General features: G+C 54.7%; 5 protein-coding genes across 10 annotated transcripts; 4 read left to right on the top strand and 1 right to left on the bottom strand.

The window, feature by feature from the left end:
• The first annotated feature begins 13,504 nt into the window (after window positions 1-13,504).
• ADGRG1 (adhesion G protein-coupled receptor G1) lies at window positions 13,505-47,251 on the top strand. Its single transcript, XM_016206522.2, has 15 exons — window positions 13,505-13,517; window positions 36,642-36,721; window positions 36,988-37,086; window positions 37,614-38,036; window positions 39,493-39,631; window positions 40,211-40,358; window positions 40,896-41,024; window positions 41,356-41,472; window positions 41,697-41,742; window positions 41,993-42,096; window positions 42,835-42,953; window positions 43,169-43,437; window positions 44,186-44,294; window positions 44,994-45,262; window positions 45,808-47,251. Exons 2-15 carry the CDS (start codon window positions 36,691-36,693, stop codon window positions 45,936-45,938), a joined length of 2,133 nt encoding a protein of 710 aa, XP_016062008.2. The 5' UTR covers window positions 13,505-13,517; window positions 36,642-36,690; the 3' UTR covers window positions 45,939-47,251.
• Window positions 47,252-49,035: 1,784 nt separating this feature from the next.
• On the top strand, window positions 49,036-65,598 carry ADGRG3 (adhesion G protein-coupled receptor G3). The gene is made up of 12 exons (XM_016206537.2): window positions 49,036-49,096; window positions 51,798-51,978; window positions 57,687-57,825; window positions 59,218-59,364; window positions 60,151-60,285; window positions 60,804-60,843; window positions 61,031-61,131; window positions 61,283-61,395; window positions 62,209-62,489; window positions 62,656-62,749; window positions 63,794-64,077; window positions 65,492-65,598. Exons 1-12 carry the CDS (start codon window positions 49,036-49,038, stop codon window positions 65,596-65,598), a joined length of 1,683 nt encoding a protein of 560 aa, XP_016062023.2.
• Window positions 65,599-71,451: 5,853 nt separating this feature from the next.
• On the top strand, window positions 71,452-88,775 carry DRC7 (dynein regulatory complex subunit 7). Of its 3 annotated transcripts, none has more exons than XM_087827220.1 (17): window positions 71,452-71,648; window positions 72,065-72,239; window positions 73,266-73,391; window positions 74,081-74,275; window positions 75,830-75,988; window positions 77,115-77,333; window positions 79,585-79,713; window positions 81,442-81,508; window positions 82,443-82,571; window positions 82,734-82,862; window positions 83,878-84,098; window positions 84,846-85,061; window positions 86,111-86,221; window positions 86,307-86,417; window positions 87,573-87,767; window positions 88,442-88,581; window positions 88,682-88,775. In XM_087827220.1, exons 1-17 carry the CDS (start codon window positions 71,452-71,454, stop codon window positions 88,773-88,775), a joined length of 2,613 nt encoding a protein of 870 aa, XP_087683346.1. The 3 variants fall into 3 exon arrangements, with proteins under 3 accessions (XP_087683346.1, XP_016062001.2, XP_016062003.2); XM_016206515.2 differs by having other exon boundaries at window positions 71,452-71,654; XM_016206517.2 differs by lacking the exon at window positions 74,081-74,275 and having other exon boundaries at window positions 71,452-71,654; window positions 73,266-73,395; window positions 75,834-75,988.
• A 2,233-nt stretch (window positions 88,776-91,008) lies between these two features.
• Window positions 91,009-107,458, top strand: KATNB1 (katanin regulatory subunit B1). The gene is made up of 20 exons (XM_016206530.2): window positions 91,009-91,091; window positions 92,221-92,522; window positions 95,116-95,246; window positions 97,004-97,121; window positions 101,277-101,377; window positions 101,746-101,787; window positions 102,409-102,492; window positions 102,708-102,823; window positions 103,259-103,330; window positions 103,469-103,619; window positions 103,742-103,932; window positions 104,048-104,178; window positions 104,586-104,636; window positions 105,279-105,346; window positions 105,462-105,581; window positions 105,666-105,815; window positions 106,105-106,181; window positions 106,262-106,336; window positions 106,587-106,703; window positions 107,027-107,458. The coding sequence occupies exons 2-20, from the start codon at window positions 92,483-92,485 to the stop codon at window positions 107,157-107,159; spliced, it is 1,968 nt and encodes a 655-aa protein (XP_016062016.1). The 5' UTR covers window positions 91,009-91,091; window positions 92,221-92,482; the 3' UTR covers window positions 107,160-107,458.
• A 930-nt stretch (window positions 107,459-108,388) lies between these two features.
• Window positions 108,389-134,987, bottom strand: KIFC3 (kinesin family member C3). Of its 4 annotated transcripts, XM_087826627.1 has the most exons (20): window positions 134,795-134,987; window positions 131,892-132,034; window positions 127,697-127,835; window positions 124,570-124,772; window positions 119,659-119,724; window positions 119,030-119,173; window positions 118,663-118,902; window positions 117,997-118,170; window positions 117,315-117,462; window positions 117,102-117,232; window positions 115,881-115,992; window positions 114,465-114,646; window positions 113,512-113,616; window positions 112,186-112,316; window positions 111,441-111,564; window positions 111,097-111,226; window positions 110,783-111,012; window positions 110,365-110,499; window positions 109,814-109,922; window positions 108,389-109,073 (listed from the first exon to the last, which is right to left on the bottom strand). In XM_087826627.1, the coding sequence occupies exons 1-20, from the start codon at window positions 134,958-134,960 to the stop codon at window positions 109,048-109,050; spliced, it is 2,838 nt and encodes a 945-aa protein (XP_087682753.1). In that variant the 5' UTR covers window positions 134,961-134,987; the 3' UTR covers window positions 108,389-109,047. The 4 variants fall into 4 exon arrangements, with proteins under 4 accessions (XP_087682753.1, XP_087682754.1, XP_087682751.1 ...); XM_087826628.1 differs by lacking the exons at window positions 124,570-124,772; window positions 127,697-127,835; XM_087826625.1 differs by lacking the exons at window positions 108,389-109,073; window positions 109,814-109,922 and having other exon boundaries at window positions 110,378-111,012.
• Between the last annotated feature and the right edge of the window lie 2,738 nt (window positions 134,988-137,725).

Genomic DNA, 137,725 nt, shown 5'->3' with positions numbered 1-137,725 from the left:
TCCCATTTAGAGTCATTTCAACTGCTCCCAAAATCAACATTTACAGTTCTGCCATGTGCCAGTCACAAGAAGGCTGCTTAAAATGTCAGAGTATTACATTTAGCAAAAGGACATCACAAGTCATCAAGGAAATGATGGATTAATCAATAAATGTTGGGACGATTGGCTCTCTACTTAAGAGAAAATACAATTAGATCCCTACCTCACATCCTATACATATATGTGAACATTCCAGATGGATTAAAGATGGGTAGATTAATGTTAAACACAACAATAAAAGTTTTAAAAGAAAATATAAGAGATTTTAAAAAAAATAAATGCCAACCAGAGAAAGCTAAGCCATGGGAGCCATAACTCACAAAGGAATGTGACATTTGGTTATATAATAATGTAAAACTTTCTATGACCAACTACACCAAGAAACTGACTCAAAGGCATGCAGCAGACTGCTGGAAAATACTGAGTCACATGTATTAAAAAATGAAGGATTTTAATATGAAAAGAAGTCCTATGAATCAGCAAGAAAATGTTAAATGAGTGACAAAGAGCCAAATTAAAAGTGGGTCAAGGATCTAAACGTTTGTTTCACCCAAGAACAAAGAAAAATGGATGAGGTTATGAAAAGGTGTTGGGTGTCCTTCACAATTACACGTGGGCACATTGAAACAGTGACATCTCTCCTCTGCAGGTGAGCAAGAGTTAAACGTCCGTGGGACTGCAGCAGCGGGAATTGTAACCCACCCACCATTCTTTTGACATCGTTCCTGTAAGTGCTGACTCTGACTAGTATGTAGCTTGTACATAAACAGCATGTTTGTATAAGAATCTTAGGAACTAAATTCAGAAGATACAGACTCTGACCTTCAGTCAGCCCAGTACCAGGAGATTTGTTGACTTTCAGCCATAGAACCAGGGTGATGAAGACCAGGATGGCCCACATGAGACCAAAACTTGACCCGTTTCGAGGTCCATTGGAATGGACTGTGCTGGCTGCACATAGAGGACTTTTCAACCTCCCCCCCTTGATTTCTTTGTCCTGCTTTGCCTCCCCCTCCTTGTAAAAACCTCTGCCTGCCCTGAGATGTAGAGATGGGTTTTGTGCCAAGAGGCCCCCATCTCCTCAGGTGACTGGCTCTTGAATGAAACCTCTGTCCTTCCCCCCCAGCATCTGTCTAATGAGTGTGGCTTCTGCGGCAGCAGGCAGCAGAACTTGGGTTCCGGTTCTAGTTTTGGTGAGCCAGCCAGGAGGTCGTAGGAGTCCCCCTCAGTAAGGCCCTGGACTTTGGAGGGGGTTCCCCAGGCTGCCTGTGGCTGACGGGCCTCATGAGAAAACAGGAGTCCCTAACAGCTGCCAAATGATTTTACTTGGGGACTGTCCTTCGCTCTCTCTTGGTGCTGGTTGCCTGCAATGCCTAGCCGGTGAAAGGAAACAGGTCTTTGGGGTGTCCACAGACTCCAAAACTGGGCAGTCTCTGGTGTGATGACAAGGAGCCCCTCTCCCCTCCCCCTCTGGAGTTCTTTGAGCCATTTGGGATTCTATAGGAGTCTAAGTGACTAAGAAAAATTCCAGTTCTCCAGTGTGGGATTTGGTTGAAGTGCTCTTTTGGTTTTGATATTTGGATTTTTGGATACTGTTTGCTTTTCCTGTTGCCTATATCTGTGGGTTATCTTAATAGATGTATTTTTAATTTGGAATATTGTTGCTCAGAGACATTTGCATAGGACTCATACTGCTCTATAGAAGCTTGCGCCTTCCTGTTTAATTGTTGCTATTTTGCAATTGGAGTTGTTTTGCCAAAGGTCTGGAAAATAGGATAAGATCTCCTACGTGCAAACTTTCATGCTGTTACTTCATACAAATTCTACTCAGATCTAAACTGATGTTTCAAAGAGGGGAAGAGGTCTCACTCCCCTCCCAGAGAGTAAGAGAAAAATGTGATGAAATAAGTCTTTTAAAACACTCTGAATCCTCCTCCTAGAGGTCCCAGGAACAATGGGGAAATTAAGACCACCCCGAAACTCGTGCAGGCTGTGGAAGCAGCAAGGGATAGTGCCCCACCTCAATATAAAGGGAAGAAAATAGTGCTGTTAAACCCAAGCCCCTGGAGGCCCAGGAGCTGCTGCAGGCCCCAGAGCAAGCTGAGGAACCTGCTACTCCTAGGAGTTGTCAAGGTCACATTATCTCTGTTTCTCCTCTTAGAAATGTAAGTGTGTTTTCCAACGGAAAAAAAGCCTGTGTCTGAAAGTTATGAAATGTGTTCATAAATTTGCCAATCCGAAGCATGGTAATTACTTGCTTTTAGTTGTCACTAAAAATTAAGGTTTCCAAGACCTGAGAATTCTAATTAAGTCAAAAAGAAACGATACGGCTTTGGTAACGTAGACTTGAAAGTGTGTTGTTCTAAAGCTGGTTATTTCAGAATGAATTAAGAAGAAATAAACAGAAAGGAACTAGGAAAGCTGAAGAGGGTTCGTGTAAGTTGAAGAAGAATTGTGTAGAGGGAGAAAGAGGAATACTCAAGAAGGGCCATGGAAATGGGGGAAAAATAAGAAAAAGAAAGTAAAGTGGAGTGGTGATGTTAACGATAAGCGAAAAGGCCAGGGCGCTCCCTTTGATTTCTCAAACCAATAGTAATTCTCCTACAGGAACCCCAGGTACAAATGACATCCAGGGACAAATTAATTGAATTCTTAGTCTGATAGGCTTTCATTTGTAATTCTGAATGTTATCTTAAAATGTTACAAAATAAGCAAATTCCTTTGTCAACTGCATTATAATCAAAATTTTAAGTATTTTTTTTGTCATTTATCTATAGTCATTGTGTTACTCTGACACATTTGCAAAAATGTTACATCTTCTGACTTAGTGTGAAATATGAATTTCTGAGAATAAATGTTCATATTTTACCTTTAAAATAGATTAAAATTATATAGAAGTCTAAGGAGTAACTGTATTCATAGAAATACTGGCAAATCATTAGAATAAATAAGAATTAGTTGTGGGACAGCATGAACTGAGGATAATTTTTATTCTTATGACTTTGTTCCAGATATTGCTGAATTTAAAAAACTTGTTTGTTTTCTTAAAGCAATTTGATAAATTATACCTTGATAAGCAATATAAAAGCATTTATATTTTTCTTCCTACTTGATCCCTCCAGAATTTGGAAGCTCTTGATGAGTATTATTAAGTTCATGGTGATATGTTTATCACATGAATCCAATAGGAATCTGATTTTTTTCAAAACAGGGCACATAAAGCCAGTTTCCAACTGTTGTTTTATTAGCCAAGACTTTGATTGGAATGCCATGCTTGAGAAGGACATGCCAAGACTCCGGATGTCAGCAAAAAGCTTTCAGGAACGAACACTGACTTAGAAGTCCATAAAAGGCCCTTGGAGAAATGGCCTGGTGCCTCGCTTATTGCTATGGTTCATGGCAGCCTTTCCAGGTAAGGAGCGAAGGCTGCTTTCCTGGGAGATGGCAAGGAAAGAGCCTCAAGACATTTGGGGGACCCCTGAGAACTTGAGGAATTTACCCAAACCTATAGGTATTGCAGGCAAAACCTGATGGCAACTGTGTGGCTTGGCTTCTTTGCCCTGAGAGGAAACTTTCTCTTGAGAGTCCAGCAAAGCAGACTGAAAAAGTCTGTATGATCAATTGCTATTCCTGTTGTGTTTATGCAAAAATCATGCCAAATCGAAACTGGACTTACTACAGTAAATGAATTAGTCTTGACTTGGCTCTTTGATAAAAATGAGGGTGATTTTAGGAGAAAAACTGTGTTTCAATAGAATCTATAATACACAGTTATGAATATTAGAATCTAGTTCAGTTGTCTGTAAAATTTTATTTTTCACCTATGAACTAGACTGGATTCTTAGTTTTCTAGTCTGAAATAGTTGGCCACAACCCCCTACCTTCCATGGAATTGGAAGAAAAATTGACAATGGGGAACTGTAACAGTGGAAATTGTAACCCACCCCACCATTCTTTTGACATTGTTTCTGTAAATGCTGACTCTGACTAGTATGTAGCTTGTAGATAAACAACACGTTTGTATAAGAATCCTGGGAACTAAATTCAGAAGATACAGACTCTGACCTTCAGTCAGCCCAGCTCCAGGAGATTTGCTGACTTCCAGCCATAGAACCAGGGTGAGGAAGACCAGGATGGCCCACCCGAGGCCATCGCTTGACCCGTTTCGAGGTCCATTGGAATGGACTGTGCTGGCTGCACACAGAGGCCTTGTCAACTTCCCCCCCTTGATTTCTTTGTCCTGCTTTGCCTCCCCCTCCTCATAAAAACCTCTGCCTGCCCTGAGATGTAGAGCTGGGTTTTGTGCCAAGAGTCCCCCATCTCCTCGGGTGACGGGAACTTGAATAAAACCTCCGTCCTTCCCCCCCAGCATCTGTCTAATGAGTTTGGTTTTTGTGGCGACAGGCAGCAGAACCCGGGTTCCGGTTACAGCATGGCTATGAGAAAATGGGCTCTTCGGTACAGTATTGGTGGGAATCTAAATTCGTACGACTTTTTAAGGAGGGCAGTTGAGCAATATCTTATGAAAGTTTTTATAATTGATTTGAGAGAGAGGGGGCGAGGGAAAACTGCCTGCATTTCCTTCACTAGGAGGTTATGGATACATAAATTTTACATTCTGTGCAGTGGAATTCTTGCATCAATTAGAATGAAACAGAACTCTATGTACGGATCTGGAACAATCACCATAATATCTTGGCAAGAAGAAAGGCAAATAGCACAAACTATATATAGCCGGATAACCCTATTTTTGTACAAATGCATGTATGAGGTACAGGTATATGTAATAATAATATCTCACAATTACACATGCCAGCACTTGTGTAATTGAAATTACTATTTAATAAATAGAATTACTATTTCTATTCTATTGATGAAGAAACTGAGCCCAGAGTGGTTAAGTAACTTGCCCCAAGTGGCACAGCTCGTCAGTTGCAGAGCAGGGAGTTGAACCCCAGCAGCCTGTCTCCAAACCAGAACACTTGATGTTATTTGGGCTTCACAAGCCAAAAATACTTCTGTTAACAATGGTGGCCTCTCAAAACAACGCTGGAGAGGCTGAAGCCACTTTTTAAATAAATACTTTTAATAAAGAGACATTAATCAACCTGAAGTGGTAAAAAGAACTTATCAAAAGGTCCAGTTTCCTGCAAACCCCCTCCTCAGAGGCAGCCACTCGAACAGTTTTAGTTCATGTGGTGGTTATGTTCAGAGCGATAAATAACACGCTTCTACTACTGTCTCTTGATTTATTAACTCTGGACATTCTCTACTGACTTCTGTAAGCTCTGGAAAAAAGAAAAAGCAGCTTAGGTTTTTTTTTCTTTTTCTTTTCCTGTTGCGCTGTTTGTTGCTCTGACTCTAGGCTGGACCCCGGGCTGGGTATTTTACCGTTTTGTTGCTAGGACATGGCCCACCGAGGCTCAGAGTCGAAAAAAGACTTGCCCAAGGTCGCTGCGAGTCGGATGGAAGGGGGACCAGGCTCTTGGTCTGTGAGTCTCCAGGGACCGGCTGTTTCTGGGACACCCTGTGGCCCACCTCTATCACCCTGGCAGAGGCCCGGCATGGCCTGGGTGGGGTGGCCTTGGCTGAGTGCCCGCAGGATGCTGGCCTGAGGCCTCTTGTTGCTTGGTGGCAGCAGCAGGCTGTTTGCAGAGCTGCTGGTGCAGCCTCGTGGTGTTTGGCCAGCCGAGGGTTTCATCTCCACCACTGATGGGCCCAGACTTTGACCCTCTGGGGCCTCTGCCTTCCAGATGACTGCTCCCACATACCCTACACCTCCAGGGGAAGCCTGAGCCACTGACAGGCCGATGGGGAGTTGGGTGCCTGACACCCAAGACCCTTGGAAAGAAAGCCCCACCTGCTGCCTTTCCGGACCTTGGAGTCACCTGGTGGGAGAAGCTTGGAAACAAATCATCAAAGTTGGGCACCGCCCCAATTAAATCAGAGACGTTGGGGGAGGCCATGAATCTAGATGGAGAGGAGCCCAGAGAGGACAGTGATTTGCTGGCAGTCACACAGCAGCCATGGGACGAGTGCATGGGAGTCTGGGCCTGAAGGCCTGTTCAGCACAGTGAGGGCAGGCTGAGTGGGGGCAATGAGGAAATGTGGGGCTGGGGCAGCCTCACGGCTGTGGGTACAGAGCGGGAGGGAATGACACATGAAGGAGGTGGCAGAGCTGTGGCCCTGGTCTGTGGGTTGTGGGGATGGCCTTTCCAGCAGGACCTAGCACGACAAAGACAGGAAGAGAGAGCAGGAACAGCCATGCAGGGGTCCCAGACCGTGCTCCAGCCGAGCCCCACCCCGGGTCACTCAATCCTTAGCAAAAGCCGCATGTGGGTGGGAAGGGGCTGCGCCCTTTCAGGGAGGGAGGTGGGCTTCTACATGGCCGGGTGGAGAGGCTGAGGGCAGGGCTCTGAGGGAAGGCGTGGAGGAGGTAGCGGGCTTGTTAGGGGTGCAGGCAGGGGATGGAAATGTGTGACAACACAGCTCCCAAGCCCTGGGCAGCCCTTTCCCCTGAACCAGAACTTAGCAGGCTCTGCACCTCCAACCCCAACTGGGGCAGCTCTGGGGACGCCTCCTGACTCACAGCAGATGGAAGCATCACGTAAGCAAACCTGGCAGCTCAACCCCAGGTAATAGGCAGATGGGGGGGCAGGGTTGGCACAAAGGGGCCTCTTAAGCCCCCTGGGGTGAAGGGGTCTTGGCTGGGCTCAGCCTCCCCAGGTTGCCCTCTGCCTGTCTAGTCCTCATGCTCCATGGGGAGCTCCTGAGGTTCCTGGGAGCCTTGCAGATTCTGGGGTCAGGACTGGGCTGCTGAGCAGAGGGGCCATGGGTTGGGGAGGAGCTTGGGACACATAATTTCTGACCCTTGCTCAGTTCCAGCCTGCCCAGGCACAGGTGAACTAAGGCACCTCCCAGGCCCCTCCAGCCCCAAACTCTCCCTGGATCCCTGGTGGTTCAGCCTGGGCTAGAACCATCCTTCCTGCCCTCAGAGTTTATCAGCCCTGGGCTCAGTGCTTTGCACGCACCTTTATTCCTGTGAGGCAGGTGTCAGTGAGGACACCAAGGACACCTCGCATGTTTGTGGCTCTAGAGTCTGCTCTCTTGTCTACAAAGCTCTCCTGCCCCCTGGGTGGGGAGGGAGCTCCTCAGCCAGGCCAGACTCTGTGCTGGGGGCCCTTGTCTCAAACCCCATCCCTGCTGCTGCCCAAATCCTCTAGGTCCCACAGAGAGAGCAGGGCTGCTTCCCTGGGGAGAGCCCTGGCTTTGTTCCTCTCTGGTTGTGTGAACTTGGACGTGTGCCTCAGTTTCCTAATCTGGAAACGTGGATGACAATAGTATCTACATGGGGGGCCTGTGTGAGGATGAAGGGGTACTGTGGTGAAGGGTTTAGAACAGCCCCTGGCCCCTATAAGTGTGAACCTTACCGCGATCTCCCCTGGAGCAGATGGGGGCATGGGGTCACGTGGCCACACTTCACTGCAGTGGAAATCGAAGATGGTGTGTCTACTTTGGAGGCTATGAGCCCAGCTAAAACCTGGGGTTCTAATCCTCTACAAGAAGTAGATATTAGAGCACACCCAACGCATGTGACTTGGGTCCAGAGGTTGCCAGCTGAGGCCCATGGGTGTTGTCTGACCCTATACAGGCTTCGATTGATTCTTAAAGGGTTTTAGGTCCATTTAAGTTAATTCTCAACTTTTAATGATTCAAATTGTCACATAAAATCAGATTTCTGGCTTCTTTTGAAAAACTGAAGGTCAGGCCACATTGGGCCCAGATCCCCTCAAGTGACAGTTGGCTAGAGCTGGGCAGTGCTCCCCAAGATGGCTCCTACTCTCCATCTCCCCCCAGCTCTCTCCCCATCTCTATTGTGTCCCTGCCCCCCCTCACCCCACTTCTCTCTTGCTCTCACTAGCTTGGCCTGGTCCCCGGTGGGCACTGAAGTTTGTAGCTTCTACTCTAGAACAGCCACCAGCTTCCACAAACAGGGAAACCGAGGCATGGAGAAAAGAAGAAACTTGTCCAAGGTCACCCAGTGAGCCTGGACCAGAGTTGGGACCCCAGCTCCAGCCTGCAAACTCAGCTTGTGTGCTTTCTGCCACACCAGTCATCTGAGGGTCAGTCAGGCGCCTAGGGGCCCAGGGGGGATGGGTGGCCCAGTGCTCAAGAGAGTAGACACTGGAGCCTGATGAGCCTGGGTTCAAATTTTGGCTCTGCCACTTTCCAGAGCAAGTAATACCTGCTATCTGAGTTTTGTGGGGGTTTTTTGTTTCGTTTCTCGCTAATCCTCACCTGAGGATATTTTTTCCATTGATTTTTAGAGAGTGAAAAGGAGGGAAGAAAGGAGAGAGAGAGAGAAACGTTGATGTGATAGAGACACATCCATTGGTTGCCTTCCTCATGCACCTGACTGGGGCCGGGGATCGAACCTGCAACCCAGGTATGTGCCCTTGACTGGGATTCAAACCTGACACCCTTTGGGGCACAGGCCAGTGCTCTAACCACTGAGCAACCCCAGCCAGGGCTGTTTTGACTTGACTGTGAGATAAGATGAGAACAGAGCCTGACTCATAGAGTAACTGGAGAATAAATGCAAAATTCAGGGTCCCAGGAGCTCAGGGACCAACGGAAAAGCAAATTGGGAAGGTGTGGCTGCCTCTTCCGTGAGACTCTCGTCCCTTGGGGCTGTGGCGGGGCAGGGTGAGCACTGAGGGAAATGAGTCTGCCAGAGGGAGAGGCGAGCGTGAGCCGTGCCTGAGCCCTGCCTGTGCTGGGCTGACCTGGAAACACAGACACCCTCTCTGACTCAGGAGCCTGGCCTGCCCGCCCCCTATTTCCTTAGCGGGAGCTCTGGCTCAGGTTTTAGTTCTGATATGAGTGGCATAACCTCAGAGGGCATCCCGCTCGGTCCCCGTGAGCTTTCTAAAGAGACAGCGCTCAGCCTGCCATGCTTCGGGCCGGCCACAGCGTCTGGGAGCAGCCCGCACGGCACTGCGCTGCACCGCAGCCCTATATTGGTTTGGGGCTCTATTTATATACATCACGTACACAGATACTTACGGGTTAGTTTTGTTTTGTTTTTATTGAACAAATGACATTAGAACAGCCACAATGGAAATAATTCTGAAATGGAAAGAAACACCCACAATCCCGCCAGCTGGCTTTGCTTTCTAATAGCATCGCTTAAGTGCTTGTTACACGAAGCCAGGCCCTGTGCTTCCTGGGGTTGATCGCACAACCCGCCCCCCCCCCCCGAGGTAGGAACAGGTTACAGATGGGGAAACTGAGGCACGGAGCTGTTAGGTCACCTCCTCAAGGTCACGCAGCTGCTGTGTGGTAGAGCTAGAACTTGAACCAACTCCAGTGTCCCACGTTTACGTGCTCCTCAGGATGGCCTCTCTGTCCCCACACCCCTGCCACCTTTAGGCTAGACCCGGAGGGACGAAGTCTACAGCCCACTGTTACCCTTTAGCAGCTGGCCTACGCTCGACAGAGGGGCTCCAGGCTACGAGGGTTGATGGGTGGATGGACAGACAGGCTGCCTGATGGAAGGATGGACGCCTGCCTTCCAGCTCTGTGGGAACCAGCTACTGTGGGTGAACTAGAGTGTCTCCCACTGGAAGAGGTGGGAGGCTGGCCCACTCTCTGCCTTGGGGACTTTTACAGGGCTCCTGCTTGGGGCCCCAGTCACCTCTGTCTACGGGACCCTGTGGTGTTAACAGCTGATTTCCTGACCAGGCCTGGCCTGTGATGCAGGGGAGGAGAGGCAGCTTGGCCCAGCCTTGGCCAATAGCCACGCTCAGTAGCTGCCTGTTTCTTCAGGCTCAGAGAGGGGCACACCTGGTCCCAATAGAGACCCAGGGGCCAGGCAGGCCTGCACTGGGCTGTGCTGGATTGCTCTCAGTGCTTCTCTTTCTTCTAGGCCCGCGGACTCCTGTCCCCAGGCTTGCACCCATTTTCTGTTCCCGTGTTTAGTTGCTGACTCAGGAGACATGGGGAGAATCGAATCAGCTGAAAATGCCCCAGAAGGAGGCCACTCAGTTGCACTGATCCCAACCCTGGCAGAACTCAGTTGACTCTAAAAGGGGCAAACCTGGAGGGGGCCCCTGGTATCATACGAGGCCAGCTCCATGGTGTCACGGAATGCTAAGTGTGTGGCCTAGTGCCACTGACTCACGTGGGCTTGGGCGAGCTGCTCTGCTTCTGTGGGGTGTTGTTCTCATCCGTAAAATGGGGAGAGATACGCCTCCACGTTGTTGGGATGGTGAAATGAGTCCTGTGGTTGGCACAGTGCGCTTCAGAGTGGTTTCCTGCCCCTCATCTCCTCATGTGGTTCATTGAAAACATGGCAGAATGGGTCCTCTTATTATCCTCATTCCACAGATGGGGAACGCTGAGGCTCAGAGAAGGGCCCTGACCCACTCAGCTCCACCCAGCCAGTGAGTGGCAGACCCAGGACCGGAACCAGGTGAGTGTGACCAAGTGTGCAGATGGTGGAGGGAACTCATTGTGGGAAGCAGGGGAATGCCAGTGGCTCTCTCTTCCCTCTTTTCTTTTCTTTTCTTTTCTTTTCTTTTCTTTTCTTTTCTTTTCTTTTCTTTTCTTTTCTTTTCTTTTCTTTTTTTTTTTTTTTTTTTTAAACATATCTTTATTGATTTCAGAGAGAGGAAAGGAGGGGGAGAGAGAGAGACAGACAGAAACATCAATGACGAGAGAGTCATTTATCGGCTGCCTAGCCCGCAACCCGGGCCTGTGTCCTGACTGGGAATTGAACCCCAATCTCCTGGATCCTAGGTCGATGCTCCACTGCCGAACCATGCCCGGCCGGGCTCCCCTCTTTTCTGAAGAGGGGAAGCCCATCCCAGCACAGTGAGGATGCTGGGGCTGATCTTAGGTCTGGCTCTGGGGCTGTGGGCTTGTACGTCCACATCTGGCCATGGAGATCACCTTCTTCCAGATGTGGCCCAAATGAAGGAAAGGAAGGAGCAGGGGCCAATTCCATTTAACAGAGAGGAACACCGAAGACCAGAGGAGCTTCAAAAGATCAGTGATTGAGCCCAGCTGGTATGGCTCAGCGGTTGAGGGTTGACCCAGGAACCAAGAGGTCACTGGTTTGATTCCCAGGCAGGATCCCGGTCAGCGCACATGCCGGGGTTTCGGGCTCAATCCCTTGGGGGAGGGTGTGCAGGAGGCAGCCAATTGATGATGTTTCTCTCTCATTGATGTTTCTTTCTCTCTATTCCAAAAATCAATGAAAACATATTTTTTACAAAAAGATCAGTGATTGAAATCCCCCTCTGCATTTGGACATGGATGGCAAACACTCACTGGGTCCTCACCTTGAACCGGCCACAATTGGAAGCACTTCAGCATTTTCTCATTTAACCTCACACGTTATGGAGAGATACGCTATTACCCCCACTGTGCAGAAAAGCAAACCCAGGCCAAGGGAGCTAAATTGTCTGGCAAGTGGAGCTGGGATCCCCACTCCCAGTCATAGCTCTGCTGCTTGCCCTGTGGGCAGTTTGTTTCTTAAAACACAAGGTCCTGGCAGCTGGTAGTTGTTCTGCAAATATCAGTTCAGTGAACCAAGATGTGAATTAATAAAAATTGGCCTACCTGAACAGAAATGATGTTAGAGCCCATTTAGTCCTCTTGTGAATGTGGCAGGTGTCTTCTCTGGAACACTCTGCCTGAGTGCCTCCTTGGTTTTCCCTAGAAACAGGGAGCTCACTCTCTGACTTTGTGGGCAGCATTAGCTCTCAAAGGGAGTGTGGAGACTGAGCCTGAGGTCCTGTGAGAGGATGAGATGTCAGAGATGGGGGCCCTTCATGCCCCTCCACACTCCCCTCATACCCAGATGAGTAAGGGGCTCTGCATTTCCTGAGACTCCCCACTGAGTGGCGGAGGGTGAGCAGAGGGAGGCCTGGATCAGACTGCCTGGGTATGACCTCAGATGTGTTACTTAACATTCCCCACCCCTCCCAAGCTCCCACCTCCACTTTTATCAGTAAAACCTGCATTAAAAAGGGGCTCCTGCCTCCTAGGGTGTAGTGAGGAGTCGAGGTCCTGGATGAGGGGACCTAGAGACCAACCTCCCAACCCCACAGGTGCTCCTCAGATCCCTGCTCTGTCAAGGCACCTTCCTGACCACCCCCCTACTCTTCCCTTTTCCTCTGAAGGGCAAGCAGGGCAAAGCACGTGTTTCTCAATGTAATGGGTGACCTGAGGTACAGAGAGGTTAAGCGACCTTCCCAAGTGTACCCAGCGAGTGAGGGCTGGAGCCCAGGGCTCCAGCCATAGCCACTGCTGCTTGCTTGGCAGGGCTTAGTGATTGCACCACATGCCAGGGGCCTTGAGGGCAGAATGAGGTGAGGTAGGGGAATGGAGTGTGGGTGTCGGGAGTGGGGTAATCACAGGGACTCCCCTGGTGTCCTTATCGGGGTGGGTGGCATCTCTGGGCGAAGCTCCCAGGGCCCTGGGGAAACTCCGCGGTTTTAGGAGGCAAGCTGTCTTCCTGCTGACCCCCTTTGCTCTCAGACACTGTCTCTCCTGGTGCCCCCTCATCTGTGCCCCGCTTGTGGGGGTGGGGGACACAGCTTCATGCTGAGCAGAGCAGGCATGCATGCCCACAGGCCGAGCAGAGATAGCATCGGCAGTTGAAAGTTTGCCAGGAGGAAGAGGGGTGAAAGGGCGATGTGAAGGGTTGTGCGGGGGCTGGCCAGGCAGGGCTGGAGCCAGTGGTCCAGGAGGAGTCTGGGAAGGCTGTGGCCAGCATCTCTGTGGGGACCTCTTGGATGGGGCAGAACCTGCCTGGACCACTCCCCTTTGTACCCCCTGGGATACCGAGAGCAGCTGCCCCCACCCTGTGTCTCATTCTCGCTTTGTGTCCCGCAGAAGGCTGGATGCTCTGAAAGCAGGCACTGTGCCCCACCCCCCACTCCCCACTCCCCTGAACCCCATGCCTCTTGCCTCCAGCCATCTGTGGGCTGTTGTCTTGTTTTTATTGCAGGTAGGTTAGTCTGGGCTCAGACTTCAGGTGGGTCCTGAACTCAGGGAAGAGGCAAGAAGGAACTCGCAGTTAGTCATTACATATGGGGAACAGCATGCTGCCCTGGGGGTGCTACTGAGGCTCAGAGACATTCAATGACACCTCCCCCCCACCAGCCTCATCCAGGGGCCATCGATGGGTCCATAGCCCGTGTGTCCCTGGGTAGTGGTGCCAAAAGCTCGTGGAGGTCTGAGGTGATGGGAGGGGGGTGCTCAGCACCCAAGGGGCCAGGTCAGCCCCTGCACGGAAACCTAGGAGTGAGAGGGAGGTGGCGGCCACGGCTGCGGGCCAGCCGGAAATGGTGCCAGATGGACAGGCGGAGCCTCACCTGTGGCCACCTGCCCAGACAAGCTCCGTCTGGGAGCTGGGAGCCCTGGGAGGAGGTAGAAGGGGAGGAGGCAGCTTCTGCTTCAACATCAAGGTAAGAAGCTGCGGCTTTCGGTATGGGGGACAGAAAGGTCAGCAGGGTGTGACTTCTCCACCTGTTCCACTTGACCTTGGCTGGCCCGAGGTCTAGTTCAATGGCCTGAAGGTATGTATGAGGCCTGATCCTGAGGCTGCTCAGGGTTCTGGGCTGATTTGGGGGCCCTGGCTGTCCTAGGGTGGCCCCTGCGGCTCCGAGTGTAAGCTGGGCATGCTCCTGTGGTGGTCATTGTGGCGCATGGAAGCTGGCAGGGTGCAGGGTGTGCTCCCAGTGCCCAGCTGGGGGGATTGCAAGCGGCTAAGAGCCAGGGGGAGGCTGTGCACCCTGAAATTTGGATGGGGAGGCAGAGCCTGTGCCTGCTTTCGCCCCCAGTGCCCAGAGCCTGTTTCCTGCTCAGATCCCATGGTAAACCGGTTTGGGAGCAGGTTGGCCCGGGTTGTTTAATCTTGACAAGGAAGACGAAGGCAGCCTCCCCTGGTGAGCTGAGTGGAAGGGGCAGGGGCAAGGCCTGGGGTTGTGCCTGCCCGGTCTGGCCAGCCTGGGGTCCTCCGGCCTCTTCCAGCAGCACAACCCTTCCCGCCCTGGCTGCAAGGGGCAGGAGGTGAGAGTAAAACTGCTTCCCGACTGGCCGCTCACGGTCCCTGGGCCAGGCCGCTGTGACGAGACTCCTAAACAGTGAGTGAGGACACTCCAAGACAGGGGCCATTCTGGTGGAAAAGGCCCCCCTGCCGGTGGCTGCTGTGGGACCCCGGGCCAGGCCTTGCTTTTCTGGGCTGCTTCCTCATTTCCCACAAGGGAGGTGGGCAGGGGCAGTGCTCTGAAAACAGCCTGGAGCAGCAGCCCCGCACCTCCAGCCCCCACCCCTGCAAACCGGCTCCTGGCCCCACGCGCGTCAGCCAGACAGAGGGAGGTTGGAGTGTCGGCCGCGGAGCCCTGGCGCTGGACCAGCTCTGCCCCCGCAGTGTGGCTCCCTGGAGTGTATGAGCAGCAGAATGTCCCCCTACGGTCCCTCTGTTAATTAGACCACCCCTGCTAATGAGTAGCTGTCATCCTTTCTCCATTACACCTCCTGAGCCATCTGCGCCCCAGCACTTAGTGGGAGACCTGGGGGCGCCCTGGCTGCCGGGGTGCTCCTGGTGGTATCAGGGGTGTCTCCCGGGGCAAGGCTGGGTGCTCCACGGGTTTCCGCAAAGTACACCCAACTCCAATTCTTTATTTACCAAAAGAGGCATGGTGGCAGCCCAGGTTTTCATGTGAGGAAACTGAGGCACCTTCTTTATGACGCCCCATGTGATTTCCTGCAGCCACACCTAAACAGTGATCTTTGCTGGGCACCAATCGGTGTGTGTGTAGGAGTAGGGATGGGCACATGGGGAGGTCAAAGTCAAGATCCTGGGCCCTGCGGACCCTGTGGCAGTCAAATGAGATGGCACACTGCCACCCTCAAGACAATGAAGCAAAGGCTGCCATCTGCACACAGAGAGGCTGGTCCATAAACCTGTCTGGGCCACATTTGCTTCCCTTGGCATGGGAGTGACAATGCCCCACTGCCTACCACAGACACCTGGACCTAGTCTTAGACATCTGAGCAGCTGCCGCCAAAACCTCACAGGCCAGGGCCCAGGAACTGCTGACAGGGGCACAACCATGGGGACACGAGCAGCAGCTGGGATGGCCTGTCTGGACCTCCTGGCCCAGAAGGGAGCCTCCAGTGAAGGAGTTAGAAACCCCCCTACACTTCCTGCATTGGGGGAATTTGCATTTAAAAGAAATCCCAGGATAGTGGCAGGCACCTGTTATTGTCCACCTGCCAGAAAGGCCTGGTGTCTTCGCTTGCACCTGCGGGTACTGAGGCACAGACTGCTCGGATCTGGACAATTTCATGCTGTGCTATTTTAAGGGCTTTGGGGAAATGCTAGGAGGAGTCTAGATGGGGCGAGGGGCAGTTTGGAGCCTCACAGTCGCCGGTCTCCCTTAGGGCTGAGCAGGGTGCCAAGGGTCCCCTTGGGAAGACCAGTCCTGCCTTTGTCATACCCCCAGGAAGGGCTGCATTTCTGGCTGCGGGGACCGAGCTCACCCAGCTCCAATCTCCTGACACTTACTATGGCCGAGGCTCCCCAGGCCTCTGGATGCTCGGCCCTGTACCTGCTTCCCACGGCAGGAGTGGCCAGGCTGACTGGCATGGGAATGGTGAGAGGGCTTGTGGCCCTCTTTGGGGGCTCCATCTCAGGGACTTCGGAAGGCTGGGAGGCAGGAGGGTGGCCACAGTGACCTCCCAGGCCTGTTCTGGCTGGATCCAACCCTCCTGCCAAGTGCGTGTGGGGGGTTGGGCTGAGGTCAGACATTCCGTCATGCCTGGGAAGAGGGGGCGTCATGCCTGGGAAGAGGGGGCGGCTGCCCTGTGTACCTTCTCCCTCGGGCAGCTGGGCACCCAGGCGTGCCCACCTCCTGGGAAATCAGCAGGGGTGGCCCTGGGAGGCCCAGCCAGCCTGAACTCTACCTAAGGGCTTGTAGTCTGTAGTGCCCCCCTTCCAGCAGGACAGGCATAGGGTTCCTACGGCGGGGGAGATGTCTGCCTGCCTGCCTCTCTGGGCTGGGCCTAAGGTCACTTCTTGTTGGCAAGTGGTCAAGATGCCACTGGAACCAGGAAGGGGGAGGAAACCGGCCTTAAAGTCAGATCCTGGCTCAAATCCTGGGTGACCTGGGGCTGGCCCCCTTCCCCCTCTGAGCAAATAGGGCAAGGGATCCTAGACAGAGTGTAGGAGAAAATACCAAGTCATTTGCCTTCCACACAGTCAACGCTTAATAGGGGCACATGGACTCGGGGTCTGAACACTTCAGGGGAAGGGGTGGCGAGAAGTCAATGCTGGGGACAGGTGTGGACACAGGAGCCTGGCTGGCACAAAGAGGTGACTTTATCTCTCACAAGCCCGTGCTTTTGAAACCTGATCCAGGTAAAAGTGGGCAGGGCCCCTGCCTGGGCTCCACCCCAGAGAGAGCCAATGAGGCTGAGCCTGTCCTTGGAACTCCAAATAAGGTCTCAGAACGCAGGCTTGGACCTGGGCCTTATAGTACATCATTGGAGCTGCGCCAGCTTCTCGCACCCCAAGCCTGGGCTTGAATCTCCATTAGACTTGTCCCATTTTAATGGGCGACAGTTCCTCCTGCTCTCCCCACATCTTGGGTTTGTCAGGAGCCCTGCTTCTCCCGCTGGGGGATGAGCAGAGGGTGGGGGAGGCAGGCCTAGGGCACAGGGCACACAGCTCCCTTTGTGACTGTGGCTGAGTCACATGGGCAATGCCATCCCCCTGGGCCCTGGGGCGGGTGTGATGGGAGATGGCGTTATTGTGGGGCTGTGGCTGCCCCCATGCCTGTGGCCAGGAAGCTTTCCCACGGGAATGAACAGGGAGGTGTCTGGGAGCATTGGTTGAAAAGCAAGTGGTCTGGATCCCAGGACCTGTGTTCGAGTGCTGGCTGCTGATGACGGGCTGTGAAGCTTTGAAAAGGTTCTCTCTCTGAACCTTGGTTTCCATCTCTGTGAAATGGGAACAAGCATCCTTGTTTAGTAGAACAAATACTGGACGTGAAAGAGCTTTGTAAACTGTGCAGTGCTGGGCTTTTGGGCATCTGTGTTGACTTTATGATAATCATAATGACATTTGCTCAACATTTGTTGAGCATCTCCTGTGTGCCCAGCGTGGTGCTCAATAATTTATAAGATCACTCAGCTCACAAGGAGAGAACTTGGACTTGAACTGCTCTTGTCCAATAAGAACTCACCTCCAAGGAGGCAGTGGCTGCCTGTGACCCTTCCCACGGGTGGCATAGCTCCGCACTGTTTGCAAGGCTGGCTCACACGGCCCTGAATGGAAGCTTAGAGATGGAGAGGGGTGAGGCCTCCAGGAACAAAGCTGTGTCCTCTCCCTTGCTCAGGCCTCTGTCACAGTGGGCACCATGGGTCTCCATTCTCTTATCCTTCTCCTGGGGTCCACACGTGCTCCCAGATGTCCCACCTCTCTGATGGCCCATTTCTGTCTCCTTTGCATACTGCTCTAAATGGTAAAACCCTCACAGATACATCAGGGGTGCTAATTCGTGCCTGGGATGTGAGCTTTTCATACATGACCTCGTTTATTATTACTGGTGGTTCTGCTATTGTCCCCAGTTGAGTCACCCAGCTGGCAGAGCCGGGAGTAGAAGCCATCTGACCTGAGCCTAGAGTCTGGGCTTGCAACCTCTCTCAGTGACAGCACGGCCCCCTCTCCTCTGTCCTTTAGAATGAAGGCCTTTCTTCACTCCCCACTCTGTCTCTGGCCACTGTTACCTCCAGTAATGCTCATGGCCTCCCCTGGTCCTGGGGGACCCCAGCCCTTCACCCTGAGCCCCAGCAATGTGTTTTGAGCTGCCTGTTGGAAGGCCACCCCACATGTCACAGGCGCATCCCCATTCCACTGGGCTGCAGGGCAGCTACTTCCCTGCCTCTCAGATCACACCTCATCCTGCGCCCCCCCCCCCCCCCACACGCTTCAGGGCAGTTTCTGACATCTTTTCCTCTCACCTGTACATGTGGGGTGAGGGTTCTAGCCCTGCTCTGGCTTTTTGGACCTAAGATTTTTCCTCAGTACCTCCCTCTGCTTCCATATTCTCCAGTGGCCCGGCTGGACCCTCCACCCATCCTGACCCACCACTGCTGGTACAAGCCCCTGGAGTCTAGACCAGGGCATCTCCTGCTTTACCCACTGCCAATGCCCTGGGCATCTGGTTCAAGTACATATTCTCATTCAGCAGGTCTGGGGCACACCTGAGATCCTGGATTTCCAACAAGTTCTCGGGCCATGCTACAGGCCTGTGGACCACCTTTTGTGTCCTCATCACACCCCTCTCTACCAAATACCTTCCCTAGTTTCCCAGTGTGTTGGATGAAATCCCTTTTAAAGCAAACTCCATGCTTTCAAAATCTTCCAGAATCTGCCCTTACTCCTCTAATTAGATCCTACTTCCACCCTAGAACGGCTCCTATGTCCCATTTCTCCTCTCCACCTCTGCTGATGCTGTTCCCTCCACCTGGAATGCCCTTCCAGCTGGCCTCTGTTTATTGAAACCCCTCCTTGAAGACCCAGCCGGGCCCTGGCTGGTGTGGCTCAGTTGGTTGGGCATAGTCCCATGCACCAAAAGGTCGCCAGTTCAGTTCCTGGCAAGGCATATGCCAGGGCTCTGGGGCCAACACACTTGGTTCAAACCTTGGCTCTATCCCTGAAAGGCACGGACAAGCCCCGCACCCTCTCTGTGCCTCTGCCCCTCTTCTGTGAAGTGGGGATAGTGACTCTTGTGAGAACCAGAGGAGGTGATAAATATGAAAAACTTAGAGTGACCTGGCACCTAGTAGGTGCTGGTTAGAGCCCGCACATCAGGAAGCCCAGCCACATACTGGAGCCATCTGAAGCCTCCTGGCTCCCAGAGCCTCAGCAGTGGTGCAAGCTGCTGACAGAGGCCGGTGACCCAAAAGGGGATGGGGCATCGGCTTTCTCTCTGAGCTCTTGGAGCCACCAGGAATGGTCCTTCACCTCGACCTCAGTGTCCTCTTTGGCCTAGCAGACGGACTAAAGGATGCCATTCCCAGGAACCCCAGGGGTGTCAGAACCCAGAACTTGAGTCTTGGGATGTTAAAACTGTGTGCTTGGGGAGCACCGAGATGGGTCCCTTGGCTGCGAGGACTGAGTCCTCAAGGTCAGGTAGCCAGTAGTGCGTGGACTGGCTGGCTGCACGCCAGGCGCTGGACACCCCCTCCCCCAGTGCCTTCCGCTCTGCCGCTCTGTCCCTCAGCTCAGCTCAGCTCCGGCTCCTGTTGGCTGCCAAGGAGGCTGGACGCTCCTTCAGGAAGGGGCAGTTGTCGCCTGGGCCAGGGGGGTGGGGGCAGCATCAAAGCGCCTGTTACCCTGGCAACCCTGGCCTCTGCGGGAACATTGGGGAGAGCAGCCCCGGGGAAGCGACAGATGGAGGGCGGGGAGGCGGTGTTATCCCCGGCCAGTGTCTGCCCGGGAAGTCTGGCACCTGTCTGCCCGAATGAGGGGTGAGGCTGAGGTGCCCCCTTGTCCAGTGCTGAGTCATAGGCATCCCCCCAGGGTCACCGCCTCAGCTCTCAGCCCTGCCCCCTCAGCCTCCCTCTGAGAAATCCATGACTCACTTACGGTCTGTCATCCCCAGCGAGCTAGGAGGGAGGAGTCCATCTGGGGCAGGAGGAGGCATCCCCCCACCAAACACACCCCAGAACTTCCCCGGGCTCCTCCTCCTCCCCCCTGGCTGCCTGCCTGCCTGCCCTGCGCAGGAGCGGGGCTGGGAGCCGGCTGCACGCTGCTGCTCCCTCCTGAGGGGGACCGCGCTGGCAGGGTGAGCTGTGGAAGTGGCTCTTGAAAAGCGGATCAGCTGCCTGACCCTCCACCAGACCCTTCACCTGGCACCAGGTACCAGATCAAGGAGGGAGGAGGGGTGGGGGGAGTGGCTGTGGGCGGGGTGGTGGTAGATTGGGGAGTTGGGGGGGTCTTGGTATCTTGGTGGGAGCTGGCTCAGAGGAGCATTGCTGTAGGGCCGTCTCTAGAGTTGGGGGTAGATGGACTGGGAGATGCCTGAGAAGGGGACAGGCCCCAAGAGGGTGAAACTTCTCAGAACCACTAGTCATTTATTAGCTGGGGAAACTGAGGCTCAGAGTGGTATATTCACTGGGCACAGTAAGCTGGGCTGTGCTCCCTGGGCAGTGAGATATCATTCACTCCTGCTCTGCTGCACAGATGGGAGAGCCACAGCCCTGAGAGGGCAGGTGGCTTACCTGCAGTCACATAACAAAAATTGGGGGAAAACCAGGGTCCAGCCTTGGGGAAGACAGGCTGCTGCAGGGGGCTGGGCACCCACCACCTGAGGGAGCTTCACCTGAATCTGCCCTGGGGCTGGGGCTGGGCCCCAAGTAAGCCAGGGGCTGTCTGGCTCTTCACACAGGCATCCTTGAGGAGGGGGTGGTCTTGGCTGAAGGGTTTGAACGGGGGGGGGGGGTGGGGGGGGCGGACCTGGGGTGAGAGAATGCTCTGGGAACCAGGGGCAGATAGATGGGGAAGCAGAGCCGGCTAACCTAACCACCAGACCCCAGGGCTCCCTCCTGCTGGGCACCGATAGGGCCTCCCCCCCACCCCCCAGCTACCCTTTCCACCCTGGGGAAACTGCTAATTCCTGTCCTCCCTGCCTCCCCCACCAACCTCCTTCCTGTGGTGCTGAGCTGGGGTCTCCAGGGCCCTACAGGAGGGGACTGGTGCTCATTTTACTGAGGAGGGTTGGGGGGGGGCATGAGTCCAGGCAAGGACACTCTTGCCCCCACCCACTCACCCCACTGTCACCTGGCCTGGAGCAGCTCTGGCTTGGGGGAGGCCTGGTGGGTACAAATAGCTTTCGTGGCTCCCCAGGGCCAAGGAAGTTATACATATGAATATTTATTGAATACCTGCTGTGTGCTAAGCACTGTCCTAGGGGTGGGTGATAAGGCAGTGAATGAGATAAATAAGGTGTCTTAGAACTCATAGCCCTGACCCAGAGCCCTGTGGGGACCCTGAGGGCAGAGGGTTGGTTCCTTGAGGAGACGACTCAGTAGGAAGACATCTGTGAGCCACTGGCTGCTGAGTTGGTTTCTAGAGCTGAGGCCAGGGTCCCTGCTGGAGAGGGGCTGGGAGTCTAGAGGTGGGACTAGTTCTTGGGGCCAGACCTGACCTCCTTTGTTGCAGGGACTCTGACATACAGACTGACCTCTGTCATAGAAGCCCCGTGGCCACCTTGCCTTGCCTCTCTCTCTGAGCCTTAGTGGCTGTGGCTGCTAAATGGGTGTGTAAGGTGATAACAGCCGCCCTGCCTCCTGTGGTCCTGGGGCCTGGCTCTGAGAATGTCAGGCCATGAGGGGCACCCCTGCAGGCATGGTCTGTGAGGGAGGAGCACGGCGAGGCAGCCTACATTGTCCCCGACGCCTGGTTGGGACACCCAAATCTTGTCAAGGACACAAACAAGACGGGATCTGAGGCTGAGGAGTGAGATAAGCTTGCTGGTGGAGGCAGAGAGAACTCTCTGACCTAGAAGGACTGGGAGGCTCAGCAGAGAGCGTCTAGGCTGGGCTTGGGGACTGGTAAAGAGGGAGAGGAGGGTTTAAGTGTATGTGTGAGGACTGGGGTGGGGGTCATTCCTGGCAGAGGATACTGCGTGAGGAAAGGTTTGGGAATGGGGAGAGCCTGGGAGAATGAGGCAGGCGATGGCACTGGAGACCTGGCGTGGGTCATTCTGTGGGGGCTGGAGTGCAGGTCCGCAGGTCCTGATCTGCTCTGCGGGGGAAGGGCTGGTAGGAGACTTGGGCAGCACTGTAGGCAGTGCCCAGCTGTGGCCCCAGCAGGATGGGGAGGGCAGGACTTGTGGTGTGGGGCTCAAGGCTCATGCTTGGGGGACTGTGTGGGTGGTGGGAGCTGTGCCCATTTCAGGGCTTCTACATGGCAGGGTGAAGAGTCAGGGGCAGAGCTGGTGGGGGAGTGTGGCAACATAGCTCCAAACCCCGGTACCACCCCACCCTCAGAGCTTGAGCAGGCTCTGCACCCCCAACCCCAACTGGGTTATCTCTGTGGACCCCTCCTTCTGAGTCAGGGCAGATGGGGGCATCACGTGAGCAAACCTGGCAGCTGGGGGGACCAGGACCCCAGGGAATAGGCAGATGGTCAGGGGTAGGGGCAGCGTTGGCACAAAGGGGCCTCTCAAACCCTCGAGGTGGGGTGGATCGTGGCTGAGCTCAGCCTCCCCAGGTTGCCCTCTGCCTTTCTGGTCCTCATGTCCCATGGGGAGTTCCTGAGATTCCTGGGAGCCCTGTGGATTCTGGGGTCAGGGCTGGGCTGCTGGGCAGAGGGGCCATGGGTTGGGGAGGAGCTTGGGACACACAATTGCTGACCCCTGCTCAGTTCCAGCCTGCCCAGGCACAGGTGAACTGAGGCACCTCCCAGGCCCCTCAAGCCCCAAACTCTCCCTGGATCCCTGGTGGCTCAGCCTGGTCTAGAACCATCCTTCCTGCCCTCAGAGTTTATCAGCCCTGGGCTCAGTGCTTTGCACGCACCTTTATTCCTGTGAGGCAGGTGTCAGTGAGGACACCGAGGCACAGGAGGCTTAGCTGTGAGTGACCTCGCATGTTTGTGGCTCTAGAGTCTGCTCTCTTGTCTACAAAGCTCTCCTGCTCCCTGGGTGAGGAGGGGGCTCCTCGGCCAGGCCAGACTCTGTGCTGGGGGCCCTTGTCTCAAACCCCATCCCTGCTGCTGCCCAAATCCTCTAGGTCCCACAGAGAGAGCAGGACTGCTTCCCTGGGGAGAGCCCTGGCTTTGTTCCTCTCTGGTTGTGTGAACTTGGACGTGTGCCTCAGTTTCCTAATCTGGAAACGTGGATGACAATAGTATCTACATGGGGGGGGTCTGTGTGAGGATGAAGGGGTACTGTGGTGAAGGGTTTAGAACAGCCCCTGGCCTATATAAGTGTGAGCCTTACCATGATCTCCTGATTAGGCAGATGGGGGCACTGAGGCCCAGGGATATCTTGTAAGAGCTCGGGGACTTATTCCTGCCTGTTATCTAAGAGAACTGGGGCCACCTGGGCTATGGGAAGAAGCCCCTGCCTTCGAACCTGACTTTAGTGGGGAGCCTAACTTGTGCCTTGGTGGGGAGGCCTGTGGGTGTGGGCACGTGCTCCTGGGCTGACATCGGCTCAGGAAATTTGTGGTGAGCTTGGCAGCTCCAGGCAGGCAGAGATTAAAGCTGAACCCTGGAGGAGCTGGCAGAACTGACAGTCCTCTGCATTAGACCGAGATGGCCTTGGGGTGGGGCACTGGCTGTCGGGAAGCCAGCCCAGCTCCAGTCCCCTAAATGTCTGGAGGTTCTGCTGCTAATGGCTCCAGTGCGGCTCCGCAAGCTCAAGGCCACTTAACCGAACTCCAAGGAAGCAACAATGAGAGACCAGAGCCGCTTCTGCCATCTCTCAGTCCCTCCCCTCCTGTCCTCAGGCAGGGCTCTGCCTTCCTCCTCCCAGCAGTGCTGGCCTCATCTCTCCAGGCCCACAGGAGTTAGCAGGGGCTCGGAGGCTGCTGCCCAAGGTCCCAGCCTCCTGGACCTCAGTGTCCTTACCTGCACACAGGGATGACATTATCACCCCTGGCAGGGTTGTTGCTGGGATTTGGGGCAATAAGTTGCAAAGAATGGACTTACTTAGCTGAAGGTATTGTCTTCAAAACAGTGGAGTGGTTGAGTAAGAAAGTTCAAATCCTTGAAAACTGATGTTCAGCAAGTCGCTTAAAATCTCTCAGTCTCATTGCTTAGGATGTAAAATGGGCATGAAGAGACCTGAACCTCCATTAGTAAAGGAGACCTGTGGGGATTAACTGTGACAGCCACATGCGGTAGGGGCTCATGGGCAGGGCCTCAGGGGTCCGAAGAGCCTTCCCCCCCTGCTGTCCCAGAGCTCAGCTGTTTCTCTGGGAGGGGCAGCACAAGGCAGAGGGAACTTGGGGCTGCTTGGTTCTGTCCCAGATCCGTCAGCTGTGTGAACTTGGACAGGTGTATTAGCCTCTCTGTGTCTTGTTTTCCTCATCTTTAAAATGAGGGTGGTAATGCACCTTGAGAGGGTTAAGTGAGCCACTAAATCTTAAGTGCTGAGTATAGGACCTGGCACACCGTAAACGATGTTGTCATTGCTACCGTTCTGGGCCAGCCCCAAGCCCTTCTGTGAGAGAGCAGCAGTGAGTGTATCCCAGAGCAATGGCCCATGATGTCACTGGGAAAGGCATCAGAGAACCTGCTGCCATGAGCACTCTCATCCAATGTGGTCTTGATCTGCTGGCCTGAGTTGTTTTCTGAGACTGGACCTGCCTCCTGCTGCCTGAGACCCAAGGCCTGACAGGCTTGGCCACTGTCCTGGGCCTGCAGGGGAGGCCTGAGTTCAAGTAGAGCTGATTTCCTGGGGTAGCACTCTGTGATCACTTCTCTGCTGGGCTGAGTTCCCCTGGCTCTTGAGGGCCAACCCCTTCTGGCTCCCTGGCCAAGTCTGGCCTTCAGGGTGTGGCTCTGTGGCTAGCATCCTGGGGCTCTGACCCTATGGCAGGGGGGACAACTGCCCAGACCCACCTGCCTTGTTGGTGACAAATGCAAGGGGTGAACCCCAGGGGCTGGCTGGGGCAGCTGAGTCATGCTCAGCTTGGTGCCCTCTGTCCACTGCTTCTCTGGCTATGTCATCATCAGGGCATGTGTCAAACCCTTGGGCAACTCATAACCCAACCCCCTCCCCCTGGTGCACTGCCAACAAAGACCCTCATTCAGTCCTGGGTGCTGTTAGTCCTCAGAGATTTAAATTTTTATCGTTATTACAGCTGGGGAAGCAGGTCCCAGGTCATCAGGCCAGTCAGAGATCCTGGGGCCTGAATCCGGGTCTCCTGCCTCTGAGCCTGGACCTTTTTCCCGTAACACCACAGATGGTATTCTCCATTGAGGTGGTGAGTTCACCATGTCTGCGGGTATTTAAGCTTGGCAGGGAAGTTGTAGAGGGAACCTGGGCATCATGTGGGGTTCTTCATCGCCCCTTCCAGCCCTGAGCTTCTCTGGCCCTGGAAGAGAGGTACCCTATCATCACATTCTCCCCAGGAGTTAAGGCCCTGACAGTGTACCAGTCATTCGAGCAGCATCAGGCAGTGTTTGTGGGCAGGTGGTGCCCCATCTGGAAACCCTCTCCATAGCCTCGCCTGTCCATGCCCGGCCTTGCACCACTAGCACCACTCGATTGCATCTCCAGGGGCCCCTACTAGCCTGCTAATAGCTCAGGGAGCTGGATGAGAAGCTTAGAGGGAGAGAGGGCCTCAGGGGAATGGTTCTAGAGTGAGGCTGGAGGGTCTGAGGGAGGAGTAGGGAAGAGGGGACACCCACCTCCTAAAGCATCAGGGAGCCGATGCTGCCCCTTGCTCTCCCTGATCCAATGGGCCTGTGCCTGGGCAGGGGCACCCCTAACCTTGAGGCACCTCCCCCTCCCTCCCACCTGCATAGTGACGTTGCCTTTGGAGAGCCACAGCAGTGGGCAGGGCCAGAAGGAATCCTTGTGTGCTTTTCTGAAAGCTCCACTTATCCTATGTCCGTGACTGTGCCTGCCGCTCCCTCCTGGGCTCTGCCACTTGTGCTCACACCCCAGACCAGATGGGCAGTGTCTGTTCTCCAGCTCCTGGCTGGGATTCAGGCATGCCCAGGTTCTGGTGCCCGGCCTGGGTAGGGGGAGCCGGTGCAGCACCCATTGCCAGCTGTGGTGCGGGGGACCGCAGTACATCCCTACAAAGACCCTGCAGCAGGTGCCGGCATGCCTGGAAGTCCCGCCTCTGCTCCCCAACATGGGTTTGGGGAAGCAGAGCGGGAAGCTGCAGTAACTGCTGTCCAGGCAGAATGGGAATGTGGGGGGAGGGGACCTGGCCCGTTCCTGGGCCTCTGGGACCTGCCGTCCATCTCCCTGAGGCTGGAAAGAAGGCTGGCACCTGGAGCTGGTGAACCCGAGGGAGGAGGGGGGCAGGAGGTGCAGGGAGTGAAGTGGGGTCACTAGCTTGTAATTTTGGGAGTCCTGCTGCCCCGAGCCTGTTATCTGACAAACAATGAGCCTCCTCATCTTGTCCCCCACCCCCGCTCCGGTCAGCTGTGTCCTGGGTGTTCAGCGAGGATTGTCAGTCTCTGTGGCAGAGACTTGGCTCTGGGCAGCCGTGAGCTATGAGCTATTGTAGATGTTTTTCCTATTGCAAGAGCTTAGTGACTGTGGGTGGGACCCGAGGTGCGTGCCTCGGTTTCTTCGTGTGTTGCTGCAGTTTGCAAGCACCGAGTGTGTGTAAAAGACAGGGGTGTCCCATGTGTGCCCTCCCCGGGCTCCCCTGAACCTCAGCCCGCTCCGGCTCCTTTCACGCACAGGGTCTTCTGATCCTGCAGCAGCCGCCTCCTCGGGCCCAGCAGGCCTTGGAATCTTTTCCAGGAAAGGTTGTACCGAGAACAGCAACTTCTTTCTTTGCTTTCTCTTCCGCTTCCTCCGGGGGCCAAAAATAGTGCGTGAATGGGACACAGCTCCGGCCAGTAGGGAGACAATAGCTGCCTCCTGACCAAAGCAGGCCTCCTGGCTCGGGTCCATGGGGAGGGACCGAGGTGTGGGGGCGCATGGGCACTCCGGCCCCACGGCCCCAAGCTCCTGCTGTCTTTCCCATGACCTCTGCCAGAAATCTTCCCAAATCCCCTTCATTCCCTCGGAGTGTGACAGCCAAAGCGTTTTCCCTCTTGTTCTGGGAAGGTGCTTGTAACCGCTTGGCTGAAACCCTGGACCCTTAGCCCTCTGAGCGACCCACCCTGTCTCCCAATCTGCTGCTGGTTTGGAACCAAAGGTCTCGGTGGGGGTGCCCGCCCCTGGTTCTCTTCCGTGCCCTGTCTGGCACATGGAGGCCACCTCACGGCTCCGATGTTGTCTTCCTTTTGACTCAATGGGATTTTTTAGAGGTCAAAGGGATGTGACCTCTGGGGAGGAAGTGAGCTCCTTGTCACAAAGGTGATCAAATAAAGTTTGTGCACTGGATGGGGGCCAGGATTAGTCAAGCATTGGATGAACATTTAGTCTTGATGTCGTCCTATCTCAGAGGAGATCTTGTTTTTAATTCCATACCCCTCTCTTACCCGCTAGGTGGCCTTGAGCAAGTCACATCACCTCCCCGAGCCCCTGTTTCCCCATTTGTAAGATGGGTTCAACAGGGCTAACTTTTGCAGAGTGGTAAAAATGGACCTCCAAAGTGCTCAGTGCCTGGCACACAGATGGGGTTTTGGAAGCTTGGCCTATGTCTTCCTCCCTCCCAGGACTGGTGTTTACTCTGGGACACAGAGAAGAGGGTCTGACCCACTCCTGGCTCCCAGAAAGCTCTGGAAAAAAACAAGGGGGAATCCCCAGCCCCAGGACTGACTTAGAAGGAAGATTCCTGGTGGGCCATGGCAATCTGGGAAGGCATCCTGGAGGAAGTGGCCCTTTAAGAAGCTTCTAGGAAAGTATGGTGCACATTCTGCACTCATGGCAGCCAATGGAGGGGGTTAGAGAAGTGTCCAGCCTGGGTTGAGGTCAAGGCCACAGGCTGGCAGCCTCTAGAGGGGGAATGCAGCTGACAATGGGCATTTTTGGTCACAGGGTTAGCCCTTCACTGGGTTCTAAAAAGATTTGGGTTTAAAGTGAATGGTGACAAACTTTAGCAAATGCTCCCTGTAACCTGCTGTCCTAAACCCTGCCCTTCCTCCTGCCAGCTCCCAGCCTGGCCTGGCCAACATCCTAGTCAAGGGACTTGGGTAGAGACAAGTTAGGGGGCCTGCCCTGTGTTGGGTCAGAGCCGGGCAGTGACGTAGTTCCTGAAGCTGCCAACGGTTGCCAGGGGAACGGTTGCCAGGAGCTGCTGTCACCTGCGCCCCTTCTCCCGCGCTGGCGCTGGCTGGCGGGCTGGCGGCTCACAGCCCCATCTTCCCTCGCTACCCCCTTTGTTTGAAGCTCTGTGAGGGTGAGAGGCCGGGGGCTGAGGTGCAGCCTGCAAACCCCAGCGGCTGCAGCCTGCAAGCAAGGTGAGCCCTTGGCTCGCCCATTCAAGCTCTTTCTATATTTACAGCCCACCTGATTCCGCACAGGAGGCCAGGTACAGTGCTCCCTGCAGCCCTCCTCCCCTCCTCCCTCCATCCCGCTCACTCCTGGTCCTGCTCCCCTCTCCTCCCCCAAACCACTCCCCACATCCTTTCTTTTTCATTCCTCCCCTCTCCCCTCCCCCTCTATCTTTCTCCCCTTCCATCTCTTCTCTTCATCCCTCCATTCCCCCTTCCATCCCCCTTTCCCCCTCCCCCTTCCTCCTCTTTCTGCCATTCCCCCTCCATCCCCCTTCCCTCCTCCCTCTTCTCCTCAACACCCATAGTGTAGCTGGGGGTGGGGTCAGATGGCATAAAGACCCTGGGGGCATCATAGAAGCTACTCTAAAGGGACTTAGTTTATTAAAGAACCTCAAGAACACCTCGGAAGTGGTTGAAGTGAGGCCCTCACACCAGACACCTTTCAGCTAAAATTATTTTTTCTGTCCCCTGGTGTACCCATGATAAAGACAAGTAACGGAGGGTCCAGGGTCTGCAGATGACAGAACATAGTAGTGGAGCTGGGATGGAGTCACCTGGAGGTTCTGACAGCCCCTAGGACCAGGGCCCGGGGGTGGTCTTCAGCTAACCCCAAGGAAACACATTTTTTTGCAATATTTTCCTATGAAATTCATGGCATCTTTTACTGTGAATTTTAAAGAGAAGCTCTTTACAGTCAGGTAAGGTCAAGGGGAAACGAGCAGAAGATCAAGGGCATGAGCTCTGAAGTCGGGCCCAGGGGTCACATCTCATCTCTACCTCTTGCTAGCTGTGTGACCTCTAGCAGGTAACTTGACCCTCTGGGGCCTCAGCTCCTTATTTATTAAATGGCTATAATGGCACTTGTCTCATAAGGTTTGGGGAAGATTAAATGTGTCAGCTTGTATAAAGAGCTTAGAATCGAGCCTTGTGTTTTCAAAGAACTTAATTGATGTTAGCTGTGCTACTGAAGGTAGTGAGCACCCTGCCCATGGGGTGTGCAAACAGTGGTGGACCCAGTGAGGCTGTGCTGTGTACTCAGTGAGCTGGATGGGATCTTGGTCTGCCCTTCCCTGGAGGGGCCCTAGCCTGGCCCAGGCCCCCAGGCCTTGTGGGGGAGGATGCCTGGCTGTGTATCCTGTCTGCCCCTCAGCCAAGGACCAGGAACCTGGGAGAGGAGAATGGAAAGGGAGGGCTGACAGTGGCCTTGGGAACATGAAGGGTTCTGTGCTCCAGGGACAGGTGCTCTGCCGGGCCCAGGGCAGCCAGACTGCAGCGTCCGGAAAGGGAGCAGGGAGGTAACTGGGGCCACCCTGTGGGCCTGGCCTTGGGCAGTGTGGGAGCACAGATGGGGAAGGGGAACTTGAGCCAGACAGCTGAGGTCTGACTGTGGTTCCACAGAGAAGGGAGTCTGGCCAGGAGGGAGGAGGAGATGACCATGCGCCCTCTGCCCTAGCTGCCAGCTGGGAGGTAAGACCTGCTTGTCCCTGGAGAGAGATCATACTTACTAACTCAACAGAGAAGGAAAGGAGGCCCAGACAGGGCACAGAGTGGTCCAAAGGGCCAGGGACAGTTAGCTGCAGAGCTAGTTTGGGACCTTGTGTGTCTCACTCTTGCCGCCCCTGCTCTGGGAGTGGGCATTCCCGGGGCAGGTGCCAACTGGTGTGTGCCCTGGGGGCCTGGAGTCCAGCTGCAGAGGCCCCTCGGGGAGAGGGCTTGGGGAGACTTGGCCGTGGGCTGCAGACTGGCTTAGAGCATGGAGCTGACCAGGGCTGGCACCCAATCCCTGCTCGTGAAAACCCCTCGTGCCCCAGCCCCACCTCAGGCTCCACCAGACCTGGGACCCCTCCTAATTCCTCCTCACTTACGGTCTGTCTCCTGACTCAGCTATAAGGTTCTAAGGCTTTGATTCCCAGCTCCCAAAATCTCTCTCATCTTCATAGTCTCTCTTTCTTTTTTTCTCTCTTTTTTCCTCCCCCTGCCTCCCTCCTCCCCTCCCTCTCTCCTCCCCTCCCTCTTTCCCTCCTTCTCAATTCCAGCGTTCAAAGAGCTCAGCTGGCTGTGGTTGACTTTAATGGAAGAGCCAACCCAGGGACAGGGCTGGCAGTGCCCTTTTCCCAAGAGCTGGTCATGCCGACTGAAGGCGGGTGGGGTGGGGCCGAGTGTACCCCAGGCTCCCCCCGGGACCTCGTGCCTGGAAGTGTCAAGGGTGATGATGAGTTGCCCTGGGGACCATCAGAGCCTAACTGGCTCCTGCAGCCCATCCAGTGCTAGCTAACGGCCTTGGGGACAGCTCAGAGGGGAGGGGAGGGGAGGGGAGGGGAGGGGAGGGGAGGGGAGGGGAGGGGAGGGGAGGGGAGGGGAGGGGAGGGGGCTGGATGCTGGGAGGGGGCATGCCGACAGGCCTCATAGCTGCGTGGTGACAAGATTTCTGAGAGCTTATTTTCATGTTGATGATGGCTGACCATGCACTACCACAGAGGGCCCGGAAACTAAGGCCCACCGAGCTCTGTGGATGTTCTTCCCGCAGGACTCATCGAAATCTTTCATATGCTAATAATATACGAGACCATGGGGCCTGCAGTAGTTCTCTGACTTGGAAGTAGTCCTTAGAAAGTGCTCTGGTGGAGTTACTTCATGGTAAAGTCAGGGAGACGGTCCGGAGAAGGGAGGGGACTCTGGAGACCCCAGTGGCTAAAAGCACAAGTTTTAAGACTGAATGCACTTGGCCTTGAGTCCTGTTTTGGCTACTTACTGGCTGTGAGATCTTGGGCATCACTCCAACTCTTTGAACGTCAGTTTCCTTATCTTTAAAACAGGGATATAATAGCATTTGCTTCACCAAGTTGTCATGAGGATTGACTGCTAATCTGTGGGAGTGCTTTGCACAACCACTAGGCACGATGTGAGCGCTTGCCCAGAGGGAGCTGCCCTCTCCTCCTCTTCTGGGATGCCAGGGTCCTTGTCACTGTGCCAGAGAGAGCCCTGTTCACTCCCATCGCCACCCGTTGTTCTGTCCGGTGGCTGGAGGTTGTCAGGTGGGAGTGTGGAGGCCGGAGGCTCAGGGCATCGGGACCTGCACAGATGCGTTTTGAGGCTGGTATCCCAGTGCGTGCAAAGGCTCAGAGGTGGGAACACGCAGCCCAGGCTCCTCTCTGGCTAGGTGACTGACTGTATGTCAGCCTCTCTGGGTCTCTTAAGCAAATGCTCCAGTTCCAGACAGAGCAGGCTACAGGGTGGGCAGCCCTGGATAACTGGCTCCTGGGAGAACTCAGAGTCTCAGGATTGGCAGGGGGTGTCCCCCTTCTCCCCTCCCTTGTCTCTCACAGGGCCAGGCCCATCTGGGCATGCAGAGGGAGTCCTGGCCCTGGGACTTGGCTGGACTGGAAGCCGAGGGGAGGTAGGACCTGGGCAGGGACAGCTGTCCAGCAGGTCCATGCAAGAATGTGGGACTTGCCCTGGGCAATGAGTGTACCAGGCTGTGACATTTGCCAGTCCCTGGGGAAGGCTGTTCGCTTCAGTTTTATTCCCCTTTACTGTAGAAAAATTCCTGAAACCTGAAATCACTGTTTCCCGCAGCAATGCCTGGTCACCCTTCCTGGGGGGAGGCTCTGTGTGATCACCTAGCCTGGGCCTCAGCTACCCTTCTCAGGAGCGAGAATAGAAAGAGGACAGAGGGGCTCCGTGTCCTGGGGCTGTGCTCCCGGTAGCCCTGGGCTGGGGGATGGGCTGGGAGTGGGGTGTGGCCCTGGATCCCACAGGGTGATGGGGGTACCTCCTTTGATGTGCTGGGTGCAGGTGTTTCTAAGTCAGATTGACTTATAAAATAGTTGGAAACTGCTGGTGGAGGGTCCTCTCAGCCCCCTGCCCCACCCCCCACTAAGGAAACACCTGCAAGGGTGACCCACCCTACTCTGATCTAACTCCTGTCTCCAGCTGGCCTTGGAGGCCTGTCTGAGGAGCCTCCCTCCCCCTCCTCAGGGCCAACCTCAGGGGGGCAAGACCAGACTCATACCTGAAAACCCACTGGGGGTCCCTCCTGCCTTGGCTCCTTCTCACCGCCCACACCCTCACTCTGCCAGCTATCTTTTGGGAAACCTCTTCTAGGTCTCAGAAAGTGTGACACCGGGTTGAGAAGAAGTCCTGCCTGGACATGGGCTGCCTGGTCCCCAGTCCCGGCTCTGCCATTTACCAGTTGAGTGATCTGAGGCCAGGCCCCACCCCTCTCTGACTTTCTCTATAAAACAGGGCTCCTGGTTTTATCCCAGACTTGTCACCAGTGGTTCCCAAGCCTGTGGAGTGTCAATCAATGGGACGCTTGTTAAAGCCAGCTCCCCAGTCCCACCCCAGACCTGCTAAGTCCTAACCTCAGTGTGTGGGGCTATGAAAATGCATTTTAGTCAACTCCCAGGGAGCAGGGTGCTGGGGAGGGTTCTGACCCAGATCACAGGCAGGTTTGAACACTTCCAGTGTGAACTCTTGTGACAATGGGGGACATACAGGGTTCAGTGTGGACCATGGTAACCCCCCCTCAAGAATTCAGAAGTTAATTCTGATGGGGGATGAGGGGTTAGGTAAAGCTTCAAGGAGAGGGTGTGTCTTAAGTGACAAAAAATGAGTTGAATTGCCGCAGGGATAGGCAAGGGGACACTGAAGGTGAGGTGTGGTCCACAGTGTACATAAAGGGAAGGAGAAGGAAAGGAGTGGGGACCAGGCCTTGGGCATCTTAATGGAGAGGCGCCCGCCGGGGAAGGGTTAACCCCAGGTCTTGTCCACTCAACTTCCTCCTCTATCCTCTGAGGAAATGGGTTTTCCAGGAGCCTGGACTGGGCTAGCGGGGACTCGTGGCTGGACACGGCTGGCAGAGGAAGTGACTCAGACCCCCGGGGGAGAAAGTGAGCAGTGGGTCTCCTGCCCATTGTGGGGGGGAGGGCCCGCCCCGCACTGCGAGGATGGGCAGGGCTGCGCCTGAATTGGAACCAGAACCCCCTCTCCTGGGCCCAGACAAACCCTGGCTACCTGCTGCTCTGCCTGGGTGCTTGGGGACCCTGTGATGGTGGCTCCCGTGCGTCAAGCTCTGCATGCATTTACAGAAAGCCAGAGGTCAAGGGCAGCTGCTCTGGAAGGGAGCTGGGGGTGGGGGCTCTCTGGGGGAGCCTCAGTTTGCCCATCCGCAAAATGGCAAAGCAGGAGGACCCGCCTCTCAGGGGGGCTCGGAGGATTTCACGTGCTAGTGTAGAGGGTGCTACGGCTGTTATCATTTAGGTATCATTGTGAGAATCTCTGTCTCAGCCACCCCCGGGCTCTGTCCTGTGATGTGTGAGGGTAGATGGGTATCCAGCCTGGGGATCAGGGTTTGGCTCTAAGAGTATTTGACGGCCCAGGCCTGCCCAGCTCTGTGAGTCCACAGCTCCAGAGACCAGGGACAAGGTTCTGGCCATGTGGTCGGTGTGGAGGTTCATGCAGTTTCGGCCTTCAGAGCACAGGCCCCCTCCTTCCTGGCTGAGTGGGGGGGGGGCACCCGGAGTGGGGAGTGGGGCATTCTGCAGCCCTGCTGGAGGTGCTGGGACTGTGTGACCCTTGTCATGGTACTGACTGCACCCTCTGAGTGGGCTGCATGGGGTGGCAGGTGAGCCGGGCAGGGGGAAGGGCTGTAGTGGGGGGTGGGGAGGGGGTAGTGCCCAGTGCACAAGCAGGACAGTGCCCTCCCTCTGCCCGATCTGAGTTGGGACCTTCTCCTGGTCCCTGGTCTGCTCTCCTGTTCCTCAGAGGGTTCTATGGGCAGCCTCAGGCCCCGGCAGTAAGGAGGGAACTTTTCTGGGTGGGGTTTCAGTCTTCCCATTGCGCTCCCGGAAAGGAAGTTTCATGCTCTAAGAATTTCCTGAAAGGTGCTATAGAGGTTGAGCTGGCCCTGGAGGCCAGAGGGCAGGGCATGGGGGGGCTCTGGGGGGGCTGCGTGAAGCAGTGAGAGCCTGTGACAGCCTAGGGCAGGCATGAGCTGGTCAGAAAGTATACAGAGATGTTTAGCTGACCTCATGCATGGCCCTGTTCTAAGCCCTTTCCGGGCATCAATTCATTTAATTCTCTCAGTGACTGTTGAAGCAGGCTCAATTTTTAGTCTTATTTACAGATGAGGAAACAGACCCAGAGAGGGTGAGGAACTAGTCCAGGGACACACAGTTAGTGACTGGGGGAACTGGGATTTGAACCCAGGCGGTCTGACTCCAGAGCCTACCCCACTAACAGTGGCTTAAAGGAAGCCAGGCAGCCCCTTCCCCTCAAATCCCAAGAATGTCAATGGGGACAGAGTTGTCCACCTTGGAGCTGCTGTTCAGTCAGGGTAGAGTGGGGATGTGCGAGGAATTGTCAGGGTCATGTGGTTGGTCCCTTCCTTGTCTGTATTTGAATCCCTTTCATGTACACCATGGTTGTATAGCCTCTCTTGTGTCCCTCCGTTGATGGGGAGCTCACTCTCTGTCTCAAGGGCCAATGCAGGAGGGTTGATGCAAAGTGGATGATTCTACCCTTTCCTGGGATCTTGTCTACTGACAGTGGTAATTCACATTGAAGATCAGCATGCTAGAGAGATACAGACCTTCCGGCCAGCTCCATCTTTACTTGCTGTGCGATGTCCGGAAGTCATTGGCCCTCTCTAGGCCTCAAATCTAAAAGCCATAACATGGAGAATTTGGGCCAGATTCTCAAAGGGATCTGTGACCTACGAGTTTACAAGTGTAGAGCAGAGGTCACAGCAAGGAAGGCTGCCTGGAAGAGGTGACATTTGGATTGGGAGTCAGAGGTAGGCAGTGACAGAGACTGGCAGGAAGGAGAAGGAAAGATGGGGTCCAGAAGGGACATATTTCTGTCCCAGATGCTGGGCTTCCTTCCGCTGGTCTGGGGTGGCAAAGAGTCAAAATGCTCAGAGAGGCAGCAGAGTGAAGCCTTAAATATCACAACCTACGAAACAGCGGCCGTTCTTAAGCCACTTTCACATCCTTCTTCTAAGGGGTCCTGTGATGCCATCAGAGCAGGATGATGAGCCTGATTGGCCCATGATTGGACTGATAAGGCCCAAGAAATTAGGATTCCATTACACATGGTAGGACATAGGAGACTCGCTCTAACTTGAGGGGGCCAGGCTAGTTAGAAGAAGGCCCAGCCCAAGCTGGAGACAGTGAGCTCCTGCCTGGGCCACCCCTCCCTTTAACACTACCCTCAAATAGTCCATCCAGAAGCCACCTCTTCCTGGGAGCCCTCCTTGGTTTCTCTCAAACTCAGATTCCTCATGTGCCCCTAGGTTGCCAGGCTCCCCTTTGCCCAACTTGTGGCAGGTGATTGCATTTGTCACCATGACCATATGCTATTCCCTGTAGGAGAGGAGGGTGCCTGTCTGTGTCTGGCACCACCCAATTTGGTCACAGTGCCAGATGGCAGTGGGGAAGACCAAGCCACCTGGCATCTCTCTATGCATGCCAGGCACACAGGTTCCCTGCCAGGCACTGCAGTTCTGACCAGGCAGGAAAAGCTCCTGGCCTCTGGAGTAAGTCATTTAACCCCTTGGACCTCACTATGGCCCACTTCACAGGGTTGGAGCGAAGATTAACATAGGTAACAGGGCCCTGGCCAGTGTGACTCAGTGGTTGGAGCATCGGCCTGTGCACCGAAGGGTCTTGGGTTCAGTTCCCCGTGAAGGGCATGTACCTGGGTTACTGGTTTGATCCCTACCCCAATCAGGGCTTTTGCAGGAGGCAACCAATTGATGTGTCTCTCTCACTTTGATGTTTCTCTCTCGTTCTCTCTCTCTTTCTCCTCCCTCCCTCTGTCTCTAAAGATCGATGGAAAAAATATCCTAGGGTGAAGATTAACAACAACAACAATATATATATAAATACACACACACACACACACACATATAGGTTTGAGGGTGGGATGGATCAGCACAGGCTGGCAGGTAGTAGATGCTCAGCTAATAGAGGCCATAGTGGGTCAGAAGTGCCCCCTGTAAGTCAGGGTGTAGGTAGAGGTGAGTGTAGCTGGGCCATCCCCAACTCGAGCCATAAGGTTGAGTGTCTACCCTTCAGGTTGGGATGTCCCACCTGGGTTCCAGTTGCCTGGAGCCCTGGAAAAGGGCTCTCCCTGATGGTCATGATGGGAAGCACCTTTCCCCTCCGACCCCTGTAGAGGGCGCCATGGGCACGCTGGTTCTTCACTCTTTTCCTTCCCTTGTTCACCCACCCAGCCCTGGCCCAGCAACCTCCTGGGCCCTGTCCACAGAGATGGATTAGGGAGGAGCTCCCTGGCTGGCTGAGGAGGGGCCGCCAGCAGAGGGAGCTGAGGATGGCTCCCTGAAGCTGGTGTCCTCTGAGCTGGGTCTCAGGGATGGTGATGGTGAGGTGCCTGGGGGAGAACTCTGAGAGCCCCCTTTTTCCTGTGTCTCCTCCAGGTTGTTCCAGGTGGTGCTGTGGAGCCTTCCCCATCAGTTTCTAGCTGAGATGACCCTACCACTGCTGGGGCCAGCGGGAGGTACCATTATTGGCCCCATTTTCGGTGACTTATCCAGGGTCCTGTGGCAAGCAAGAGGCGGAGCCAGGCCTTGAACTTGGCCCGGCTCTGGACAGCCATAGCCTCTTGTTGCTCAGTTTCAGGCCGGTCTGGGGTGGTCCACGGACTGTTTCCACACTTGCCTCCCCTCCTTACATCCCACATGCTACACTGTCCTCCCCCTCTGCAGGGCTGGCCCGGCCACCCTGTGGGCCAGGCCCCTGGCTAACACCTCTGGTGTTTTTCAGGCGGTGACTTCTCAGGGGGACTTCTGAGGAGGAAGATGGCTGCCCAAATGCTGGTGCAGACAGTGCCACTCCTGCTGAGTCTGCTCCTCCTGGTTCAAGGTAGGCTTTTCCGGGACGGTTGTGACTTGCATTAAAATGCCCCCATGTGTAGCACAAATCCCAGTACATCTACTAAGCCCTTTGGGCAGGCACAGGCCTGCAGACGCAGCTTAGCAAGTGGATGATACCTGGGAGAAAAGAGAAAGGTACTCCTCTGTGGCAGACGAGGTTGCCCAGTGTACAGCTTGGGGCGGGAACATGGGCTGGGCTTCGGCCCCACTCGCTTCTGGAGCCGGAGCATCTGTGTGCAGCATCCACTTGCACAGCTCCCTAGAGCAGGCCCGGCCTCATCAAAGGCCCTATTGCCATTTTCAAGTATTTTGTCTTTGAAATTATTATGAATTTTGAGTTTACTCTTTTCATATTTTGAAACCAGTAAGTTTTCAACAGGGATGGCACAATTTTTGTAGATCCTTTGAGGTATAGGCCTTGGGAGTGTGTGTGGGCCCCAGGCGCTGGGCTCCTGTGTTCTGGGCCCAGGGCCTGGCCCCTGCCCTGAGTCCCATCTGTGGCCTCTGCCTCCTCAGGTGCCCGTGATGGGGGCCAAAGGGAAGACTTTCGCTTCTGCGGCCAGAGGAACCAGACGCAGAGGAGCAGCCTCCGTTATGAGCCATGGACACAGCTGCGCATCTCCATCGAGAACTCCGAGGGGGCCCTCACCATCCATGCCCCCTTCCCCGCAGTTTCCTCGGCTTCCCAAGTCTTCCCTGAGCCCAGGGGCCTCTACCATTTCTGCCTCTCCTGGAACCGCCACGCTGGGAAATTGCACCTTCTTTACGGCAAGAAAGACTTCTTGCTGAGTGACCAAGCCTCTGGCCTCCTGTGCTTCGGGAACCAGGAGGAGATCCTGGCCCAGGGCCCCCCGATGTTCGCCACCTCTGTCAGATCCTGGTGGAGCCCCCAGAACACCAGCTTGCCCAGTGCTGCTGGCTTCACCTTCTCCTTCCACAGTAAGCCAAGCAGGAGCAGCTTGGGCAAAGGCCCTGAGACAGGGAAGAAGAGCACAAGGCAGGCTTGAGAGTGGACAGGGTCTGAAGGTTGGCTTGTGGAGCTTGGGCTTTGTTCACAGGCAGTGGGGAGCCATTGAAGGTGTGTGAGGAGGGGGAGAGTGTGATCCAAGGTGTGTGCTTCAGGAGGTTTGTGGGAGGGTAGGAGTGAGGGTGGAGGGGGAAAAGTCCCATCCAGAGGCTATAGGAAAGGTCCAGGTGAAGGAAGGTGGTGGGAACAGAGCGAATGAAAAGAAGGGACTGGCTGTCAAGATCCAGAGGGAAAATTCAGCTTCATCAGCAACATTATAGAGTGTTTGTCCCCATTTCATAGAGGGCGAAACTGAGGCACAGAGAGGCACAAAGTTGTACAGTTAGTAAGTGAGGAAGCCAAGATGGGAACCCAGCAGCTGATTGGCTTGAGGGTGGGTGGAGAAAGCAGTGAGACTGACTCTGAGGGGTGGAGACTGCATGTGCCACCTGGGGTGTGACAGGTGTGATGTGGCCCCATCTCCCATTAAGTGCTGGATGGAGTCAGGGAGGAGAGGGTAGCCAGAGGAGCTGGAGGCCTTATTGGGCAGGGTCTAGGATTTACCTGATTCTGTTCCTTCCAGGCAGTTCTGGTTTGGGTTGGGGGTTCCTGGGAATAGGGGGTGGGGGGCACAGTACTTGGAAGATATTAGCAGCTCCAGGCCATGAAAATGCTGGGGGTGGCAGGAGTGAGCTGGCTTCTGGCCCAGGTGCTGTCCAGTGCAGCAGATGGGGCCAGGTAGTCAATGGGGTACCTAACCACCAGGCTGGGATTCTGCCCCCTCCTGGGAGGGTGTAGGACAGTCAGGCCCAGCTGTAAATCAGCATCCTGAAGAACAGATCTTGCCTGGTTTTATCTGGCCTATAGAGAGGCTTTTTAAAAATATGAGCCACAGGTTTCGAATCACCTAAAAATTAGGCTTTCTCCTTATAAATTCAGATGAGGCCACCCAGGGCCTACCTTCCTTGATGGCACAGGGCATGCCCTCCACCCCCAACATATTCCCAGCTCCATCTACCTACCTCATCTTAGGCCCATCTGACCACTAGAAACACCAAAGTCTGCAGCACTGGGGTGCAGTGTACCCAAGTGGAGGGCCTGGAACCTAGGGTCAGGGAGGCTGGGGGTATGCAGTCCCCAGAACCACCAAGAAGGGCACCTGGGTGGTTGTGTCCCATGTCACCTTGCTGGGGCTGCAGTTGCTGGAGGTTCCTGTCTCGCTGGCCTCATCTCTGAGTGACTTTGGGGAACCCACCCCACCTGGTGGAGCCTGAGTTTCCTCTTCCATAAAGTGGGACTGAATCTTTCAGAGTCGTGGGAGGGTTGAGAGGATCATGAGTGTAGCATGGACCTCCGCCATAGCCTCAGGTGGGTCTGCCTGTCCCCCAGATCCTCCCCAGAAGGCCTCCCACAATGCCTCGGTGGACATATGTGAGCTGAAACGGGACCTCCAGCTGCTCAGCCAGCTTCTGAAGACTCCTCATAAGAACTCAAGGAGGCCCTCGTCCACCCCGAGCCTCGCCAGCCAGTGAGTGTGGCCCTCAGCGTGGGGCGGTTGGGGAGGGGCATCCCCTGGACCTGGACTTGGACCTGGGCAGGCCAGGGACCTGGGGTAGGAGGCCGGGGTGGAGATGTCCCCTGGGGCTGGACCATTCCCATCTTCCCGTCTCCTCCTGGAGGAGCCTGGACACAGCCTGCAGGCCAAGCCCCAGCCCTGAGTCGGTGCAGACAGGTATCACTCCCGCTGTCCCAGGACAGTATGCGGACCCCCTCCCCAGCAGGAAAGGAGAAATGATGGGCCCATTTACAGCCTGCAGCCCAGAGATGGCAGGGCTGCTCCATGGCTGCAGAGTGGCTGGGGCCAGGCAGAACCGGACCAGGATAGCTCCCACCCCACCCTCTCCTTTCCTGTTTGCCGGGATGTTCCCTCTTCCCCTCTCCTTCCCGCAAGCCATTGTCTGTCCCACACTCGTCAGGCTGTTTTTCTCTCCTGACCCTCTTTCCCCTCTCTCCATGGGTCTCTTTCCTTTGTATCTCCCTTTGGCTCCCTGCTTGCTGGCCCGGATCCTCTCCCCAGTAGTCACCCACCCTCTCTCCCCCCTGCCAGGCAGCTGCAGAGCCTGGAGTCGAAGCTGACCTCCCTGAGGTTCACAGGGGACACGGTGTCCTTTGAGGAGGATCAGGTCAACGCCACAGTGTGGAAGCTCCAGCCCACAGCCGGCCTCCAGGACCTGCACATCCACTCCAGGCAGGAGGTCAGGGCTCGGGATTTGGCAGGCCAGGGCAGGAAGCAGGTGTGGAGGCCTTGAGCACGCCCCTGCCGGCCTCCGGGGGCCAGATGTGTGCTGATGCGGCAGGAGCCAGGCTCAAGGAATATCCTCAGTCAGGGGCTACCCTGTGGCACTGAGGACCCTTGCTGGCACAGTGAGGGGGGGACAGAGAGGGTCTGCTCCCTGCTCCTGTGGCACCCCTATGTCAACAGAAGCCTAACCCCAAAATGCCTGTGCATGCACCCCAGTCTTGAGATGGCCTCTCGAATGGGCCTGGTGAGCTGGGAGCCACCCACATCCTACCACACCAGGATGCTATAGGCAGAGTTGGCGTCTGAAGCCTACTAATGCTGGTGCCAGACAAAGGAGGGGGTGAGAAGGGCTGGTGTGAGTCAGGTATGCGTCCTGAAGGAGGTGTGCGTAGAGATAGCAGCATCCAGGAAGGTGTGTGTGGGGGAAGAGGGGTGGAGGGTGTCCGGGGGTCCATCTCTGGCTGAGCCCTAAGGGCGCTCTGGTCTACAGGAGGAGCAGAGTGAGATCCTGGAGTACTCAGTGTTGCTGCCCCGCGTGCTCTTCCAGACCAAAGGCCGGAGGAAGGAGTCTGCCAAGAGACTCCTCCTGGTGGACTTCAGCAGTCAAGCCCTATTCCAGGTACGGGGCCCTCATCTGCTGCCCTCCCCTGGGAGAAGCAGCAACTGTCTGACAGAAAGATGGAAGGAAGGCATGGAGCCCAGCCCCCTCCTCCAGGAGTCAGAGCCTTTCCTTGTGAAGTCAGAAATTGGACTGCAACATGCAAACCTCCCCGGGGAAGGTCTAAATGGCGTTGTTCTCACTATAGTGTAAATGACCACATGTGCAATAATTGTTTTCAGAGGGAGACCCGGCATGGCAGAGACAGGAGCCTAGAGAGCCTAGGGGACTTCTGGGTCTTTCTTTTCAGCCCTAAGTCCCCTCCCTACTCTCTCCCCACCCAAATATCTAGGACAAGAATTTTAGCCAAGTCTTGGGTGAGAAGGTCTTGGGCATTGTTGTGCCGAACACCAAAGTAGCCAACCTCTCAGAGCCCGTGGTACTCACGTTCCAGCACCAGCCGCAGCCGGTGAGTGTGAGCAAAACAACCAAGGAGAGGAAGGGCTCCCTTTGGCTGGGTTTTCCTCTCCTCCTCCTCTCTTCAGAATCATTGGTCTTTAACAAGATGATTGACTGGCTGAGGGCACCAGCCAGTGGGGTCCAGTGGGGTGGTGGCCTGACACCAACTTCCTCAGTCTGGCCCATGAAGGGGTGGACTGTAATGGGATCCACTCTCCCTTCTTGTCCCTACAGAAGAACGTGACTCTACAGTGTGTCTTCTGGGTCGGAGACCCGGCATGTGAGTGTGGAGGGTCCTCTGCATTGGGCACATATCTGGAGGAGAAAGCAGTCTTGGCTGGTAGGGGACATAGGATCAATCAGGGAGGGCTTCCTGGAGAAAGATGGGCTTTGAAGAGGGCGTGATAGCTGACGAGGGATCTGCCAGGTGGAACAAAGGCTCAGAAGAGTGATACATTCATGCATTAGGGGGCACAGTGAGGCCCTGGGGGACCGGGCTTGATCAGAGCACCACACTGTCCCTTCCTCAGTGAGTACCCCAGGGAGCTGGAGCAGTGCGGGGTGCGAGACCATCAGGAAAGAGACGCAGACGTCCTGCCTTTGCAACCACCTGACCTACTTTGCAGTTCTGATGGTGAGTGGTCGCCCTCCTGCCCTGCAGCCCTACAACAGTCAGCCCCTTCTCAGACAGTGTGTCATCCATTCCTCACAACGACCCCGAGGTAGCTCCTGTTGTCCCATCTTATAGATAATAAAATTGCGGCTCAGAGATGTTAAGCAATTTACCCAAGGCCACAGCTAATAAGTAAAGGAGCTGGTCTCTACAGCCCTTGCTGCTTATTGCCAACTTTTGGAGCATGATAAAAATGCAGATTCCTGGCCCTAACCTAGAATTCTGAATCCACAGGGCTGGGGTGGGGCCAGGGAGTATATTTCTAATGAGTCTTCCAGGGGGGTACTGAGGCCCCGTGTGGAGACCCTTGAGGTGGGTGTCAGTGTCCCTGAGATCTCAGAAGCTTGGTGTCCAAGGTCCTTGTCCCCAGAATCTTAGGACCCAGTGTCTGAGGGACCACAGTGGCCTTCAGCGCTTCCTGGGGGTGGGTACTTTCTCTCTCACAGAGAACACACTCTTGTGTTGAATGTTGTAGAAAACGAATTAGTGCCAGGACAGGAGAGGGTTATCTGGTGAGGGCTCCTGGCCTTTGGAGAACGTGGTGAAACCTATAGACCTGCCTCCAGAAAAATGCACTCATGGGACAGCAGTCAGCTCAGTCTGGGGAGGTGGCTCATAGACTCCCAAGGCCCACCCAGGGACCACAGGCTCATCCAGAGGGGACACTGAGGCCAGCCCTGACCTGTCTTGTGGACCCAGGTGGCCTCCTTGGAAGTGGACGCCGTGCACAAGCACTACCTGACCCTCCTCTCCTATGTGGGCTGTGTCATCTCTGCCCTGGCCTGCGTCCTCACCATTGCCGCCTATCTCTGCTCCAGGTAGGACCTGAGAGGGAGTGGGTAGAGGGGAGGGAGACCCTCCATCCCAAGCCCCCAGCCTGGGACCCCACCACCATGGAGACCTGCCCTGGAGATGTGTGTGTGTGTGTGTGTGTAGCCTGGGAAGGCTGCCTGGAGGAGGAGGAGTGGGTAATACCCCTTCCCATGCTGGTCACAGGGCAACCCTTCCCCCTTGTCCCCCCCACCCCCTGCAGGAGGAACACTCGAGATTATACCATCAAAGTGCACATGAACCTGCTGCTGGCCGTCTTCCTGCTGGATGTGAGCTTCCTGCTCAGCGAGCCGGTGGCCCTGACAGGCTCTGAGGATGGCTGCCGTGCCAGCGCCATCTTCCTACACTTCTCCCTGCTCGCCTGCCTCTCTTGGATGGGCCTCGAGGGCTACAACCTCTACCGACTGGTGGTCGAGGTCTTCGGCACCTATGTCCCTGGCTACCTGCTCAAGCTGAGCGTTGTGGGCTGGGGTAAGTTGGAGGAGGGTGCCGATGGGCCCCCAGGCTGCCTCGGCGTCTGGCCAAACACAGGCGCCTCCCTGTGCGTCTCCACCCACCCCCTCACTGCTTCCTCGCTGTTGCCTGCACCCCTACCCCCATCCTCGGGGCTTCTTTTTCAATAAGTTTTTATTGATTTTAGACAGAGAGGAAGGGAGAGGGAGAGAGAGAGAGAAACATTGATGAGAGAGAAACATCATCAGTCGGGTGCCTCCTGCGCTCTCCCTACTGGGGATCGAGCTGCAACCTGGGCATGTGCCCTGAGGGGAAATCAAACCGGCAACCTCTTGGCACGTGGGTCGACACTCAACTACTGAGTGACACCAGCTGGGCTCAGGGGTTCTTTACCTTGGCTGGGTCAAGACCCAGTGCAGACATCCCCTGGGGGCAGAACTCTGGACTTCCCTTTGAGCTGTCCTCCACCCCACCAGTGTCCGGTTTGCTCTTCCCATTTTCTTTGTGACATCTAGCCCCCAGTGAGGACCTGCAGGCCCTTTCACCCAGGAGCCCCTGGGATGGTGAGGGGGCAGGGGTAAGGTCAGGAAAGATGGGCTTTCTCTATGGAAAACCCAAACTGGAGTGGAGAAGCAGAGGGAACGAGCTTGGAAGACCTACCCCAGATGGGACTGGTTGGGCTCTGGGAGCACAGGCCTGAGAGAAGGCAGGGGAGGGGTGAGCTTCACAGGGTGGGAGATGGAGCTTCATGCTTTGCTGTCCACAGGCTTCCCCACCTTCCTGGTGACACTGGTGGCACTGGTGGACATTAACAACTATGGCTCCATCATCCTATCTGTGCACAGGACTCCAGAGAGTGTCATCTATCCTTCCATGTGAGTGGCTGTGTGTGGTGGGGGTAGGAATTTGGGCCTTGAGGTGCTTCACTTTTGTCCCATCTATACTATTACTTGCTTAATATTTTCCTTGAAATTGTCTAACTTGTTAATTTAAATATATGTATTTTAAAATACATTTTTACTGATTTCAGAGAGAGGACGGGAGAGGGAGAGAGAGAAACATCAATGATGAGAGTCATTGATCAGCTGCCTCCTGCACGCCGCCTACTGGGGATCAACCCCGCAACCCAGACATGTGCCCTGACCAGGAATCGAACCGTGACCTCCAGGCTCATGGGTCAATGCTCAACTACTGAGCGATGCTGGCTGGGCAATTTAAATATATTTTAAAAAATTATTATATCAAATACAAGTAGGAAACAAGCATCACTGTCCGAAACAGTGAGTAGTCATAAAAATAAACACAGGAGCAAGGAAACCCTGGTACTAAATGCTGGCTGAAGGCTCTGAACCGGAGGCTGGCTCATGGTTGAAAAGGGAGACTAGCAACGTTAGAGGCATTAAAAACACGTTAGCACCAAACAGAGCCTTTCCTTTGACTACAGAGATTGAGAAGAGGGTGAGTCTTTCACCCTATGAGCCGATGGTGGTTGCAGCGGTGCCCCTGTAGCTCGCTGTGCCCGCCCAGCCATGCGCTGAGCCGCCACCCTCTGAGCCCTCACGCCTGGCCCACAGGTGCTGGATCCGGGACTCCCTGGTCAGCCACATCACCAACCTGGGCCTCTTCAGCCTGGTGTTTCTGTTCAACGCCGCCATGCTGGGCACAATGGTGGTGCAGATCCTGCGGCTGCGTCCGCACACCCCGAAGTGGCCCCACGTGCTGACGCTGCTGGGCCTCAGCCTGGTCCTCGGCCTGCCCTGGGCCTTGGTCTTCTTCTCCTTTGCTTCCGGCACCTTCCAGCTTGTTGTCCTCTATTTCTTCAGCATCATCACCTCCTTCCAAGGTAGGCATGGAGAAGACCCTACCCTTGGCCTGGGTGGGTTGCCCATATGTGGAGCACAGGGCAGGGGAGAGATGACCCGGGCAATCTGAAGGGCCTTCTCTGGGCCTAAGTTTTCCCATTCACAAGATGGGGGCATCCAGGCCACAGTCAACAGTGTTTATTGAGCACCTATTATAATATAGTATAATTATTTGGAGAAGAGCAATGATTAAGCACATGGGCTCCAGAGCCCAACCACTGCTGTTTGACTCCTGGCTCAGCCGAGTCCCCTTACTGTCCTGGGCCTCAATTTCCTCATTTGTAACACAAAATATATTGAATGGGCCTGATCTCGTAGGAACATCAAGAGAACGAAGTGAGGTGGCACATAGTGAATTGCACAGGGCCTGGCACATCAGAGGTGACCCCTGGGTCACATCGGTGCCAGTAGCCTGTGTCCTGAAGGGAGCAGGGGGCAGATCTGAGTCAAGGCGACTCTGGGAGAAAGAAGTCGGGGAGGGGGCTGCTGAGCCAGGCGCTGAGCCCCATGTCCCCCGTGCCCACAGGCCTCCTCATCTTCCTCTGGTACTGGTCCATGCGGCTGCAGGCGCAGGGCGGGCCCTCGCCTCTGAAGAGCAGCTCGGACAGCTCCAGGCTCCCCATCAACACGGGCAGCACCTCGTCCAGCTGCATCTAGGTCGCCAGCCACCCCGTGTGAGGAAGCAGCAGTGCGGCCTCTCCTCACCACAGCCTGCGGCCCCCGCAGCTGGGCCTGGCCACCGGCAGGCTAGCCAGAGACTTGAGGAGGCCCGAGGACCTCAGAGGGTGGGAGCTGTCACCACGGCGGCCGGACTCCCAGGCTGGGCCTTCTGAATTGGCCCGCGGACCACTGGACCCTCAGGTTCACTCTCAAGGGGCTCAGGAGTGGGACCATCCTCCTAGCCGTTTAAGCTGGAGCTGAAGGCGACTTAACTCGCCTGCCCTGGGCTCAGCCCCCGTGGCTGGGGGTTGGGAAGCGCAGGCCCCAGAGTCAGGTCATGGACCTTGGAGGCCTGGCAACATCTTTGGCCCTGTACCCCTACCTAGGACAGAAATGTGCCATAGCTATTCTGTTTCTGGTGACCACCAGGAGGGTACTTTGCAGCCCCTGTCATTTTAACCCAAGGGTGGCACCCAGGGCAAAAGGGGTTGGGGCCAAGCTTCAGACCTCTAGGGGAGGAGGGCCTCCCCTCACGCCAGCACACAGCAGCAGCTGCCCTGCCTCTGAGCTCAGGGCTTCTTCTCCATCAGCCTCCCCAGCCCACTCTCTCCCTGCTCCTGTCTTCCAGTCGCAGCCCGGGGTCCCCAATTCTATTGGTGTATTTTGGGTCATGGTTACCAAGAGCTGCCTGGTGCCTACTGTAAACCTTTATCTCCTGCGCGGGCCTTGCCAGCCCCTGACTCAGGCTTAGTATATATGTTCTGGGCTGGGTCCATTTGTCCAGCTGGGCCTCTACCTAAGCTGCACACCCCGTTCACCACTGCCAAGCCCATACCTCTCAGGAGACCTCTGCCTCTCCCAAAGCCCTCTGGTGGCAAGAACTGCGGAGTGTAGCAGACTAAATTTGGTTCCACCCCAGCGCTCTGAAGACTGAGACGTTATCTCCCCTGGTGACACTGGCCTGGAGCCCTTCACAGTTAATTCTGCTGGACACAGATGGCCATACCTGGTCACTCCCCTTGCGAGCTCTCAGTCTAGTGTGTGAGGCATGCACGAGACAAGAGCTCCTGGAGCTACAGACATGGGGTCAGGGGAGTCATCCTCCTGGCTGGGAATCCAAGAAGACTTCCTGGAAGAGGCAGCATTTGATCTGGATCTCAGCCTTAAAGAGGAGGAGGATTTTCTTTTTGATTACTAATTCATTTGTCTTTGATGTTAAAAATAAGTACATGTTCATTGTAGAGAATTTGGAAACTGTAGAAGAGTGTGAAAAAGAAAATAAAAATCAGCTGTTGTCATCACCTAACAAATCAATGTAAACATTTTGGAGGATTGCCTCCTAAGTTTTCTTCTCTGCTTCTGGTAAGAGTCACTGATTGGGAAACATGAATGAGAGAAGAGGAATGTGTGTGAAAAAAAATCTACTGCAGGAAACTTTATCAGGACAAGGGGGAAGATAAATGGCAACTTGGTTGGGGAGCGGTAGGGTCTGTGGTGAACTGGAAATGACAAACCCACACGGAGGGAGCAGCTGCTACTCATCTCCAGCCAGTCATTGCATTGCAAGGATGAGAGTTCGTGTAGCCAGACCACCTGCCCTTTATGAGAAATGAGGAATCCAGATTGTGGTGATGTCAAATCCTTTGATTTTAAAAATTTGGCCAATCCAAAAAAATTCACTGGCCCAAGAAATCACATTTGAGGAGAGTAGGCCTAGCTCTGTAAGCTGGAGGGGGATACTGGTGACACGCACCTTCTGGGAGAGTTGCCCTTTACCTTCTGATCTCAAAGCGGCGGTGGAACCATGCCAAGCCTCCCTGGGGCCACCAGATTTGGGGACTAAGTGGCTAGCCCCTCCCTTCCTTCATGCCACACCCCATGTGTGTTGCTGCCCTGACTTCCTGCCTGGGCCCCCGTGACTGGCTGGGCCATGATGACAACGATTTCACAGTACTGATAATCATAAAACGATCATGACGATAATGGCCATGCAAACTAACTGGAGCAATTCCACAGGCACCATCTCCTGAGTTCTCCACATGCCTCTGAGAGGCTCAGAGTAAGGGCCAGCTGGGGAAAGCTCCTCCAGCTGGGGAAAGCTCCTCCAGCCTGGGAAAGCTCCTCCAGCCAGGGAAAGCTCCTCCAGCCAGGGAGAGCTCCTCCAGCCTGGGAGAGCTCCTCCAGCCAGGGAGAGCTCCTCCAGCCTGGGAAAGCTCCTCCAGCCTGGGAAAGCTCCTCCAGCCAGGGAAAGCTCCTCCAGCCTGGGAAAGCTCCTCCAGCCTGGGAAAGCTCCTCCAGCCTGGGAAAGCTCCTCCAGCCAGGAAGTGGCCAGGGCAGACGTCAGCCAGGCCTGGCCAATCCCCAGAGCCAGTGCTCTTGTCCCTGCCCCCTCCCATCCAGCCTCTCCTGTTACCCAGCCTGGTGGGAAAGGGCCAGGGTCCCTGGGCCAGCTCTTTCTCTTCTCCTAGGCCCCTGGCAGGCGTGGATTTGAGCCTGGCCTTGTTCAAACCAGAGGCGTGAGCAAGAGAGCATGAATGCCATCCGTGTCTCCCTCCTCACTGCTGCCCCCAGGCTGTGTGCCCAGCGTGTTATGGGTCTCCTCAAACTCTGACCCAGTCCTGGGAGACAGCCCACTGCTCTATGCTTTACAGAGGAGGAAACAGAGGCTCACAGAGGCCCCCAGCTTGTAAGAGGAAGGCCTGAGCTAGGTGTGCCTGACTCCAAAGCCTGTGTTCATCACCACGCCCCAGGGGTCTGCTCCTGGGAGAGGCCTCTGTGGCCACTGGACCCCAGCCCCACTGCACCCTCCCAGGCAGGGCCTGGAGCTGCGTCCCTGGGTGGGCTCAGTAGCTCCTGCCGAGTCTGTCTCCCTCTGCAGGTGGTCGCAGAATAGGGTGAGACTGGGAGCACAGCCCAGTTCCCCACACCTTTCACAACCCAACCGATGGCGCCATGGAGCAGGAAGAGTTACAAAGAGGCCACAGGAAGCTCTGAAGCTGCAGCGGAGGGTGGGGGCAGAAGGGCTGTGCAGAGTCTGGGACCAGAGGACACATAGCCACAAGGCTCTGACCAGTGCGGGCAAGGCTGGCGAAGGATGGTGCCACCCAGGGCCCTGGAGGTCCTGCTTCTCCCACTCCTCCTGCTCCTGGCTTCAGGTAAGCACCTGGCTCCTTATTCCCTCCCGCCAAGCCCGGGAGACCCAGTGACAGGGACAGGATGGGTAAGGAGTGGGGGCGCCTGGGGCCTGTCAAGGAGCCCACGCTGAAGGTCTGGCCACCTTCTCTAATGTCCTTAAGTCAGGCGCCATCCTGATAAACTTTGGTCCGCATGGGCCTTGGGTCCCCTTTACTTCCCCGCAGTGCCCCGGAGATGGAAGGAGCGTGGACAGTGCTCCCCACTCTCCCACCTGGACTGTGGCTCCTGACAGGCCTGGCTCTGGGACACAGGTGGGCCCCGGACAAGCTCTTCTCCAGCTGGCCTTTCTCCCGGGAAAGCTGTCCACCTGGCCGGCTCTCACTTACTTTCTCGCTGCGCCGGGAAGTCTGTGGCAATCCCTCAGGCAGAGGGGTGCTTCCCGCCCACTGCCGTCATCTCAGTGCTTCGCCAACTCGCCAGTGAGTGGCCCGTGTGCCTGTCCCCGCTGTGTCTGTTCACATGGGGTCCTGTGGCTTTGGGCACGTGGATTAACCGCTTTAGGCTTCAATGAACCCTCTTCTTTTCAAATGTTGGGAGATTCAGCGAAGTGCTAAGTCCAGTCCCCAGCTCAAAAAAGGGTGAAAACCGGCAGTGCTGTCCTTCTGGTGGCTGGGAGGGCCTGCTGTCAAGGAGGCCGCCAGGCAACCCTTGATGGGTTAATTCACTTAATAACCAATGGTGGCTGTCCTGCGGTCTCACTGGGCATCCCAAGGACCCTGGGCCCTTCACCAAAGCTGTAATTCTCTGGCTGGGCCTTCAAGGCTCCCCCAAGTGGCAAAATTTACCCTGTGGTGACGTGGGTGGTCTGGTTCAGGCAAAGCCCAGCCTTGGAATAGAGTGAGGAGCCTCAGGAGGTTTATATCTAGAGGTAAGACTCCTTCCCTTGTGTATATTTATGGGCTAATCTCTCATTTGCTCATTCACTCATTCGTTCATTCATTCCTGAAGCACCAATGGCGCCCTCTACGCAGTGCCAGGCCCTGGGCTGGTACAGCACATGGTCCCTGCCCTCAATGGGCTCACTACAGTATTTGAGGAGGAATGAACTACAGTGTTTCTACGAGTGGAGTTTGTGAGTCACAGGGTAGACGTGATTAGCTTTAGTAGAAACTGCCAAGCAGTGAGACCGGGGCGGGGGTGGGGACAGGGGTTAGGGGTGGGGTGGGGTGGGGTGAGGGCCTTCGAAGGAGCCCAGGGCATGATGAGGGCCCAGCAGGAGGCAGACACACTCTAATAAAGAGCCACTTTACAAAGGTGTGAGAAGGGGTAGGGGAACCAAGAAGGGGGTTACAGGCCAGGGAGGCTGTGATTGTGGGAAAGAAAAGCAGGTCCCTGGTGGAGAGCCGTGGGGAGGGGCCGTAGGGGCAGGAGGAGCGGCAAGTAGCAACCTGCCCTCCTCCTGCCCTCTGACCTTCAGCCCACTCCCCATTTGAATGTAGATTGGGGTGATCCTCCGAGGCCAGCCTCTGGGGCAGAGCAGAATAGAGAAGTGTCAGGCAGTTCTGCAGGGGTGAGGTGGCCCCCTCCGCACACAGGCCTGCTTCAGGTCTCCCTGTGTGGGCAAAATGCTTCCAATGCCTTCCAGAAATAATCACAAAAAATGCTATTTAATAATCTCTGCATTAGATGCTTGTCAACGGCTCACATACATGATTGCACTGCAGCTGACCACAGGCCAGCAGGGAGGCTCTGTTAACACCCACGCGGCACCGTTCCTAACCCCTGGCCCGCAGAGAACGGCATTTCCCACGGAGCCGGAGCCGACAACTTCCTCCCCTCCCTTCCTTCCCCTCCTTTGACCTCCTTCCCCTTCCCTCCTCACTTTTCCTTCTTCCCTCTTTCTCTCTTTCTCTCCCTCTTCTATTTAAAAAGCAAATGTGGATCATATTAGGTACATGCTCATCTACCACAAGTATTTTTATAATCCAACAGAAATTCAAAGTTCCTTTATAAACCACCTATGGCATTGTCACACATCCATCCATCTGAGCATCATAAAACCCACTCTAAAATATTGTTGTTGTTGTTGTTGTTGTTAATCTTCACCTGAGGATATTTTTTCCTTTGATTTTTAGAGAGAGTGGGAGGGAGGGAGAGAGGGGGAGAGAGAGAGAAAGAGAGAGAAAGAAACATTGATGTGTTGCCTCCCACCTGCGCCTGCGCCCGCACCCCAGCTAGAGCCAGGGATCGAACCTTGCTCAAGTCACTGCGTTCTAGGGGCCTCAGTTTGCTGTACTCTCTACTGACCTAGCAGGTAGCTGTGAGGATTGTAATGGGGATGCTGGAGAATGAAGCAAGCCAAGGCCAGTATACATCCATGAGGCCACAGTTGCAAGGGCTTTGGAAAGTCTGATGTAGAACAACTGTAAAAAGCCAAGCAGACTCCCTGGAAGAGGTGGTAAAGGGTACTACTACTAACATATTAAACCTCTTATCTACAGAGCCACATGGCCAAGCCCTTTGTACACACTTTCTCCAAAATATCCCACTGGCCCTGTAAAACGGGGGGTAGTATCTCCTTTCACCTTGGACCCGAGCCCCAGGGAAGGTATGAGTCCAGCTGAAGTGCAGTCAGTGTGGATGGACGCAGCTGGGATTCCAGCCCACACTGCCAGACTCTGGAGCCTTGCTGTCCCTTCACACTCTACATCCTTCCCTTAGGTGAGAAAGATTTCAAGAACAAATCTAAGCAGACAACACACCCTGAGGAGTCGAGAAACGTCTGCCGAGGGCTCATCAATGAGGGCCATTATGAAGTCTTCGACCTTGTGAGCACTGCTCAGTGTTTCACAAAGTGCGGGCAACTGGAGAAAGAATCTTGTGATCTGGGAAACTTGCAGAGGTAACTCGGCCCTCTGAGCTGGAGCAGGAATCTGGGGTCCTGCCAGGGTGGGGAGGAGGGAAAAATGGAGCTATCAGCCCCATAACCCCAGAAAATGCTGCTCCCATCTCGCCCTTCCACCTTGTTGTTTGACATTCACATTGTCCCTGACCCTGAGACTCCTCTGATTCAGTGACTACAGAGATAAATCAGCTCCTGTCCCCGCCATTGGGAGTTGTGGCCCAAATGATGATGACTCTAGAGTGTGGTCCTACAAAAGGGGGGACAAGGTATCGCATTGGCTCAAAGGAAAAAAAGTCTGCCAAGGCTTCATAGAGGAGGGAAGCCATGAAAGGGCTTTGAAGTTTGCATAGGAGTTCTCCAGCTGGACCCAAGCAATGTTAGGAAATACAGGCAACAGAACTTCAGGGAGTATTGAGAAAGAACTACAGTACTTTGACCTGTGAAAGAGTAAAGTGCTGGGGATGGAGGTGGGGTGGGGTGGGGATAGAACTGAAAAGATAAGTATGAAGGGTTGTGTAAGCTACACCAATGTCAGAGGGAGCAGGGCCATGCTGTATTTTCAATAGAAGAGCATGGTCAATTTACATTTTAGAAAGATTGCTCAGGCTTCAGGGAAGGATACAAGGGTGGTGATGCAGGATGAGATGTGACCAGGTATTATGGGAGTACAGTAGTCTGGGTAAGAGTGAGGGATGGACCACTAACACCACCAACAACAATTGGCACTGTGCACCTAAAAAGGAGGGACGGATTAGAGATTATATGATGTAGATTCAATAAAACCAAGAGACCAAGAGACAAAGAGACATTGCACTGAGGGAGAGGAAAGGGCTTAGGATAAAACATCTCCAAGAGTCATCGCCAAAAATTTATTTGCCTCTCTCCCCTCTCCTCCCTTCCAATCAAAGTTGCCCATAATTCTTCTGGGATACTCAGGGCAGAGTCATAGTTGTCACTCAACACATATTTGTTGAAAAAGTGAATGAAAAGAGTGTGTTCTTAGATTGGGTGTTAGGATAGCAATCCGATTGGACTACAGTATTTCTAGGAGTGGAGTTCATGAGTCACAGGGTAGACATGTGATTAGTTTTAGTAGAAACTGCCAAGCAGTTTTCCAATTTCACCCCCATGATCAGTATTAGTTAGTTCTAGTGGCTCCACATCCTTGCAAACACTTGGTATTGTCTGCTTTTTCATTTTAGCCATTCTGGCAGGTTTGTGCTATAACGCGGAGTGATTTTCATTACATTTCCCTGATGACTGTTGAAGTTTAATACCTTTTGTACTTTTATCGGACATTACGATGTCCCCTTTGTGCAGTGCCCTTTTAAATCTTTTGATGGTTGTTCTGTGGGGTTGTTTGAAATTTTTTTAGTGAGTTTTACGGGTTCTTTATGTATTCCGGATCCATGTCTCAGCAAATATACACACACAAATATATTCTCCCTACTGAGGGGTCCCTTTTCATTCTCTTAGTGCTATCTTTTGACTAAGGATGGACATTCTTAATATAATGCAAAAATATCAGAATTTTACTTTTCGGTTAATGCTTTTGGGGTCTCTTTATGAAACATCTGCCTACCCCAAGATCACGAATATACTCTTCTATGTTTTCTTCTCAAAGCTTTATTGCTTTACCATTCACCTTGACCTCTACCACCCACTAAAAGAAAGTAAAAGGCTGTGGAAAAAACTCTGCTGTGCTTTTCAGAGTTTTCAGCTTAGCTAGTGCCTCTCAGACTATGCAGTGTTAGTATTCTGGAAGATGGCTGGAGGGGAAATCAGCTTTTTATTTGAGGCCCTTCCCATGGCCAGGTTTGTTTCTTCACTCCTCTCCCCACCACTAAGGCCACCAAATACAAACCCGACTTTGTATAGTTTACGAAGTGCCCTGTGCCCATTTGCAATCCATCCCTCCTCCCTTATCCAGCCACAATCAACCACTGATCTGCTTTCTACTCCAGAGATTTGCTTTTTCTGGGCATTTTATATAAGAGAACCATACAACGTGGTGTCTTTTGAGTCTGGCTCCTGTAACTTGTCATAACATTTCTTATTTTTATTCATATTTTAGCTCATATCAATAGCTTGTTCCTTTTTACTACTGAGTAATATTCCACCAGATGGAGATATGCTACCTTTTGTTTGTACATTCACCAATGGCTGGAAGTTTGGGTTGTTCCCGGTTTGGGGGTATTACAAATAAGTCTGCCATGAACGTTTGAATTCACATCTCTCATTTGTTCTGGGTAGATACCCGGGAACGGAATTGCTAGCGTATATAGTAAAGATATGTTTAGCTTTATAAAGGACTGCCCTACCGTTTCTCATAGCAGCTGTGTCATTTGTTTTCTCATTGGCAGTGTAGGAGAGCTGTGGTTTCAGCACATTCTTGCGATGTTGGCAGTCTTGTTGGTTATAGCCATTCCAGTGGGTGTGAAGTGAGAGCTCAGTGTTGTTTTAATTTGCTCTCCACAAATGACTAATGATGTTGAGCCTCTTGTCATGTGCTTATTAGCCACTTATATCTTTTCCTTGGTGAAATAACTATTCAAATCTTTTCCTCCTTTAAAAAAATTGGGTTGTCTTCTTGTCATTGAGTTTTAACAATTCTGTAATATTTAGGATACAATTTTTTTTAATCAGATGTGTACTTTGCAAATACTTTCTCCCCATGTATGTCTTGTATTTTATTTTCCTAATGATATATTTTGAAGCTCAAAACATTTAATTTTGATGAAATCCAATTTAAATTTGTGTGTATATTTGCTGTCATATCAAAAAAAAATTTTATCTAGCCCACAGTTACAAAGATTTTCTCCTAAGTTTTCTTCTACAAGTATATAGGGTTAGCTCTTATAACCAGGTTATACGCTTGGAGTTAATTTTTTGTGCACAGTGTGAGATAAATGTCTAACTTTATATTATTATTACTACTACTTTTACCTCTGGATATCTAATTGTGTTGGCACTATTTGTTGAACACAATGCTTTCTCCATTGATTGCTTTTGGGAGGGCATTCCACTGAAGAGCTAAGTGGAAGCTCCCGGAATGTCTTCTCCCAAGATAGTAACCCAGAAACAAAACTACGTGGTGGCAGAGATTAATGCCACCATGAGAGATCTGCAAGAAGCAGGGGGTGGTGCTACCTACCCCAGCTCCATTTAACTCACCAGGAGTCAGGTGGGCCTTGGAGCATGACTGTGGACCATCACAAACTTAACCACATGGGGAGTCCGATTGCAGCTGCTGACCCGATGAATATGTTTACTTAAATAAATCAACACAGCCCCTGGCAATTTGTATGCAGCTCTTCCATGGCTAATACTTTTTTCTCCGTACCAATTTTCAAGAACTACCGAAGCAGTTTATCTGTACTTGACAGAGCCAACGATATTCTGTCCCAGTGTTTCCTCGGGGCTGTGTTGGTTCTCATCGCTGTCATCATATAGCTCACAGAGACCTTATTAATCTTGACATTCCAGAAAGCATCACTAGTTCACTATATTGACAGCATTATGCTGATTAGATTTGATGAGCAGAAAGTGGCATGTATTTAAGATGCCTTAGGAAGACATATGTGAACTAGAGCGTGAGAGATAAACCTCATAAGAATTCAGGGACCCATCACCTTATTGAATTTTCTGGGCATTCAGATGTCTGGAGAATGTCAAGATATCCCCTCCAAGGTAAAAGACAAGTTGTTTAATGTCATACCACTTACCACGGGAGAAAAATAAACAAGCACAATGTGGAAAGATATGTATTAGGCAGACATGAAACAAAAGAAATCTGAGTAACTATATTAATAGCAGGCAAAGAAGATGATGCTTAAATGGGTGTCAATGTCATAATTAAAAATTCATTGGTATATCTATGCTTTAGACTTTTTGAATGTGTTATATTTCACAACTAAAATAATTTTTAAAGTGCTCTGAGAACCAGATGAGCTGTTTTATGAGGCCAAGGAATTTAAGTGCATAAGGTGAAAATATATATATATATATATATATATATATATATATATATATAATGAAATAAAATTACACAATTCACTATTTTATTTGGTAACAATGAATCACAATGCTTGTTTGTTTAGGTTTTTTAATAGGTAAATAAAAGCTAGACTTGACGCAGTTCAATCAATGGATTTGGAGAACCTCGCCCCACTATTTCTGGCTTGATGATGTTCTAATTGGCCCCGAAGCACATCTGCATATATGTGCATGGCTTACTCCTTATGTTACACAATATTTTTTCTGTGGTTTCTTTGGGGGGGTTTTCCCTTGGTTCAAAAATGATGTCAAAATAAAACCCCCCTGTTGTCTTCCCTGCAAGCTCTCCACAGCTGCACCTTTCCAACAGCCTCGATCTGGCTGTGTCTGCCCCCCCCCCCCCCCCCCCCCATTGCTATCTCAGCCCTAACCTGGCCAGCAGATCTTAGGACCCCAGGTTTAGGAAAGGAAACCCTGGTGCTCAGTGAAGTTTCAGGACCACGGAGAGCGCACAGGCTTGCCTCACCCTGATATTTTAGCTGAGGCAAGGGAGCTGCGGGAAAATTAATTCCAATGAACTTCTCTGTCCTGTGTGGTTTGATGACTCAGTTCCCATAAGTCAGTTTCCATACAGCTCAGTCTCCAAAGACTGAATTCCTAGTATGCAGTTAGTACTCAACAAATACGATGTGTTCACTCACGCCGCACAATTATCATCCCACAGTTTTAAATACTCAGAGGAATTACTCCATACAAAGACAAACAAGCGTATAAAAATACACTCAACATCATTACACATTAGGTAAGTGCAAATTAAAACCACAATGAGATGCCACTGTGCACCCACTAGGATGGCTACAATGAAAAACAAAGCGAAAAATAGCTATTGGCAAGTATATGAAGAAATACGTTGTTTATGGGAATGTAAATGGTGCCGCTGCTGTGGAAAACAGCCTGACAGCTCCTCAAGAAGTTAAACGTAGAATTACCACGTGACCCATCAACCTCACTCCTAGGTATGTACCCAAAAGAACTGAAAACAGGTCTTCAAACAAAAACCTTGTATGTGAGTGTTCATAGCAGCCCTATTGGCAATAGCCCAAACATGGGAGCAACCCAAATGTCCCTCGATGGATGAATGGATAACCAAGATGTGATACCCACTTACAATGGAATATTACTCATCCATAAAAAGGAATGACGTACTGAAACATGCTACAGCACAGATGACCCTTGAAAACACTATGCTAAGTAAAAGAAGCCAGGCACAAAAGACCAGATGCGATCTAATTCCACTTACATAAAATATCCAGAATAGACAAATGTATAGAGACAGAAAGCAGATTAGTGGCTGCCAGGGGTCTAGGGGAGGAGGGAAGGGAGTGACTGCTTAATGGTACAGGGTTTCCTTTTGGAAAGGAATTGTACATTTTATGTTCTATGGATTATATCACAAAAAGACGAACGAGTGAAATGCTGAGGGACTGCTGGCTGGAACCCCTCGGGACAAGCTTGGATTGCCCCCGCGCCACCCCTCTTCTCCTTGGTGCTCCCAAGAGAAGCTATCCTGGGTCACTCCTCCTACCCTAAGAGCCTGATGATCACTGCCCATGGTCTCTCTCCTCCTTTCATCCAGGCTGGGGGCCAGGTGAGTGGGGGACTCAGCTTGCAAGGCCCTACATTGCCCCTGACCCCCTGGCCCCTTGCAGATACTGGCTGAACTACGAGACCTATCTGGTGGAGAACAGTCCAAACAAGCCAGTGGATCTGCCTTTTCTGAAGACTTCTCTCAAGAACGTCAGCACCAACATCTCAGAAGACCTGCACTTCTCTCTGAGCCCCTCTCAGGTGAAGAGTCCCCTGTCCCTGCTGGCTGGCAGGGTGCTTTTCAGAATTCTGAGAGAGTCATGGGGGTGCTTGGTGCCCATCAAAACAGCCCGCCTATGTCCCTTTAGGTAGGGCTCTGCCGCCTTGCTGGCGAGTGAATCGGATGAGCAGATCCTGGTAACAGATTATCCAGGTTTCTGGGGTGAGGCGTTTGGAAGATCATTGAATTGAGAGCGAGGAGATTGAGTTCTAGTCCTTGGCACCCACCACCTCACGAGAGTGGGAGCCCCTGGAGTCCTTATCTGTCAAATGGACTCTATACCTTCTCCAAAGTCTGAGTTTCCCATGAGCTCTTCCACCCAGGAGCACTGTTGTGATCTTAGCCTCAGTTTCCCCCTCAGTAAAGCGATGGCAATATTTGTCCAATTTCAAGGTTATCAAAGGAGCAAATGAGATGATTCACAGGGAATGCTTGGCATGGCGAGGGCACAGCCCCTTAAGGAACGAAGCCGTGGGCAGTAGGTCAGGCAGCAGGCAAGAGGAACTTTAAGGCCTGCCTGGAGAAGGGGAGATGGAAGATGGATAGGGCCTTTCTCCACCCTTTGTTATGCCACCTAATCAGCAGAGCCCCCTGCGTGGGGTACGCACTGGCCCCAGAAATCAGCCACGTGTCCTCCTGGCAAGGGTCCGGACTGGGAAGGAGAAAGCTGGAGCCCTCGGCTCCAACTCTTGGCTCCCCTGCTCCTCTGTGCGTGGGATGCTTGGGAGGCAGGGCCTGGCGGGATTGGGCAGCAGCTCCCGGGGAGCAGTGAGGTCCGAGCATGAACGAGACACGCTTTGCAAGTCCCAGTGAAAGTGACTTTCATTTTTTGAGCCTTCTTGACTTTTACAGAATTTGTTTTCTGGGAGCAGGGGTGGAAATCCCATTCAGTGTGACTGCTCGTGTCCCCCATTGCAGCCCTCATCACCTCCCGTCCTGGGGACTTATTCCTTCCACTTCCTCCCGAGTCAGAAGCCAGACACTATCACGTAGCACCACAGGGTTGTTGGGACCTGGCCACAGTGCAGCTGCCCCTCCCTCACACCTGCAAACTGAGCTCGTCCAGGTGTCGTCTCTTCTCAGCCCACCTCCAGCCTCACAGGTGGCCCTGCAGGCACCTTGCTACCCCCATTCTCCATACTGGGAAAACTGAGGCTCCATGGGTGCCGTGACTTGTCCGGGAGCTCACAGCCTGGACAGAGCAGAGCTTGTGCTGTGTTCCGGGATGTCCTGCCTCTCAGAGCTAAGGTCCTCAGGTGCCACCCCTCCACCCGGTGTGCCTCAGTTTCCCTTCCCCACAAGGGAGTGGCAGGACATGTGTTGGGGTCTGAAATCCTTTGGTCAAGAAGGAGCCACTGGGTCTGTGGTTACAGATTCCGGAGCAGGTGACGGAGGACAAGCACAAGTTCCCTGACAGAGTCCGGCTGCCCAGGAGCCTGTTTGCATCCCTGCAGGGCAGCAGGCCGGAGGTCCGCTTGGCCGTATCTGTCCTGGACATCGGGCAGGGGAACCTGTTCAAGGTGAGGAGAAGCGGGTGGAGGCTCAGGGCAGCCCTGAGGTTGACTGGGCAATGCTTCCCCTCTGTGGAGTTGTTCCTGTGGAGCCTGAGGGCGATGGAGGAGGGGACGAGCTTGAGAGTGTTTCTCAAGCAGCCCAGGGCATCCCAGACCCCGGTCTCTAGAGTTCGTGGACCTCAGACTTACACGGGTCCATGCACCCAGATATTCGGACCCTGCACACCAGCGCCCTTGGGCTTGCATGTGTATTCCAAGTGAGCCTGTGTCCCGGTGGGTCCCTGCGCATGCACAAGCATGCATGTCCTTTCCTGTTCCTGGTGCACACAGTCCACATGAGCAGGTGTACCCATGCCCCTTCAGATGTATCCCACGTGTGTCCCAGAGGCATGTATCTGCTCCTATGCAGACATATGTACACTTAAGTGCTTGTGTAGCCAAGTGCTCACCCCCTGCAGGCACCCACCGCCCTCCATTTACGGGCTGATTTTTCTCCTGGCCCTGTGCCCCTCCACTTAAGAGGGCAGAGGAGCCCTGGGGGACAGGGCTGGAGAGCTGCTGGGTGCCTGGCTTTGCCTGGAGTGTAGGACCCGCTCTGGCCCAGCCCAGGCCAGAAACTATAGGGAACAGCAGAGAGGATGTCACCCTAAATCCTTGGTCCCCTGGCTCCCTTGTCTCAGACTTTGCCCTCCAGGCAAGGGCCACAGGTCCTGGAAGTTCCCGGGAACCCTTGCCACAACTGAGTTGGGACAGCCCCTTCCACAGCCAGGCCTCCCCCATCTCCCTCCACAGGGCCCCCAGCTCAGCCTGGAAAATGACGGCAACGTGTTGAACAACCGCCTGGTGGGCTTGAGTTTGGGCCGCATGCGTGTCACGGGGCTGAAAGAGCCTTTGGAGATCACCTTCTCCCACCAGCATCAGCCTCCTGTGAGTCCCCCACCCCAGCCTGGCAATTACTCAGTGGGCACCCCTGGGCCCCTGGACAGACATGCACAGGACTCTGCACTGCCCACCTTCCACGTCCACCCAGGAGCAGCCATTAGGACCATGCACACCACACAACTGTGCCCAGGGACGCATGCCCACTCTGTGCACATATGCCCACAGGACCCCGGAACCATTCTACTCACATGCTCACAGAGGCAGACGCAGGACCTGGCACACCCACATGCATGCACCTGGCATGACACATCCACCCACAGACATGCGACCCTCCCACCCACTGCCCTCAGCATACCCGCGCCCCTCACGCGCCGACCCAGGGGCCATCAGATGGTGTGCTTGGTGTTCCTATGTGACCACGGGGTGAGCCTTGTTTCTACCTAATGCACACGCCTGCTAAGACAACAGAGCATGCTGTCCCTTCCCTCTGCCCTCCCACACTCTCCTCTCCCCTCTCCCAACCTCCCCCTGCCTCTCCCCTGACTCCCGTCCTCTGGTTTCAGAACATGACCCTCACCTGTGTATCCTGGGATGTGACTAAAGGTAGGGCCTGGAGGACCTTCTCTGTAAGACAGGCGGGAGGGTATGGGCTCCCTCAGGGGTGCAGGGCTCTACCCGCAGGGCCCCTCCCCTCTCCTCCCTCCTCTTTGTTCCCTCCCCTCCTCCCTGGTCCTTTCTCTTCCTTTTGCCCTCCCTCCTCTCCCTTACAATCTCCTCCCCTCCTCTCCAGGGTCAGCAGGAGACTGGTCTTCCAAGGGCTGCTCCACGGAGGTCCGGGCCAAGGGGACTGTCTGCCGCTGTGACCACCTGACCTTCTTTGCGCTGCTGCTGGTAACAGCCCACCCATCCTGATCCCAGCAGTTCTGGAGGTGCCCAGGCTCCTGTCCCAGGGAGGGGGGCTTCCTGGCAGGAGCCAGGCCCTTTGGGGGTAAGTGGGCCTGGCCTCCAACTGATGGGGTCCTGGTTGGGGATTTGCCCACAGAGGCCGGTCTTGGACAAGGTCACCGTGCAGGCCCTCACACGGATTTCCCAGGTTGGCTGTGGAGCCTCCATGATTTTTCTGGCCTTCACCATTGTCTTCTATGCTGCCCTGAGGTGGGTGACCCATCCCCACTCCCTCCTGTCCTCAAAGGCAGCAGCGGTGCAGGGTCAAAGGCACCTTGGTTGTGCAACATTATATTGATATCCTCTCCAAACCTTAGTTTCCTCATCTATAAAATGGGTTTTGAGGCTGAAATGTGTTGGGGCCATTTCAGTTACCAGTGACAGAAACTCAACTCAAATGGGCTTAAACATAATAAGGAATGTGTGAGTCATGGAACTGAAAAACCCAAGGTGGGCTCACTTCAGGTGCGGTTGGATCCAGGACCATGTGTCTGGGAGTTGGCCTCTCTCTGCTTCTCATGCTTTGCTCTCTCCTTTGTCAGTCATGTCAGAAGTTTCTCCATACTTGGGGACCTTGGGGAGCCCCAGGCTTGCATCATAGTTTCTTAACTGCCTAGGCAGTTAATATCCTAAACTGAGTCCCAGAATTGAAGTCTTTAAAATATTTTTTAATAATTGTAGACTAACAGGAAGTGGTGAAAATAGTGCCTAGAATCCCATGCTTTCTTTATCCAGCTTTCCCCAAAGATGACATTTTCTGTAACTCTATACCTCTAGTACGATTTCAAAACCAGGCAGGGAAAGCAGAATGCATTCGGGGAATTGCAAGTTATGCAGTCTGGCTAAAGCATGGAGTTGAGGTACGAGGCCAGCAGCAGCTGGGGGGCTAGCAGGGTCTGAGGCCATGAGAGGACTCCTGGGGGCACCCACTCTGGGATGGCAAGGGTGGAACAGAGGAGGTGGGATGGAGAGGCCCCTGATGCTTCGGCCCTTTGCAGCCTCTCACTGGCCCTTCTCCCCCAGGTTCTCACGGAAGAGATTCAAGTCAGAAGATCCTCCCAAGATCCACATGGCCCTGAGCATTAGCTTGTTTCTCCTGAATCTAACTTTCTTCATCAATGTGGGGCGTGGCCCAAAGGGATCCCCTGCCACCTGCTGGGTCCGGGGGGCCGTCTTCCACTACTTCCTGCTCTGTGTCTTCACCTGGATGGTCCTAGAAGCCTTCCACCTCTACCTGCTCATCATCAGGGTCTTCAACACCTACTTCGGGCACTACTTTCTGAAGCTGAGCCTCGTGGGCTGGGGTAGGTGGTGCCTGCTGGGCGGAGGGGAAGGCTGGGCCTGAAGGGCAGGGAGGGGAGAGAGGTGGCTCCCTCCTTCAGAAAGGCTTGGGGGTTGAGGGACAGGTAGCCAGCGGAGGGGGACATGCCACAGGAGTCCCAGCAATGTCATACCTCCTCCCCCAACTAGGCCTGCCGGCCCTAATGGTCATCGGCACCGGGAGTGCCAACAGCTATGGCCTGTACACCATACGAGACAAGGACAGCAGGATCACACTGGAGCTGTGAGTGGCGGCTGTGGGAGCAAGAGTGGCGTCGGGTCCCTGGCTTCATGTATCAAGGCCCGAGGGAGGTGGGGAGAGGAGGGAACTCTGGGAGGAGAGAGCGAGTGAGTCAAGGCAAAGGATCTTCAGATCCGCAGGGGTAAACTGAGGCTTGGAGAAAGGAAATGCAATGAGCGAGGGGTCCTGAGTAGGAGGAGAGAGAACCAGGCCAGGAGGCAAGATGCCTTGCTCTAGCCTGGCCCACTACCAGCCCATATGGCACTTTGGGACACATTTTTAAAAGTGTCCCCCATCCCCAACCTGCCATGCCAGGTGCTCAAATGGATTTCAGCCCCCACCTGCCCCCTCAGTCAGGTGCCCTTGTGCAGGGCACACAACCTGCCCATACATTCCCAGGAGCCCTGGTCTTATCTAGGCTCTGCCTCTGAGTTGCTGTGTGACTTTGGGCGAACCCATCCTGTCTCTGGGTCTCAGTCTCCTCATCTGTACAATGGGGTAGGGGAGGAATGATAGGCATGCTCTTTAGGGCCTTTCACCCCTGCAGTGCAGGGAGCGGTGGAGCAGACCTGAGCCCTGCCCAGGATGTCTGTCTCAGGCCCATGGCTCTATGCTAAGAGGGGCTGGTCATGTCCCCGGACCTCAAATGCAGGGGCCACAGGGTTCCAGTAGGCAATGACATAAGTGCATGGGATGGCCCACGTGGGGATTGCAGTAGACTGGCAATCACACACCCATCTAATGGACAGCTGCCAGGCATATGGTTTTACAAAAGAAGCAGAAATCTGGATGCTTATGCCAAACCTCCTACTTTTTAAAAGATGGTCATGAATTCGATTTTTAACTTTTTTTACAACATAATGTGGGGCAAGCAAAAGATGTCTTTGGGGCCAAATTGACCTTTTTGCACCCATAGCCTCTTGAGAGCTCCTTCCCCAGGAGGGCAGGGGTTGATGGGTGGACACAGGGAAGGGCATCTTCCTGATCATCGAAGGTCAGTCAGGGGAGACAGTCCAGGGCGTCCCAATGGCCATCCACCTCTACCAGGTGCTGGTTCCATGAGAAAAATGGCATCTCTGCCCTCTACGCCACCGTCCACGGCTACTTCCTGGTCGCCTTCCTCTTCAGCGCTGTGGTCCTGGGCCTGGTGGCCTGGAAGATCTTCACTCTGTCGAGCACCACGGCAGGCAAGGAGCAGCGGCAGAGCTGGAAGGGGGTCCTCACCTTGCTGGGCCTCTCGAGCCTGGTGGGCATGACATGGGGGCTGGCCATCCTCACGCCCCTGGGCCTGTCCACCATCTACATCTTTGCCCTGTTCAACTCCTTCCAAGGTGAGGCCTCCGGACCAAGGACAGGGTGGGCTGCCTCTTCTGTACCAAGGGGTGTTGGGAGGTGAGGAGGGAGTGGTTTGCAAAGAAACAGGATTCCGCTGACCAGCTCAAATCAAGGCAACTGAGTTTCAATATCCAGAGCTCTCCCAAGAACCCCAGGGCAGAAAGGCTGGCTGACCTCATGGGAGCTGCTGCCAGGCTCAGGAAAAGCCACCCAAACCTAAGCAGATACGTTCTCCACCTTTTTCTCTGGAGCCACATGCAGCCTCTCACCTTCCCCCCTCCATCCCTCTCCCTCCGCCAGCCCATTCTACTCATGGGCCCCAAATGTCTGCCCAACACGGTCACCTTGACCCTACATGACCTTCCAAGTCCAGTGACTACAGTCTGATTCAGTCTTCCAGGTCTTAGGGGAGCCAAGGATCTGGGCCATCTTAGTCAGGTGTCCATCTCTGGTCCAATCAGCTGTGACCAGGAAGGGAGGGTCATGCGATGTGATGGACACATGACATGGACAGGGTCCCCAAGGGGCTGTGGAGGCAGGAAGTGACCAGTGGAGAAAATGATTGATGCACCTGTCCCCTGCCCCCCCGACCCCGGGCCCCTTCCTCTGATATCCCAGCAAAGGGGCAGGTGCCCAGGATGTGGGTCAAGGTTTCCCTGCACGTGTGTCCTCTTTGGTCCTCACATCCCAGAACAGAGCTTAAAGAAGCCTCTCAGCAGGTCTGTGAGAGAAACACCCCCTACCCAAGCTTTGGCTCACAGTCACATCCCATCCAGGGGAGTCCCTGGGAACCCACATGTCCTGGATCCGGCAGGGGCAAGCCCACCGAAACAGGGCTGGCTCCCAATGCCTCGCGAAATTGCTTGGTGTCGTGGTTGGGAGCACTGGGGACGGGCAGGCCTGGGTTCACATCCCGGCTCCACTCACGACCCCAGCAAGTCCCTCAGTTCCTCGGATCCAGTCTTCTGTACAGTTGCAAGAATCCCACACGCCCCCAACAGACCTTATGGTGAATGATGGAGATGATGCACGTGGGGAGTGTAGGAGGCCTTCAGTGCGTGGAAACGGTGTTAATAGCAACAGGAGTCATCCTTATTAGGCGGCCTGAGACCATCCCCAGAGGAAGAAACATGAGCCAGCCTCTGGAAATCCCAGAGGGTCAAGGTTGGAGAGAGCGGACCTCGAAGCTGTCGGTGATGTCATTCTTTCGGGGGTCATCCCTCATATTTCAACCTGAACTCCAAGATGCCTCTTTGGTTCTTTTTCAGGAGCAGGTTCCATTTTTGCCCGATCTTCCCATAAATCCTTGGACTTTTACAGTGGGCCTATTTCTGCTCTGGGCCGCCGCCAACCAGGCCGCCCAGCTCCCTGTGGGGCCCCCAGGCTCAGCCATGCCCTCTCCCCCTGCAGGTGTCTTCATCTTCTGCTGGTTCATCGTGCTCTACTTCCCAAGCCAGAGCCCCGAGGCCTCTTCTGGCACCGGCCGAGCTGAGCAGACCCACACCACGTCACAATAACAGGGGCCCGGCCCTGCACTCTGGACCCAGCTCTGACCTGCTGGGCGAACTTGGACAGCCCCTTGCCTCGCTCTGGGCCTCAGTTCTCATGTCTGTACAGTGTGGCTGGGGAGAGAGGGGATGTAGCCAAGGTCGAACCATGTTTACCTCAAAGGTCCCACCCAGATTCCTCTTATGGTCTAAGAGCCCACCAATCCAGGACTGCAGGAGTCAAAAGTTCCTACAATCCTGGGACCTCTGCCAGCACAGAGCCACAGCCTCACCCCTACAGCTCTGCCCAACCCCTGCCTTCATAGCAATGCAGTCTATCTTCCATTGCCCACCTTCTGGTCTCGGTAAGGGCCTGAGCCCAAATAGGGAAGGCTGTTGTTGGCACAGCCCCTCCAAGGACCCCCAGCCTCTCCCTTCCTCCCTCGTCACTGCCTCTCTACCCTCTGGCTGCTTGAAGTGAGGGGTATTCAGGAGGTGTTATCCCCTCAGGTACCAGGGTAGTTGTGAACTGGAGGTTTATTTTTGGCAGTTGGTCCCCAGCCCACCTGCCCCTGGCCTCAGACCCACCATGGCCTATTTTCACAGAAGAGCCTCCATTTAGGGGGCTGCCAGCTCTCCAGGCGTCTGAGACACTGAATTTCAGAGAATGCCACTTAGTGGGTGTGACCTCAAGCAATTCCTGCCCCCCACGTTCCCATTCTGACTGCCATGTGGATGGCTTGACTCTGATCAACTGTCACGGTGGGCTGGAGGTCCAGGGCTCTGCACACTTGAGGACCGAAGGGCCAGGGCAGGGGAGGGTCTGGGCTGAGCAGATAGAGGGAGGACGCGCTGCACCAACCCCCAAATCTGAGCACCTACAGCTACAGAGCAGGCACTTGGATGGCCTCACTCACCGTCAGCCCAGCCCTGCTGCATGTGGGGCCCTGAACAAATCTATTCTGGCTTAATAGGTGGCCATGGGAGTTTGGCAGCAGCCTAACAGGGCCCTGAGCCAGGGGCACATCTCAGACCAGACCCCACTTCCTATGGCTGGACCTCTGTCCCCAAGCCCCGCCCCCACGTTCATGTTTCCACTCCAGCCTTTACTTACTAACCATGGGGGGAACCTCACCCCTTATCCAACCCCACCCTGCCCAATGGGAGACAGTCAAGCACCTTCTGCAGATGAGAAGCTACTATGATGAGATCCTCCCCAGAGCCCCTGGGCTGCCAGCCCACCTCCCCCCACATGCCAGGTCCTGACACGGACAGACCAGCAAACAGATGAAAGACAGGAAGGCGGGGGCCTTTGTTTTAAGCAAGTCACTGTGTTCCTGGAAGGGAAATCCTAGGGTGTGGACATTATATCAGTTGAGCCACATGACTTGTGTTTGTGTGCACGCCTGGTGGGCTTGGAGGCTTATCTTCACGGACCTATGTTTCTCATGCGAAAGCTCTCAGCTTTCTTGCCCCAGAGTCTCAGTTACCAACCTGTGCTCGGGAAGGACAGTCAGCAGTGTCTGACAGGTCTGGGTTCAAATCCTGGCTCTGCTGCCAAGGACTGTGTGACCCTGCGCATGTCACCGCACCTCTCCAAGGCTCAGTTTCCCCCTCTGTAAAATTGAGATCAAGTCTCTGTCTCATCTTGAGACCGTTATGTGAGGTGACAAAAGTCAAGTGCCCAGCACGACTCAGAGGGAGACTGTTGGCTCCCGAGGTCCCCTTCCTTGGCTTAAAGAGAAACCACATGGAGCCCTTGTGTACAGCATGACCCTGTGCAACCTGCGTGTGAACTAAGAGGGGCAGTTCACCGGCCCTGTGTGGGGACGAGGCAGGGAGTCCCCTAGAGAACCAGCAAACCACACAAGGCCACTCTGTGAGCTGGGCTGACACGAGGACTGGGGTCTCCCTCGGCTGCTAACGCCTTTACCCAGAGCATTCTATGGCCTCAGGAATTATCACCTCCTCCCTGACCCCTTGAACCCTGGGCTGTAGTTTTCCCAGACACGCCCAGTGGGAATCACAAGCCCCAGATGAGCTGGGTTTCCTGGTGCAGACGGAGAGGGCAGGTGGGAGGTGTCATTAGTGATGGGAGTGGGGCGTGATCTTTTTCTGCTGGTTCTCTACCCCAGGGCCAGGCAAGGGCAGAGGGGCTGGGGTCCCTCATTGCCTGGGGACAATGCCAACGCAGCTCCAAGTACCAAGCTGAACATGTGCTAAGGCCAGGCGGGGCCATGGTAAAAATGCACCCCAAGGCCCAGCGCAAATGTACAGGGTTCCCCTGTCACTGAGCCATCACGATAACAACCTAGGAAATGGGCAGCACCATGGTTAAGAGCACGAACTCTGGGCTCAATCTGCCTGGTCCAAATTTTGCCTTTGCAACCTACCTTGGACCAATTTCTCACCCACTGAACCTGTAAAGCAGGTGTGGCAGGAGCTGCACCACAGGGTTGATGACGGATTAAATGAGATATTAGCTGAGAGAGCTGCCCGGTGCCCAACCCACCTCGCCCAGCAGGAATGTGACTGGGCCAGAGCTTCGCCTTGGTCATCACCTTATCAGGCCCTGGGCATCAGTGTGCTGCCTGGTTCTCTCTGCTCTACCCCTTTCTTCATTCCTAGTATTTTTTTTATTACAAATAACACGTATATAGGAAATAAGACGACCTACTTGCCTGTGCTCTCAGATAACAATATCAAAAGATAAAAATTCTTCACAAATTAATCTTTGAATGCAATGCAATTTCAATAAAGACTCCAAATGATTTTTTAAGACTTTCCAAAAAATTATTCTAAAATTTATTTGGAGGCGTGGAGGCTTCAACTAGCTAAGTCATGAAATTGGCATATGTTCGGGAGCCAGAGAATAAGTGCTGGTGGGGGGCTGGGGTTCTAAGCTCCCTCGTGTGTTGCAGGTGGGAAGAGGGTAGGTTTCACTGCCTAGGAAAAAACGGGGTGTTGCTGCTGACCCAGCCATACTGCCCCTGGTTATTTACCCCAAAGGAACACTCTTAAGGTCTAAAAGGGACAGGACCGATGACATGTGTGGCATCATCTGTTGTGGAAGGGAGTTGGTGGCAGAGCAGGATGTCCATCCCTGGGAGAACAGAGAGGTCATTAGTATGGATCTGTGCCATGGACACACAGCAACATGGATGGATCTTAAAAACAGTGAAAATAAAAGAAACAGGAAATCTGAACACAATACCGCTTACAGCAGCATGCAAAACAATGCTCATTTTGGAAACAAATACCAATCAGAAAGGTTGCCTATAGGGGGCAGAGAGTGGGAGTGGGTGTAGGGATAAAAGGAAATAAATAAATGCTCCATCCCACTAGCCCAGCATATGTGTCACCAGCTTCCTGTTTCCTCATCCCTCCTGCTTTAACCACAGTGAATTTCCTACATAACTAATCACAGGGTTCTCACCAGAACTGATGTCCACACGCTGTCTCATGAGCTTTCCCTCTGTCCCATTTATCCATCACACGTTATTTCTCATGACTGTATAATATCCCAACCAGAAGAAAATAATCATTCTTTATTACTGAGAATTGAGGTGATTCCTACCTTTCAACCAGTACCAGCAACTATATAACCCTGTCATGACATCTGCAGTGTTTCTCCAGTATTCCACCCTCGAACCTCCACAGGGCAGCATTGTGACTTTTGTGAGTCCCTTTCTCCAAAAACAAAACAGTAAAAGTTACATTTTAACGGGTCATTGGGGAGAAAAAGGGACATCTGTAATATTTTAAACAAAAATAAAATTTAAAAAAAAAGTTACATTTTATGACTACATTGGACTCATATATATTCATTGTTAGTCTATTCATTTTTTCTTCTGAATTTAAAAGATATTTAAATGAAACATTTTCATGGGCTGCTAACCTAATGGGTAAGTTTTATCTGTCCTAAATCAGAGGCCCAGTCTGGATTAGAACCCAAGACTCAGGCAACCTGGCTACTTCCACCATGACAGGCAGCCACTCCAGGACCCCCATTGGTTTCCATCTGTCCTGATGAAGGCCTCTTTGACTGTGTATGGGGCAGGGGCATTAGTGTCCTGGTAAATGCTTAACAAATAGCTCAATGAGAGAAAAAGTCCTGTTCTATAGCATTTGCCAATTCCCATGGTGTAAATAATGCCTTGACAAATTTTAAGCTAGTTTTTACCAAGATGACATCACTGAACAGAAGTTGGAGAAAGATGCAGAGTAGCTCACCATTGTATAGCAATTTTATTATACAGATACAGTGGGCATAAATAACTTCAAGATAATAGTACAACATAGTAAAACAATTAAGAAGGGGTGCATTTGGGGTGTTTATTACCTTTGTTTTTAATAAAATCTATTTATTTTTATGTTTTTATAATTTAAATGGCTGTGTTTTCCAACTGACGCACTAACATTCCTGAGATTTTAACAATCATCTATAGCAATCTGGCATAAGCTGGCTCCAGCCCACCACTGGCCAAGGGACCTGCAGCCTAGGTCTCTGGGCCTAGACCTGGGAAGTGGCAGAAGACTACATTTCCCAGAAGCCTCCTCTTTTAGAGGCCCTCAGCTTCTGAAAGCCGTTACTATGGAGACAGGCTAACAGATGGTACAGGCTGTCCTTAGAGGGTGAGAGGCGCAGTAGAGGACTGCGGGGTGTCAGGACCCTGCCCTGCAGGGGGAGAGGGAGGGTGCTGGTGGTAAGGGGGCTTCTGCCTGGGGGCTTTCCGCCCTGACCTTTCTAGGGAAATTTTCACTGTGTGTGTGTGTGTGTGTGTCGGGGGAGGAAAAGGGTGCTTCTGGGGAAGAGGGTGCAAAAAATGACCTGTGGGGTGGGGAAAGCCTCTGGGCCTCTGGGCAGGGCCCAGGGAACTTTGAGGCCCGACTGCCCTCCCCAGACTGCACTATAGCTGATGAGGTCGCCTGATGTGGGGAAGGAAGTTTTATGGGTTCTGGTGGCTGTCTGGAGACAGAGTCCCTGCAGGAGGGATCAGCACACTCAGAACGGTGGACTTCAGACCAGGAGGGCGCCACCAAGACCACCTGTGTTCCTGGGTGGTGGTTTCCAGTGGCTTAGGCCACAGAGGGAGAGACTGAGTCTCCCTTAAACTCCCTTCCACGGAGGAGAAAGTCTCTGCTCGGCACTGACGGGCCTGTAACACCTTCCGAGCCACCAGCTCCACCTCCGAGGACGTGCTCTGTGACCTTGGGCTCGGGGCCCACCTGGGCGCCTGCCCCAGTTGTCAGCCCCTGCTGCCCACGGACACCTTGGCCTCTCCCCACCCTACTTCTCTCTCTCCTCACCCTCCCCACCTGCCGCCACCCTTCTGGGACTTGCCCTCTGCGCCTCACTTCCAATGTTGGTGATGTTCCCTTTTTTTTGGTCGTACTCCATATCACCACCTTACTATTATGAATAATTCCTTTAAGCCGTTTCACTTACTGGGCTTATTAAATATATTTAAATGGAAAATGTTATAATACGACAGTGATCCCTTCAGCATAGCATCATTCGCCGCAGAGAGACGATGCGGCCGGAATAAGTTGGCGGGAAGGAAGCGATGTTAAGGTTTGGGCTGCCCGCTCCTGCCCTGGCACCGGTTCCCGCCTGCGGCCTGCTAGCGCCTGTGTTAAGGGAGACCTGTGAACACTCGGAAGGTGTTATGGACCCGTCAGCGCCGAGCAGAGACTTTCTCCTCCGTGGGATGGAGTTTAAGGGATACTCAGTCTCTCCCTCTGTGGCCTAAGCCACCAGAAACCACCACCCAGGGACACAGGTGGTCTTGGTGGCCCCCTCCTGGTCTGAAGCCCACCGTCCTGAGTGTGCTGATCCCTCCTGCAGGGACTGCGTCTCCCGACAGCCAGAGCCACGCCAGGATGGAGGTCCTGAGAGAGAAGATCGAGGAGGAGGAGGAGGCCGAGCGGGAGGTGGCAGCCGAGCGGATGGAGAGGGGCGAGAAGACCATGAGGCTGCCCGAGATGCAGGTGCGGAAGGAGGAAACCATCATGACGCCGGAAATGCTCAGGGATCTGGAGAAGAAGCTGTCGGACATCGAGATCACTGTCCCGGATAAGCCCTCGTGAGTGTCAGGGTGAGGGCTTCAGGCCTTGAAGCCCTGGAGAGGGTGAGAGCAGGGCTGGGCGAAGTAGGAGCCAGGCAGAATGATGGCACCTGGGCTGGGGGGCCAGGCCAGGGCATCGAGGGAGGCCGTTAAGAGTGAGGGCTCTGCTTTCACACTGGCTGGGCCAAGTCTCCACTCTGCCCCTCACTAGCTGTGTGACCCTGGGCAAGTCACTCAACCTCTCTGTTCCTCAGTTCCCTTATCTGTTTAATAGGGCAGATGCTAATAATGATACTCCCCTCCTAGGTAGTTGTGAGGATTAAACAAGGATGGGATAGAGCCCATGGCAACTAAGGTGGATCGAGGGTTCCCTGTGTCCAGGCCTAGCTTCATGCCGACTAATTAATGCCATCCCTCCTACGGCACAGGGTCATTACCAAGGACACTATCGACATCTCCAAGCTGCCCCTTTCCTATCAAAGCAACACCACCAAGGAGGAGCACCTGCTGCAGGTGGCAGACAACTTCTCCCGCCAGTACAGTCACCTGTGCCCAGACCGCGTGCCCCTCTTCCTGCACCCACTGAATGAGTGTGAAGTGCCCGTAAGACCCAAGGCATGGAGTACAGGGTGGGGGGCTCGCTAGCAGAGGGCTGAAGGAGGTGGACCCAGGCACAGCCCTGTCCTAGAGCTTATAGATAGGGAAGAGCAGAGAAATAAGACAAAATGACCAGGATAGGTCCCAGGACCCAAGCACTGGACTCCTTCCTTCCAGCCGTATGTCCCAGGGCATGTCCCCAAGTCTCTCTGGGCCTCAGTTTCTCCATCTGTAAATGGAATGGCAGAGGATGAATCCAAAGGCTGGAAAAGGGCAGCCCCCAGGTTGGCAGAGACTCGCAGACTGTTTTATTTGGCCGGTGTGGTGATTTTTAACCTACGTATGAGCTGCCAGCATTTGAGGCTCAGTGGTTCTCATATGGATCCCTATCCCCTCTTCCCTTCTCTGGTAATCCCAGGCCTGCACTCCCCCTGCAGCAGTCAGCAGGGTCTGCACCGGGGCCGCACTCTAGGTGGGGCCATGTGAGATCCGGTGCTGGTGGGGCCTTCCTTGAATCCATAGAGACCCTGGAGGCCTGGACCCCAGGCCGCAGGTGGCAGAGCAGCCCCTGAAGGGATCTAGTGGCACTAGGTCCCCACACTAGGTGGCGGCTTAGAGCTAGACAGACCCAGATCTGCTGCGAACTGTGAACCTGAGCTGGTCAGCTCATCTCTTGGAGCCTCAGTTTCCTCCTCTGTCAATGGCACCTTCCTCACAGGCTCGTTGGGGATTGGGGAGGTGATGCCAGGTCTGGTGGCACTCAGTGGGACAGTAGTGATAACGGGGGGGCAAGGGGGGAACTGATTTCTCACTGGCACCTGGGGACAGCACAAGCTTACTCTGGGCCTGGGCTGGAAGGGCTTTGAGGAATCCCTGTATCCAATGCCCAAGGCACTAGGGAGGAGCCTAAAACCCAGAGAGGCCTAGAAAGCATCCCCTGCCCCAAACCTGAAGTCTCTGGCTTCCTGGGAATGCCATACTCTCCACCCAGGTGGGATGCCCTCCCAGGGCCTTTGGTCTCTCCCCTTGCAGAAGTTCGTGAGCACAACCATCCGGCCCACTCTGATGCCCTACCCCGAGCTCTACAACTGGGACACCTGTGCCCAGTTTGTTGCAGACTTCCTCTCCATGGAGCCCCTGTCCGACCCTCTCAAGCCGGTAAGTGCCACTCTGGGCTGCATTCTAGGCCCATGAGGCCTAGGATAGGAAGCTGGGCAAGTCTGGAAAAAAAGGCTCAGCCCATCAGTCTCTTTGGGGAGGGAAGGGGAACAGGCCCAGAGAGACGTAGCCACTTGCCTAAGGTCACACAGCAAGCCTGGTCATCAGACTCCCAGTTCTTTGCCTCCTTTGCCTCTCTCTGCCTTCAGGGCCTTCCTTTCACAGTGAGTAGCAGAGGAGGTCCCTGCTACTCATGGCCCACAGCCTCATCTTTGAGCTTCTAACCAGCTCAATGGCCTTCTCATTGAGAAAGGAGGGAGGAAAAGAGGGAGGGAAGGATAGGTCTACAATGAGAACTGAGGAAAGGACAAGAGGAAAGCATGTAGGCAGGGAGAAGATGAGGAGCACTTTAAAATATAACCATAAAACTGCCCATCAGACCACAAGCTTCACCAGGCCACAGGGCCTTTCCCATCAGGACGTCCACAGCCCCTGAGAACTGTAGTCAAACGTGAATGGCTCTTTCTGTGGTGGTCACCCCATTCTTAGCAGGCTCCCCAAGCCCACAAAGGTGAGGAGCCCTGTTGGGGTCCAGCCTGCATGGGCGCTAGTGCCCAGGCCTGGCGCACAGGGGGCAGGCCAGGGGTGGCGGGCCCGGCAGAGCTGACCCCGGCCATGGCCACGGCCAGCCCTCGCACCTGTACTCCCCGACCACGGTGCTCAAGTACCAGAAGGGCAACTGCTTCGACTTCAGCACGCTGCTCTGCTCCATGCTCATTGGCTCCGGCTACGACGCCTACTGCATCAACGGCTACGGCTCCAAGGACTTGTGCCTCATGGACCTGACCCGGGAGGTGTGCCCGCTCACCAAGAAGCCCAGGGAGGTAGGCCGGGCTCCAGATGTGGCCCCCTTAAAGCAGTGTGTCCCTGCGCCTCCCCCTGCCCCAGCCACGGGAACGCAGCTCCATCACCACGGAGTTCGTATTTCAAACCGCCCGTGATTTCTCTAACCTCAGCTTCTTAACGCACTCAGCCCAGGACCCCACGCTGGCTGTCCCTCTCCCCTTGACGTGACTCAGTTTCAGCTTCTGTGTTCCCCTCCATGAAGTAAATTTTGTGAAGGCCACGTGGCTTCTACCTTAAGTCAAACTCTTCCAAATTTACCCTGCCCTTTGGATAAAAGTCCATCCAGCCATTTTCATCTAAGGAAGAAACAGACATATGGACATTTAGTCCTGTCTTTTTCCCCGCCCTCCCAAGTAAAAAGACCCCTTTTTAACAGCAGGGGGCGGTTGTGTTTTTATATATGTTGACTGAGACTCAAGAATGACCAGAGGCTGCTGTGAACACAAGAAACTCTTAAGTGGGTTTCCTTTTAGGAAATAAAAGCCTCTCTTTGCCTTTGGAAAATAACCACACTACAGGCAGAAAATGCTTTTCATGAACTGTGTCAGTTCCAAAATTCAGTGATCAGGGTCAAATCCTGTGGGTATCTACAGCTCAGGGCTGGGGACACATGTGCACCTGTGTTACACCTGGGTGAGCACCTGGGGGCCCTGGACCGTGCTCTGGTGGAGGGGGCACCAGGTGAGAGCCTTGCTCTCTCATTCCCACCGCCTCAAAGAAGATGGGATCTTCTCTCATCACTTTTGGCTCCAAAGGCCTGTGAGCTCACACATGGGCCTCTTAGCTCAGCCAAAATTTGAATTATTAAAATGATACCGATGCTAACAAAGGCAGAGGACTTTCCAGTGTACAAGCCACAATCAGGTCCCCTGATTTGGTTGTTCCTCACGACAGTGCCGTGTGGTAAGCATTGTCACTCAATTTTACATGTTACCAGAGCAGCACGGCTGGTAAACGGAAACCCAGGGATTGAGGCCCCGTCTCTGTGACTAAACTATGGCGAGTCACTATTTTTCCCTCCTAACTGCCACAAGCCCACTTCTGTAGCCTCTGCAGTGTTTTCTCCTGGATTTGTTTCTTGCCACTGTTCTCTCTCTCTCTTTCCCCTACACACACACACACACACACACACACACACATTTCTTCTCCTTTCTTGCCCAGGAACTCTTATTTTACATCAACATATGAAACCCTCCAATGGCAAAATCTGGAAAATCTGGCTTCCCACAATTTGCCCCACTCTCCAGATCAGATCCGGATCATAGCTCATGTGGGCAGCAGGGGTAAAGAAGAGAAAACCACATCTTCTGAGCACCAGCCCTGATGGGCACCTCCCACGGGCACTTTCCTGGAGAAGATTCTTACTCTCATTCTAATTAACAGATGAGCCTGAGCTTAGGGAAGTGGAGGGACTTGTCCAAGGTCCCAGAGCTTCGAGGGCCCGAGAGCCCCTGGGCTCCAGGAGCAGCTGTGACCCCCTGGTCTGAGGGGTGGCGATTCATGGCTGATGATCTTCTCTCGCTGGGTGACAGGCAGTCCAGGAGAAGGAAGTGGAACCACCTAAGAAGTACGCCGTCAAGCCCCCCAGAGACCTGACCAGCAGGTTTGAGCAGGAGCAGGAGATAAAGAAGCAGAAAGCCATCAAAGCTGAGCAGGATCTGCTGCGGAAGGAGGAGGAGGAGCGCCTCGGGGTAGGTCCCTGGTTCTCAGCCTCCAACCCCTGAGCTCAGCTCCCGAGGAGGGCTTTCTAAGAATGGAAGAGAGACACAGGTCATGGGAGAAATGTGTTTATGGACCCCTAGGTCCAAATCCCTCTTCCTTCCTCTCAACCATCCCCACCTCTGCCTGGCCATGTGGGAATCTCCCCCTGGAGGTCAGTCAGCTTCTGGTGATAGGTTTCTCATGTCAACTCTGTTGCCTGGGGCAACCCATTTTATGTTGGGCAGTTTTGGTGTCCTCCTCATTCCAGACTCTTTCACTTAAAGACCTACCTGCATATACTCTCCCATCCATCCTCCCAACCGCCCTTCCAGCTCTCCTTCCAACATCCATCCTTCTAGCTCTTCATCAACCCCTCCCTCCGTCCCTCTCTCCATCCATCTCTCCCTCCATCCATCCATTCATCCATCCATCTATCCTCCCATCTCCCCATCCATCCATCCATCCATCCATCCATCCATCCATCCATCCATCCATCCATCCATCTTCTCATCTCCTCATCCATCCATCCATCCATCCATCCATCCATCCATCCATCCATCCATCCATCCATCCTCTCATCTCCCCATCCATCCATCCATCCATCCATCCATCCATCCATCCATCCATCCCTCCCTCCCTCCATCTATCCATCTCTCCTACCCATCCACACTCCCATCCTCCCTTCCACCCTCTTTTCCTCCCTCCCTTATTTCCTTTCCTTCCATGTGGTATCTACCATCTCCTCTGGTTTGGGCACTATAGATATAATAATGAAAGTGACATAGTCACCCTTGTCCCAGAGGGAGGCAGACAAGAAAGCCATATGGTGTCCCACTACCTTTCTTTGGATGAACTCTTATCCAGAATCACAACACAGAAAGCCAGTAAATCCCAGCTACCCTAGAGCTCCAAAGGGCCCAGTTTATAAACCCTAGATTGAGTCAGTCCCTCCCATTTTACTGATAAGAAAACAGGCTCAGAGGTGGGGTGATGTTCTCAAGCCCATGGTATAGCCTGGATCAGAACTCAGCTCTCCTGCCCATTCCCCAGCCCTGGGGAGATGACTCCCCCCCTTCCCACCCACGTGGCCCACAGTCACCCACCTTTTCTGTGCAGGAGGCAAAGAACGAGAACTCCGACCCCCTGCATGGCCTGCGCGTGCATTCCTGGGTACTGGTGTTGTCGGGGAAGCGCGAGGTGCCCGAGAGCTTCTTCATTGACCCGTTCACGGCACGCAGCTATAGCAACCAGGATGACAACTTCCTGGGCATTGAGAGCCTCTGGAACCACAAGAACTACTGGGTCAACATGCAGGACTGTTGGAACTGCTGCAAGGTGCCGGGCAGGGGCCTGCGTGGGTGTGGCAGTTATAGTGGGGGAGGGCGAGTGACCTGTGGGGAGAGCTGGCCACCAGGCCACGAGGGCTTCACACTTTCCCAGTAGCTGAGTCTCCAGAGCCCACTCTATTCCGATGTGATTGTTGTCTCTCTTGATTTGCGTATCCTATAAAATGTGGATTGTTAGTTTGTATGAATGACCTAAAAACCTTGTATTGAAATGCAACATACGTGGAAGAAAAGTGCACTCTCCCTAAGTGTGCAGCTCAATGAATTTCCATAAAGTTATGTATAGAAAAATTCAGAGCCACTTACATAAGTTAAAAATACATATGCACATTTAGGGGAAGGTCATAACTGGACACAGGGTGACTTTTGGGGGGTGTGGGCAATGTTCTATTTCTGGATCTGGGCGCAGGAAACCAAGGCGTGTCGAAGTTATAGAAATCCACTGAGCTGTACACAAATCAAAAGAAAGACAGGCTCCAAGTCCTACGCTCTTTGGGTTTTTCTAGGTTCCTCCATTTCCAACCAGGCCACTTTCCCAAAGGCAGATCCTGGGTCCTTTGCCCCCTATTCCAAAGGGACCCTGCGAAGGTCTGCCACTGCCCCTGTGGGAGGCCGGCAGAGTTAACACAGATGCGCCCCAGTACAAGTTGCTTTGTCTGCAAGTCAGATGTTCCGAGGTGGAGAAATTTCTGCCTTCAATCCAGGAGGAACACCCCACGCCCCTTGGCCTCCCTTAACCTCTGAGCCCAGGGCTGCTCAGCCCTCACTGACCTCACAGGGTTGTGGGAAATACCACTTAGTAGGTGCTTAGAATAGTCAGTCCCTGACCATTCCATAAATGTTAGCCATTGTTACTCTTATTTTATAGAAAGAACATCTCCCACACTACACAGATGGGGCAGAGCCAAGACGGCCCTTCCCCAGAGCCCAGGCTCATAACTGCCATAGTGTCAGTGCCCTTGGAAGAATAATGGCCCTTGAGAGGCTGCGACAGTCCTCCTTTGTCCCTTTCCCAGGCTGAAGATCCTGTCTTCAGCCTCCTCTCATAGCACATCTTGGACTAATGCCAGGCAAAGAAATTTTATGGCCGAGATAACAGGAGTTGTGAAACGGAAGGGTGGCCTGGTGGGAGAGTAAGGCCCGAGAGGCAGCACCGTGTCACCAAGTAAGGGCACGAGAAAGATCATGAATCTGGCTGTCACTTTACTGCCAGATGAGCGGGGAAGTGGCTGCTTTGCTCCTTTAAAGAGACCTGAAATGGCACCGGGGGCAGGGAGCTGTGGTGAGGCCCCACATGGAGACAGAGAGACCCCCAGGCTCACAGGACATGGTGGTTGTCCTTTCAGTTATGCTTTTTCTATAGAAACTGACATTTAAGTAGCAAAATACCTAACTACTGCTTACCACTTACCAAAGTGATAGAATGGAGGATGTGACTGAAAGAAACACCAACATCTGTATAATTTGGCTCCTCTCCACTAAGCTTTGACTGTCTGCAGTCACTGCTACATCCATGAGCAGTTCTCTCTCCTCCTCTAGCCCATCCCCTTCTCCTCTCCCCCCACCCCCCAGCTGGAGTAGAGAAATACTCAGGAGCCCTCCAGGCCTCAGATATGACAGTGAGGACTGGGACAGCTTCATGCTGTTCTTAAGCCTTTGCCCTTCCTCTGGGACACTGATCCTGGGGATGGCATGCCACCTGAGGTGGTAGACTGGGATTGAGGGGTGCTCCCCACCTGCCGGGAGTTGTCTGGCAGGTGAACTGAGGCTCAGGTGGACTGGCATGAAAAGAGACGGGGGACCCACGCCCTGGGAGAGAAACCCTGCCTGCTTCCTCGGCACCATGCTTCTTCTTTTCCCTGGTGGGAGTAAACACCGCGGGAGGCCTTCTTTCAAACCTGCCATCTCCCCCTCCCATAAAATCTCACCCACTTGCTTTTGCTCTGCACGCTGCCTGGGCTGCCCCCGGGAGTTTCCGAGTTTTTCACGGAGACAGCAGTGGGATGTCTTCGTGGCGAGATTGGGCAACAGAAAGGGTGTTCCAGTCCCCCTCAGGGCCTCAGTTTCCTGTTGAAATGGGCAGGGTGGGTGTGAACTCACAGGGGCTGCTGGAGCCAAAATTCTGCCCCTCTGACCTGAGACCCAGGCCCCTTCTGCACTCTGGGAGCAGCTGCTTCCCACCACCCGGTGAAACAGAAGGAGGCCGTGGGGTGCGCTCAGCTGATCCCCTCCCCCATCAGGACTTGATCTTTGACCTGGGAGACCCTGTGAGGTGGGAGTACCTGCTTTTGGGGACCGATAAGCCTCAACTGTCCATAGCTGAGGAAGACGACGATGGCCTGAACGATGATGACGACGTGGAAAACCTGGTGAGTCTCATCTGCCTGTGGGGTGGGGGGCAGGTGAGGGGAGGTGGCTTCACACCCAGTCTTGCTTCATGCTGGCCTGGCAAATGTCCCACCAGCATGCACGTGTATGGGAGGGTACAGTCTAGGTAGACTGATTATAGATTCCTCAAGCAGAAGACCCTGGACTACGGCCTCATTTTATAGATGAGGCCCAGACAGATCCAATGGCCTGCCCAGGACATAGTGGGGTAGGGGAGGGCTGGGATTTGCATTCGAGTCCTGCCCCACACACAGTCCATGCTGTTCAGAGAGCATGCCCCTTGGAGCAGGGTGCTAAGACTCCCTCCACAGGCCTGGGGAGCCCCAAGGCTGGTCATTCCTCACTTCCAGGCCATCCCGCATAGCCACTATGATCTCCCAGAAGCACTTCTAGGCCTTTCTTGTCCATCCTCTTAGCCCTTCTGAAGGTCACTGACCTGGGGCCTTCCCATAGGTGCTTAACCTGAATGAACTTGTCTAAATCTTCACAACCACCAGGCGACATGAGTACTAGTATTATCATCCATGGTTATTATAATCCCATTTTACAGATAGAAAGACACACAGAGGGGCAAAGTAACTTACCCAAAGTTACACAGCCAGTAAGTGACAGAGCTGGGATTTGAACCTGGGATTTGACAGTCTGGTTTCGTTGTCTGGGTTCTCAACAGCGACTCTGTTCTACCTGCTGGGGCTGCTTGAGGACAAAATGAGACCACGGGTGTGATGTGCTGGCAAAGCAGTGTAGACATGCCTGGCAGTTGTGTGGAGAGTATCCAGTGTCCTCAGCTCTATAGACTGGACAGCAAATCCCCGTGCATGGGCACCCCCTGCTGGCCGAAAGGGTGGCCTGATTAGATGAGCCCGTGGCAGAGATCTGAGCAATATTTGTGGCAGTTTTAAGCTGAGAAAATCTTTTTCGAGTTTCTGTGGACAGCTAGCTAGGGGACCATTTGTGTAGCCCAGGCCTGATTGTACAGTTGGGAAAACTAAGGCTCAGAAAAAGCAAACCAGTAAGGGCAACTGGGCAGTATCCTCAGCCCTTCATGTACCTTCTATCAGTGAACCCTCCCAAGGGCCCTACTTTATAGCTGGGAAACTGAGGGTCAGAGTGGTAAAGGGGCTTTCCCAGGACCCCTTAGCTGGTGTTAGATGGAGAGGTGGGGCTTGTGTCCACCTGACCCCAGAAGCCCTTATCTTCTTGTTTTTTAAGATTTTTAAATTGATTTTTAGAGAGAGAGGAATGGAGAAAGAGAAACATCAATGTGAGGGTGTAACATTGGTTGGCTACCTCCTGCATGCCCCGGACTGGCCCCCAACCCAGCATGTGCCCTGACCAGGAATCGAACCAACAACCTCTTGGTGCACTGGATGATGCCCATCCAACTGAGCCACACTGGCCATGGTGCCCCTCTCTTAACCCGGGGCCTGTGGCTGAGCCTGGTGCTTCTGACAACCGAGGGAAGGCGGGGTGTGCAGAGCAGGGGTGCTGCTGTCCTAGCCAGGGGAGGTCCCAGCCCACTGGAGGCAGACTCCTCCTCTTCCTCCCTATCTTGGATCACCCCAGGCCGGGTGAAAACTGCCCTGCCTCCTGGCTCCCCTCAGGGAGCTGACAAGCCACCTTGGCTTGGCACTGGGGGCAAGCAAGACAGAGGCTCTGCCTGCAACTGCTGAGCAGAGCCAGCCCCCCCTACCCACCTCTCCCAACAGGGCAAGGAGGAAGAGGGCTTCGACATGCCGCACTCCTGGGTGGAGCAGATTTCCATCTCCCCAGAGGGTATGCACCTGTGCTCACTGCCCCTCCCTAGGATGGGGGCCACCTGGGACGGTCCCGGCGACAGGCGACAGCGACAGCGAGGCAGGGGGACCCCAGCAGAGGCTGCTCTGCCCCTCATTCCCCCCCTCCTGCTTTCTGCTGCCCCTCCTCATACTTCTTTCCTACCACACACACGCAGCTGTGCCCCCGAGGGCCTGACACCAATCTGCGGATGGGACAGGGCTCAGTTAACTCCGCTGGATGGAGTGTGGGAGGTGATGGAGGACCGAGGACCAGAACACAGTAGTTCCCTTCCCTCACCCCACCCTGGCAGGAGGAGGCCATGCACGGTACCCAGATGGCAGAGGGGAGGCGTCAGGACCAGGGAGGGGCAGGCAGAGAAAGCAGGAGGACAGGGCCTCTTGTGCCTCATGCCAACATCTGCTGGCTGCTGAGGTTCCTGTCTGGGAGTACCTAGACCCACAGGGATGGCATAGGCCATGGGCTATTCCAACAGGGTGGAAAGGCCAGGGAAGGTGTCATGAGAACCCAGGGGAGGGGCACCCGGCTCAGCCCCAGGTTTGGGGCCTGAGGGGTGGGGACGAGAAGGGCTTCCAGGAGGAGGGGTCCTCTGACCTAAGTTGTGAAGCATAAAAAGAAGTCAGGTGAAGCTGGAGGGGGTGGTGTTTCTGGCAGAGAGACCTTCACAGGCAGAGGCCTGGCAGTGTGTGGCGCGGCAAGGTGCAGGTCAGCTGCTTGTGCTCAACTCTGAGAGCTCCTCCAGGGCAAGAGCCACCTGGGACGTCCATTCTCCTCTGCCCCCCCCCCCCCCCCCGGAGCGGGCTTGGGACCTAGAGGAGCTTGGCAGGCAGCTCAGTGGACAACGGCTGACTGAGTGGCTGAGGGGGGTCCTGATCTGGGAGGTCCCTCACCCCAGCCCACTCTGTGTCTACAGCGTTCGAGACCCGCTGCCCAAATGGGAAGAAGGTGATACAGTACAAGAAGGCCATGCTGGAGAAGTGGGCCCCATACCTCAACAGCAATGGGCTCATGTGCCGCCTCAGCACCTACGAGGACTCGGAGTGTAAGGGGGCAGCCCGGGCAGGGGGCGCTGTCCCTGACATGCTGTGTGATGTTAGACAGGTCACTGACACTCTCTCGGTGTGAGGGTGGGCCCTGCAAGGAATGATGGGACGGAGGCTGGGGCAGCTGGTCTGGCTGCAGCCAGCACCGATTGGCCCCACAGGTACCAAGACTTTGGAGATAAAGGAGTGGTACCAGAATCGGGAAGACATGCTAGAGCTGAAGCACATAAACAAGGTCACAGGCCTGAACATCGACTACTTCAAGCCCGGCCACCCCCAGGCTCTGCGTGGTGAGTGGACCCCATTGTCCGACCAGCCAGGGGCCCCGGAGGGGCCTTACATACTCCTTAGAGCAGCCTCCATGCAATGAGCACATGGTGGGGAAAACCAGTGTCTGTGTATCGACAGGGTTCTTTGGGTGGCAAGCAACAGAAACCGCCCCGCCTCCCTAAGCAAACCGGATGTGAGAGGTCAGGGAAGTGCAGAAAATCCAAGGAAACATGACAAATGTTCCTCCAGGAAAGTGACAGCCAGGGCCACATGCCATTTCTGTGGTTGGGATCAGGCCCACAGCAGGATCCACGTTTATAGATGGGTCAGGATGCTGAGCAATAAAACCAACAAATGCCCCACAAGGGTGATGCAGAAGACAGAGGGTGTGGAGGTTGTGGACATGACCCTGGGACGACAGGAAAGGACATGCCTTAGGAGAGAATCAACAGCCCTAGCCAAAAAGTCACAAAAGGAGACATAGGGTCAATATACCATCTACCAAAAAAATAGTCAACCTCACTTGATGGTTGAAATAAAAATAAACAAATGAAACTGTATCACTAAGGGACTGTCTTACAACCCTCATGTCATCAAAGATGAAAAAATGGTCCTACAGGGAGTGAGCAAGTGTGCAAAGCAGCAGTCGCCCCTGTCACTGCTGGCAGGACAGCAAACTGGCACAACTTTTCTGGAGAGCATTTGGGCAAAATAATCAATGCCAGTCTTAAAATATTTATGCTTTGTGACCAGCAGTTCAACAGCTTAGAATTTGTTCTGAGAAATTAATGGGCAAGAATTTTTAAAAAATGCATGAAGCAGATGTTCATCATAGTGTTGTTTATAATAAGAAAAAGGCTGGAAACAGCCTAAATGCCCAGCAGTGGGCGTGGGTTACAGACCTAAGGCTCATCCATGAGCAGTCATGGATGTGCCTTCTCCCTGGGGTCTGGGGTCAGGATTGGGTTATCCAGCCAGTGGCCAGGGCTCCTGGTGCTGACCCAGTCGTCTCCCTGGCCCCACCTCCCACGGCAGTGCACTCGTACATGTCCATGCAACCTGAGAATGATCGAGTCATGGAGTTCTACGAAAGGGCCCGTGTGGATAGCCTGGTAAAGCGGGAGGAGACGCCCAAGACAATGACTGAATACTATCAAGGACGGCCAGACTTCCTCTCCTACCGCCATGTCACTTTTGGACCCAGGATCAAGAAATTAAATCTGAACAGCGCAGAGTCGAACCCCCGGCCCATGGTGGTAAGAGTTTAGCAGGCCTGGGAACAGTGTGACTGCCCACTCCGGCAAGCCTGGGTTCCCCTGGGATGGGGACAGCTCTGACTCTGGAGCGGCATCTTTCCCAAGAAAACTTTCTCATTTGTGCCCTCAGCCACTAGGCCAGGGAGCTATTATTTCCCTATGATTATAAAAAGTGTACACTCAGGCTAAACATTTAGAATATATGGGAAAATATATCTAGAGAGAAAAAATATAAAGAGAAAAAATTTAAAAATATCTCCAAATGGAATCTCTCAGATATTACTGCATGATATAGGTTTGTTTTTGAGAGTCTTTTCTAACTTAATTGAGATGGGGGGAAGAAGAATCCCTGACTCACCCACTTAACATTAAGTTGTGCATTTTTTTCTCTGTATCATTACAAATTATTTCATAACTGAGTTTAATGGCTGTATACCAAAAAACAAACAAATGAAAAACCTCTTTCTAGCAGTAAGGAATGGCTAGTGATAAAGAAGGCTACCTGGAAAGGTAGTGAGCTCCCCATCTCTGGAGGTGAGCAAGCAGTTTTGTGGAGGCAGGTAGAGAAGAACCCTAGCACCACACAGGGCTGGAGCGGCTTGGCACTGAAACCCATGGGCCATGAGAACCATTGTCTAGGAGGGGCTGCTCCACATAAACCCCCAAATGATCCAGACCCCAGTGTCCCTGAGGGCACACACAGAAACCTCTTCCCCTGCCCATCCTGTGCGTGCTCTGGCCCCCCAGAAAATCACAGAGCGGTTCTCCCGCAACCCGGCCAAGCCCGCTGACGAGGACGTGGAGGAGCGCGTGTTTCTGATCCTGGAGGAGCGCATCCAGCTGCGCTACCACTGCCTCGAGGACCACATCACGGCCTCCAAGCGCGAGTTCCTGCGGCGCACCGAGGTGGACAGCAAGGGCAACAAGATCATCATGTCGCCCGAAATGTGTATTAGCTTCGAGGTGGGCCTGGGGGCCGTGGCGGGCAGGGCGGGGGGTGGCGAGGAGCAGGAACTGGGGCTCTGTGTCCCATCCCAGCAGCTTGGGGGAACTGGGATGAAAACTCCAGATCCCCAGCCTGGAAGTTCATCTCTGCCCCTTGGGAAAATCAAGAGCTCCCATCCCAGGACCCTTCTCTTTGCAGCTCTTCTGAAAATCTTCCCTTTTCCACCAAGAAAGACAGCCCAGCAGGCCAAGACTACTCTGCATTGTCCCTACTCCCCCAGCCCTGGGCAGAGCAGGCCCTAGATCCTGAGACCGACCCTGGAGGAGACGATCCTCTCACCTCCACAGGGCTGGCTTTCCTAGCTCAAGTCCTTACTCTCCTGGGACATTCTTCTTAGTCTCTAGTCTCTCTTATATTATTATCTGTGTGTTTTTTAAAATGTCTTTATTGATTTTTTTTTTTTTTTTAGATAGGAAGGAAAAGGGATAGAGAGATAGAAACACTGACGAGAGAGAAACATCGATCAGCTGCCTCCAGCACACACCCTACTGGGGATCGAACCCACAACCTGAGCATGTGCCCTGACCGGGAATTGAATCAATGACCCCTTGGTTCATGGGTCAATGCTCAACCACTGAGCCACACTGGTCGGGCATGATCTGTGTTTTTTGTGTGTTTTTTTAAATATATCTTTATTGATTTCAGAGAGAGGAAGGGAGAGGGAGAGAGCGATAGAAACATCAAAGATGAGAGAGTCATTGATTGGCTGCCTCCTGCATGCCCCCGACTGGGGATGGAGCCCACAACCTGGGAATGTGCCCTGACCAGGAATGAACCCCAATTGCCTGGATCCTAGGTCAATGTTCAACCACTGAGCCACGCCCGGCCAGCCGATCTGTGTTTTTGTAGATGAAGAAACTGAGGCCCAGAGAGGTTAAGCAACTTTCTGGAGGTCACACAGCTAGAAAACAGAGGGAAAGATTTGAACCCAAGAGGCCTGGCTCCAGAGCCTGTGCACGACCCTGGCTGTTGCTGCCTCTCTGTGTCACCGCGGTTGCTGTTCCAGGTGAAGCCCATGGAGCACACCAAGAAGCTTCTCTACCAGTACGAGGCCATGATGCAACTGAAGAATGAAGAGAAGCTGTCCAGACATCAGGCCTGGGAGTCCGAGCTGGAGGCAGGGTCCCCTGGGAGACTGGGCAGGTGGGAGGTGGCAGGGGAGGGGGGGCCTGAACCATGCCCTCCCCCACTTCCCAATTCAGGTGCTGGAGATCCTGAAGCTTCTAGAGGAAGAGGAGGAGGCGCACACACTGAAAATCTCCATCTATGACACGAAGCGCAATGAGAAGAGCAAGGAGTACCGAGAGGCCATGGTGAGCCTCACTCCCTGACCCCAGCCCTGACTGTTTTTGGCGCCCCCTGGCCTCCAGGGTGATGAGGATTATGGGGAGTCTACCCTTTATGGGGATGAAATTACTGATGTCATTGTGCTCATCCTTGCTGCTGAGCTGACCATTTCTATGTTTTACCCCAAAGAGCACTCAGGATCCAGGCCAGGTCTCCCCCACCTCCAGGGGCTGTGGCCAACCCTAGGCCTCTACTGCACATGGAATGAATGAAAAGTGTGCTCCCACCTCCACCTGGGCCTCCCCTTGAGGTCGAGACCTGGCCAGTAGCCTCAGCGAGCCAACTCTGGCCACAGGCCTGAGTTCTCCATCCCCTACTGCACAGGGTGTTCAGGTTACACCCTCAGGTTGCGAGGCCCAGGTTGGTTTTGAGGCCAGCTTCTAAATCTTCACCAACTAAGTAGAGATTTCTAAAAATAGTCTGAGGTTGGAGAAGCAGGACAGAGCGTCAGATGACTGGTTCCCAGGCTCCCAGGGTTGGGCATCAGCCCCCACGTCTGCCAATACAAGACATAAGACTCCAGGGTGAAAGGGAAAAAGAGAGAGTTACTGGCAGGGGGTTTTTTTGTGTGTGTTTTTAAAAAATATATCTTTATTGATTTCAGAGAGAGGAAGGGAGAGGGACAGCGAGAAATAGAAGCATCAGTGATGAGAGAATTATCATTGATCAGCTGCCTCCCGCATGCCCCCTACCAGAGATTAAGCCTGCAACCTGGGCATGTGCCCTGACCAGGAATTGAACCTTGATCTCCTAGGATCCTAGGTTGATGCTCAACCCCTGAGCCACACCCGGCTGGGCCTTACTGGCAGTTTTTGATTTAACATCATTAATAACAACCATTTATTACCATTTACTGAGCAAGCATCTACTGAGTGTTAGGTGTGTGCTGAGACTCAGGTAGAGACATGAATTCATGTGAGACAGAGAGTTAGCTGTTACCAATAACCACAGGTACAAGGGACAGCACACAGGCCCCTCTGAGACCTCAGTCCCAGAGGCACCAAGCACTGGGATCTGGATTTGAGGCCTGGTTTTGTGTGGTCACATGTTGACGCAGAGCTGGCCGGGAGGTCTCAGCAGCCCCTGCTGGTCCAGCCGACCGTCACCCCCAACCTCCACAGGAGCGCGTGATGCACGAGGAGCACCTGCGGCAGGTGGAGGCTCAGCTGGACTACCTGGCCCCGTTCCTGGCACAGCTGCCCCCAGGAGAGAAGCTGACGCGCGGGCAGGCCTTACGTCTCAAGGACGAGTGCCTCAGTGACTTCAAGCAGCGGCTCATTGACAAGGCCAACCTTATCCAGGCCCGTTTCGAGAAGGTACGGCCAGGGCCGAGGCAGAGGAGAGGACCTCAGCATCCTCATCTTGAAAATGGGCCCAGGGCTGTTTGCTAACCATCTCACAGACTTGTGAGGGGCTATTGTTTGGAATTTCCAAAAGACTAAGTTGGGCAAATAAATGAATGGATGGGTGGTTGGATGGATGGGATGAGGGATGGGTGGATGAATGAATGAATGGATGGTTGGGTAAATGGGTGGAGGGATGGATGGATGGTGCATTGTAACAACTCCTAGTCCTAGATGCATTTCCATTGTTAGAAGTATACCATGCAGGTGCCCTGTATTATCTCATTTAATCTTCACAAAGAGTTCTATGGTGGTGGTGGAAGTGGTGGTGGTGGTAGTGGGTGGGCACAGTGACCCTCATTTGGCAGACAAAACATTGGAAGCTCTGAAAATGTAAGTTGTCCAGAGCTCCATGGCCAATCTTGAACCCTGCTCTGACCTCATGGACTCAATATTCCTCTAATCACAACCCCAGTGGCTCCCACTCAAGGCATTTTTTTGGCCCTACCTCTGCTCCTCTGGCTTCTGTGGGTGGGGATAGAGGAGTCAACCCTCCTGGATTGTCTGGTGACTGGAGGTCTCAATCTATAGCCTGGGGAGGGACAGCCCTCATCAACCCTCCTGCTCTCTCCTCCCCATGCCCGCAGGAGACCCAGGAGCTGCAGAAGAAGCAGCAGTGGTACCAGGAGAACCAGGTGACCCTGACAGCCGAAGACGAAGACTTGTACCTCAGTTACTGCTCTCAGGCCATGTTCCGCATCCGCATCCTGGAGCAGCGGCTCAACCGGTGAGGGGGGAGGGGAGCTGGAGGGGACCCACTGGAAGCTGGAGCACCAGCTTTGTAACCTTCCTCCCCCACCACCTCTCCCCTTTCCCTCTGATTTCAGACACAAGGAGCTGGCCCCGCTGAAGTACTTGGCTCTGGAGGAAAAGCTCTACAAGGACCCGCGCCTGGTGGAGCTCCTAAAAGTCTTTGCTTGATGCACCTTCTGCATCTCTGGCCCTTTGATACCCCTCCTGGGGCTTCAGCCTAAGCTGCCAGGAGAGAGACGTTCCCCACAGCCCATCCTCCCCGTTTCCTACACCCAGGTAATGACTGTGGACTTAGGTGCTTAGCCTCACTGCCACTCCCCATCCCTGCAGGCCCATCTGTTCACCCTTCTCATGAATAAACACACTTTTAATGTGCAGTTTATACCTCATGTTTCACAAGCTCCAGCACCAGCCTTTCTCTCCTTCCCTTCCTTATCTATAGCCTGGGACCAACCCCCTCCACCCTCCTTGGCCACCTTCGCTGACTTCCTGTCTTTTCCATCGGAATGCCGAGCACTCGGCAGCACCTCTGCAGATGGTCTCAAGAATTACCTGTCCTCAAATGTCAGTAAGATGGAGGCTGAGAAACCCTGCTTGGGCTCAGTGGAAACGCACAAACTATAACCACATGAATGACACGGTTGCATTTCTCAAAAATAATATCAAAGATTCCAGACACAAACAAGTACACACTGCATGATTCCATTTCTATAAAGAACAAAAAAGGGCAAAATTAATCTGTGGAGCACCAGGGGAACTTTCTGGGGCGCTGGCAATCTTCTTCTCGACCTGAGCATGTTCAGATGGTGAAAATCCGTCGACCTGCACACTTACAGTGCAGGGGGTATGTGTATTATACGTCAATGTAGTGTTGCAAAATGGTGACCATGAATCTAATCAAGCTTTAACTTCCATTTTAACAAGAAACTCAGGGGGGAAAGGAACAACATAAATGACACTAGAAGGGAAAAGTCAAACAAAATTATAACGTGAGACAGTCAACAATGTAAATGGCCCAATCTCTCTTCATTTAAAAGGGGGGGGGGAATAGAATGAGCTGAAAAGAGCCAAGCGTGCTGACTCCTGATCGTCTCCTACTTAGGAAAACAGTTATTAAAAATATTTTCGGGATGATTATGAAAATCTGGACTGGAAAAGAACTGTTGTTTTCTCAGGTGTGGTGATACAATACTTACGCAGGATAAGGGCCTGATTTTTAAGAATGACATGCTCCATAGTATTTAGCGTCCGGCTGAAATGTGTAGACGTCTACAACTCCCAAAAGGTTCAGAAAACCCACACGGATAAAGCAAATACAGCAAAACGTTCGCAAGTGTGGAAACCCACACCGCGAGCGTATGGGTGATCACCATGTTATTAAAGGATTAAATATCTTTATCGTATTCTCTCGAGTTTCGTCTATGACGTTTTCATGTAAGAAGTCGAGAAATACAGGAAGGACAGTTTTGATCGGATTTTTTTCTGCTAATCGAGTCCTCTCTGGATGGTGCCCAAATGCCTCCGCAGCCTGCTTCCCAAAGTACAATGTGGTGACGGGTGGGCCCTCTGCCGCTTTCTGGCGGAGAGGGTGCAGTGCAGTGGAGAACGAGCCCACCCCACCCCCGAGCCCGACTGAAGCCGGCGCTTCCCGGGTTCCGAGTCGGTGATCCCCGCAAGGAAGCGGCCCACGCATCCCGCCAAGGAGACGTCGGCCGTGGGGGTAGCGATCCCGGGCTCCACGCCTGACTCGGAGTCGTCATCAGTCTCCGTTTTCTTCTCGGTCTCCTGTGGGGGCTTCAAGCCGGTGTTGGAGCCAAAGAAGACAGAGAAAAGTCCTCAGATCATCGCCGAACCGCCCGCAGGTAAAGGGAACCAGCAGGAACCGCGGCAAAAGGCTGGCTGAGCACACCTCCCCGCTTCGCCCCACTCCAAGATGGAACTTCCGGGGCTTCACTCGGCCCCCGACGTCCCTTTCCCATTGGCTCTCTGGGAATTGGGTTTCCAATAATGCGAACGCTGATTGGCCAAGCTGGGACGGTTGCTGAAGCGATTGGTGCAGCCGCCATTGGAGGGCGTCTCGCAAATTTTTCAAACGCCAACTATTTTTGAGGAAGAGAAGGCAAGGCGGAGGAAAGGGAGAGTTTGAGGCGGAGGCGGGATCAAGGAAACGGCAGCCCGCATTGGTTCATTAGAGGCCGAGGGGCAGCTCTTGAACTCTCCTTCCTTGTGATTAGCCCAATTCAGGAAAAGAGGGCGGGTACTTAGGGAAAGCGGCAGAAGTGCCTGCTTCGATTGGTCAAACCTGGCGAGAGGTGGAGCGACCGAGGGGGCTGATTGGTGCTGGAGGCGGGGAGGGCGGGGCTCCGAGTCGGAGGTTTTGTTGTGAGGGTCGGTTGTCAAGCAGCGGCCAATCAGGGCAGGGGATGGAGGCAAGTGGGGGTCGCCCCTGGAGCGGAGCCTCGGCCTGCGGAGCCGCAGCTGCAGGTGGAGTGGGCAAGGGGACGAGGAGGCGAGGGGACGTACGGTGGGCCCTGGACCTGGCCGAGCCAGGCGGGGCCGGGCCGGGCCGGGCTGCGGCGCAGAGGGCTCCGGGCGCGAGGAGGTTGGAGCCCTTCCCGGCAAGCTGAGAGGAGTGGGAGGATCAGGGGGAGGCCAAGGGACCAGCCTTAGTCCCGGGAGGGGCGGGACCGGCGGGGAGGCCTGAGGGCAAAACCCGGAAACAGCTGGGGGTCTGCCGGAGGATGGGTGATGAATAGGGACCCTAGAAACAGGAGAGCGAATGAATGGGGATAATGGTAGCCGAGGAGAACGAGGAGGAAAGGGGGTCTGGCGAGGCAGGGGTCACGTCAGGGAGCTCAGGAGATCAGCTGTGTATGAATGGGTGACACCGGAGGCCGTGAGGAGGTGGAGAGGACTTGAGAACCCGGCCTGGGCAACCCTGGAGAAGAGGGATGGAGAGGAGAGGTTTCACGGGAAGAAGGCTTGGAGGAAGTAGGTAGGAGGTACCATAAAGTGGCCTTTTCGAGTTGAGGAATCACACCAACTCATGCCCAGGCTGGAGATCTGGTTCCCAGCACTGTCCTTGGGAATTTCAGGGACCAGGAGTAGTTCCTTTGCCACAGACTCGAGGGGTTGGACCCTCAGCTCCCTGGTTGACATTCTCTGCAGAGAAGACTTAAGTACCTGCCTCTGGGGTGCCTCTCAGCGGCCCCTAAGCTTAGCCTTGACTCCACCCGCTTCCCATAGGTCAGACAAAACAGTGACTCTCAGAAATCTGTCTGAACTGCAGACATCTGCTCTTCCCCGCCCCGCTGAGGCTGCTGCACCTCCGGCAGCCAGCCTCCTGGAGCAGAGCCTCCTCCCTTCCTCCTGGCCTCTGGGAGAACCTTCTTTTTCCCTGTGTTGCAAGTCATTCTGCCTGAGGTGCCCTCTCTCCTGATCTTCAAACCCAATTTGCAGTGCAGCTCCAGGCTCTGGTGGCTTTGGTGGGTGGGTGGGTGTCTTTATCAAGTAGCCTTGATGATCCAGAGAGCTACAGCTGCAGTCTGCAAATCAGCGTCCCCCTGAGCTCCCACCGAGTGTTTCCTAACAAGCCATCTCCTCTGTGTTTCAGCCCAGTGTTGAGCTGAGATGGCTCAAGCCTGACATTCCATGATCCAAGATCCCAACAGGCGCACACAGGCTGCTGCTGTGGCTGCTGTGGATGATTTAAAACTAAGAGTTGGTCCAGAGCTGGGAGAAAGGCATTCCCTCCGCCTGGATGTGCGGGAACTCCCTGCCAACTTGATTGGTGGATCTGGGGGGGATCCACCCCCACCCCGAGAGGAAAGCAGTCTGTTTTGTCGGTGGAGCTTCAGGTGCCAGAAAACTGAAGGATGGCCACCCCTGTGGTCACCAAGACGGCCTGGAAGTTGCGTGAGTGATTTTCTTTTTTTCTTTCTCACCCCATTTATCCTGTTAGCTGTTTGTTGCTGGGGTGGCCTGAACCTCAAGCTTTCTCTCTTTGGCACAAAGAGAGACCCCCCTCCACCCCCCAGGCCTTGGAGTAAGACAGACCAAGATGCAAATCATGACTTTGGCACTTAGCCAGGTAATATTGGCCAGGTGACTTCACCTCTCTGAGGCTTAGTTTCCTGTCTGTACAGTGAGATATTCACATCTACATACTAGAGTTGCTGTGAGATTCAAGTGAGAATATGAGTATAATAAAGCACTTGGTGCAGGATTTCCAGTTAGGCTGACAGGCAAAATGGGGCGAAAATGCTGAAAGATATTCTTTACATTTTCAGACATCTCAAGTCAAACTTCCCCCATCAGATGAGGGCATCTTGGGGCAGGGGCCAGGGTGAGAGGGTAGGCAGAGGGGTGTTGACAGGGCTCTGGAACGTAACTGAGCGTGAGCACCACCCACCTCCATCATTACTCTCCATAGCAGTTCCGAACCCTTTGATCCGAGGACCTCTTTATGCTCTTAAAAATTACTGAGGACCCCAAAGAGTTTTTGTTTATGGGAGTTATATCTATCACTGTTTACCATGTTGGCAGTACTGAGACATTTTCAAACAAGAATACACAAACATGCCATTAATGATGATGTCATCATATCATGTATCTTTTGGAAAACTATATGAGCAAACGAGAGCATAAAAGTCAAATACCATCTTAGTATTATTATAAAAATAGTTTTGTTCTCTGGGACCCCCTGAAAGGATTTTTTTTTTTTTTTCCCCTGAAAGGATCTTGAGGATCCCAAGGTTTCCCAGATCATATTTTGAGGATTGCTGCCCTACTTGTTGATCATACCCCACCTGTGGTAACTGGTTGGCATAAATTTGGTGCCCAAACTGGTCACCCTGGGCTATGAGTTGTCCCTGGGATGTTTTCAGAAGCTGAGAGAAGACTCCTTTACTTTTTAACTGTGGGAACTTGGGCAAAGCTCTTTGCTGGGCCTTAGTGTGCTCATTTGTAAAATGAGAGGTTTGGACCATTTTCCTCTAAGCCCAAGGTTCTGGGAGAGTCCTGTTAAGGTTTTCCAAGGAAGGTATGCTTTGGACAGAGTGGCTTTGTATTTATTGGGGCTCTGTATCTACCCCTTCAACAGTTGGTTGATCCTGAGCATAGAACCAGGCACTAGGGAGATCAGTAGGGGGCAAAATAGACAAGGTCCCCTGTGAAATGGGGTGCAGAGCCTGGGGAGAGGTACAGGCAGGAATCAGATTGCCACACCCCTCCGTCTCTCCTTGAATTCTAAGCTGGGACATGGGCTTTGAATCAGTTAACTAGGTGATGGAGAATGGGGTAGGGGAGTATTGTAGGCTGTCTGAACTGCATGTGCAAAGGCCCTGAGGCAGGAAGTTCAATGCAGTCCTCAAAGGGGGGCCATGGACTGCAGCACAGTATTGGGGAGAATGTGGCGCCGCAGAGGCTGGTGAGCACCCCAGTCCTTCTGATGCTTTGCTTTATCTGAAAGGCAAGGCCAAGCCATGAAAGTGTTCAAGTGGGAGGTAACGTGCTCAGACATCTGGCAGTTTCATGTGCACAGCATTTTAGCTGTCTGAGGCCTCCTACTTGCCTCAGGGTGTCAGCATGGTGGCGTTTTCCCTCCATCTGAGTGGGGAGACCTGTCTTGTCTACCTGCTCCTCCCTCCCAGGAGGAATTTACTCAGGGGTGAGCCCGGAGATCTGGGCTGCCTCTTGGTTCCTTGCCTGTGTTTTGTTCTCTTTGGAGCATTGGTGCCCCTGGGGCTTTAGTCTGTTGCCCCCGCTGCTGCCCTAGTAGTCCAGGCCAGGGGCCCTTGTGGCTGCCCACAGTGCTCTTTCCTCCTACTCTGTCTGGTCAGCCCTCATTCCCACTCCCTCACCCAGACCTCTCAGTTGGCTGCCTCCTGCCCCCTGCCTCATGCAGCCCACCCTCCTGTGCCCACCTGGGGCCCCAGTGCTCACTGTCTTCGTGGTGACTAGTCCTTAGCCTGTGTAACAACCACTGAGCTCTCACTCCCTACCCAGAGCTCGCAGGCACCTTCTCACTGTAATCCTCAGCAACTCAGTGAGCCAGGCACTGTTGTTATTAACCCCACTTACCAGATGAGGAGCCCAGTCTTCAGAAAGGGTGAGTGACTTGTCTAAGGCCACACAGCCTACGATAGCAGAGCTAGATCAGAACCTGGCCCGTAATTCTGAAGCTGTGGGCGTAAGCCCTGGGTGAGCTTCCCGGGGACAGCTTCAGTAAGTCAGTAGTATTCCCAGCCCACGTGCAAGACAAGGAGGAAAATGAAGCCTAAGGGTGAGATGGGAATGGCATGCTGAGAATAGTCACTTCTGTCTCAGGCCCAAGGCCCTGCCTTGTCCGGGGGAGTGTCTGGGCACCAAAGAGAGGCCAAAGGGGCAAAGCCCTCGAGAGGGGCTTTTTGTGCCAGTGCTGGTGGCCAAGCAGGACCAGGCCTTCCCCTCCTCCACATGACCCATCAAGCCCCCTGACTGGCTTCCCCCTCTGCCCTTTCCTGTGTAGAGGAGATCGTCGCCCACGCCAGCAATGTTTCCTCACTGGTGCTGGGCAAAGGCTCAGGGCGGCTGCTGGCAACAGGTGGGGATGACTGCCGCGTCAACCTGTGGTCCATCAACAAGCCCAACTGCATCATGGTGAGCCTCAGCCAGCCAGTGGGGGCAGGGGCAAGGGACGGGAGGGGACTGTGGGCAGGGCAGGGGCGGGGGTGGAAGCAGGCACCCTATTCTCTGGGTGCCCATCCTGAGGGTAGGGGGACACAGCACAACATCCATGCCTCCCCCAGCTGTCTACTCAGGAAGGCCCAGAACAACTCCAGATGACAGGGACAGTGGCCAGTCCTCAGGAATGGGGATGTCACCTGGCTGTAGGACAGCCCTCCAGGGAGCCTGCTTGAGAAGGCTAAATGAGTTTGAGCCTGCCCTGCCCTGCCCAGGGCCCTGCCTTGTCCAGGGCCCATCCACCCACCCATCAGCTATGTGTAGGGATGACTGGGATAGTCCCTACCTCATTCCACTAAAAGGATTTCAGGGTGCCTGGCTGGAGCTGGGCAGAGAGTTGGGTCTTTAATAGCACTTTACCCTGGTCACATAACTACATTCAGTGCCAAAAACTGCTTTCCAAAATGAAATCGTAAAGGAGGAAAAATACAAAAATGAATTATCTATAGTTCCATTATCCAAAGACCATTGCAGTTGGTATTTTGATCTGTGCCCTTGTACACATGTGCAGACTTGTGCATTTATGTACTCATACACACGTGCAAACACACACACATATGCACACAGAGAAATCTATAACAATATATTTCCAGAACACTATCTCACTGTACCGTGGCTTGGCTTTTTAAAATAACAATATTTGAGCATTTTCCTGTGTCAAAAAATATCCACTAACAACATGATTTTTAATGGCTTCGTGGTGTGCCACTGTAGGGATGAGCCAGCACTGGCTTAGCCCCTCCTCGTTCCCAGCATGGAGGTCACTGGCAGCCTTTTGGCTCTGCTCAGCCACATGGTAAACATCCTCATCTGCTAAATCTTTGAGCAGATCTGTGATGGTTGCATTAAATCTGAGGGTGTGCACTTCTTAAAAAGCTTTCAAAATATGTTGCCAAATTGCCCTCTAGAAATCAATTTACATTCCCACCAGAAGCACGGGAGCCTCACTGTCTCCCCACATAGCCCTGCAGCACAGGGTGGTATCATGCTTTTGACTCTTGGCCAAGTCAGGATAAAGATAAAATAGGATGGCGGGGGGTGGGGGGTGGGGGGGTGGTATTTATTAGTAGAGACTTAATCAACTCATTGATTTGGAGTGATTCAGCGGAGAACTGAAATCTGACCCAAACCACAGCCCGTGTTCCAGAAAATTGAAATTGAGTTCAGAACGGAATTGAAATCATTTTATTTCCCTTTGTTTTTAAGGTTTAAATGTGTTTTTCCCCTAAGAAATGCCAAAGTAACAGACAATTTGGAAAAAACTCAACAAAGACTGACAAAAAATAGACATGAAGTGACACCAGGCTCTCATCCCCAGAGAAGCACAGGGACAGTTTGGGGTCTGGCCTCTAGATTTATCTTCTTATATCAGGTGTAGCTGCAGGCCCCCACAGGCCTCAGCCAGAGCCTTTCTCCCCTAACTCCCCACAGACCAGCCTTTCAGGGCCTCAGACTTACCAAGTGGTTGGAGCATGACTGGGGTTTGGTCCACTTTTAGCCCTAGGAGCTGAGGCCCAGAGAAGCGGCTGCTCAGCCATCTGTGGGAGAGCCTGGGTGTGGCTCTGTTGCTTGGGTCACTTCTCACTGATGCACTTCCTGGGGACCCATAACTCGGGGCAGCAGCTGGGGGTCTGTCCACAAAGTGCACTGAAGGTGCCACCCTCTCTCCACAGAGCCTGACGGGTCACACGTCCCCAGTGGAGAGTGTCCGTCTCAACACCCCTGAGGAGCTCATTGTGGCCGGCTCCCAGTCGGGCTCCATCCGTGTCTGGGACCTGGAAGCTGCCAAAAGTAGGTGTCTGTGCTCACCTTCCCCAAATGCTTCCTATAGCCCTGCTGTCTCAGGCTCCTGTCCAGTCGCTTCCTCTGGGAAGCCTGTCCTGACCAGGTTGGGTGCTGCTTTCCTGGAGCACTGACCAGACAGTGTGTTGACACCCTGCCCCCTCCACCCCTATTAGCCTGGCATTAGCGACATGCACTCCTGTCTCTCAGTGCTGGCACTAGGGAGGTGCCTAGCAAATGTCCGAATGGACAACTGTGGGGATGGGCGGTGGCTGTCTGTGTGGATTCAGAACCTAGAAGGACATCGGGCCACACAGGACACGTGAAGGAGTGAGGTGCCTGTGTGGGGCACCCGGAGAAGCGAGTGGCCCGACTCGGGGTGGCCCCCACTCAGCTTCGGGTAACTGCTGCCGGCAGGAATGGGGCTGGGGTGGCCAGGCCTTCTGTTTCCTTGTGCTTTGCTTTAATTTAGTTTTTACGTCCATAGGAGTTAAGAGTTTAAGAAGTCAGCTACCGATAGTTCTGCAAATATTCACAATGAAAAGAGGAAGCCTTTGCCCCACTTCTTCCCATTCTCAGAGGCCTCAACCTTGTCCTTTCATCTGGGGTTTTGCTCATTCCCCACATCTTTCTAAACAACATGGCTGTACTGCAGTTTATTTCTAGAAACATTTTATACGTTAGCACAGAACACAGCGCAGGCCAACACAGAGGTCCCAGTAAAACCCGTCTGCTTACTGTTCACTGCTGGCCTCTAGTCTGGACCGTCCAGCATGCCAGGCCGGAGGCCACCTACTCCCTGGAGGATGGGAGAGGGAATGGCGGCATGGGTTTTGCCAGGGCTGCTTTTTCCAGAAGAGAGCACCCCCTCCTGTCTGAGACTTACAGGTCCCTGAGCCTCTCCTGTGGTATGTGGTCTGCCTCTGCTATGGGACGGTGGCCATCAGCCATGCACACCCAGTGGCCAGGTCCATTCTGCCCCAGAGCAGTGGCCTTCTTGTGTAGACGGCCCTAAAGAAAGGTGGCGCCCCTGGGTGATGCTTGCCCCCCTGGTGGTGGCCGCTTAAGAAAGACAGACCCCGGGATCTCTTAGATAACAAATGGGCTGCATGCTTAGCGTCTCAGCACATGGTCCTGTTGCCTGGCCACACGCAGGACCCACAGCACCTGTGCTGGGTCATCGCTGGACTCAGGGTGCCGGGTTGGAGCAAGCCCGTCTGTCTGGGCTCCAGCTGAGAAAGCAGAAAGGCTCAGGCTGAAAGCAGTTCTCCACCTGGGAAGCCTCTTCCTGGCCCCAATCCTGGTGGATGGCACCAGCCACTTCCCATGCACTGAGGAGCAGGGCACAGAAGAGAAGATAAGAGCATTCTCAGCCAGGACTAATTAACATGTAAGGGAAACGTGAGAATTCCTTAAGGTGGGCAAAGAATGAAAACTGAAGACCTGTCTGGAATTCCTGGACGGTGGACTTCCCTGCGCTGGCTGCTCTCAGGCTCGTTACAAACACATGGTCCAGACCCCACTCCCAGCAGACATGCCTCAGAAGTGGGGTAGGCCCCAAATCTGGCTCTCAGTAAGCTTCCAGGTGATTCTGGTGCAGAGCCTGGCTAGTAGGTCCCCCTTATTTGCCAAATGGGCATACTGGGGCCCAGGGAGGGCACTGAGCTTGGTGAGGACCCTGTGGCTGGGAGTGGCAGAAGCTGGGACTCGAATCTTGGTATTGGAATTGCCATCCCAATGCTCTCCTCCCTGTCATTTGGTGCCTCGAGTTTGGGGGACTTCTCTGATGGGAGTGAAGCTTGCACTCAGCAGGAAGAGCTAAGACCTCAGGCTCCCCTCCACCCCTACCCTCCACTGTGTGAGTGAAAGTGCCAGGCTAGTTTGCACCCCAGGTACAGAAGAGGTCCTGGAAGCACTGCCTGACTGTCACATCAGTTGCTTTGAAAGGCAGCCCATCACTGGAGGGTTCAGGCGGAGGACTAACAGCTACTCAGCTGGGACAGCTGGAGGTTCCTGCATGGGGCACACACCCCAGAGGCCCTCCACTCTGCAGCTCCCAGCTCCTGTGACCGAGACCTTCCCTCCTGGGACAGAAGAACAGGGGCAGAAGTCACGCCAGAAGAATGTGGTCCTGCCTGCTTTCCATGGCACAGCCAGAGGGCGAGGGTGGGTCAGCCGGGATCCCGCTTCATGAAGCCAGCCCACGCAGGGCGGGACTCGCCACATCCTCTTGGGGCGGGGCAGGGTTTTGGAAACCTTGCTGTGGGATGCAGAGCCAGTGGGCTCAAGCAGAGCCAGCATGAGTCCGCTCCCTCTAAGCCCTGGACTGGGCAGCATGTGCCCGAGGCCTCCTTGACCAGAAATGCAATACTGAGCCCCCGGTGACCTGTGACAACTACAGATAGCAAGGGGCAGCCTCTGAGGTTTTGGTGCCATTGAGTTAGATACTCAGTGGACAGACATGGCAGGTGCCTTGTCATACTCTGCGAAGGCTGTAAGGGCAGCTCTGTCCCAGCTCAGTACCCAACAGGACCTATGCCAAGAGACACCTAGTAGGATGGGTGGGTGTGGTGGGCTGTGGGATGGACTTTGTCCTCAAGGCAGATGACAACCAGAGCAGCTCACTTTTATCTTGCTCTCAGCTGTGCCTGGCTTGTCCTGGAAGCTTTAGACAAATGTCACCCAGGTAGAGAGTCACCTGGTAAAGCAAGCTACTCAAGAGTAAAATGCCTGGTTTAAGCTCTGGCTCTGCACCTTGCTGATCGGCCTTAAGTGGGCTGCTTTCCCCCTGAGCCTGCGGTTCTTGTCCACCTCCTGGCATTGTTGGGGTTGGGGGAGACTTGTGCTTCGAAATCACTCACCTATTCTGGGAAACTGGAAGTACTCAGCAGATGTCCTGGGACAAAGGAGGTGCCCAGAAGGCCATGGCACTGAGTAGTGGGTCATCACTGGTGCCACGAGACAGAGAACTAGGACATGTGTTCTGAGGCCTGAGGAGGCGAGAAGGTCCAGCTCGGGAGACCGAGAGGAAGGGATGAAGGCAGGCCTGTGCAGGAAGAAATCACAATGAGGATTGTAGCTGGCATTTACTGCGCACTTACCACGTGTCAGGCTCATCTAGGAACTTTATGTCCATCTTATTACATAATTCTGACCAAGACCTGATATGAGACTCAGAGAGGGTAAGGGATTGCCCAGGGTCACGCAGCAAGCCAAGAGCAGAGCCAGCATTACTCCTAGTTCTGTCTGGCTCCAGAGCCTTGGACCTGATGGACCATGAAGGATACAGACAATCAAACAATAGTTTATTTAATTCACCCAGTGCTTGGAGCTCGACTCTCATGTACCTAAAGCATTACATCTGGATTCTACTTGAACACCTCCTTCAAAAGAGAGCTCACTACCTCTCACAAGTACCCTATTTCACCTTGGCTCAAACCTAAGGATGGCTGGCTTCCTCTACCACTTGGCCCCAGCACTCATGGGGTGATCAGTTTCATTCAGACAGTAGAATTATAAATCTTTTAAAAAGCAAGACACACGAGGCCAGAAAGTGGAGGCAAATTTGATTGGTACCAGAGACAAGCACACGATTTGCCCGCAGGCCAAGCTGGGCTGGGCCCTGGAGCTACCTGCAGGACCTTGAAGGATGGGAGTCATGGTTTCCTGGGGCGGCAGGAGGTGATTTGCCCCCCACCCCTGAGAGTCTGAGGCTCTGGTATGTCCTCCCCATGTTCTCTCAGTTCTCACAGCTTGTCCTCACAGCCACCCTCAATTCAGGATCCCTGGGACAGATGATCAGTGCAAGCACCTGGGCCACATCAGGCACGCCCTCCACTTGCCCTCCTTGGGGCCTTTGCCCACCACTTGCCCCTGCCTGACATCCTCCCTCACCTCTCCTTTCACAAGAACACACTGGGATGAGCACAGAGAACAAGCTGCGGGCGCTGTGCGATACATTTCTGGAGGCTCAGGCAATAACAGAAATGGCTGTCATCTCTCAGGAAAAAGTTGTTTGGGTGGTAGGACCCTGGTTGATTTTTCCCTCCCATTTAAAAAACCTGTGGTGGTATTCAGTTGACATTAAAGCCCCCACAGCAGCCTTTCTCTGCTAGCCGACTTGTTTGCCTCTCAAGCCATCGTTTCTGCTTTCTTTCTTTTTAGTTCTTCGCACACTCATGGGACACAAAGCCAACATCTGCAGCCTGGATTTCCACCCATATGGCGAGTTTGTGGCCTCGGGTTCCCAGGACACGAACATCAAGGTGAGATGCCACTCTGAGCCCTGTGTCTCCTGCTGGGCTGGCAGCAGGACCGGGCCACGTGTCCTGCCTGAGGGTGTGGGTTTTTGGCTTTTTGTGGGGACATCATCTCTGTGCGGCAGTATTCACACCCTCCTAGAGAAGGGGCATGTGGAGGCATTCGCCAGACATTTCTGCTTGGAATTCCCAGCTTTAGTGAGCAGTTTCTAGATCCATGTCATTTTGGGGTATAATGACTTGGAGGGGCCGAGAGCCCTCCTCTGCTCACAGCCACACACTGCCCTCCAGCCCAGGCTTTAGGTCTCCCCAGCCCAAGCCCACCCTTGGTTGTGACCTGTCCTGACTCTGCCCCCCTGCTCCTCTCCCCACAGCTCTGGGACATCAGGAGAAAAGGCTGTGTCTTCCGGTACAGGGTAAGGAAGGCGCCCTCTGTTGGTCATTCCACAAGCACCATGCAGGCATGGAACATGGGTGGTGCCCATACTGGCAGGGGCTGGAGGGCACTGCTGTTCAGCATGGGTAAGAACATGAGAGTCCTGACGAGAAACAGGAATCTGGAGCAGAGCAGGAATGCTGTGAGTGGTCCTCCTAGACCCCCAGCTCTCCATGACTCCCCTCAGAACTATGTTTACCAAACTGCTGTGCTCCATGCTCTGGTTTTACAGGCAGGTAACAGGAATCGGCAGGTGAGGGGGCGCCTATTCCTATGAGTTTGGAAGCACTGAGTTTAACACAGAATTACTTTTAGAGGTTTTTAGACCCTTTGACATTAAGAGAGGGCATTTAACTCTCTAAAAAGAGGCCTAAGACTCTATGACCACACAGTCTGGATTTTTTGGAGCATCTGCGGGACTGGGAGTCCCTGATCATATTTGGAGAAGTGTCCCTCTGTGGCATCTCCCTCACATCTTCCCCTCATTGCCTGCTCCCTAGGAAGCACTGTTTGTCTAAGGCAGGGATGGAGTGGAGTGGTGGGGAAGGAAGCCCTTGGGCCAGGCCCCTAAGGTGAGCCTGGTGCTCTGTCCTCTCCTCAGGGGCACAACCAGGCCGTGCGGTGTCTCCGGTTCAGCCCCGATGGGAAGTGGTTGGCATCGGCTGCAGATGACCACACTGTGAAGGTAGCTCCCCACCTGGCCTGGGCCCCAAGCTGGGGATTGGCATCTGCTGATCACTCTCAGGCTGTGTCCTCACCTACCTCCTGACTGGGGTTGCATGTCCCAAGCCTGTCCAGGCTGGAAGGGGGTGTGTGGATAAAGAGCTCAGGCTGTACTGGAGGGAGAGCGGGCGGCTGCTGTGCGCGGCCTGTCCTGACCTCTACCCTGTCCTACCCCAGCTCTGGGATCTGACTGCTGGCAAGATGATGTCCGAGTTCCCTGGCCACACAGGGCCTGTCAACGTGGTGGAGTTTCATCCCAACGAGTACCTCCTAGCTTCTGGCAGCTCTGACAGGTGAGAAGGAGAAGCAGGGCCCGTCGCTGTGACTGCCGTTCCTCACATCTCTGCCTCTGAGTGTATGTATATCTGTCCCCAATCTGTCTCTCTGCCCCAGGGTGTCGTATGCCTGATGAGCCTGTGTAGACTGAATTAACAGCCAGCCAAGCCAAGATGGGACCCTGGTCCCATCCTACCCTGACTTGGTTCCCGGCCCCAGTGTCCTGGGCCTTCAAGGGCATGTCCAGATCCAAGGCCAATATTCACCTCCGACCTGCTGAGTCCCCTCCCCTTGCCTCCCAGGGCCAGTCCTTGGCCCAAGGCATTGCTCTTAATGGCCCTGAGGGGCTGAGGGTGGAGGGGAGAGAAGCTGGCTGTCGAAGCCATGGGCCTGTGTGGAGGCCAGATTGGGGCCTGCCCTGGCTTCCTCGCACAGCCTGGCTGCCTTTGCAGGACCATCCGTTTCTGGGATCTGGAGAAATTCCAGGTGGTGAGCTGCATCGAAGGGGAGCCAGGGCCTGTCAGGTACGCAGGCAGCTGGGCAGTGGGCCCAGCCCTTCCTCTGGGGAAGTGGGATGTGGATGTGGGTGGGCTTTTCCCATCTCTGCTTGTGCTCTCTTCCCGGGTTTCTTGGGACCCATGGCCCACTCTCGCCTGACACAGGAGCATCCTCTTCAACCCCGACGGGTGCTGCCTATACAGCGGCTGCCAGGACTCGTTGCGTGTCTACGGCTGGGAGCCTGAGCGCTGCTTTGACGTGGTCCTAGTCAACTGGGGCAAAGTGGCTGACCTGGCCATCTGCAACAACCAGCTGGTGAGAGCCACCCCCATGAGCCCATCAGGCCCCCACTGCCACCCAGCCTGCAGGGGTCCTGCCCACCCATACCCTAGCTGCTGCTGGGAAGGGCCTCACCCCAGCTCTGCCACTTCCTGCAGATAGGCGTGGCCTTCTCCCAGAGCAACGTCTCCTCTTATGTGGTGGACCTGACACGGGTCACGAGGACAGGCACGGTGGCCCAGGACCCTGTGCAGGACAGCCTGCCCCTGGCGCAGCAGCCGCCCCTCCCCACCGCCCCCCTTCGACGCATCTACGAGCGGCCCAGCACAACCTGCAGCAAGCCTCAGAGGTGGGCTTAGAGTTCAGTGGGTGCTGGGGGGTACAGGAAGTGGGTCTGTCCCTGGGAAGGCTTCGGGGGCCCTGTCCAGCCTTACTGGCTCCAGCCTCCTTCTACGGCCCCTCAGGGTGAAACATAACTCAGAGAGTGAGCGCCGCAGCCCCAGCAGTGAGGATGACCGGGATGAGCGGGAGTCTCGGGCAGAGATCCAGAACGCCGAGGACTACAACGAAATCTTCCAGCCCAAGAACAGCATCAGTGAGGCCTGGCTCCCACCCTATGAACCCCGGCATCCCCACCTGGGAAATGGATGCAGACGATCCTTTCTGGGGATGGTGTCCCATGCAGCTCCCTTAGTTCCTAAGCCACACCGTGCCAGGCTCTGTTCCCAGGTCCTCTAGGCCCCAGCAGAGCCCTGGCAGCCACTCAGTGCCTTGCCCACCCTAAGCAAAGGAAGGCCCACAGGGGCAAGTGGGTGGGAAGGGGCAGGCCTGAGGGTTTGTGGGTCAGGACAGGGTCACAGGTGTACAGCTGCATGCCTGGGAACCATCTTCCATCCCCCATGTCCTGACAGGGCCCTGGGTCCCAGGCCACCTCAGTCCTAGGGGCTCAAACAGAAGCTCTGGGTAGCTAACGTGAGTCCCCTACCCCCTTTGCCTCTACAGGTCGGACACCACCTCGAAGAAGTGAGCCCTTCCCAGCACCCCCAGAAGATGGTGAGTCGGAGGGTGGTGCAGCACGTCTCCTCCCAGCTCCTCAGTCCTCTCCCCTTCTGAGCCCCCGCCCCTCCCCCTGACATCCCCTCTGGGCACAGCCTCAGCCTCTCCCACTCACCCAAGAGTACCTACTATGTGCCAAACCCCAGGCTAGTCCCTGGTGGTTGAGCGTGAACAAAGCAGGTAGGTGCTCCCCTCAGGAGGCCACACCCTAGTGAGGAAGGCAAACAATGGACAGATAACCATACAGATGGGTCCAGAAATGGGACATGTGCTGTGGAGGAAGGAGCTGGGCCTTGTGAGAGAAATCACTAGGGCCCCCTGAAGAGGGGGCCTTGAGACTCCTCACCACCCACTCAACACCAGCACCCCTGGCACACACATTCCTAGTAAGGTAACAGATCTCCACCCCTGGAGCTCCCTGGGTCCCATCCACACACACAGTGCTAGATGCCTGCTTTCTGCTAGTCCTGGAATTGAGTAGGTAGAAAGTAGGGAGCAGGCCCAGCCCCTGCCCTGTCTCCCCAGGACCCACACTGCTGACTTCTCCCTCCCCTGCTGCCCAATTACAGATGCCATCCATTGTCCTACCCCGAGCCCTGCCTTCGTCCTGACCCAGAGATCTTTTCCTTTTGCCTCCAGATATGGCCACAGCCAAGGAGGCAGCAAAGCCCAGCCCAGCCATCGACACACAGTTCCCGGTGCCAAATGTATGTCTGGGTGGACGGGTGTGGTGTGAGACTCAGAGGGGCTGGAGCCTCTTATCTGGGGGAGCAGAGAGGGAGCCCTCAGGCTGGCTGCCCACTGAGCTTCGGACCCCTCTAGCCCGAGGTCGTGCCCTGGCCCCAGGTCGTCACTTCCACCCCTGTACCCAAGGCTGAGCCTGCCATCATCCCTGCCACCCGGAATGAGCCCATCGGGCTGAAGGCCTCTGACTTCCTGCCTGTGAGTGGGGGCCCAGCCCAAGGGTGCAGTGGAGGCCCATGGGGTAGAGCTTTGCTGCCAGCATCTGGGCCCCTGTCCCACCAGGCTGTGAAGATTCCCCAGCAGACAGAGCTGGTCGACGACGATGCCATGTCTCAAATCCGCAAAGGCCATGACACCATGTGTGTGGTGCTCACTAGCCGCCACAAGAACCTGGACACCGTGAGGGCTGTGTGGACCACTGGTGACATCAAGGCAAGTGCCTGCCCCTGCCCCAGGCTTATGGCTGAACCAAGAGGAGGGCCACAGGAAGCTGCAGGTGGGGGGTAGGCGGCCCTTATCACCACACTGTGGTTTCACTTTATTTCTTCAGTTCTCACCATCACAAGCTGCCATTTATTGAGCTCCTATTTGTTGTCCTGGCCTTGCAACTGATTGTTGTAGGTGGTCTTATTAATATCCCACAATAAACCCCATCATCACACCACACTCAGGCAGGGGCCACTCTGTCCCCAGTCCTCTGTGACAGGTGCTCTGTTTGCAGACGTCGGTGGACTCAGCCGTGGCCATCAATGACCTGTCAGTGGTGGTGGACCTCCTCAACATCGTCAACCAGAAAGCGTAAGTGACAGCAGTGGGTGGAGCGGGTGGAGTGGGCAGGGCTGGGTGCTGAGGGTACCTGTCCCTGGGCCTCTCCCCAGCTCCCTGTGGAAGCTGGACCTGTGCACCACAGTCCTGCCGCAGATCGAGAAGCTTCTCCAGAGCAAGTACGAGAGGTAAGTGTGGAGAAGCCCCACCTACCTTACAGTAGGGAGGGGAGGGGGCAAAGAGGCTTGGGCAGGGACCAAGGGGAAGACCCTTGGGGTGGTGCCCCCATGAGGTGGCTATGCAGCCTTGCTGTCCCCTCCAAGTTCCAGAGAGGCCAGAGTGGAATCAAGCCCATGCTGCCTCTGATCCTTTGTCTCTGTCCCTCTGTCTTTGTGTACTTGTTTGTCTGTCTGTGGCTCTGTCCATCCACCTCTGAAGCTATGTCCAGACAGGCTGTACCTCCCTGAAGCTGATCCTGCAGCGGTTTCTGCCCCTGATCACTGACATCCTGGCAGCCCCGCCCTCTGTGGGTGTTGACATCAGCCGGGAGGAGAGGTGAGGGGCCAGGCAGTGTGCCTGTGTTGGGGGCAGGAGTTCCACATCAGGCCTGGGGGCCCAGCCTGCTTGTTGATGGCCCTGCTAGAACAGCTTATGGAGGAGGTCACTGTGCCTGGGACAGAGACCCTGGCTCAGGGTATAGGGTTGGGGTTGCCAGAACGTTATTTCCTCCATGGTCTGGCTCTGCCCTGAGCCCTGGTGTGGTCTGGCATGTCCTGGGGGAGAGGTGGGAGTGGTTAGGGCAGGAAAGGCCCCAGGGTCAGGTGGGGGTCATGGTTCTGTGCAGGTGGCCATCTCAAGTGCTGCCCCTCTGCCCATAGGCTACACAAGTGCCGGCTCTGCTATAAGCAGCTCAAAAGCATCAGTGGCCTCGTCAAGAGCAAATCAGGTTTGAGCGGCCGCCACGGCAGTGCCTTCCGGGAGCTGCACCTGCTCATGGCCAGTTTGGACTGAGGAATCCAGTGAGTGGGGGCACTGAGCAGCCCTTGGGGTCTGGCCTCAGCCCCCACTCCTGTTCCCTATGCACCCACCGGCCCATGAGCCTCTGCCCTGCCCCTACTGCTGCCCTGTGGCCATCCTGGAGGCGGCGGCGCTGGCCCACTGGCCACCTCCACAGCCCTGAACTCTCAGACAACTTCTGCCCAGCAACAGCTGCCCAGCTTTGCCCAACTCTTGCTTCCTGGGGCAGCCAAGCAAGCCCTGGGGCTGCTGCTGTAATTTATAAGGCAAATTTTATTAAATTTGTAACTATTCCCTGGTTTTCTTGTTGGGAGGGGCACCCCTGGCCCCAGGACTCTCCCAGGCACAGGATTGCCTGCCTGGCCTCTGCAGAGTCCTGCACCAAGCTGTGTGGCCAGCAGGGGGCAGCAGAGTGCTAGGCCAATGGGAAAGGGCCAATTCTGACTTATTCTGGGGGAGGTAAAGGTGGAGACAGCAAGTCTTCCTCCATGGCTGGGAGACAGGTGAGAGGTGGCCCCCACCATCCCCTCTGGCTCAGCCACACTCCTAGATGTCTTGTGGATACCGCCAAGACCAACAGCTGTCTACTGCAGGACCCCGGCCTCACTGTGGCCACCACTGTGCTGGCCCAGAGCCCAGCATGCTCCCCCAAACCCCCAGGAGACCCTCAGAGACAGGACTGGAAGGGCAGTTCCCCCTATCCTTCTCTGAGGGCTCTGGACAGATTTCACTCCCTGCAGGAGCCCCCAGTGCTGGCTGGCCAGGACAAGCTGTCCCTACCCAGTGGGCATCCCTTCTGCTCCTGAGGCAGTAGCTGGTGGTTCAGCTACTGAGCATAGGCTCCCCCAAGGCTGGGACCAAATTAGGCCAACACAACTCCATGGCAGGGGTGGGGGGTTGCCCTGCACTGGTAGTTGGGGTCCTGTAAGCCCTGGGAGCAGGGTGGCGCCCACCTGCAGCCAGTTCACTTGTGGGGACAAGGCCAGGGCCCCAGGCACGGTGTTGCCAAACCTTGGAGGAGCCTTCATTTCCCATCTGTAAGATGGGGGTGACAGCGCTGGCCCCTCCCAGTCTTAGATGTTCAGGACACGCCATCCTTACTTAGAGGCAGGTCTGGAGGGCTGTGGGTGACCAGCCAGCCAGCAGTGGGGAACCAAGAGCACATGCCGATGCCCTGCTCCTGATGACCAGGGGCTCATAATACCCATTCTTTTAGACCACACTTGTGTAAAAAGGCTTTTATTTTAATAAGTAAAAATGGCTAAGTTCCAAAAGTTCTTAAATAGGACTTCAGGGAGAGGAAAATGTCAAGAGGCCAGTGAGCAAGGGGAGAGCCTGATTCCAGATGACGGGAGCAGCAGAATCCCCGCCCTCTGGCCTCCTGCCAGTCATAAATACAGCCCGGCCCATGACAGGCAGGGCCTTGCTCTTATGTACACCAACGAACACTAGATACATGCCCAGTGTGGGGGCCCCCTTGGACTGTCCCTAGGGTGCCCACCAACCAGCCCATTCCCATGGTTCCTGTGCCTCCCAGGGGCTCCTCAGCCACCCACCAAAGAGGGCACCCTGCGGGCTGGGAACGCTGGGCCAGCCCAGCGAGGGCCACCCTCCCAACACTGCTGCCCTCCCCACAAGGGGTCACTCTTGAGGGTCTGGGCCTGCCAGGTGGAGCCGGCCATCCCTGCCCTCCCAGCCCATATCATTTGCACCAAGATCCACAGCTGAGACACCATTTCCTTCTGAACATGTTTCTCATCTTGGGGGAGACAGAAGAGCAGCTCCTCTCTGGCCTCCACCTCCCAGGCTCCCAGCACTACAGCAGGAGCAGGTCAGTGAGGCTTGGGACCCAGCCCCTGGCACGGCAGGGTAGACACATCCATCACACGGGCAATGGCCTTGACTTCCCTGCAGAGGGAAGGGCTTTCATTAGCCTCGGATTAAGAGCAGGAGACAGCCCGGCAGAAGCACACAGACAGCAGGCAGCAGCAGGATAGACCCAGCCCTGAGCAGCAGGTTCCCGGCACAGCCCTACAGCCCAAGGCGGAGGTCAGGCGGCAGGCAGCCCTGGGCCACTGGCCCCACACTCACCTGGAGACTGCAGCCCCAGTCTCAGGCTGAAATCAAAGCAACAGGCGTCTCACTGCTGGGCTTGCCTCGGGCCAGGGCCCCTCAGGACCCTGCTGCCCCTATGCCTTTGTACTCCAAGCACTTGCTGGGCCTTTCTTGTGAGTGAGGCCAAGTTGGGGGCTGGAGGCCTGGATTCACTCTTCATCTGGGACATGGGGTGAGCCCTGCCCTTTCCACCCCCGGAGCTGAGGCCCAGGGCTGGTGATGCCAGACCTGCTTTGAAGGGCATATGGCATGAGCCCAGCCAGCCCAGCCTGGGATACTCAAGTCCTGGGCCTCAAGTCACCAGCCCAGCTAGGAGCCCCTGGAGAGGGGGGGGGTCTTCGATTTCTCCTCTGTAAAATGGACCCAGCACTATCTACCCTAATTCCCAGGGCCAGGGAAGGTTGTGAAATAGGCTCTGGAGAAGTTTAAGAAAATTTTTTTAAAAAGAAAGTAAAGAAAAAGCCCAGTGGCTGTGACTGACCTGTGGGGGAAGCTCACCCACCCACCCACTCACTCCTTCCCTAAAAGCTCACCCGAGGGCTGCAGCCTCCTCCGGATGGAGCCTGGGCGGCTAGTGGTCCCAGAGCTGGGGGCCGAATGGGCTCGTGCTGAGGGCTGTGGTGTCTGGTAGACTGGTTCCCACTGTGGGCGGGGGTGAGCAGGTGGGTGGGGGCTGTGTTGCCCTGCCCCACCCCATGCTTCCCTCCATGCCCCTCCCAGTCTCCTGAAACGTTTCCTCATCTGCAAAGTGGGCACGATGATGGTGCCCTGCTTCAGTTATTTCGAGAGTTAAATGAGGTAATATATGTAAAGTAGTAAACTAGTTACTACTGAGCACCTGTGTGCCAACCTGTGACCCGCCCACCCCCAACCAGCTGAGGATCCCATAGGTACCTCTGAGGCCAAGAAATACGTGGACTAAAGAGGCTACCTGGTTTGGGTTCAAGTTCTGGCTCCAGCCCTTCTGGCATCTCTTCCCCCCCTTCCACTTCAGGCTGTCACCCCTCCCAGAGCCTCCCTCCTGCACCTGGCCTGGAAGTCTCTGACCCAGTGCCCCAGAGAAAGACCTGTGGCATCCCCCTACCTCCAGATGCTCCTGGCTGGACCAGGACCCCAGCTCTGCTCTGCGGGACCCGGGACCCAGCTCCACAGAGCGGACCCTCTCAGCGAACTTGAGGGAGTAGAGGGTCTCGCTAGTGTTCTTCTCCACGGGGGACACCTAGGGGACATGAGGGCTCATTCCCCACCCAAGCCAGCTGCCCCCACAGAACTGGAGGGGGCAGTATGCTCACCAGAGGGCGCTCACGGGCAGGGGACGCTAGCCAAAATGAAGGAACTTGAGAGGCACATACGGTGCTGTGCCAGGTCTGTTGGGGAGGTCCGAGGGGTGCACGGCACTGACTTTGGAGCTGCTGAGGACAAGGGTCCCTTCCCTGCACAGCTTGGGTACCTGGAAGGGGTCTCTGGTCTTGGTGCTGGCCAAGCCCACCTGAGGCCCTCACCTGTACCACCATGAGGGTCTTGCTGTCCCCACTGAGCGAGTCCTGCAGGAGGTAGGTGAGCTTGGAGTTGCGGAAGGGCACGTGGCCCTGGCGGGAGCGCAGAGCAGCGATGACGTCCCCCAGGGCCGACAGTGACTTGTTGATGTGCTGTGCCTCCCGCAGGCGGCTGCCCTCGGCCCCAGACTTGCCCACGCGCTCCGAGCCGGCCAAGTCCACCAGGTTCAGCTTCCCTGTGGGGAGGGCGCCGGGCAGGTCAAAGGCGCCCCGGGGGTGGGTGCCGGGGGTGCACAGGCCAGGCCGCCTTTAGCCCTCACCCGTGGTGCGGAGGCCGGTGCTGCAGTCCACCCCGCGCACGGTCACGATGAGCAGCGCGTGAGAGCGGGAGCTGTGCTCGTTCAGGTTGGTGAACTCCGTGGTGCGGTTGGTGTGGCCGAACTCGAACACCTGGGGGCGGGGCGGGGGCGGGCACAGCTGAGGTACGGCTCGGAGTGGGGCTTGTAATCACCTGCCCCTGAGTACCCGTGAGGGGTGGCACCCTCTGCATTGCACAGAGGAGGAAACAGGCCCAGAGACGCGTGGGGACAAGGCAGAGCCAGGGCAGCTCAGCTCTGGGCGTGGTCTCCCCACATTCCCCTGCCCCGACCCCCCAGCCCCACACCTTGTTGATGTCGTCCACGCTCTGCACCTGGAACTCAGTCAGCCCTGGCACGTACAGCTGCCCGCTGCCGTCTGGGCACAGCCGGATCTCTAGTTTCTCCTGGGGCTCCTGCCCCAGCAGGTCCCTGTGGGGGGTTGGGTGGGGGACAGTCACTCCCTCCTCCCTCGCCCAAGCCAGGAATGTTCCCCCTCCCAATCATCACACCCTCCGAAGCCTCCCTGGACCACTGGGCTAAGCCCCTCCTCCTCTCCCTCCAGCTCCTCCCCTGCACTCGGTCTGCTGAAGGGCAGAGACCAACTGTTCCCCAAAAGGCCTGTGGTGCTGCTACTCCTGGCCCGAGGATGCACTGGCCCCTGCGGGCAGGGCCCCCCACTCTCACTTATCACCACCCGGTGCAACCTGCAGGTGCAGCAAGGACACTTCCAGGGGAAAAGGAGCTCCTCAGTCTGGGAGGCCCAGGGGGGTGCAGAGAGCCCTCCTCCCCCGCCTGCTGGTCGGGGGAGGGGCGTGCGACCAGCAGAGCCCCTTGGCTGAGTCTGGCGTAGAATCCCCAACTCCCTTCTTCAAGGAGAGCCCACTTCCCATCCCACATGACTCTACATGGTCCTGAGAACCACAAAGCTTCCTGGGAGGCATGTGCCCACACCAGGGCTGCAAACCTGAGGGCTGCCCACCTGATAGCCTCAAATCTGAGGGCCTCAGACCTGCAAGCCTCCCACCTGAGGGCTCCCTGGGGGCCGCCCACCTGAGGACCTCGTTGTATATCTCAGCCGCACTGACAGTGATGGTGTATTCCCAGTCGGATGCCTTCTCCTGCACCTCGGAGAAGAGCAGCTGCAGGGCCCTCTGGTTGATGCCTGGGTTCTCAGGGGTCCCCTGAGGACAGAAGCAAGGCCCGAGTGAGCTGGGCCCCTTCCCACCACAAGGGGTGGCCGGTGCAGATGCTCACAGGGTCTCTGTGCTTCCTTCCCCCCCCCCACCTCCAGCTACCCCCTTGCAGGCCAGCCTCCCTGCCTGAAACTCCCATCTGAGTGCTGGTCTACCTCCCAAGCCCCTCCACCAGCCTCAAGCAACTTCATTCACCTCCCTGGGCCTCAGTTTCACACCTTTAAAATGGAACTACCCTGTCAGGACTGCCCTGAGACTTAAAGCAGAGCACCCAGGTGACATGCCCAGTGGGGAACATCAAACAGGGGCTGCTGAGCACCAAATGTGTACCTGGCCCTGGTAAGCCACCTGGAAAACGCATCAGGAACCCAAGATTTCCCTGCTACTGCCCACATGGGGCCCAGTGTCAGGGAGGCCATGAGCCAGGGCAGAGGGGAGACACAAGTGGAGCCGGCAAATGCCCTGGGGCCAGATGAGCTACTGGCCTTCCTGAAAGGAAATCTCACCGGGGCTCCCACTTCCCCTTTGATGGTGCCTCCCACCAAATGGCCCTCTCACTCCTGTCCAAACACCAGAACACTTGCCCTCCTCTTCTACCCAGCGAGCCCCATAGCACCCCCTCAAGAGCTAACAAACCAAAGACACCCAGGGGCCAGCCTTCCATTTTTACCTACAGTCAAGACTCTTCCTCTTCTAGATGCCCCAGTTCCCCATGAAGAGGGGACAGCCACTGGCAGGGAGATGAAGCCCCGCCCTGGGAGTGGCAGGAAAGAGCTAGGCTCCACAAGAGTCTTCACCAGTCTCTCTCACTGCCCAGGATCTCCTCTAGGACGGACACCTGCCCCCATCCATCCGGATAGCCCCAGAGCCCACCCAGCAAGGGGCAGCCATCCACCAGGAGCCCGATAAATGCATATGGGTAATTCAACGAAAACTGGTCCTGAGACTGACTTGCACTTCAGGCCAAGATCCTTCTGCTGCTAGTCTGTTGTCATGACACCCGCCTCTTGTACCCACTGGGACCATCACAGGTGCACTTGGGCAAGGGGCCTCCTCTTCAGGCCTGGTGACTTGGGGGTTGTGAAGACCGAGTGAGGCCAAAACACACTCCCGTAGAACCCCACCAATGGCAGCAAGGGGGTTGTCATTGTCTGAACCCCTGCCCCCTATAGTGGGCACCCACCTCCATTGTGTACGTCTTGCCAGCACCCGTCTGGCCGTAGGCGAAGATGCAGACATTGAAGCCGTCAATGCAGGAGGTGATCAGGGCCTGCACCTCCTGGAACACCTGGGGAGCGGACATGGGTGTAGAGTGTGAGGCTGCCAGGGCTGCTAGGACCAGGGTCCCCCACCAGTTCCAAGTCCAGCCACCTCCCCTGACAGCTGTCTCCTTCAGCAATAATACAGCATGTTATTGTGGACAACTGGCTCACTGCGGAGCAATTCGTGACTAATGAGTCACTTGCACTAGACATCAGTGGTAACCTGGTGCCGAAAAACGGAAGGGAAGGCAAGGTAGTGCTTACTGCCTGCCAACACCTGGAGCTCAGGAGACCCTCCTCCACCCCCAGAAGGCACAGCAAAATGAAGGCAGAGGCCAGTCACATGTGTGGCACCTCCTCCGCCTGCCTGCCTGACAGTGGGCAGAGGACAGGGGCAAAGGTAAAGCCAGGCAGAGACAGCAGAGCACGGGCGAAACAGGCCTGGCAGGTTGGCCCTGGCAGAGATGAGACAAGGGCAGCTGCTGAGACTGCATGCCTCTCACTGGCTGGAGGGACCAGGCTCCATGCTGGCCAGGGTCTTGTGGAGGGGCCATGCTGGTGGGCGGAGCTTTGAGGGTAGGCGAGGCCATGGGTGGGAGGGGCTATTTGGGTGGGAGGAGCCACATGGGTGGAAGGGCTGTGCATGGATTTCCCCTTCCCAACAGACGCTTCTAAAGCCCTGTCTTAGCTTCCCACACTCTTCTCTCCAGAGGGGAACTCTGGCACCCAGGCTTCTCTATCCTGTCTCCCCCATTCACACTTCTTTCTGTCTCCCCTCACCATCTGTCCCTTTCCTGGTGAGTCTGTCTGTGTCCCCCTCTCTCCACTGCTCTCTGTCCCTTCCTCCCACCCCCTACCCAAGAGCCACACTCACATCCTGCTGTGAGGCCCTCGGAGAGAAGACCTTGTCCAGCTCGAAGGATATAGGCTTTCCTTTGTGCAGCAGGTGGATGATGGAATCATCATCAGGGTCGAAGGTCACTGCGTTGGTCGCCTCAGGTCCTTCCCCATCCTCTTTGGTGACTGGCCGGACACGAGCAATCACCCGGATGTTGCCTGGATTGCGTGGGGAAAGAGAGAAAGGTATAGGCCGGGACAAGACCAGACGACTCCCATGCTGGTGTCCACTGGCATCCTAAGCAGGCTAGGGCTTCAGAACTGTGACCAGTCACTCACACTATAGTATGAATTCACTTACTGGTACATTTTCTTCCTGAGCAAACCATTTAAGGGTGGGAACTTCACCTTGGGGACTGAGAGAAAAGGTCAATTGCGGGGGTCATGTGGATGGGAGGAGGGGATGCCAGTCTGGTTGGGATACCAAAATGGACACTCTCTTTACATCTCTGTACTTCAGTTTCCTCATCTATACAATGAGGGGCTTGGGTCCCAGTAAGCCAGGGGGCTTGTTCTATCATTCAGAAAGGGCACTGTGAATGCCAGGATGGGGCCTGGGAATCAGAAGTGTAAACAGGACCAGGCAGCAGGTGGACAACTGGCAGCACACTAAGGGGCACAGGAAACAGGACAGGGACAGGGGTGTTTAGAGGCATGGATCTGATCAAACCACCCCCTTGCTTCAAGCCCTTCAGGGGGATCCCAGTGCTCTTGGAATGAAGAGAAAACTCCCCATCACAGTCAGCATGGGCCCACCTTCCCCCTCCCCCCCCTCGCCTTCACTTGTCCATGCAAACTCACAGTCCAAGTCTCAGGTCTAGCTTTGCCTTCTCCAGGGAGCCCCCAACACCCCCTACTGTCAGATACCCAGGGGCTCTTGGAGCTCCTCCCCAGCCCTCTTAACAGAAACCATGTTGGGTTCTCTGGCTGATTAATGATCACTGTCTGCTTTCCCAGCTCAAGCGAGCACCGTGAGGGCAGAGATGGCATCTGTGGGGCCCACAGCACTATCTCAGTGTCTGGAACAGCACCTGGCACAGGACAGGTTAGCTGCTAAACCTTTGTGCAGTGAACAGGTGCAATCGCAAGCTTGATCAGCCCTAGGTCAGAACAAGTGGCATTCCAGCCACTCCCCGCTCAGTTTCAACACCCGGGGCCTGGAGGTAGCCTGCTATGGACACTGGGCAAGGGCTTCTGAGTTGGACAGATCCAAGTCCCTGACTTCTTTGTGTCTCCGTTCCTTATCCTCAAAGAGGGAAGGACAATAGCTCCTCAATGACAGGGCACAGCTCCAAGGAGTAGTGCTGGGGGCCATGGCGAAAGGCAGGATTACCTCCAAGCTAGGCTGAGGACCCCTATGCTGGGCACCCCCACCAGCCCACCCAGCAGTCACCTTTCAGCCGCACAAGCTCATTGTGGCATTTCTTGCGTAGCTGCAGCTCCCGGCGGTACTTTCGCAGCAGCTCCTGGTTGTTGCTGTTGACCTCCTCGATGGCCTGGCCGATCTGGTGGGGGACACGCAGTGCTGTCAGGGGTCCGGCTCATGGACTGCCTGCCCCCAGGCAGGCCAAGCACTGTCCCCCGCCCTGGGCAGAGTCCTTGACATGTGCTGTCATGTGACAAATTTTCCCAGTAACCCCTCTGGGTAGGTACTGCTACCAGTCCCATTTTACAGAGAAAGAGACTGAGCCCCAGAGAGACTAAGGCAATAGTTCAAGGCTGCCTGCTAAATAAGCAAAGAGCTGGGACTCGGCTTCACTGCACAGCACTCGCACTTGACTACAGATTCGGCTGGACCCAAATCCCAGCTCTACCCTGAGTAGCTCAATGTCTTCAAGCCTCAATGTTCTCATCTGTAAAATGGGAATAATACCATCTAACTCATGGATCTGTAGGAGCTGGTAGGTGAAGATCTCCAAGTTGTATTTCACAGGGGAAATAAGCAATACGCAGAGCACACACCCATATTTTGCCCTTGTGAGTAAGATGCATAGGCAAAAACACATTTCTCACGCTCAGAACGCCCTAGGGAAATGCTGGCAGCGAGGCCGCATTTGGGGAGTGAGTGGCAGAGAAGGGCATCCTTTTCATCTGATGTCCTTGTACAGGGTTTGAACTTCCTACTATGTCCATGTGTTACTGACATAATATTTTAAAGAACTGTTTTTTTTCCTAAAATACATCCGTCTCTCTCCTCTGCAGAGCCGTCGCACGGATTCAAGGAGCGGACGGCTATAAAAGGCTCAGTATGTAGGAGGCACTTAAGAGACCCTGGCTATTCTCATATGGAACAAGCACAGCTTGAAAAATTAAATTAAACCTAACAGATGTTAAGAATATACGTAGCATGTCTGAGATACAAGGATATCTGTAACATGTTTGGGTAGGATATCTGTAACATGTTTGGGTTCAAGAGTCAGAACAAAACAAATGCCCAAATACCTGCCCCTGACCAGACTTTTTCAAACGGGGTCTGGGATGGCAGTGTGTGCTGTGGGGAAGCAGCTGGCTAGAGGGTTCTGTCTGCATTTTGGAGGAGAGCCCTGGGGGGATGCTGCCCTGCTCAAGGGCTCCAGGGCGTGTCCCGGCTCCACCCTCCACGGCCTGCACTCACCTCGGCCTTGACGCTCTTGAGGGCCTCCTGCAGTAGCAGGGGGAAGCCTCGCACCTGCCGCTTGAGCCCATTGTAGTCGTTAGTGAGGGTCCTCAGTGCTGGCTGCAGTGTCAGCAGGTTGGTCCGGACGCCTACAGGGACAGCAGGGGTGTGAGGTGGACAGGGCGAGGGGCCGCAGCTTGGGGCAGGCCAGGGCCCAGGTGGCCGGCTCACCTGCCAGGTTCTCATGCACGGCTTTCATCTCCACCTGGGCTCTGGCAAAGGCCTCCTCGATGGCCCGGTTCTTGTCTTCCTCCAGGGACTGCATCTCCTCCAGCATCTGCCCGTGTGCGCGCTCCAGCTCCGACTCGTACATGGCGATCTGGGGGCCAAGGCCAGAAGGTCAATACACGGGGCTCGGGAGGGAGGGGAGTGGGCGCCAGAAAGAAGCCCTGACTCTACTTACCCCCCCCACACACCTGCATGCACACACACAGGAGGGGTAGGATGGCCTCTCTCTCCCCCATACGGCTGTGAGCTCTGTGCAGCTACTTCCCTACGTTGCCCCAGCACCAACCTGGGTCCTGGCACATAACAGGTGCATAAGCCCCAGAAAAGCAGGGAGAGCATTTGCTACGATCCTGACGAGAGCACCCTTCAGGGAGCATGTGTGCTGAGCCCTGGGAGAAGAACCTTTTGTGAGTCTGTCCCTGAGCCCCACTGTGAGGTAGGTTCAGTGATCACATCATTTTATAGATGACAAAACAGAGACTCAGACAAAACTGGCCCTTGGTCACACGGTCAGCGGGAAGAGGAGGGTCCAGAACCTGGGTCTGTTGCGCTGTACCAAAGGCTGGCCTCTGCTCCTTGTACGTGATCCCCGCCAACCACACGCGCCCCCGGGCAGCCTGCACACCTGTGCCCGGAGCTGTGCGGTCAGCTGGTGCGAGCTCTGCAGCTGCTGCTCCATCTCCTTCAGCACCTGTCTCTGCATGGCCACCTGCTCCTGCAGGTGCTGGTTCCGGGTCTGGGACTCATTGAGGGCCTGCTTGGTCTTGGGCGACTCCACCTCCACCGTTTTGATAACATACTGTGAGGTGAGAGAGGGACAGGAGCATGGAGGCGTGAGGGTGCCTTGACCTCACTCTGGGGCCCTGAGACGAGGCTGGCCTGGGGAGGGGACCCTCAGGGACATCCCACCAAAAGCCCCTGAAAAAGCTAGAGACACTGCAAGGTCCCGGCTTTCCAGAATGCTGCAAGGGCCTCCTGGAACCTTCTCATCTTAATGAGCCCGCTATGAGCCTAGGTGTGGCCCCAGCCTGGGCACAGAACAGCCAAGAGCAAAGATGAGGGCAAAACCCAGTGATGCCCTATGCCCATGCTTGGCCTGCAGTGAGCACCTCAGGCATCGGTTGCCAGGTGCCTACCCCATGCCTGGCCCTGGACAGCAAGCGGGGGAAGGGGCCAGAGACAGGCTGAGGGCAGGCTTGGAACCCTGCCTTCAACCACTCACACCGGCTCCTACATGCCAGCCCTGCCCTGGGCACCAGTGGCTGCGCGCCGGGCCGGCCCAGGCTCGCACCTTGATGGGCGGTGACTGGGCCCGCAGGCTGGCGATGGTCTCGTGGCTGTCGCGCAGCCGCCGGCTGAGCCGCTCCTCCTCCTGCGCCTTCTCGGCCAGGCAGTCCTTGAGCCGCAGCTCCACCTCGGCCAGCCGGTCGGTCTTCTGCTGCACCTCCAGGTTCAGCTCCGACAGCATGCTTTTGTTCTCCGCCACCTCCAGCTGGAGCTGGGACAGCTTGTCCCGGAGCTGGGCGCTCTCCTGCAGCCGGGACACAGGGCCGGGACCAGCGTGGGGCAGGCAGGCAGGGAGGCAGGGGGTGCCGTGAGGAGCTGGGGTCCCCCGTCGGGAGCGGGGGCCCTCTGGGACCCCCTGGTCCCGCGCTCACCTGGCTGTGCTCGCAGCCTGCGCAGGGGGCCGCCAGCTTGGCGCGCAGCTCCTGGAGCTCGGCCTCGCAGCGCCGCATCTCCTGCCGCAGCCGCTCGTTCTCCACCATCAGCAGGTCCCGGTGCTTCTCCAAGTCGGTGCCTCCCTGCAGGGTCAGCCCGGGGCGTGTGGCCAGGGCAGCCCCGGGGGAGCAGCGAGGGGTGGGGCCGAGAGAGTTGGCAAGGGCAGGGGGGCGAGGGGCGGGAGAGAGGGGAGGAAAGAGAAAGGAAGGGGAGCCCGGGAGAGAAGAGAGGGGGGCTCAAGGGAGAGGTAAAGATAAAGGCAGAGGGAGAAAGGTGGAGAAGGCTCGTGAGGCAGGACTGCTCCCAGCAGCACCCCACCCCTTTCCCTGAGTGTGAGAGTAACGAGAGAAGTCACATTTATACAGAGTTCACACTCCTATATTCACCTCCCTCCCCTGGGATCACATGGCCTCTGAAGACCTAGTGACTGGTGATAAGGACTCCAGGAGCATTTCCAAGATGGGATGCGGGCCCCACTCAGGCTGCAGGGGGTCACACCTATCGTCCAGAGGGGCAGGCTGCCTATCAGTCCCCCTCTGCCCTACATGGGATGCGTTGGTGGCCTCACCAGCTCTGATCGGAGGCGGTTCACTTCCTGGGCCTGGCTGATGAGCTTCTCCTTCAGGCTTTCCACCTGCCAGCACAAAGCCAAGGTCACAATGAGCCTTGCTCACCTCCTGCCCACAACCAGGCTTCGGCCCCAGTCCTCTCTGTGTCTGAGCATCAGGCCACACCTGGAACTCCAGATAAGCGACACCTGGACTGGCCCTGACAGCCTTCAGCACTCTCTTCCATGGCAGAATCCAGCCAGCTTAGGCTCTCAGGAAATACGGGGGGCAATCAGCAGAGGTGACCCCCACGTCATCCCAGGCTCACACCAGGGGCAGCTCACAGGGTGATTCAGGAGGCTGGCCCTCAGGATGCCTGCCTTGCACAGGTCCCTGCCAAGGCCTGTATCTACTTTTGTATTTGTGATTTTGTATTCTTTTTCTTAAAAGGGCCCCCAAATTGTATAAACTGTAGGCACTACAAAACCAGGATCTGCCCTGGCCATCCTAGGATGGCGACCCCTCCTGGAGCTGCCCCCCAGGCAGCTCCACAGACCTTGGTTCTGCATCAGGAACCTCTCCTTGGAAAATAACCCAAAACACAGATGAAGACTTGGGCACCAGCACGAGCTTGTTGGCAGTGTTATTTGCGAGTGTTCTGTGACTTCCCCACACCTTTGTCAGATTCACCCCATGGAGGTTTAAGAGGTGCAGTTCACACAGCAGGCCACAAAACACTGCTCTTATTTCTAAACAACAGGTGACAAAGTCCCCTGCCTCCAGGGGCCAGCCAGGTAAGGCAGGTGAGGGGCAGTGCAGGACTGGACGCCCAAGATGCACCTGAAGGAGGCAGCCACCATGCACTCCCCAAAGACTCGGGCCAGGGGGACACAGGCTCAGTGTCACCAACCTTCTCACCTTTCAAGAGAGGCCAGACACTGGAGTTTTGGGGGAGGGCGGGTTAAATCTCCAGACTTTAATGGCTGAGGTGCTCAGTCTTCCCGACCTGGAGAAGGCAGCGGAACCACAAGGCGAGCCTCTGCCTCTCAGAGCTGGCTGGGGAGGGAGCCAGCCATGAGCTCCACCCCCCACCCCCCCACAGAGGCAAAGGCTGTGTGACACCAGCACCATCACTCATGGCTGGGGACCAGGATTCCAAGACCCAGACCCAGAGAGGAGCTGGGAGGCCCAACCCGGCTGCCCAAGTCCTCCTGGTGGCCAAGCAGGTGCCCTAAGGGCACAGCCAGGTGAGCAGAGGACCAGGGTGGTCCCGGAGGGCTCCATCCCTAACAGCCCCTCCTAGCAATGTGCTGGGCCATGGACCATGCGGGGTGGCAAAGCTCGCGCCACTTCTCCCCACGCTCCTGATACCCCCTTCTCTTAAGGGCCTGGTGGGAGGAGTGCTCAGCTCCTTGGCCCCAGAGGGGAGTGAGGGACAATTTGCACAAGGCAGCATTTCATTCCTTAGTCACAAAACTGGGAATCGCCAAACACCCAGCCTTGGAGGAAGGGTCAGGTCCCTTACATAGGTGCACACAGAGGCTATCATGTAGTCATTAGCTGTGTTTCCCAGGAATTTTAAAAGACACAGGGAAAGGTTTCCCCAACACAGTAAGTAAAAAAACAAAACAAAAAACCCAAAACAAAGCTGTGCGAGCAATACCAAGAAGTAGGCCAATTCTTTATGCTTTTCAGTAATTTTTAAGCCTCAAAGAATTATGTATTCCTTTCACACTCCCTTCACCCTGAAATACTTCCTTTGGAAAGGATGGGGTCTCCCCACCCCATTGCCCTCCTCCAGAAATCACCCCAGGACGGTCCATGTGCACAGAACTGGCAGCCCAGACAGGCTGTGTCCTCAGCACGGGCCGGGTATGCTCTGACCTCGCTTGTCCCCATCGCGCTGCCTGGTACTCAGACCTCGATGCAACGAAAGTGGGGTTTCCCAGTGTTTGCTCAGGGGGTCAGGACGCCCGCCTACCATCTGTCTGCAGAACAGGCTCCTGTTTCTTGCATCACAATTGGAACCCTGGGTGCTCCCGCGCTCTGCCTAGAACTCTGAAGGGTGCCCCAAAAGGAGGTGCCTACAAAGCAGGCGGAGGGTGTGGGTGGGGGTTGAGGGAGAGGCTATAGAAGACTCCTTCGGTCAGAGATGTCAGATACTCAGTCATCTCCCGGCTTCTCTAGGGCAGCAGGGGGACACAGTTCAACACTGCAGGGTGGCAGTGACGGCGCCCTGGCAGGCAAGCTCCTTTTGGGGCTGGGAAGTTAGAAGCTGGGCTGCCCAGGAGTGGGACCCTCGCCCTCTGCCCAGAGGGGTCTGCTTCTGGAGGGCCTGGGCAGTGGGGGAAGGTGCCAGGAGTCCCTGAGGCAGGAAAACATTGAGCAAGAAAGAGACAAGCGGGGCCTGGAAGGTCTGCAGACACTCCACTGCTTCACCTTCAACTTCCCCTCTAAGAAGGAACTAGGTTTTGCTAATTAAGGGAGAAAACATTTTTTTTAAAACTTGTTCAAAGTCACAAAAGACCGTGTATTATTATGATTTCATTTACATGAAATGTTCCCAAAAAGGCAAATCCATAAAACAGAAAGCAGATCATTGGTTGCCAGAAGCTGGGGGGAGGGGAGTGACTTAGATCTTTTTGGGGTGATGAACATGCTCTGAAACTAGACAGTGGTGGTGGCCGGGTCACTATCTTAACATACTTAAGACCATTAAGCTATATACCTATAAAGGCGTGAATTTTACAGTAAGTGAACTATATCTCAGTAGAGCTCTTTAAAAACAAAACAACACATTTGAAAAGTGAGGAGCCTGGCCTTCTACGCTGGGGAAGGCCAGGGAAGGAAGCGCTGCTGAGAGCCCTCGCCGTGGCCAGATGTGTGGGCGCTGCACCAGCCCCGCGGCCCCTCCAGCAGTGCCCGGTGCCACGTTCCAGCTGCACAGGCCTTGGCTCCGCCCTTATACAGTCAGCCCAACCTCAGACTAAAAATATGGGGGGGGGGGGGGGGGAATTCCAGAAAGTTGGTCCCTGAACAATACAGTATAACAACTATTTTCACAGCATTTGCATTAGGTATTATAATTAATCTAGGGATGATCTGAAGTGTATGAGAGGAAGTGTGTAGGTTATGTGCAAATACTAAACCAATTATTTTATTATTTTTTGTGAATTCTTCACATGAGGGTATTTTTTCCATTGCTTTTCAGAGTGTGTGGGGGTGGGTGAGAGAGAGAGAGACATCCACTGGTTGCCTCCCACACAGGCCCTGACCAGGGCTGGGGAGGGACCCGCAACCCAGGTACATGCCCTTGACTGAGAATCGAACCTGTGACCCTTTGGCTCTCAGGCCAACGCTCTAACCACTGAGCCCCACTGACCAGGGCTAAGCCATTTTATATAAGGGATTTGAGCATTCGAGGACTTTGGTATCCCCATGTGGGGGGTCCTGGAACCAATCCCCAGTGGATACCAAATGTACTCATCTTGCTCCTTCTGCCACAGTCCCTTTGCACTAACTTGTTCCCTCAGCTCAGAACACATCTCTGCTCTGGGCCACACCTCAGCTCCAGTGTCACTTTCTCAAGGAAGCCATCCCTGACCACCCTCAACAGGTCCTGACCTCCCAGACCAAGCTCCTGGTACAAGCCCTCGTGCCCTGTGTGCCTACCCTCAGAGCCCTTGTTACTCTGCCCACTTGACCTGGGTGCATCCTCCCCCAGACTGCAATAACCATCCTCCCCCAGACTGCAGCCCCACAGGCAAGGGTGTGTCTGTCTCCCTGGGCATCCTCAGCTCTCAGCTCGGTGCTTGTACAATACTGGGCACCCAGCAAACATCTGAGGAAGGCAGGCAAGTGGGCACCACAGGAGCCAACAGTGACATAAAGCTGCCGTGTCAAACCCTGCCTTGAGTAGCCCCTTCACAGGCCCAGAGGCAGCAAACAATGCGGTCAACATGTAAGAGGGAGACACAGGCACCAGGGATGTCCCAAGGAGGGCCACCCAACTCAGCAAGGGGCTGACAGTGGTCAGGACAAAGGGTTCTTGAGAACAGGACACACCTGGGAAAAAATGCTACCTTTAAAAAGTACACAAAAAGAATCTACTGCCCCCAGAACTGAGAACAAGTCACAGTATTCAGTGGTGTCCACTCAAGAGAAGGGCCACGTGCTGGGTGATCACAGAGAAAGAACTTGGCTTCACTCAAAAGTAGGGCTTTGTATGGACCAGGCCCAGATCCAATGCAGGGATGAAGGGGAGAGACAGTGGGGACCTTGGGGAAGTGGGGAGGGTCAGACACAGGCACGAGAGACACACATGACAATGGGATGGGGAGCTGAGCCCAAGGAAAGGGCCCTGGGGCCCAGGTATGGGGAAGAAGAGAATAAAGTCGTCAGGCACCCAGAGGAGGGCCAGCGATCAGCCCCACGGGGTGTGCAGCGCAAGGGCGGAGTCCCCCAGTGTCGTCCTGGCGAGCAAACGAAGGAAACGATTTCACAGCATAAACCTGTGGCTCTCCCTGGCCTCTAGAGGATTGAGAGCTCCCTCCTCCCACACGTGCTCACACCAGCCTCTCCTTTCCCGCTGGTTTTCCACTCGGGCTGCCGAGCAGATGGGGTGCGTTCGGGGTGGGAAGCATCCCTGCACCTTCCTGCTCCTCTCACATCTACACATGCCGCCCGTCATTGGAGAGGTAGGTCCTGGCCCCTGGGAACCATGAGGAATGGGGCACAAGGCTGACCAGGTCAGGAGGTCCAGGCCTCTGACTCTCGCCACCTCACCCTCTTGTGCATCCCCAAGCCAGGAGAGGAGACCGCAGCTGTCCGTATTGCCGGTGGCCTGGTGGGTTCCAGGTGACCCGGGCGATGTCCTCCAACCTGCTCCACGGTGGGCAGTGGCCTCTGCCCGTCCCATCCTCCCCAGGTACCTGGTTCTGCAGCTGGGTGGATGTGGCTTGCTGGTCACTGTCTTGGAGGGCCAGCCTCTCCCGTAGGGCTGCCAGCTCCTGCTGCAGCCGGGCCTTCTCCTCCTGCGGCTGGGGCATGGCCTCCACCATCCTATGCACCATGGGGGCCGCACCTGGCGGCCCCGACAGGCTCGAGCACCTCCCGCTGCCAAAGAGCCGCCCACCTATGAGCAGAGCAGTGGCCGATCAGCAGGGCAGCAGAGGTCCCACCCTGGCCGAGGAGAGGGGGCCGTCCCTGCAGGGCCGCCCAGACCACTGGGGACAGAGGGAATGCAAGCAGAGGGGGTGGGGCAGGGCGAGGGCTGGGGGTTAGCCGTGCGTTAGCAACAGGACTCCAAGGCCCGCCTCGGAGGAAGCCACTTCAGCGGGCAGCTCATGGGGGACTGAATCGCCTGGATCAGGACGCAGGAAAGCGACTTTCACTGAATTCTGCCTTCGAATCTTGGGTTCCAGGTTTGAGGGGCGCTATCCTCTCCATGGCTGGCCTATAAGTCATCGAGGCTGAGGAGTCGGGGCTACCTCCTCATTAAACACTATTCTTGGGGGAACATGATTTCTTTAAACCCCAAACCCTCTCCAGAGTAGAGAAGAGAGGTGGGGGCTCTCACCCCAGGGAGCAGTCACCTGCACACTGAGAGGGAGCAAAGGGAAAGGTGGGCACGTGCCAGGGACAGACAGACCAGGACACGGAAACAGACATAGCACGTGGACAGGAACACAGATAGGCCTGCTCTGGGGTGGACACCTGCCCTGGGGGGGACCGAGGGCAGGGGCCGCACAGGCGGGAGGACTTGTTAATATGGTGGGGGGTGGGCTGACTCCCCCTGAGTCCTCCCCCAGTCGCAACCTTCCACTGTGCCGCCAGGAGCAGGAGACAGGCACACAGATGGGAGGAAGGACAAAGGCACGGAATCGAGGCCTGTGACCCAGGAGGCTTGTCAGAGCTTGCTTCGAGGGCACCAAGAACGGCCACGGTCTCTGCAGGTGGGGAGTTGGCAAGGAGCTCGGGAGGTCGGAGAGATGGTGGAGGAGAGGGTCGAAGGGCAGGGGACCTGCCTCCCCTCCAGCAGCCCAGCCCAACCCGGGCACTGGCCAAAGCCCCAAGGACAGAAGGGAAGTGTCCAAGAGCGAAGTGTCCGAGAGGGACATGGAGGAGCAGCATCTGCTGGCCGCGAGCCTCCATTTGGCTCCCCACCAAGAGGGGGAGGTCCCTGGAGCTGCAGCCCTGTGGGCGGGCCTGGGGGGCTCCCAGAGTTTGTGAACAAAGCCACCTGCTCCTGAAATCACACCCCCCACTGGCAGCTTTGACCCACGGGAGGCAGCAAGTGTGCTCGCTGAGGCTGAGACGGCAGAGATGCTGCATGCAGCTTGCGTGCTGGGCTGGGGCCCAGAGTGTGGAGGGAGCAAGTCCCCGCTGGGCAGATCAGTTTGGCACCATCCCAGGAGGGGTAGACAGTGCGAAGTCCCTGCCCCCACTCTAAGGAGAGCAGGCAAAGCACACACAGGCTGGCTTTTCCTTTCCTCCCAACCCCTTGGGATGACTGACTCAAGACCCTCTAGAGAGCTGGAGCAGGAGCAGTCACTGGTTGGCTAGTGGCCCTGGCCATATGGCCTGCATGTGACATAGCGTGCATGTCACACACAGTTGGCCAAGTTTCTGCTCTATTCTGGAGAGAGTGAGGTCAGAAGGATGCTTCCAGGGCTGCATGGGACCAGTATGGCTCTCAGCTCTTTGCACACTGCCATGGGGTGGGGGTGGAGGGGATGCCCCAGACTCTAGGGCCAGAGCTGCTTCTGCCACTGAAGAGGTGTGGGAGAGGCCCCACAGGGTCTTCCTTTGTGAAATGGGGACAACAGTCCTTGCCCAAAGAGGCACCCTTGGGACAGGAGCCTGGACACATGAGAGATGAGCGGGTGTGGGTGGATGCTGCCTGACAGGGCACTGCTTGTATCACAGAGGTTCTGAGATACCCCAAGAGCCCACGCCTGGTGGGGTTCGTCCCGATCTCAGCACAGTGCCCATGTGCCAGGGGAACTGAGAGGGGGCCTGGGAAGTGCTCCCCGGGGAGAAAGGACCTTGAAGAAACTAAGGGACAGTGGCAGATCAAAGGGGCACTTGGGAACAAGCTACTGAACAGGCTCTTACATGGAAGAGGCTGCGCACCTCTTGGTATGTCAGCTTTCAGGACTGACCATGCCTGGCCCCAGCGACCAAAGTCAGTCCTCATTCTCGACTAGAGTTGGCCTCTCTCTCCTGAGCTAATGAGAGCCCATTGGACTGGCTGGACGATGCCCCCCTTCCCAAGACCTGTCTGCCCAGACCTTGGCCAGACTCCGACACCTGCTACTGAGCAGGAGTGCCCGGCGCAGACGGGCGGATGCAGCTCTGGCACGGACTCGGAGGAGGGATTAGACACTTCCACCGCAAGGCAAGTTCAGACACACGAATCAACGTCTGGTGACAGGCGGAGGAAACCAAGAGAAAGACCGACCCCTTTTCCCACACATTCTTGGCCTCCCCGTTGGGCTCCTTGAGGATGCTCCTTCCCAGTGATCACTGTGCTCAGGCCTCCCTCTGGGGAATCTCAGGAAGGGGGTCTGTAGAATCTTCCAGAACGAGTTAGCCTTGCCAGAGAAGAGTGGAGCTACCAGCTCCTTTCCCAGCTTCAAGGCAGCAGAATGAGGCCCTGTCCTAGGGTCTCTGGGTCCCCAGTGGACCCACAGATACAACGGTAAGTGGTCAGGCCTCTGTCTGCAGGCAGTGCCATCTCTGAGCTGCCACCGTCGCCCTGCTTTAGACAGGCACTGGGGAAAAGACAAAAAGCGGGGAAATTCAACCCCAGCCCATGCGAGCCAAAACCTCTTATCACCGAGTGGGGCCCTGGTGGCACTGGGAGGAGGGTGTCCCAGGAGGAGGGCTGGGCATGCTGGGGGTCTCTGAGTTCCATGTCAAGGCGTCCAGGACTTGGATGGGCCACCTCCAGGTAAGAAGGACAGTGTGTGGGGACAGCTCAGACGCCACAAGCACCTCCCCTCAGTGCCAGCTTTAGCCAGGGCCGTCCCAGGTCAGTGGGCAGACCTCCTTTACCTGTATTCTCTACATTCATCGTGCCACCAGCTTCCTGGGCCTCCCGGCCCCGCCCGGGGGCCGGCGCCTGCCTCTTCAGGAGCTTCTCTTCTTTCGTCCCCTGACTCTTGCTCTTGCACCCCTTGTCCTGCAGGGCCTGCTGCCAAGACACAACCAGAATCCTCACGTGAAGGGGACTGCAGTGGGGAGGGACACTGCTGACCCTGAGAACGTGCACTCCTGGAGCTGACAAGGACCAGGGCCCGGCAGGTCCATCCCTCACTGTGCGGGCCAGGGACAACAGGCCTGGAGTCTGGAAGAAAACGTGCCCTGATGCTACGGCAAGACAGTGGCAGCATGTTGCCCTGGTCCCCATGGGCAGCTGGCCCTCTCCACCAGCAGAAAGGTTCTTGGGCACTTAGAAATCCCCAGCTACGTCCACTCGGCCCTACAAGGCATGAATCACCGGTGCAGCAGCCAGCTTGACTCAGGCACATGGCAATCTCAGGGCAACTCCCCCATGATGCCAACCGCCCCCACCTCCAGATGGCACCAGCCTGGAGCAGCCAAGGAGGGGGCACGCGGGTCCACACAAGCAGGGGAAGGTCATAGCCCACCCCACCATGGCCATCTAGGGACCACAGGACCCCGTCTCCTAGTCAAAGAAGTCTGGGTGGAGCAGGCAGGGAGCAGAAGGGGAGGGGCAGCCAGTCTCCTCCAGAGCAAGTCACCCGCAGCTCACACAGAAAGCCGTCCAAGGTGAGAACCTCGAGTAAAGTGCGATCCCATTTGAGGATAATCGAAATAAAATACACCTCAGAAAAAAATCAGGGAAATACAAAGAGAGTGGTTCTCTCTGGGAGGTCGAGTGAGGAGAAACCTGATGCATCATTTAAACAGAATGCGGGAGGAAGGGAAGGAGGCTTTACGTTGCACTCTGAACCTTGCTGGGGTTTGCATTTTTAACCTTATGAACATCTACAGCGTTTGGTTTGTGTTTTAACATCAACAGAAATTATCTGGGAAGAGAGACTCCGGGCAGGTTTTGTGGGCCCACCATATTCCAAAGAGACAAACGCTATCATTTGAAAAACTCTCAGAGTCTAGAGCCACAAAGGCCTGACTGGCTCCTGCCTCTTGTGAGCTGTGTGGCTCTGAGCAAGTTACTTTCCTTCCCTGGGGCTTCATTCTCCCCATTCTTAAAATAGAAAAGATAACAACCACACAACTTGTAGAGCTGGTATAAAAAGTAACTGTGGCCCTGGCCGGTTTGGCTCAGTGGTTAGAGCATCGACCCAAGGACAGAAGGGTTGTGGGTTCAATTCCTGATCTAGGGCATGTACCTTGGTCGGGCTCGTGCAGGAGGCAACCTATCAATGTGTCTCTCTCGCATCGATGTTTCTCTCTCTCCCCCTCCTCCCTTCCCTCCACTTTCTCTAAAAAATATCAATGGAAAAAATCCTCCAGTGAGGATTAAAAAAAAAGTAACTGTGATACCTTAGGCGAATACTCGAAGTGTCTAACACATAGCAAGAGCTCCATACCAGGGAATGTTATATTATTTCTATAGTCTTCAATTTTCAATTTTTTTACTTTTTATAAAAATAAAGAGAAGCAAAAGGCAACATCACCAGGCTAGTTAGTTCGAAATCCACTCCCTCCCGCTTTCCACCCCATGTTCTACTTGAGGAAGGAGGGTGGAGAGAGAGCCCAGCTCTCGTGTTTAGGAAAATGCTGCCAACTTTATTTCGTCCCCACCCTTTGACCAACTGCCACACCATCACGAGCACGCTTGTCAGCGGTGGCGGCAACGGCCGGCAGCTGGAAGTTTCCATCTGTGGGCCAGAGCAAAGGTTACACTATTTCTGGCCTGTTGGCCAAGCCACAGGAAGGGCAGACAGGCCCCCAGGGGGTTGGGAATTTCTATGGCGTCACCATAGGGATGGCCTCAGGTTTTAGCTGCTTGAGGGGCAGGCGGGGAGGGTCACTAAGCCCACAGTAACCTCCCTGTGCCTGGGTCCCTACTTCGGCCCCACATCCAGGACCTCGAAGCACCTATAACCATAACAGAGCTTGGTGGGGCCCAGAAGATGATAGAAACTGGTTGCTGGCTGAAACTCCTCAGACATCTCCAGCGGATCTGCTGACCCCAGGACTTGGCTGCAACCACAACTAACACCCCATAATCAAAGTGCAAGCACAGAGCCACCGCCCAGCTCAAGGCAGCCAGTTTCTGACCACCTCCTGGTTTAACTACCAATGGCTCAAGTCAGAGAAAAGACGGGTTCTCTGGTTTCTTTAACTGTTTTTGCACCAGACCTGCTTTTCTCATAGAACTCACTGATAACAGGACCATTTGGTTCAGTTTTCAGATGAACCGCACAAGAAAGGCCATGGAAAACCCTGAAGCCCAAAACTATCTCTAAATGAACATCAAGCTCTGGGCCCACGTTCAGATCAAGACTTGAGACCAGCTCTGGCCGGGTGGCTCAGTTGGTTGGAGCGTCATCGCTTACACCAAAAGGTTGCGGGTTCGATTTCCGGTCAGGGCATATACCTAGGTTGTGGGTTTAATCCCCTGTTGGGGTACATACGGGAGGCAACCCATTGATGTTTCTTTCTCTCTCCTTTCGCCTCTCTCTAAAAATCAATAAAAACATATCCTCGAGTGAGGGTTTAAAAAAACACCAAGAAAAATCTTATTTAAAAAAAATGACTTGTGGCCAGGTACCACTGGGGATCAGGACTTTTGTCTGCATGAGGAAGGACATGCTCAAAGGGCACATGTGCTTCCCACACCCCATCCTGCCCTCCATTTGCACAAGTCCCTTCAAGGTGGGTCCTCTCGTGCACAATCTTGCTTGGGCTTGGGGACAGTCTGCCAACACTCCCAGATAACTCTGGCCCTTCACCCTCTGCCTCCACATCCGTGGCCCTTGCCGGTTTGCATTCCTGTTTTTGTGATTATCTGATTGCTCTCCGGCACCTCCACTAGACCGTCAGGTCTATAGCTCTTCTTTGCTGTGTGTCAGCACCTAGCACAGCACCTGGCACAGAGTAAGCACTTCATAAATGTGTGGTAACAAACACATTCATTGCAAAAGTGCAGAACCTGTGCAGTCCCAAAATTACTCAACACTATAGTGGTGAATGTATAGGTATTTAAGGCGCTCACTGCAATCAGAAATAATACAGATGGTCAGAAAAGTCATGGTAAGCCCGGAAGTAGAATATTAGGTGGCAATTTGAAAGAACGAGGTAGTTCTCTGCATGAAGAAATCACCAAGTTTCACTGTTGAAGGAAAGAGCCAGACACAGAATAGTATGTGAAAATAAACAAAAAGGTACAGAAATGTAATTAAGTGGTTGTATGAGAAAGATAAACACTAAACTCTTAATAGTGGATTTCTCCAAGATACAGGACTACAGGAGGCATTCGGTCTCTAGATGTTACATCTCTGCCCTGTGCAAATTCTTTACATCATGTTAGAAAGCTCATCATATTTAGTGATTCAGATCCCAGCTTGCTATGTGACCAGTAGCAAGTTACTTAACCTCTTTAACCTCCATTACTTCATCCACAGAACTGAGATAAAACAGTAACTGTCTTGGGACTGTTACGAGGACTGATGTGAGATATATAATGCACGGTACAGCACCTGGCACAAAGTCAGTGTTCAAGATATAGTAGCTATTATTACTGCTATCATTCTGAATTATTTCTACAAACGAATATACATATATATGTAAAGTCTGTCTTTTGAAAATCACTTGGTGATAACTGCAAGAGAAAAGGACCCAAGTTTTGGAGAAGCCCTCTGCCTAGTTTTGGGTGCCAGCTTTAAACAAGGAAGAACGATATTGCCCCATGGAATCACACCTCCGAGCGGGAATAGACAGCTTCCCTAAAACCTGCCTGTCTTCCTAATAGCTTCAGAGAAGGCCCCACATTTCCCACTTTAACACCTCAGCCAGGGTGTGGCTGAAAAGCTTCAGTCATCTGCTGATACTTTCCCCGAGATAACCTAACAAAGCAAATTGCTCCATCTACACAGACTCGCAGGCGGATGTGAAGTGAGCAGCTTGGCAAAGAGGCACAAGGCAGGTCCCCAGCTCTCCCTCAGAGCTCCTTTCCCCTGAGAAGCCGCTGCAGCTCAGAGGGCCGAGCACACCGGCCTGGCTGGACCCCTCGTGTTTTGGAAGCCCCAGTGCTTACCTGCACGCTCAGGTAGAGCCTGCGGGGGCTCCCGGGGCCAGCACAGTCCACGCTGAGGGCTCGGCACTGAGCTAGGGCTGGGCGAGCTGCACTTCGGACACCAGAGTCCTCATCACCGCCAGCCGAGGTCTCTTTTCCACGCCCTGTCCCAGGACAGAAAGGACAGGTGAGACTCTGACTGCCGGTCATGGACCACTGGGCAAGGCCTCGGCTGCGTTTGGCTTGCACACGCTCCAGCCAACCCAGACACAATGAGGGCAAGACACACATGCTCCCACACGCCTGCCCTGCACGGAGGGAAACCTGGCACTGGACAAGGGCTCCTTTCTTACCGAAAGCTGCTCCAAGATTCTCTACTCTACAGGAGAGCACCTAAGACCCTGCAGTGCTCCCCTCCCTCCATGGTGGCTTTGGAGCTCATGCTTGCTAAAGAGCACCATCTGCAGAGAATAGCCGAAGGAAGCGATGCCAACTGGCTGTGCTAATAGTCAGAGGGCCATGGCTTTATTACCCTGGCTGCCTCTAGGTGGCAATTTCTCCCCTGCCTTCATTAAGCCAACCCCACACTGGGTGGCCTGGTCCCTGGGGCCTGCAAAGGCATATTCAAGACCAGCTAAAGCGCATCCCTTGTGCCTCTGACACACTGCCTCCCTCCCCAGATGGGGGAGAGGACTGATTGTGGTATCAACACCCATCCACCCCACCTCAACTCCCCACCACAACCTGTGGGGCCCAACAAGGTGGGAGGGGCTTGCCTCACAGGGCAACCAGCAGAGCCACCACCCTGGGCTGTGATGACATCCTGAGTGCCAGCCATGGGCCAAGTGCTTTCTAGGTCTTAATGCCCTCCTTGATCCTCAGTTTCCTTGTCAGGAAAATGGGGATAAGGAACCAAACTCACAGTTCTGTGGTAAAGACAGAATGGGTGACACACAGAGAGTGCTCACACAGTGCCAGGTACCAAGAAAGGTGGGGGCTGAGGGGCACCAAGTTGGCCGAGACGCTACCCAGTGGCAGGCACTATGCTTAGCACTTTACACACAGGATTTCATTTGACCTTTGCCTCCAGTTTTTAAAGTGGATAAAAGAGTGTACAGTCATATAATCCTCATAGTACTCATTTGACAGACCTATATGCACATGTACACGCACATGCACACAGAAGACTGTAACTATATGAAATGCTTAGTGACAGGCTCACACCGGCACCGTTTTATTGTGCGCCACAGATACTGTGTTTTTTACAAATTGAAGGCAAGACCCACCACCAGCAAAAAGATAATAGCTTGCTTTATTGTGATATACCCTTTGTTGCGGGGGTCTGTAACCAAGCCCACAACATCTCCACGGTATGCCTGGAGGTGATTTTTATTTTCCTTTCTTTTTAAATCCTCACCCGAGGATATGTTTTCATTGATTTTCAGAGAGAGAGGGAAAGGAAGAGAGAGGGAGAGAGAAACATCGGTTGGCTGCCTCCCATAAGGGCCCCAACCAGGATCAAACCTACACCCTAGGTATGTGCCCTGACCCGGAATTGAGCCTGCAACCTTTCAGTGTACGGACCACGAATGCTCCAAGCAACTGAGCCACCTGGTTAGGGCTTTTATTTCTTATACTTTGTTTTGGGTTTTCGGGTTTTATTTTTTAGCTTTTCAAGGGCACATGTTTTCTTTTGTTTTGGGGTATTTTTTGTTTTTTTTTAACCAGAAAAATACTTGTTCCTATTCCATTTGTAATCCTTAGGACAATCTCGTGGGGTAGGGCCCATCTCCACTTCCTTCCAACTGGGGCTACCTCACCCCAAAGCCCAAGCTTTCCCTGGTGGTCCCCCGGATCATTCCAGCCTCACTGTCCCCTACAGAGAGGCCTTGGAGGGCATCATTGTGGCTGCCACTGATGGCACAAATGTGGTGGGAGAGAGGGAACTGAAGAGGAGTTTACTGGGTGCCCTCTCTGAGTCTCAGTTTCCCCTTCTTTACATGGATGGGCTTGGACCTGATGGCCGTGAGGGATACTGCTAGCTCAGATGGGCTGGTGATCTAAAACCCCTTTCCCTGTAGGTCAAGAACAACAGACGGCAAACACCTGAAGGCATCTCGCCTGAAGACACCTCTCTCCCCTGACACTTCCAGGAAGACCTGCCCAAGCCCAACCTGGGAAAGGGTCAAGGGCAGCTCTCCAGCCCTGACAACCCAGACGATCCAGCCCCAACCCATAATCAAAACTGCCACTCACTTCTTAACATTGGAGGTACCAGGGGACATGACCCAGAAAGGAGAGCTGGGGTTGACAGCTCCCCAGGGGGACAGCGAGGCGGGGAGTGGGCCCAGATTCAGGGACTCCTTCCCTGTCCACCTGCTGTCGGGGCCTCTCCAGAAGCCACCTGGATGGCACCTAAAATCGAGCACACAGCACCCAAACCCCGCCGGCCCGCTCTGGAGCAGCCGCAGTCCACTCCTCCGGCCTTTGGAGGGCCAGCCCGGGCAGGATCAAGTGTCAGCTCCCTGCGCGCCGGGAGCCCGGCTGCCACCTCGACCTACCTTGTTTACCAGCCGCGGGCAGGAACCGAGCGGAGACCCGGAGCCCGGCGCCGGCTGACCGCAGGGCGCCCGGCCCGGCTGGGCTGGCCCCGCGTGGCTGCCGGCAGCGTCCTGCCCCCGCGCTAGGGGCTGCGTTAAAGTGTAACTCGGCGTCCGACCTCTCGGAGCAGCCGGCGCGGGGAAGCGGCCCCGGCGGGACGGACGCTCTGGCTCCACGCCCCGCTCGGCTCCCTGGCTGCCCGACCCTGTAATTTACCTGACAGCCCTGCCTGAGCCTAGGAACTTGCGAGAACCCTCGCTCTCATCTCTGGTATCTGCAGGAAGGAAGGGAAATAAAGAGGCATTTTAAAAATGCGGACTCACCAGTTCTCAGCCTCCCCGGGCCGGTGTGTGGGAAAGGGCGGGCGGCGGGGCTGGCTGGGGCGGGGCGAGCCATCCCCCGCTCGGGCTCCGGGGCCCGGCCCACTCGCCACAGGCCGCGCAGCGAGGGCGTGGCTCCCAGGTTCCAGGTCCGGCGGGACTGGACCATGGCCCGGGGCTCTGCAGCCTCCTCCGGGCGCCCTGCAGCCTGCGGAGAGAGCGAGGGGAGACGAGCTGAACTCCACCGCCGGCCCCGACCCGGGTCTCGGGGGTCTGCGCCAGCCCCCCTGTTCCCCAGGGCCCATGCGGGGTAGGGAGGCTCAGAGGGGGCAGGGAGCCCGGCGGGTGTGTCTGCAGGACAATGTGGAGATCCCACACCTCAGCCCCTCCACTCGGAGCCCGGCAGCCCCACGTGGAGGAAGCTGAGTCAATGGCATCTCTGTAAATCTAATCAGAAGGGACCCTGCTGGTCGCCCGTGACAAGTTAAGTTTATAAACTTGTCAGACTCTCTTAAAGTCAGCCCCTTCGTGTATTCGGACTAGCCTTATGCTCCATGCCCACAACGTGGCAGGCAACTGGCTAGCAGCTGAGATACAAAGATATATTCATTCTTCATTTAATAATTATTTATTGGATGCCTGCTGTGTGCCAAGCACCTGCCAGGAGTCCTCTTTGATCAGGAGAAACAAGGCCTCAAAGCTCCCTGTGGGGAGGGAGGTAAACACTTCAACAAACCTTCACAGTCACAACAGGAGGCAGGGCCCCAGGAGCTGTGGGAGAATGGGGGGTGGGGGGTGGGGAATCCCTGGTCTGGATGGAAAACTCCATAGGTCCCTTATAAACCGCGCAAACAAGTAGAACAGACTTTCCAAATTCACAGCACACATTTTTATTGAGAACCTACTGTGTGCAAAGCAGACCTGAGGGCATTTAAGGTGACCGAGCTGTAGTCCCAGGCTTGGACAAAGAGGGATGCCATTTACAGAAGAAGCCAAGTGAGCTCCGAGAGACAACGTGGAGTTTGCTTTTGGCTTTAAAATGGAGTTGGAGGCACCCAAGGACTTCCTAATGGTTCTGCCTGGATTGAAGACCACTTTTCCTGTCTATCACTGCACTGCTTTCTACCAGGCAGTCAAGATATCTGTTTTGAACGGTGCCCATCTCCCCAGACCCTCTATGGCTCCCCAAGGCAGAGCTCACAGCATGCTCATCTTTGGAGCCCCACAGCACTCAGCCTGGAGCTACAGCTACACCCACATCAAATATCCAGCGATGGTTTTTTGGTTGAATGCCCTGAAATAAACGCAAACAAAGGCTCAGAAGAGAGCAGGGCTGGACACAGAGACTCAGGGCTGGAAAGCCACTATGCCACAGGGGGGCATGTGGTCGCCAAAGGCCATGCAAGACAAGAGGCAAGCAGGGAGGATGGCGCTCACTCCGGGTGGGAAGGAAAGCTGGAGGAGGAAGGTGGGAGGGGCACCAGACAGGTGCACAGTTCTGAGGTGGCCAGTGGGTGGGAAGGAGAGGATGGTTACTTCCCGGTGAACCATGCGACAGAGAGGTCAAACTGGAAAGATGCCCTTGGGAGCTCTAGAAGGAAGGAAGGAGCAAGGTAGAAGGCAAACCAAGGGGTGAGCAGGGGCTATGAGAAGCCACCACTTCCTTCTCGTGGGGGAAGTTTGGCTAGGGTGGGAGGGAGAGGCTGATTCCAGAGGATGTGGGACTTAGGAGCCTTTGGAACAGGCTGGGTGGACAGAGGGGCGGAAATGGTTGAAGCATTGAGAGACAAAAGAAGTAAGAGTGCAGGGACAGGTGTCCCGAAGATATGGTGACCAATGTTCAGAGCTGAGCCCTGAAAGAAAGCCAGGCTCCTGACTAGGGACTAGTCCCTGCCTTCTTAGAGGAGTCTCCTAGGTGCAGTGTCACTGGGTTGGGGCAGGGCTGTGGGCCAAAGGACAGGAGTGGAGGCTAATCCAAGTACGTGGGCCGGCTCCACTGAGGAGCTGGAGATTGGCCAGTGTGGGGTGAAGGCACCAGGGGGAGCAGCCAGACATACTCTTCTCCAGACTGCCTGGCACAGGGCTGGGCACACGAGCAACCTGGATGGCCAGCTGCCTGACGGGCAAGGAGGGAGAGAGACATGCACCATCTGCATGCTGAACAGGGAGGGCATTGAAGGTCAATTCCCCGGCTGAGGGAAAAGACTTTTAAGGAGATCAGCTAAGTCTGAGGGGCAGGGACAGGAAGATACAATGTTTCCGTGGCTTTCCGGAAGGGAAGTCAGGGAGGCAGCCAGGAAGATATCAGGAAGAAAGAGGAAGGGTGTGTGCAAGATCATGAAGAGGAAAAAGCAGCTGAATTTAGCAGAGGGGAGTGTGAAGGTCAAAAGTATCAAGGACTCAAATAAGCCCAAGGCTAGGGCTCCTACCCACCTAAGATTCATGGGGTGAGGGCATTGTGTTCAAGTGGCTGTAACCAAAAAGCTGATCCAGAACCTGGCTCTGCCACTCACTAGATGTGTGACCTTGGGAAAATTACTTTGCCTCTCTGTGCCTCATTATCTTCATCTGATAATGGGGAGAACTCCACCATAGAGTCGGTATAAAGATTAGACAATGCATTATAAAGGGTTAAGAACAATACCAGCATATACAAAGAACTCAAACATTTTATTTTTCCTCAGGGAAGGGTGAGTGCAGAGGGGCCGGCTTCAGGAGAGGGGCACTGCCTCTCTGGGTTCAGGCCATGGAGGTAGAGCTGCAGCCCCCCTCCCCCCAGGCCAGGGATATTACAATGACTGAGGGACAGACTTGACAACTGCCTAGAGACTACTGTTGGGGAGGGCTTAGTCTCCCTGGGAGAGTGGGCAGAAGGTCAGGGAGGTTGGACAGGAGCTAGGACCGCCCCTACACACAGTCACCCATCCTGGGTTT

This window comes from Miniopterus natalensis, chromosome 18, assembly GCF_054644295.1.
Source record: "Miniopterus natalensis isolate mMinNat1 chromosome 18, mMinNat1.hap1, whole genome shotgun sequence".
NCBI lineage: Eukaryota > Metazoa > Chordata > Mammalia > Chiroptera > Miniopteridae > Miniopterus > Miniopterus natalensis.
The sequence above is the reverse complement of the archived record's forward strand: the minus strand, read 5'-3'. Positions and strand labels throughout refer to the sequence as shown.

Excerpts from the sequence above, each read along its gene's own strand:
- ADGRG1 (XM_016206522.2), top strand. The coding sequence starts at position 36,691 with ATGACCCTACCACTGCTGGGGCCAGCGGGAG. Across the intron at positions 40,359-40,895 it reads ACATCCACTCCAGGCAGGAG|GAGGAGCAGAGTGAGATCCT; the intron begins GTCAGGGCTCGG and ends TCTGGTCTACAG. Across the intron at positions 41,025-41,355 it reads GCAGTCAAGCCCTATTCCAG|GACAAGAATTTTAGCCAAGT; the intron begins GTACGGGGCCCT and ends CCAAATATCTAG.
- ADGRG3 (XM_016206537.2), top strand. The coding sequence starts at position 49,036 with ATGGTGCCACCCAGGGCCCTGGAGGTCCTGCTTCTCCCACTCCTCCTG. Across the intron at positions 51,979-57,686 it reads GATCTGGGAAACTTGCAGAG|ATACTGGCTGAACTACGAGA; the intron begins GTAACTCGGCCC and ends GGCCCCTTGCAG. Across the intron at positions 61,396-62,208 it reads GTCTTCTATGCTGCCCTGAG|GTTCTCACGGAAGAGATTCA; the intron begins GTGGGTGACCCA and ends CTTCTCCCCCAG.
- DRC7 (XM_016206515.2), top strand. The coding sequence starts at position 71,452 with ATGGAGGTCCTGAGAGAGAAGATCGAGGAGGAGGAGGAGGCCGAGCGG. Across the intron at positions 73,392-74,080 it reads TGTCCGACCCTCTCAAGCCG|CCCTCGCACCTGTACTCCCC; the intron begins GTAAGTGCCACT and ends GGCCACGGCCAG. Across the intron at positions 88,582-88,681 it reads CTGGAGCAGCGGCTCAACCG|ACACAAGGAGCTGGCCCCGC; the intron begins GTGAGGGGGGAG and ends CTCTGATTTCAG.
- KATNB1 (XM_016206530.2), top strand. The coding sequence starts at position 92,483 with ATGGCCACCCCTGTGGTCACCAAGACGGCCTGGAAGTTGC. Across the intron at positions 101,378-101,745 it reads CCCAGGACACGAACATCAAG|CTCTGGGACATCAGGAGAAA; the intron begins GTGAGATGCCAC and ends CTCTCCCCACAG. Across the intron at positions 104,179-104,585 it reads CCAGCCCAAGAACAGCATCA|GTCGGACACCACCTCGAAGA; the intron begins GTGAGGCCTGGC and ends TTGCCTCTACAG.
- KIFC3 (XM_087826625.1), bottom strand. The coding sequence starts at position 134,960 with ATGGTCCAGTCCCGCCGGACCTGGAACCTGGGAGCCACGCCCTCGCTG. Across the intron at positions 112,317-113,511 it reads GCAAGACGTACACAATGGAG|GGGACCCCTGAGAACCCAGG; the intron begins GTGGGTGCCCAC and ends TTCTGTCCTCAG. Across the intron at positions 111,565-112,185 it reads ATATACAACGAGGTCCTCAG|GGACCTGCTGGGGCAGGAGC; the intron begins GTGGGCGGCCCC and ends AACCCCCCACAG.